The sequence below is a fragment of the Setaria viridis genome, chromosome 1 (assembly GCF_005286985.2).
Source record: "Setaria viridis chromosome 1, Setaria_viridis_v4.0, whole genome shotgun sequence".
Classification (NCBI taxonomy): Eukaryota; Viridiplantae; Streptophyta; class Magnoliopsida; order Poales; family Poaceae; genus Setaria; species Setaria viridis.
Genome location: NC_048263.2, coordinates 37,619,853 through 37,731,513, shown reverse-complemented (window position 1 = coordinate 37,731,513; position 111,661 = coordinate 37,619,853). Strand labels below are relative to the sequence as shown.

At 48.3% G+C, this 111,661-nt stretch overlaps 14 protein-coding genes across 15 annotated transcripts; 3 read left to right on the top strand and 11 right to left on the bottom strand.

Moving 5' to 3' along the window:
* Positions 1 to 2,364: 2,364 nt before the first annotated feature.
* Positions 2,365 to 3,484, bottom strand: LOC117864569 (PLAT domain-containing protein 3). Its single transcript, XM_034748729.2, has 2 exons — positions 3,305 to 3,484; positions 2,365 to 3,199 (listed from the first exon to the last, which is right to left on the bottom strand). The coding sequence occupies exons 1-2, from the start codon at positions 3,392 to 3,394 to the stop codon at positions 2,720 to 2,722; spliced, it is 570 nt and encodes a 189-aa protein (XP_034604620.1). The 5' UTR covers positions 3,395 to 3,484; the 3' UTR covers positions 2,365 to 2,719.
* Positions 3,485 to 4,977: 1,493 nt separating this feature from the next.
* Positions 4,978 to 7,420, bottom strand: LOC117853248 (uncharacterized). The gene is made up of 3 exons (XM_034735670.2): positions 7,007 to 7,420; positions 5,546 to 5,705; positions 4,978 to 5,391 (listed from the first exon to the last, which is right to left on the bottom strand). The coding sequence occupies exons 1-3, from the start codon at positions 7,368 to 7,370 to the stop codon at positions 5,175 to 5,177; spliced, it is 741 nt and encodes a 246-aa protein (XP_034591561.1). The 5' UTR covers positions 7,371 to 7,420; the 3' UTR covers positions 4,978 to 5,174.
* Positions 7,421 to 14,295: 6,875 nt separating this feature from the next.
* On the bottom strand, positions 14,296 to 17,363 carry LOC117837855 (probable trehalose-phosphate phosphatase 4). Its single transcript, XM_034717681.2, has 10 exons — positions 16,917 to 17,363; positions 16,660 to 16,800; positions 16,478 to 16,549; positions 16,306 to 16,383; positions 16,136 to 16,189; positions 15,927 to 16,028; positions 15,711 to 15,788; positions 15,505 to 15,574; positions 15,246 to 15,316; positions 14,296 to 15,159 (listed from the first exon to the last, which is right to left on the bottom strand). The coding sequence occupies exons 1-10, from the start codon at positions 17,157 to 17,159 to the stop codon at positions 14,980 to 14,982; spliced, it is 1,089 nt and encodes a 362-aa protein (XP_034573572.1). The 5' UTR covers positions 17,160 to 17,363; the 3' UTR covers positions 14,296 to 14,979.
* An 11,433-nt stretch (positions 17,364 to 28,796) lies between these two features.
* On the bottom strand, positions 28,797 to 30,660 carry LOC117838467 (ethylene-responsive transcription factor ERF060). The gene has a single exon (XM_034718513.2). The coding sequence runs from the start codon at positions 30,098 to 30,100 to the stop codon at positions 29,108 to 29,110; it is 993 nt and encodes a 330-aa protein (XP_034574404.1). The 5' UTR covers positions 30,101 to 30,660; the 3' UTR covers positions 28,797 to 29,107.
* A 7,143-nt stretch (positions 30,661 to 37,803) lies between these two features.
* On the bottom strand, positions 37,804 to 39,926 carry LOC117858879 (uncharacterized). Its single transcript, XM_034742061.2, has 5 exons — positions 39,454 to 39,926; positions 39,152 to 39,276; positions 38,734 to 39,048; positions 38,446 to 38,615; positions 37,804 to 38,323 (listed from the first exon to the last, which is right to left on the bottom strand). Exons 1-5 carry the CDS (start codon positions 39,811 to 39,813, stop codon positions 37,971 to 37,973), a joined length of 1,323 nt encoding a protein of 440 aa, XP_034597952.1. The 5' UTR covers positions 39,814 to 39,926; the 3' UTR covers positions 37,804 to 37,970.
* Positions 39,927 to 43,054: 3,128 nt separating this feature from the next.
* On the top strand, positions 43,055 to 47,104 carry LOC117852991 (uncharacterized). Its single transcript, XM_034735364.2, has 5 exons — positions 43,055 to 43,280; positions 43,947 to 44,662; positions 44,759 to 44,812; positions 44,927 to 45,114; positions 46,682 to 47,104. The coding sequence occupies exons 2-5, from the start codon at positions 44,011 to 44,013 to the stop codon at positions 46,766 to 46,768; spliced, it is 981 nt and encodes a 326-aa protein (XP_034591255.1). The 5' UTR covers positions 43,055 to 43,280; positions 43,947 to 44,010; the 3' UTR covers positions 46,769 to 47,104.
* Positions 47,105 to 54,243: 7,139 nt separating this feature from the next.
* LOC117838449 (probable beta-D-xylosidase 7) lies at positions 54,244 to 58,409 on the top strand. The gene is made up of 5 exons (XM_034718490.2): positions 54,244 to 54,716; positions 55,533 to 55,832; positions 55,929 to 56,098; positions 56,289 to 56,386; positions 56,911 to 58,409. Exons 1-5 carry the CDS (start codon positions 54,288 to 54,290, stop codon positions 58,278 to 58,280), a joined length of 2,367 nt encoding a protein of 788 aa, XP_034574381.1. The 5' UTR covers positions 54,244 to 54,287; the 3' UTR covers positions 58,281 to 58,409.
* Positions 58,410 to 60,395: 1,986 nt separating this feature from the next.
* Positions 60,396 to 64,229, top strand: LOC117838441 (uncharacterized). Its single transcript, XM_034718477.2, has 6 exons — positions 60,396 to 60,555; positions 61,912 to 62,002; positions 62,191 to 62,367; positions 62,713 to 62,811; positions 62,922 to 63,164; positions 63,477 to 64,229. The coding sequence occupies exons 2-6, from the start codon at positions 61,931 to 61,933 to the stop codon at positions 63,939 to 63,941; spliced, it is 1,056 nt and encodes a 351-aa protein (XP_034574368.1). The 5' UTR covers positions 60,396 to 60,555; positions 61,912 to 61,930; the 3' UTR covers positions 63,942 to 64,229.
* On the bottom strand, positions 63,826 to 67,995 carry LOC117838423 (type I inositol polyphosphate 5-phosphatase 5). The gene is made up of 10 exons (XM_034718454.2): positions 67,193 to 67,995; positions 67,003 to 67,087; positions 66,833 to 66,907; positions 66,654 to 66,741; positions 66,402 to 66,506; positions 65,640 to 66,255; positions 65,375 to 65,568; positions 65,154 to 65,262; positions 64,896 to 65,044; positions 63,826 to 64,791 (listed from the first exon to the last, which is right to left on the bottom strand). The coding sequence occupies exons 1-10, from the start codon at positions 67,274 to 67,276 to the stop codon at positions 64,569 to 64,571; spliced, it is 1,728 nt and encodes a 575-aa protein (XP_034574345.1). The 5' UTR covers positions 67,277 to 67,995; the 3' UTR covers positions 63,826 to 64,568.
* Positions 67,996 to 68,141: 146 nt separating this feature from the next.
* On the bottom strand, positions 68,142 to 71,164 carry LOC117838431 (2,3-bisphosphoglycerate-dependent phosphoglycerate mutase 1). The gene is made up of 9 exons (XM_034718465.2): positions 70,908 to 71,164; positions 70,333 to 70,561; positions 70,003 to 70,226; positions 69,775 to 69,893; positions 69,529 to 69,685; positions 69,161 to 69,262; positions 68,952 to 69,071; positions 68,551 to 68,605; positions 68,142 to 68,470 (listed from the first exon to the last, which is right to left on the bottom strand). The coding sequence occupies exons 2-8, from the start codon at positions 70,559 to 70,561 to the stop codon at positions 68,561 to 68,563; spliced, it is 996 nt and encodes a 331-aa protein (XP_034574356.1). The 5' UTR covers positions 70,908 to 71,164; the 3' UTR covers positions 68,142 to 68,470; positions 68,551 to 68,560.
* Positions 71,165 to 75,986: 4,822 nt separating this feature from the next.
* Positions 75,987 to 77,929, bottom strand: LOC117849018 (photosynthetic NDH subunit of lumenal location 4, chloroplastic). Its single transcript, XM_034730653.2, has 6 exons — positions 77,462 to 77,929; positions 77,109 to 77,201; positions 76,951 to 77,011; positions 76,788 to 76,856; positions 76,487 to 76,605; positions 75,987 to 76,368 (listed from the first exon to the last, which is right to left on the bottom strand). The coding sequence occupies exons 1-5, from the start codon at positions 77,861 to 77,863 to the stop codon at positions 76,538 to 76,540; spliced, it is 693 nt and encodes a 230-aa protein (XP_034586544.1). The 5' UTR covers positions 77,864 to 77,929; the 3' UTR covers positions 75,987 to 76,368; positions 76,487 to 76,537.
* A 4,972-nt stretch (positions 77,930 to 82,901) lies between these two features.
* Positions 82,902 to 84,676, bottom strand: LOC117841950 (uncharacterized). Its single transcript, XM_034722278.2, has 2 exons — positions 84,232 to 84,676; positions 82,902 to 83,389 (listed from the first exon to the last, which is right to left on the bottom strand). The coding sequence occupies exons 1-2, from the start codon at positions 84,549 to 84,551 to the stop codon at positions 83,221 to 83,223; spliced, it is 489 nt and encodes a 162-aa protein (XP_034578169.1). The 5' UTR covers positions 84,552 to 84,676; the 3' UTR covers positions 82,902 to 83,220.
* Positions 84,677 to 89,641: 4,965 nt separating this feature from the next.
* LOC117838401 (heavy metal-associated isoprenylated plant protein 20) lies at positions 89,642 to 91,944 on the bottom strand. The gene is made up of 2 exons (XM_034718419.2): positions 91,075 to 91,944; positions 89,642 to 90,331 (listed from the first exon to the last, which is right to left on the bottom strand). The coding sequence occupies exons 1-2, from the start codon at positions 91,250 to 91,252 to the stop codon at positions 89,976 to 89,978; spliced, it is 534 nt and encodes a 177-aa protein (XP_034574310.1). The 5' UTR covers positions 91,253 to 91,944; the 3' UTR covers positions 89,642 to 89,975.
* Positions 91,945 to 92,094: 150 nt separating this feature from the next.
* On the bottom strand, positions 92,095 to 96,802 carry LOC117838389 (aspartic proteinase-like protein 1). 2 transcript variants are annotated; one of them, XM_034718398.2, is made up of 10 exons: positions 96,294 to 96,802; positions 95,825 to 95,960; positions 94,736 to 94,968; positions 94,075 to 94,302; positions 93,828 to 93,966; positions 93,684 to 93,754; positions 93,490 to 93,589; positions 92,644 to 92,707; positions 92,493 to 92,564; positions 92,095 to 92,394 (listed from the first exon to the last, which is right to left on the bottom strand). In XM_034718398.2, the coding sequence occupies exons 1-10, from the start codon at positions 96,584 to 96,586 to the stop codon at positions 92,171 to 92,173; spliced, it is 1,560 nt and encodes a 519-aa protein (XP_034574289.1). In that variant the 5' UTR covers positions 96,587 to 96,802; the 3' UTR covers positions 92,095 to 92,170. The 2 variants fall into 2 exon arrangements, with proteins under 2 accessions (XP_034574289.1, XP_034574297.1); XM_034718406.2 differs by having other exon boundaries at positions 94,736 to 95,002; positions 96,294 to 96,433.
* Between the last annotated feature and the right edge of the window lie 14,859 nt (positions 96,803 to 111,661).

Genomic DNA, 111,661 nt, shown 5'->3' with positions numbered 1-111,661 from the left:
GGAGGGGTGGTGGTGGTGGCCGGCGCGGCGCCAAACCACATAATGGCCATGCGGCGAGCCATTCCTTTTTCTTTCTTTCTTTTTTGTTCTTATTTTATTCATGATGAATTGAGAAACTATGCTTATGATTGCCGCATCTCGCGGGCACTTGCCCATGAAGCTTCAAAGCCAAACTAGCCGCAGCAAAGCAAAGATACGATGCACACACGTATCGGTCATACCCGTCCAAATCCAAGGCCACCACCCTGTTCTGAATTCTAATACTCGCCGCGTTTGTTAATCTCCCCCCATCAACCCCTCCTAATGATGGCCGCCAACCAAATCATCATCACGCTAATGGCGTCGTCGCTAGCTGCTCGTCGTGGTAGTAATTGTTTAGGGGCGTGCCAATGATAAGGGATGGGTTGGGTGTGTAGCCTGCTTGATTTGACGGGGGAGAGAGCGTGGCGACGTGTAAAGATTAAAGAGGGAGCCGTGCCTCATTTAAGAAGGAGGAGGGGAGGGGAGGGGGGGGCGCCATTATGAAAGGGGCGATGCACTTGAGAGAGCTCGGATGGGGCCCCTACCGTCCACTTACAAAGATTCCCCTAGCCATTTCTTTGCTTTGCTTTGCTGTTTGGGGGCCTCGAACGACGGCACAAATGTGAATTTCGTTTTTTAAAAGCAGAAAATGTGGATTTAGTAAGAATCCCGTGAAAACGGATGGGCTTTTGTAGAACTCTTCTTAAGCACAATTCTTGAGTACGATTGTTTGACGCATGGTCATCTCCAAACTACTTACTTCCCTTTGTGTTGTATCGCCATGCTCTGTCCATGCTTCTTTGTCTCTGATGAAGAGACGAGCGGAGGAGAACTAGCATTTGTCCTCACAGGCCATGGGTTGGGACATCTATTCCATGTGACAATCTAGGCAGGCAGTTGTTTAGGGTAAGCACGGTTATATCTGTTGGGAATGGATCAAAGGTTAAATTTTGGCAAAGCAGCCGGCTAGCAGGAAAGGCTCCTGTGGACTTTGCTCCCAACCTCTACAAGCTAGCTTGGAGAAAACAAAGAATAGTTCAAGAACTAACTAATCATAACTGGACTAGAGGGCTATAGCGTATGACCACTCTTCAAGAGATGTCTGAATTTATTATCTTATGGGATTTGGTGCAAAATATCTAGCTTACTGATCAAGATGATGCAATTTCGTGGAGATGGATAACAGATGGTCAGTACACTGCAAAATCAGCTTATCTAGCTCAACTGCAGGGAACTGTCTCAGTCTCAGTGGTGCAGGGAGATAATATTTGGCGAGCTTATGCTGAAGGGAAGTTGAAATTCTTTGCTTGGCTTCTGCTTCAATCGAAACTTCTGACAGCTGATAATCTCCTAGCTAGAAGTTGGACTTGTTCTGAAACGTGTGTGCTCTGTGACCAGGAGCCTGAAAATGCAACTCATATATGCTTACGATGCTCTTATGCCAAGCAAGTTTGGTTTCTGATGTCCAATTGGATGGGTTACTTCATTTCAGCACACAAGGGGGGCATTCAGGAGTGGTGGGAATCGATTTTGAAGCCCCTAAAAGGAAAACATCATCGATCGGTGGTAGCAGTAATCATGTACACTACTTGGAACATATGGAAAGAAAGGAATCGGCGAATCTTCGACAGTAAATCTCTGACGGCTGTTCAGCTTGTTCATCTCATTCGAAATGACATCCTACTCAGAAGAATGGCCTGTGGCACACCGTTTATCCGAGAAGATCCTATTGTTTCGTAATGTTTTCAGTAGGTTTTCGTTTATTGTTGAGAACGAGAGTTTCTAGTTTTATGTAATAGTCATGTAATGCTAAACTTTAAACTTCTATTCCTCTTAAATCAATAGGCAGCTATTCCTCTTAAATCAATAGGCAGCGCTCCTGCCAGTGTTTCAAAAAAAAAACTGGCATTTGGGCTGGGCCACCTCGGATTCTGGGCCTATGTTTGGATTTCGTTACGTGATCATGGGCTGGACCTCCTCTTCCGCCGCCGGCGGGTCATCTGCATAGGCGGCCCGTGTCCCTCTCTAAAAATCGAATCTAATAAATGGGCTCGTTTTATTACTGAGACCGTGGGTCTTGTATTTTGATGTACGGAATGAAGCCTTTCTCCTTCTGATGAGTTTCGCCCATCAATGTTCGCTTACTAGGAAATAATCGGCTGATGGAAAATTGAAAAGCACTCGATTGTCGTAGAGTCACTCCCAAAACAAAAAATCCCCTATTCCAACGATGTCATTGTGCCCATCTAATAAACCTGCCGGAAGGCATGATGACCTAGCAAAGGTGAATTCCGTTTACTAGGCCCAACTTATTGCGTAAGCCTCGAATTTTCCCCATCGATATAGCATAAGATATGCTTATAACACTTCAATTAGAATGACAATCAAGGATGGTGCTGTCCATGATGCTCGGTTGTGCTGGCTTCAGCTACAGAAGCCGGCAAAGCCTTGCTACAGTACCCGAGCAGACTGGATATAGACGCTATCTGAAGCGCCGGCAAGCTAGAAGAAACACTCATGATAACGCAGATCACCATTTCTCAAAAGATCAAAACACAGATCAAGATCCAACACAGGGCATCTACAAAACCACCAAACCTACTCACTACGCATGCATCATCCCACGCGACAAAGGCTCTCGATTATTCGACTCGCTGCACGAACTGCAGCAGCTCCGACTCGTCACCCCCAGGCCACGTCACGCGGCGGCGGCGCCAGCGCCGGCGCGGGCGCAATGGTCGACGACGGCCTCGAGCTTGTACGGTGGCGCGTCGGTGGCTAGCCACTGCTCGACGGTGAAGAGCTCCTGCGCGCACCCCTTGTGCGGGCCCGTGACGGTGACCTCGACGTAGTTGCAGTACCACCCGTGGTGGGGCCCCGTGCCGTCGGAGGCCACCCGCATCCAGCACGGCGGCCTCGCCATGCAGGGCCCGCGGCCGCTGAAGATGTCCAGGTTGCCGCGCTCGAAGTAGGAGTGGCCCTGCCCCATCAGCCCGCCCCAGGACGGCAGGTCCGTGATCCCCACGCCGTTGCCGTCCGCCGCCGCCAGCTCCAGCGTGATGTTCGAGTCCGTGCCGGCCTTCCAGATCGACCCCGTCCGGATGAACACCGTGTACACGCACTCCATGCTGTCGCCGGACACGCCTCCGCCGGCGGCGGCGACCGCGCCTCTCACCAGCTGCGATGATGAGATGGGTTGGGAACAATCACAGATCCGCTACGCGGACTCACTGATGATTGATGCGTGCGAAGAAACCGTGGGAAAAAGCGGGTGCGTGGTTACCTTGATTTGAGTCGGGAGCTCGCGGCCGTGCGCCAGCACGGTGGCGGAGGCCGCCACGGCGAGGAGGAGGAGGACGGCGAACTTGGCCATGGATGCGAATCCGATCAGGTTTTGGAGCGACTGGGTGACTGAGCTGCGGGGAATGGGGGGAGTGGGTGCGGATCATATAGGACAGAAGCGTAGTTGATGGGTTTGTGGTTCCCACCTGTCACGGTGGCGCGCAGGTCTGATCTGATCGCTGATTTTGTCTGCCCATTTCCATTTGTCACGGATCCATCGAGCGATTTGTGGATTATTCAAAGTGGAAATTCATGGCGGATAGGGCCATTTCACCTGCTGTACATGCTAGCCTTACATGTGGCTTCAACTGCGTTTTCAGTTTTCACACCTTTCGAAATAAAGAAACGAAATAGACCATAGTGGCAACACTATCCCGTAAGTTTTTTTTTAAATAAACTGTCCCGTACGATTTACAGTGGTGAAATACCTGCATTTAGAGCATGCGACAAACAGTTGTCGAGCGATGATCCGATCGACGCGAAAAGGGTACACGAACGGTACAGGAACAAGCACCTCCTCACGTTGTGTTTGTCTCCTCTGGCTGCTTTTTCCGGTGGGCATGCATTACCATTACCAACTTGTTTGTCCTTAACCTCGCGGCATGCATTGTGAGCCATCTCAAACTTGTCTTTTTCATAAACTAATACTCCCTCCGTTCCAAATTATAGGTCGTTTTGACTTTTCTAGATACATAGATATTATTATGTATCTAGACATAGGGTATATCTAAGTGCATAACAAAGTCTATGAATCTAATAAAGTCAAAACGACCTATAATTTGGAACGGAGGGAGTATATACTAAGCTCCGGGCTTCAGAGCTCTTGTGAATTGTGACCTACTGGTCATGTGAGACCCACGCACTATTTAGATGGGCTCAACGTGGGATCCCCACATTATTCGGGTGAGATTCACGTGGGACCCACATACTATTCGGGTGGGACCCGCACACATTGGTGGAACCCACGATTCCATTGAGTGGTTTCCATGATAAAAAAATAAATATGTTCCCATTCAGCAAGTAAGGAAGGTCTCAAATTACTGTAACGCAAAGAATGATAGGCGGGTCTCGTATCGTAACGACACCTACGTTCATCCCTATGTTGTGTTCCCCATGATTCTATTGAGTCCCATAAATAAAAAATTATGTTTTTCCCGTTCGTCGAGCGGAAAAGATCTCAGATTACTATAACGAGTTTAATAGAGATGTTATATAGAGATGTTATGTCCTATCATACTGCCCTTATCATGCTGCCCTCACCACGTAGACAGAAGCTAACACCGTTTCAACTGATTTTTTTTTCACGACAATAATTCGGAACGGGCGCGCAAGGCGCGCCGATCCGCCTAGTATAAAATGATTGCCAATGGACTTCGTACAAATGATTACCTTGCTGCTCTAACAAGTAACAAGCAGAGTGGCACGCCAGACGAGCTCAGCCCGAACCCAACCAGTGACCGCGAAACGCATTGCACAACCTGCACTGCGCGCGCTCCGCAAACCTCAGAGAGCAGCGAGCACCAACGTGTCGTTCCTCTCAGCCAGGATAAGTTCGTGATCATCGATCACCGTATCAGTTGCGTCTCGGCGCCTCGTGCTCCAGGTGCTAACTACTGAGATTCAATTTTGACAGCTTAGTAAACAAAACTGTTCCTGGCAGAAAAAAAATGCTGCTGATACAACAAGCAAAACAATGGCTCTGGCGATCTGGAACCCAGGGTAAGGCACTCGGGGACAGTATACGGTACACTACACAGGCGACAAAGGTTTCCCCAGAATTCCATCTAGACATTGACCATGCTAACTATCTATCAGTCGAACTGTTGTCGAAGAGCCATCTCTGTCTCGCTCTTCCACGAAGCGTGCGACGATTGCCCCTTCATCCTCTTGATCTTCTCCTTGTCCTTGACAGTGGAACCCTTCTTCTTTTCGGGCTCTTTCGGCTGGGCTGGTCTATCACCGCAGAGAGGGCAAACCATTCCCTTAGCATGTGAATAAGTCTTTGGCACACCACATTGGAGACACATCCTAAACATTGGAGCAGAGTTGCAGTTAATACTTAGGAGCACTGGATTATCAAAAGGGATTCTGGTAGATAATATTAAACTACAGGTAAAAGATATACATAATCTGCATAGGTTCTTGTTTCAGTGTGATACGGATAAAAATGACCAACAATTACCTCAGAAGATCAGCTGCATCTTCTGGACCAGGATTTGCAGCGCCTATAACTCTTTTTCCATCAACAGAACCAGACGTCACTGACCCAGGAGGGTTGGAACTAGTTGTGGTAACTCGCTCACGAATAGCAACTAACTGCGGTTGCGCCACCACAACGGCACCTGAAGATTATTTTCCAGTTAGACAATGCTCAGAACATATATCCTAAATTGCATAAATGGCATGCGAACACTTCAGATCATCATCATATGCAAGCAATCATGCTCAGACCTGCTTTACTTCTCATAAACAAGCTCAGGAATATTGAGATTGTCAAATCCATGACAAAACACTTGACAGGCAAAGTGATGACGGATGTATGGTCTGGCACATAACATTTTGTGAATACCAGCCTTTACAGTTATTCCCCATCACCAAGTTTCAAAGAGAACGTATTTTAGATGCCAAATGTAGCATCCTCTTTATGTAGCTTAGTAAAGTGAATTAAGTATTTTCTATACTATTTGCAGTATAAAAACCATCTCTATATCAATATTGCCTCATCCCGTGATGTTTTGACAGGTTGCTGCTAAATGATATAATACTAGGCCCATTAGTTACAGCAGACAGATAAGTACAACTTTAACAATAGCCTAAGAGCTATCATCCAAGACTAGCACGCCCAGCCAGTAGGAGATATTCAACTGCATGCTGCCTTCTAATTTTCTTAGCAATCATCTTTACTTGGCCAAACAATAGTTATGAATAAATAAAACAATCACAAGGACGGTAAAACAGAGAAACAGAACAGATATCTTCAAACCACATTGAGCTTCACGAATACCCCAACACAAGTATTAGAGAACAGATAAAGCGTTTACGTTTCAAACTAAAACCAAACAAGCATGATATAAGTTACTCTATAATTGAACAAACCAACTCTAGAAGCTTACCACCTGATCATACAAAAGATTTATGACATGCAATTGACAACAAATGAACACAAAACTGATGCTATAGCAATACAACTCTATGATCAAATATCACCAATACTGGAGCTTCATGATGGCTGAAATGGGTCATTGCCTATCCTTCCAACTTGAAATCCGATGTTGCAGCGATATTTCAGCTCATAGATATTTAATAGCTAAAAGAGTAGCTCTATGTGCGAAGGACTAATACACAATACATAGAATTGGTCTCTCACTAATTTTTGTCCAAGTCCACTGTCAGACTGAAACAGAATCCAGAGTCTGCATAATGAAACCTAACACACTACAGTTACTGCTGCAAAATAACTACATTCGGTTCTCGAACAATGCAAGATCTGCAACTAAATTGGTAATTAATCTCTACCTTTACCAACAGAAATCAGGGAAGTACCAAGCAATCAAGTCGACGTCAGTCTCATAAACACACCGTTACTAACTCGACTAACTAAGAACCTAAGCATCCACCTCAATGAGCCGATAAATCTGCTTACCTGGAGGCGGGTGCTTGCTCCCCTCCTTCCCGCGGCGATCGAGTACGCCAAGTGCCTCCGTCCCTTCCTCGGGCTCGGCAACCCTGTGCCTCAGAAACTCCGGGGGACCGGAGACGTCAGCGAAGGCCTCAAGCGCGGACGGCAGCGAGGAGTCCCCTTCGCCGCCGCCGGCATCTCCCCCCTTAGGGTTTGGGCGGCGGCGGGGCCTGGAGGCCGGCTTCGGAGGAGCGGACGCCTCGTCTCCGTCCGATCCGGCCTCCTCGGCGGAGGATTCACCGGACTCGCTCAGCTCGGCGCCGGCGCCGGCGGCGTGGTCGTCGTCCTCCTCGGCGGAGGAGTAGCCTTGCAGGAGCGCTAAGCTCATCGCCGTGCCTGGGTATTTCCTGGTCGTTTTGCGTCGTGTCAGCTGGCTGCAAGTCTTAGCAACTTCATGCCGTATCACGGTATCAGTCACCGTAGATGAGAAATTAACGCTCCGGATCGGATGCCGTACAGGTGATGGGCGTGACTTGAACTTTGATGTGTCGTATTTGGGCTCAGTTTCATACCGATAGGCCTCTTTCACGGCGCTCTGTAGTGCTGCTGTGCGTGTAGGCCGTGGGCTTGTTTTGTCAATCCAAAAGCAGTCTATATGGGCTTACGATTGTTTCAGAAGTTCATTAAAGGAAGAAAAAGTAAAAGTATGGGCTTATACTGTATTGCAATCAAAAGTCTCAAAGATTTCTTTGGGCCAAGACCAGTTGAATCAAACGACTTCAGACTTCACCAACAACTACCCTAAAAGATCATCCCAAAAAACTATCAAACTTAAAGATAGAAAATCCCTCAAGATGCTTCAGTGTCCAACTAAAAGCAAAAACAAATGCATTACCAAGTGACCGAGACCGACCATGTTCTTAGGTTTGGTGGTAACATACACGTGCATCATTTTCCGCATGTGCTTGATCTTCTATGCCAACCTGACACTTCGTATGAACAATCATGATTGCTTAGCAGAATCGATCCAGTAACAAATTCCTCACATTTTCCATACCGTTCCCAACCAGAGGACTCCAACGACCACTGGTCACCCATGATAGGGTATTTTTGTAGATATTTCCCAGGCGGCGCCAGGTCGGACGACGGTTGACCCCCCGCCGGCGCGAGTGCGCGGCGCCGATGAGAAGGACAAGGGTCGACGCCGAGCACAGTCAGCACCGCGATGCTCCGGCGATCTTATTGCTCGCCGCGATCTCATTCTTTATCGGCGTCGTTGTCACACGCGCCTGTCTTTACGTCCCAAGTGTTTGCCATTTCCTCATCAGTCCACGAGCTGCTGAATGCATGTGTAGTGTACAAGTAGTGCGGTACCTTCTGCTACGTGTTTTTCTCTCTCTCTCTCTCTCTCATGTCCTGTCACTTTCTTGGATGCTAACAAAGACCTCCAGAAATGGACTTGGAATATGAACTGGGGAAGGAGGCAAGGCAACAACCGTCACTCTGAAAGTGCGACGGCGACCGTGATGGTTTAACCACCCTGAAACTGAAAGAGACCGCATGGATCGATCGATGGATGGATCGTTCAGAGATGGTTTTAGTTGGGGCGAGCAATCAGCAGCAGGTCGCGAGTGCCAATCGGATCTTAACTAGTCTCTTAAAAACAAGTCATAGGATTCGAACAGTTGACCTGGCTAGTCATCTCGCTGCTGTCGTCGTCGTGGCCGATTTATTAGTACGTCCGCGTATGTAGCGTAATCCTGCTTGCAGCAGCTACTTTGATTGGACATTTTTTTTTGTCTGTTCTGTTTGTTGCAATGGCGTTTGAGAGCAGGTCCCTGTGCTGTTCTAATTGCATTGTCTGTCTGGCTGTCGTCGCGTAGATGGCCACGGTTTCTGAGTGCTACCATGTTGAGGGAGAGAAACTATACACAAATTACATTAGCAGAATGAGACAATGGCAGTACCCCCTCCAGTTTCCAGCTAATTAACTGATGCGTGCATTTTTTTTTTCTCCAAAAAGATCTGGAACACTTTTAGTGTCTAGCATGAACTAGTATGAAAAAGAAGAAATTTGATACATATTATAAGAGAAACCGGACCGAAAACTGTCTACCGGATGCGCGGAGCTCGTAAGCAACGAGTCAAATCTTGCTGGTAATAACAACCGGAAGGTAAGATTTGACGCGGAGGAGTTTTTCTTTATTATGAAAAAAAATAAAGAACGAAGTAACGCGACAAACATGCTCCCAGGTGCGGCATGACACTTGAACTGTTTGAGCACTAACATTGTACGCTGATGATAAGAACAAATTAAATCGAAGCTGAAGTTTGCAACGGAATTAAATAGGTCATGTACAGGTTGCATGATCTGTCGACTAATGTACGCATGATAAACAGGAGTCGCTATTGTTTTTTGGCGTGTTACGAATTACGAGTCGGAATCATCAAGTACGGCTTCGGTTGGCTGGTTAGGTGGATAAACCTACTGGAAGCACATGCCCCATGGTTGGGACGAGCTCAGAGACCCTATAGAAAACCAACACGTCCGCCGCGTCGATCCGCGCAAACCCCGCTAAACTTATCCGTGCACGGAGCGCGCGCATAAACAAATTACCGGCCGAATCTGCACGCACGGGCGCACGATCCGCCCTGGACGCAGGCTAGGAGACCGACGATCATGCATGCGCTCGGCCCGTGTTACCGACTCGGGTGCCTCCCGTCTCGAGGAGGAAGAAGAGCTGCAACTTGCAACCTGCAAGCGCCCCGCAGGCGGCCGGGCCATCCCTGGCGCAGCCGGGCGCGCGAGGGGTCGTCACGTGTCCACCTGCCGCCGCGACGGCGGAGCCGACACGTCGAAGCGCACGGACACGGGTGGGCGGCCCCGGCACGGGCGCGACGGAGGCGCAGCCCGCCGGGGCGTAATACGTGCCACAGACAGACGCTGGCGCCGGTCGAGCTACAGCTAGCTGCCCCCCGCTAGGCTTTTGGTTGCAATCCGGACACCGGCCGCACCGCGCGCCGGGGCGTGGCGGGGGCACGGGGCCTGACCGCGGCCTGACCCACCCTGACTGACTTGAACCTAACCGATGACGGATCCGCGTCTTGTCGCTGCGCTGCCGGGCTCCTAGCTAGCGGCTAGCGCCCCCGGCGGACGAGCCGAGCGCGCGACACATCCGACGCCGCACGGCCGCGGCCCCCCTCCCCTCCCCGGCCGGCCTTTGGGCTCGCTCGATCGCGCGCAAAAGCTGCGTCCGCGAGCGCGCAGGACGGCACGCCGATCCAACGGTTCCCAGCCCGTCACCTCACCAACCTATATCTAGTGCTTTCTAGTTTCTACTCGTCGTCCTCGTCCCAACAGTTTGATGCTTGCAAGCAACGAGAAGTTCTGTACTTTGCCCACTTGTTTTGCCGACGGCCGTATCCTGCGTTGTCTAAGCTTTGTTTACGAAAGATTTGAGCTAGGAAAACATGCTGCATTGATGCAGTACCGTGCCTACGGGCCAGGCGGTAGGAATATAAAAGATGGGTGGATTTGTGCGATCAATAAGGCTATGCGCCTCGTTCTCCTGGTCTCGGGCGACTCATCGGCCAATGCTTTTTGGAGCAGATTAGTAGGGGCACTGGTGGTAGCACCAGCACAACACACAGGGAAGAAGGCGGCGTGCACGCATGGGACGGGACGGGCTAGCGGCTAGCCGATAAAGATCTGGGCATCTGGCATCGGCAACTTGACATGACCAGCGGTTAAGCTATTCCTCGCCTCACACCTGGCTTCTAGTTCTAGCTAATCAAGCTAGATTAGGCCCATGATTGGCACGCATTAGATTCGATCCCGGCAGCCATGCCGCTGCGTGCCGGTTGGCTGGCTGCACTTGCACGCGTGGTGTTCCCGATCGATCGATCCCTCCCTCCAGGTAGAGGGCCTGATCGAGGCTGGTTCGCTTGCATTGGCTCTCAGATTCAGACGAGAGCCGAGGCAAGCAGCATCATCGACCGTCAGATTCGGGCATGACCGGCTGGAGCCAAAGCCAACCACCAGGCACCAATGATGAGGGGCCATCTAGGGCACGGTTAGTTACAAGTATTTTATCCCCCGGGGGAGCTGAGCTTAGCTTAGGCGCCAATCATGGGCTCAGACACAGTGGACTCCCCTGCTTTCCACATAGGAAAGGCGATGGGTGCTGGCGAATTCAGTGTGCTTGTCAAATGTCAAACCCTTTTCTCGGGACACTTACCGCTGTTCCAGAGCAACGCCCCTCCCTCCCTGCCTCCTCTACCTCGCCAAAGCCACGCCAGGGCCGCCCGCCGGGTGATCCATCGACAATGGAGGTGGTGGTGCCGTGCTGCTGCGCCTGCACGAACGGAAAAAGCGCCCCGGCTTTAGTGGATTCCAACTCCCTCCTCAACCATCAGATTCCTTTACACATAATTCCTGCCTCGGCGGCCAGTCATCAGGCCATGCCTTTTTTCCGTCGCCGGTCACCCATCGGCCATCGATCGATACCTAAAAGCTAGCACACATGTGGCTGACTACACATTAGTAGCAGCACGCTCATCAGCCTGACAGTCTCTTGTGCTGTCTCTCTGAATCTCCGGTAGATGCTCCTTTGACCTTTTACCTCTGATCCTTGCCGCCATGAAGCTGTTGCTATTCAGTCAGTACTCACACTGACGCACAGCAAATATATGAAAGAAACCGTACCTCTGGAGATGTGAACAACTCTGGCCGGATTAACAAACTCTCAACTGGTGCAGGTTAGAGGGCGTACCACATTGAGGCGTGTAATTTAGTTTAGTTATGCTCGAGACGAGTACGTTCCATTAGCTAGCTAGATTGTTTAGGGTGAATAATGGATAGCGGATAGATCTCTCCACCTGGGAGCCATGTGGTGGGGGGTCGTCTCGTCTCGTCTGGCTCCGCCCGCCTCGCCGGTGTCCCTTGATTCAAGGGCAGGCAGCTTTCTCTCTCTCGCCCATCTCCAATGCCTTTGGCTCACTTCACTGCCAGATAAAATATGCAAAGCTAGCAGCAGCAGCATCAGCCTGGATCTGTATAAACTAGCAATTCCTCCCTGCACCCTATAATGGTTGCACCGGCTATTCTATTGCGTCGATCCTCTCTTTAACCCCCTTGTTTAATCGCCGGTTGAGTTGGGGGATCTCAATGCCAGATTAAAGGGCAATGCCTAGCTGACTAGCTGAGTGTGTGTGCTCAAGGTGCGCGCATGCTCTTGAATAATGCCTTGTTGCATGCTTGGGTTGGCGTGTGGGAACATAGGAAACATACAATGCGCCAGTTAGCTGCTACTGCCTACTTCTCGATAACTTCATTACTTCAGTGATAAAAAAAAATTGTTTAGCATATACATGTTTTGTTAAGACTGCTTCTAAAAGATGTACTACTGCCTGAAGATACTGTACTAATTCAGCTATATGCAAATAAAAGCTTGCAGCTAGCCGGGACATGAGATGGTGACACGGACAGTACTGCAGCACAACAGCTCGATCGTCTCGTTGTCGTTGCTGCAGGGACGAGGCATTTTATCGGCTCCTGATTGGATTGCAGCAAATAACACTTGAATCGCGCCAAAGAAGCGGGTTGGTTTGGTTGCTGGTGGCCTCCCCCAATTAAAGGCAAAAAAAAGACGGCACCTAAAGTACGAGCGATGATGAGGCCAGTCCGATTCGTCCCTAACCATCGATCGATCGCATGCCATCACCTTTCCTGGGATCGACCCATGGGTCCAAACGCAAACCCTACCCGGGCGGGCCCCAACGCGTAGCCATCAGCAGACGCAGCGAGGGGATGATGGATTACATTGCCGGGGCAGGATGTGTGCTTCTGCTTCCGGCCGGTTTGGTTGGAGTGAATAATGCACTGCACTGAAGGCTCTCGGCGGCGATCGATGATAAGGTTATATTCAATTTGAAGTTGCTCCGGTTGGTGGATCGATGTAGTATCAGATGGATCGGAGAAGCACAAATCATTTACATACCAGCTTCATCATGTAATGTGACTGCTACTAGCCTGCTGCAGATTCCAGCAGTGCGCTGTGTGCACAGTGCACAGTTGTTCTACACACATATGCATGCAGGACAAACGGCGGCCACTAGCATCAGTCCAAGGGAAGAAGAAGGAAGTGCATTATTGTGTGTGATTGGCAATGCTTCCATTCGCAGCAGCAGTTACCCCAGTTACTCCTTTCATGTCATCATGGCTAGGAAACCTTTCTTTGATTGGGGCTGATAAAAAACCATGCATACGAGTGATAATTGGTGGTCCCGAGCAGTCAACTCTTGGGCATGCATGCAGCAAGCATATGGTCTCTGATAAAGGTCGATCAGCATTTTAAGCACTACTTACTGACTTTTTCAGCACTGGAACACGAGCTAGTGCTCTAGAACTGTACTGTACACCACCATGCAATCACATGATCGAGAATATGCATCGAATCTCATTGGGAGGAATCATCATATATATCTGGACAGGGTGCGTGAGAGAGCGCACAAGAGAAGGCTTGTGTCACTTGCTCACTGCTTAATCTATGCGTCTACCGGTGATTAATAATGGTTGGCCGCCTAATGACTCATCTTGAGAGGAGGTTTGGCATGATCAAGGCCACGAACTCCAGAGATTGTTAATTGCTAGGTCGATTGATTGTGCCATATTCCAATCACTTTCTTTAGATGCCAGCAAATCTGATCATATCCCGGAGAATTTACTCGGGTACTCACTTCAGAGATGCACCATAAAATACTTGCACATCCACATTCATCAGCACGGACCACGGCATAGTTGGAGGAGCCTAGCCTATTGTATGTCGTCTGGATGAACCATGGGATCCAGAGCATGGGTAGTGATGAGTTATTAGTATAGAGGCGCATGTAGATCTCTGCTACTACGCTCATCGATCGCCGCCCCAATGAGCTGTTCCCATCGTACAATACACTCCCAAAAGGAATCCAGGGGCTCGCCGTATAAAATCACGCGATCGTACCCCAGTAATCGCGACCGCTTGACACGAATCAGCTGTCTCAGAGCTCACACATGATTGCATCCGGGTATTATTCGCTTTGGAGATAGCTTGTCATGGTAAGAACTGGCAGGCGAGCCTGCAGGGAGATCACGCAGCAAGCTGCTCACATGCCGCCCTGCGAGGGGTTGTACGGCGGGCGTTCCGATCCCCCAGCAGCTCCTTTTTCGCGTTCACGCTTGCATCAGTGCGTATAGTTTTATCGTCATGCGATCATCAAAAGAACAAACAAGTCGCACGGCAGCATGCATCTTCTTGCATTGGATCGATGCATCATGAAATAATTGCAAAATAATCCCATTACTTGGATCTTACTTTCACTACATTTTACACAGATGGTACAAAGAACAACAGTGCCTAGGTAGAAGAATAATATATATATAAAGCTACTAGTTACATGGGGTGAAGGGAACCTTCTCTTTCTTGCAAAGGTTCTTCTCTTCTAGGACGGCAGGTAGCTTCGCAGATGCCTTCCAAACCCATGGGGAGGCGACGGGAGACAAAAATAACACGGGGAGGGGGTACTACTAGTGGTACATTGCCGGGGAATCGGAGTAGACACGGTTACTGTATTAGACAGTGGCACCACCACAACATGCTCCGGCATTTTCCAGTGACGGGAGCATGCACAGGCGGCGGAGGGAGTTTGTGTTGTTGTGTGTGTGGCCTCTTTTTCCTCGGTGGCGCGGCCGCAGCACGGGGGCCCCCGGCCAGGGAATCGAAGAACATAACATGCGTGTAATGCAGCAACCACCACGAGTCCGTTTCGGAGGCCACAACAAGGGCTAAGAATCGTTAGAGAGAGGAGGGGGGGGGGGGGGGGGGGGGGGGGGGGGGGGGGGGGGGGGGGAGCGGAATTTGGTGGTGGTGGGGTATGTTCGCATGATTGGACACCGATTCGATCGGTCCATCGATTGACTAGTCGACCCGCCGCCGACCGACCGGCTGCTGCTGAGATAGCTACACCCGCGGCCGGATCATTATCGGCGGCGGCGGCGGCGATGACTTGCGCTTCCACTCCACCAGCCGGAGCAGGAAGTCCATGACCTCGCCCGGGTCCTGCAGGGAGTAGGAGGCGTTCGTCTCCTTGGGACACTTGGAGACGAGGATGCCGAGGCCTTGACCCCTCTTCCTCAGCACCTGTCATGGTTAATTACAACACGCGAAAATTTAGTATAACAAAAATAACTAGAGAAGTTGAAATCGCAGAGAGGGCGGCGGCGCACCTTGAAAGCGTCCTCGTCGGTGCGGTCGTCACCGATGTACACCGGGAGGACGTCGCTGCAGTTGGCGAATCCTGGAGAGAGGGGATAGCAAGATAAGCGGTGTGTCATCAGCTGATTTGTTTAGGACAGGGGTGTGATACGCAAGTGCTGAATAAAAACTGGAGTGAAAACGATTGTGATGACACGGGCATGGATACAGGATCGGGTCTCGTCAAGAAAACAATACGGAGAGGAGTTTTGTTTGTCGTAATGCACGTACCGAGCGATTCGAGCAGAAACTCCAAGGCCTTGCCCTTGTCCCACATGATGCTCGGACGGATCTCCAGAACCTGGTTGCGTCAAAGTTCCACCAGTCTTATGATCAGTTTCTTCACTACTACTCACTAGCTGGTACTACTACTGTTATTTGGCAAGAACAATTAATCAGCTGTTCCAGTCAAGTTCATGATCAGAAGATGAAATTACCTTCCTCCCTTGAGTGAGCTTCAGCTTGGGGTAGTCCTTGATCACGGCCTTGACTTGCTCGGCCAAAGCATTCCATCTCTGCAGGAAGATCATCAGGGAGGTTGGTTAAGATCGATGGGCGCGCGTGATGCAGCTGCTGTGACACAGTATTATAAACACCGGTAGTTCTTGCGTTGAAGTGGCTGGCATCCTGAGATGGAGTAAGGCGTTGCCTACCTTTTCATCTACACATCTGAAGTGCACGGACAGGCAGAACTTGTTGTTCTCCACCTTGGCTCCAGGTGTGGACTTCGTCTTTTCCACCAGCAACTTGTACACCTGACAAAAATGGGATTCACCGCACGCATGCGCCATTGTTAATCTCCAACTGGACATCACGAGATATGCACACAAGTGGACAAGTGTTCTTCTTCTATCGGTTTTACCTCGTCGATCACGGGGAGGAACTCGCTTGCAGGTTGGCACAGAACCGACTCGGGCTGCAGATTCGAATCAGAAAGTGAAGATTGATCAGCCAGAGTGATGGAGAGGGTTGAGAATGACTGGTAGTGGTCGGGTGAACTCAAGGAGATGGCGGTGAGGAGAGCGAGCGTACATTGGAGCTTGGTCCCTTGATGTCCATGCCATGGCTGCCGGCGTAGTAGAGCTCCGAGAGGCCGACGAAATTCCGCACCTGCACCGCGCAAGAACGAGGAAGAAATCCAAATCAGCATATGCGAGCGTGTCCAGTGCTTGCGGCGTCGAGACAAGTGGCGCAGGCAATGTACCTTGTCGCGGCAGCGCCCGCTGACGATCGCCGTCGGGAAGTACTTGGCGACGTCGCGCACCGCAGACCTCATCTGCGCACCCAGTACACCCGCAAGGGGGAGAAGCGTCAGTCAAGAGAGAACTTTTGGGCGGCCGCCATGGATTGGAATGGAAGGGTAGAGCAAGCAGCTCGAGGCCTCACCGCGTCGCTCATGTAGGCGGCGTCGGGGTCGGCGACGATGGGGGAGAGCGTGCCGTCGTAGTCCAGGAACATGACGATCTTCTTCCCCTTGGATGAGCTGGCAATCTGCTCGAACTTGCCGAGCGCCGACGGGTGCTTCCTCTGCGAGAGACCAGACAACGGTTAGCACCTGAGGGCAACAAGCCATTGCATGCACCCGCGTGCAAGCTCCCGACGCGTGTCAAGAACACGAGCGCGCGCGGCAAAGGAAGGCTCACCATCCAGGCGGTGAACTCGTCGACATCGGCGGCGGCGCGGGAGCGGGTCGGGGACGAGGCGCGCATGGCGTCGGCCCAGGTGCAGCTTGCCGAGCGCGCGGCGGCCGCGGCCAGGTCGAGGTACCGGTGGGACATGGCACCGGCGGCCGCACCCCGGCAGGCCAGGAGCGCCGGCCTCGGGCCCGGCAGCGCCGCCCCGGCCGCAATGCCCATCTCCGACACGACCACGTCCTGGTTCGTCATGCGCCTCGCTTCACCAGCGGCCAAGGCGGCGGCAGACTCGTGCGACGCGAAGCCGGCGAGACCTCCTCGACCGTCTCGTCCCAACGCCAAGCACTGGGACGGGACGAACACACAGACACCTAGCTAGCCTCGCCTGCCTGAGGACTTGGGGAGTGTGCGGGCTTTGCTTGTGAGAGCTTGAGAGATGGGTGGATGCGAAGTGGGGAGGAGTGCGGGTACTTATAGCTCGGAGGGGTGGGCCCGGAGGGGTCTGCCACGTGGGATCCAAAGTGGAGCCGACGTGCGGGCCAGGGTGGTCGCCGGGCTGCTTAGCTGGTAGGCCGCCGCCCGCAGCGGCTTTGGCTCATGCTGGCTGGCTCCTGCTCCCCCTGCCGTATTGTTTTGTTTTGTAGCATGCAAGGGCAAGGGGGAAAGCAGCTCCACATGTGCATAGGCACAAGACTGCATGCACTTTTTTGCCCATCCTTGCTATTTTAGGGTTTCTGTTATGGCTAAGGTAAATGTTCTACAAATCTACCTTTTGACTCTATTAGCGCGCATCTCAAAGCTCCTTAAGATGCATGGTCTACCGAACCCACGAGGGAGGACTCAAAGCCTGTTTGTTTGAGATCATGTGTACTATGGTAAAAAAATATTTTAATACCGTTTTGGGACTAGTCAATGATCTATGATCCCAAGGTGGTCCTAGAATGTTCTTTTACTCCCTCGCAAAAAAAATATTCTTTTACCCCACTATCATTATATCATAATACAGCTCATAAAAATATTCTTTTACCCCACTATCATTATATCATAATACAGCTCATATAATCATGAGGGAAACAAACAAAGTCTCACTCAATGTTAGGAGCAAATCTAGCTAGCCTTTGCTCGGGGGTAAATTTGGTAATCCATCGGGTTATATTCCCTTCATGTGAAGTCCCTCTCCATGCCACCTTGCAATTATCAATCCACTGCAGTGGCGATAGCAACTTAGATTGATATTACACAGCCATGTAACTTCAACGTCCATGGCCCGAGCTAGGTAAGATAGGGAAGTACTTTGGCTGCCTTTTGTGATAGCTTCCCATGTTTACATGGCAGACTTGTCATATCACTTTTTTTTCCCTCCAGAGCTACATGCACTAACCAAAATCAAACAAATTGTTGCACAGCACTGATATGGTATTACATGGGTAGAGACATTTAGTATGATGCTTTCTCTCACACTATGACCACAATCTGCCGTTAAATAACTCCGTAGTTCTACAATATCCTAGTGGTGTGAGGCTCACATTAAGTGATATAGTGAGGACTCCAGAGTTATCCAATGGCAAATTATATACTTCGGATATATAAATACATGTGATATGTAGTCCAATTTGATACTCCATTTAATCGAAAAATAAATGCCTGACTTTACCTATACAAACGGCATTTCATGTTATATTGACATTCCGTCAGGCATGTTCGAAATGGTCAGAGCATTGAGCCATTGACCGATTACAATGATAAAACCGAGTTCAGCACTGCTACCATTATTTTTATCAGTTTGATAAGCATAGAGTTTGTGGTCCGTCATGTAGAAACCGAAGCAGGAGAGAGAGCAGTGCTTCACTGCTTTGTGCTTGTACTGTGACCAGGTGGACTAAGTTCATCGAACCTAGACACCTGTCCAATAAGAAGGGAAGAGGCGTGTGTTGTGTATACTACGCACAATTTGGCAGTACTTAATTGTGTTCAAGTTCAATTTCCCAATTTGGCAATAATTAATTTTGGAAGCTTCTTTCACCGTTCCACCTACTGGACAAAACAGAGCCTTCTCCAGCTAATACAGAACATTGTTCTCAAGTTCTTTAAATTAGAGAAAACAGGACTGATGACTTGTCTTTTCCTTGGTTCAATGTCAACATGTAGACGAGTTAAGCTGATATAGTTTTGAGTAGGAATTACTTATCTTCCTCTATTTTTATTTTTCCTAGCAATGGAATTGGTTATCAATTATTTTTCCCCTGGCTAAACAAAGATGATACAAACATACACGATACGCTTGACAGTTCAATCATATTCTACTCTGCTCTCCTGCTACTCCACATGTTAGGAACCGCCCATTTTTCAAAGAAGATTAGAAGAAGAGAATTGATTCCTCCTAAATCCCTTGCTGCTACATGTCTGCATATATACGTAGCCGGATTTCGCGCTTCTAATGGTCTCTTTATTTTGTCTGGAAATGATATTGATTGCAACTGAAACACTGAAGATACATAATGTATATGCTTAAGCCGTACAATTATTTGCTAAGCACCCTGCTACTACTTCACATGTTAGGAACCGCCTATTCTGATTCTTCTTGCTGTCAAGTGCTGTGTAACGGTACTGACCTATAAAAGACAAACACCTTAACAAAAGAAGAAGAGTCAACTAACTTATAATTCTCTGAAACCTAAGTTGGGCACTCAGCAGCTTTCATTGGGCAATATCTTCTCTAGCTTTTACGCTGTTAATTTGTCTGATACTCTTTGATCACTAAAAGGATGCAGATAAAAAAGCGCCCCCACATTGTTAGTGGTGGCAACAACCAGGAACAACAAACTAATTTAAACAACTACTACCACACTATACTACTGCTATACCAATGCGATCTCCCTTTATCCTCCGTGTCTGTGTGCGTACTTGCAGGCAACATAGCATGCGGAATTGATAATCGTGTTCATGGGTCGGAAAGATGGGGATAGGTAGGTCAATCTCGTCGAGAAATGGTTAGAGATATCATTGTTAACTGATGATCGCTTGCAATCAAGTCCCAAAGGACCCAAACATTGTTGCGTGCCATGCGTATTTGAGATGGAAAGATGGAAACAAATTTTATCTGAACATGCACTCGGCACCGGAAAACTGAGATTTTCGGGCCGGTCGCTGTCGGATCGAGCTTGCTAGTGCGCAGGAAATGTGAAAAAGGAGAAAAGCTAGGAGATGGCAAAAAAAATCGCCGTGTAAATTGAAAGAACGCGACCGCTTTCCGCGTCCCACCACCCAAGTACCCATCATTTTCTGCTTCATCCTGCTCTTCCCTGCTTTTTTGCCTTCTTTTCCTTCTTTATTTTGCACCAACAAATTAAAAGTGCCTTTTGCACACACATAAAAAAAATGGGCCCCATGAACTTGCTTGCTACCATTTCCTTAACAGCCAGGACAAGTGCATTTTATATTTCAAGATCTAGTGAGTAGGATACTTAGTCGGGGTGCTAGTTACCAAACTGAAATCGTTTTCTTGTGCTCTAGGCAGCTAGCTGCAAGTCACTACTTGCGACGTCAGTCGAAATGGAAAACCCTTTTGTACCTAGCTATATTTGATTATTTTCAATTGAACGATCGTGCCAGCACAGACCGCCCGAGTGTCATTTCGACGGGAAAAATGTGAAAAAAAATTGTTCGTCAATTAAGAGAAACCAAGATCACACACCTCTTTCGCAACACTGGTCACTGTCATGTAGGGCTCCTCTTTTTATAGCCATCTTCAATATCAACCCATGTAGGCCGCGCACCTGCGCCAGTGGCTTTGAAGCTAGGAAAAATGTGAAATCTATTTACAATTTTACATGGTTTGGTTTCTAAAACATCGGATTTCACGACATTGCCTAGTGGACACTACTGAAAATAGTAAGTGATTTTAGGCGTTAGAGACAAAATCAAAAAAAAATTCTAAATTTTGTATGAAGGTCACCAACTTACAACGCAGTGACCTGCAGGCAAAGTCGCATATTTGCATTGTCACCCGGCAAACTCGAATACTGTCCTAGGGGCCAAATCAATTGTTTTAGTTTTTCTGCAAACAAATTGCCAAGCAAAGCCAGGTTGCACTGACAACGATGGTAACTTGAAGGCAGCCGGTTTTACTTTACATCGAGTATTCTTAACGAGGATAGAGTTGGAGGACAATGCAGTCATAAAATGAGATTGGTAAACGACTCGTTGAGGAGGCATGCAAACAGGGTTCGATTCATAACATCGACGAAGTTCAGGTACTCGTGTAAGATCACGCATGAGTGCATGCAAGGTTCATGATCTCCTCCTCTTTGTCACTACTATTTTGTCCCGTCGACTTCTATGCTTACACGTGTGCCGCGTATGACCTGAAAAACAGAGACCACCGGTACTGTGCACGGATATTCTGCATCCAGCTAGCCGATCATCGTAGTATGCACGCGTTCGGCCTCGCGTTGACGGAAACACGTGGCTCCTTTTCCTTCTGTAGACTGACGAAACACCAGGAGAAGGAAAAATGTGGCGCATATACCGACCAAAGGCACGCGCGTCTCGTGATCCCAACAAGCTGCGATGCGAGCTCGATCCAGTTCGTGCAGTGACAGACGGCACGCGCTGCGGTGCCCGTCGCAGCTTCCCTCCACGGTACAGGGCGATCGAGCGTGACCAGCCCGGCCGCGGGTACGTCGACTCGTCGACAAAAGACGAGCCAGTAAGACGACAGGAGATCCGAACAGTTGGTGCCTGCCGTCCAAAGCGTGTCAGGTGTCACGCCTGCAACGCGCCACCGCCCTCGCACAGTCACGCACGGCCCGGCATCCGCTGGCCCTGGGTTCCCTCCCCGGCCGGCCCCGGCCCCCACGGCTTCAGCTGCACGGTGCTGTGGGCCTGCAGCTCCTCCGGTCGAGTCAGCCGCGCACCTTTCCATCTCGCCACTGCCCGTCTGCCCCCGCCGGGGGGCCGGGTCGCGCGTATCGCTCCGGTGGCCTGCGCGCTTTTGTTTCTGGCGGCCGGCCGCCGGCCGGCGCCGGCCTTGCGTGGAGGCAGCCGCGTAGCAATGTACTAGCATGTGTTTGCGCGGACGCACGCACCACGCCGTCGTTTCGCGTCAATTCTGCGACTCGTGACTCGTGAGGGATCGATCGCTCGGAGGCGGACGGGACGGGACCGGATGGATCGACGCGACGAGACCAACTCGTACGCGCTCGTACGCCAAGCCAATCAGCGCAACCCTCTCGGGCGCTCGCCGTGTCAGTGTCACGGTCGAGCGAACGGCCTGGGACTGGGACTGGTGAGACACGGTGAGGCTAGTGCGTGGCGGCAGGGCGCGCCTCTGGCGGCGTGCGCGGCCGGCCGGGTTTCGGGCTGCATGCGGGGGCTCCCACATCGGTTGGCGCGCGCGGCCAGCCAATCCCCACGGCCGCAAGTACGCGGCCTGCCTGCGACTGCGAGAGCACAGCGCTCGCCTCGTCGGGACATGGCCGGGGCCTGCGCTACCTTGCACGCGAGCCCCAAGTAGAAATGGCCAAGCTTCCCGGCCCGTGCACGCAGCCATGAGCCTTGCACAGCTGCATGCATGATGCATCGATCCAACGGGCTACCTGTTTGTATGCTGTCGTGTCGGCTTGCGTGTAGCTATAGGTGATCAGATGCATGTGCAGTTGTGCACTTGTGCACAGTGCCGATGCATGGGAGATCACACAACAGTCACACCCTCAGAGGACGGTTAATTTGGATTTTACTGAGCTGATGTACGCTTGCGTTCTTTGGTGCCCCTGGGCCGTGCCATTTTCGACCTGTCAGTCGTGTCTACGCAAACTGGTGTTCCCTACACATACGGTGCACAGTTTCGATCGAGACAAAATGCAGTACAGTATAGGACTAGTACAGAGCAGGGAGATTCAGATCCTTTTCCTAATATCGCCGTCAACCGTTGAATCTTTGACTACTAAACGAGAGCCTTCCGCACACTTTGATGCCGGACTATGCTAGTACGTGCTACTAAGATGCGCATGCATGCACACTTTGCTTGGTTGTAGGGCTCTAGTTGAGAGATCACTCGACACCACGCTGCACACAGGAGCAATAAACAATTGTGAGCCGACTAGTGACGTATATAATTGTCTACTTGCAAGTTGCACCCTACATATAATGTCCTAGCAGCTAACCTGGGCTTGTAGATCATGCTAGAAAAGAAAAGATCGGTAGATCAGAGGAGGTGCGGCACAGGGAAAGCGCTAGCCAAACGAGCAGGACAGCAGGCATCGCATCGACACGCCACCGTGATGGACAGCGCCTTTCGATTTTCACGTGGCCCAAAAGGTTCCCATCTTTTCCTCGAGTCATTTTATACAAAAGACGGGCTCGCCATTGGCCGCACCCGTCTCCCACCAATAATCTTTTCCTCGGTTTTGAACGCTCTAACGGCAGGCCTTTGCTTGCTTGCTTGCTTGCGTGGTCAAGCGGCGGCAGCGCACACGGGTATCTAGACTTTGACCTAGATTCTGGAATCTGGAAACAGCACGCGAGATTCCATCGGCATATGTTACAGACTCCACTGCTCTACTACCCGGGGGCACCGGGCAAGCAAGCCATCCAGCCACGCAGCCAAAGCCTCTAGCCCCGTGTCGCCACGCCAGTCGTGCCGTGCCAGCCGGTCACATGCAAAGCAAGCGCCGAGCAGAACAGAGCAGAACAGGGCTGGGATGGCTGGTTACCAGTGGCTCGAACTTGTCATGTCGCTTCTCGGAAGCCTGACCCTCCTCGCCGGGGCCAAGCCTGCCTGGTCTAGTTGCTGGCCTAGTGGCCTCTGGCTGCTGCTGCCGCGCTGCGAGAGTGTACAGTACTGGTACTCTGCACGTGTTGTGTTGGTGCCGGCCCGTGTGCCTGCGGGCTTGGCTAGTTCCAAATGTAGGTACGCGGCGTATGATATTATTGGTATTTAGACATGTTTTCCAGGAGCCACCCCGTCACCAGTGGAAGAGACCTTCGAACGGCCACCACTCACAACCACTTACGGCAGGAATTTTAGTTCCGGTCTAGGATTAAAGAGATCCTTTAATCCTAGTTGTAACACCTAGTGAAACAAGGGAATCTGGTAAGACGTTTAGTCTCCGGTTAAAAACACCAACCGAAACTAAAACCCCAAGTTCCGATTGTAATTACCAACCCAGACTAAATCTTTAGTCCCGGTTGGTAATTCCAACCGGGACTACAAGGGCCTTTAGTTCCGGTTGGTGTTTTCAACCGGGACTAAACGTCTCAACCGGAGCCTTCAATTTAATCCCCCCTCTCTCTCCACCTTATCTTCTCTCCTTCTCTTCCCTCCCTTATCTCGTGCAGGCAGCCTGTCTCTTCTTCCGTATCTTCCCCCCTCCTCCTCTCCCTTCCTTATAGGCGGAGGGCACGAGCGGCGTGGGCCAACCTTCTACGGGCTCCCGGCGGCACGGGCGGGCAGGCGGCTGGCGCAGGCGCGCGGGCAACCGGGCGGCGCTGGCGGGCAGCTTTTATTTTAAAAAATCTTTTTAGTTCCGGGACTAAAGAGGGAACTTTTAATCTCGACAGATTAGTGCCGGTTGGATTTTCGAGACATATGCGTCTCTCGAATCAGAATTAATGCTCGTTTTTCTATGGTGCGTGTGAGTCATCATGAAATGCAACGTTTTGTCTTTTTTTTTAAAAAAAATTAGCCGCTAGAGAAATTTCGTGCTAATAATAAAGCATACAGTTTGAGCATTGAGCCTGTAGAGTAGAGTTGGAAGACATTATACCGCGACGGTGTGTCACAGGCGGGTAAGACAGCACTGAGCCACTGGCCCGTTTTTTGTGCTTAGCTAAATCAGCAACAACAATAGACTCCCTACCCGAAAAGAAAAAGGAACAATAAATTCCCTCGCAAAACAGAGAGAGAGAGAGAGAGAGAGAGAGAGAGAGAGAGTAAACTCAGGATAAGAATAGGCCGACGAATTCGAAGGGCGGTGGCCTGTGAAAGGCCGTATGGTTGAGCCCACAGCGACGAGCCAGGACACCGCACGTGGGGGCCCGCCAGCATTCATTCCGCCTTTCAGTCAGTCCGCATGCCTGTCGGCCCATGAATAACATGGCATCAGATATTTTGTTGGGCCGTGATGAATAAACTCAGGATAAGAAAATGCCGAGGAACTAAAAGTGCGGTGGCCTTCGGTGGCCTGTGAAATCTAGCTGGTCCGTATGGTTGGGCCCACGGTGACAAGCTAGCACCACCGCACCTGTGGGCCCGCCAGTATTCCTATTGGCCCAATCACATGACATCGGATAAACGGATGTCTTGTTGGGCCGAGATGGATACTGAGCCGGGTTCACTCGGCGGACAACTGAACGAACCACGGAAAAAATACTTTTGTTGCTAATCTGTCGCCATATTTTGAGTTTCATCCCTCACGTGCAAAACTAGGTACGGACCATCCTTAACTTTAAAATCTGTTTATTTTTTATTCATCAGCTATTTTAGAAGTCGTTTCACATTACGTGGTGCTAGATACCACATATCTAGCGACCACATCATCTCCTCAAGTACAAAAACGGATGTTTAACCCCCTCACTTTGCAAAACTATTTAAATGAACCCCTAGGGTGGTTTTCCAGTGTGGTTTTGCCTAACTAGAGTGCTGGGATGGATTGTGTTGCTGACATGGACCGCTTACGTATGGAGGTCGTATGTCAGTCTCTCATCTTCATCTTCTTCCTCTGCTATCTTTGTCACTGCCTGCCATCTACTCCTCCTTCACCCAAGCTAGCACATGTGGTCTGCCCCCGCCCCGGCCTGCGCTGACGCCCACCATCCTCCTCCTCCCTCACTCGGCCGTCGCTCGTGGTGGCATCGGCGGGCTTGGCACAAGGTGAATCGGCGCGGCCATGGCGGTGGCTCCTTCGACTCCGGTGGCGGCAGCGATGGCTTCAATCGAGCGAGCGACACTCTGGCAACGAGGAGGTGTCGAGGACCGGCAACGGAGCTGTGACTGGTCGTCGCGGAGCTCCAGGCAGAGTTGGTCGGCAGCACTCTGCTCGGCCCCGCTGCTTCCGGCGGGCTGGCAGGCCGATGCGAGCGGCCATGGGGAGGGAAAACAAACTACCTGTCCACTTAAAAGTGGAGCCCACATGTCCATGTCAGCGTCTCGGTCCACTCATCATGCCAACTAAGCAAAACCACCCAGGAAAACCACCTTAGGGGGTCATTTAAATGATTTTGTCAAGGTGAGGGGTTATCCGATTTTGTATTTGAGGGACGATGTGTCGACCCTTAATACGTTGGGGGATATGTAGATTTTTTCCTCGCGATAAGAGAGGGCCGCTTATTACCTAAACTTCGCGTGCTTTGCAAGCGGAGCTGCCCAGGCAAAATGCACGACACGACCACCTCACGCGCTCGCTTTTTCAGCAAGGAAAACGATGGCAGATGTGAGCAGAAGCCTCCATTGTCCGAGCGTGGCGCCACATCGGGACAGGACAGGACAGGCACAAGGCGCCGGAGAAGAACTACTACCATGCCGTGGGTGCCTGCGTGGCTCGGCAGTTAAACCTAACCAAGACTTTTAGTAGTGGTTAAAATTCCAACGCGGATGGCTCCAATTGCCTGCCTCCTGCCAATCAACAGAGACAGCAGCACGGATCATCTCTCACAGCTCCGCTGAGTGCTCACCTCACCTTTCAACGCATGCCCTGTAGGTTAGCTAATTCATCCATCGTCATGGTTACCCGTTACCTCACATCTATAAACATTTACTCAAAGATACTACTAACCGCAGTTACTGGAGTCTAAGAGTAACAGCAAGCCCATCATATCCAAGCGACGTGAAATCAATTGCGCTTCTAGAACTTGTTTGACTCCAGCCAAGCAAAAGAGACGGACGGGACGAGCGCTCTGCTCTGATCGCTCCGATATCCTATCATTCGAATGCCCATTCGGACGCTGCAGTTGGCGGATTCCACCGCTGGACAAATCCGGAGGCCGGGGAGCGAGCCAAATAAGGCCCTATTTATTTTCGCTTACAAAAGATTTATTAGTGGAAATAAACGAGAATATTACCAAACATTTTGTTTATTTTTACCAATATTACCAAATATTTTGTTTATTTTTACCGATTCTTGCTCATATAGTAAGCTGTTTCAAATTGAACTATAAGAAGTGAAAAGCGAGAAGCAAGAAAAACTTCATTTAGATTATAATTCAAATTGAGAAGCGTATCCACAGTACGGGCAGCCAGCCGCAACCGCACGCCGGAGGCCGCCGCGACATGATTGACCGGCCCACCTCGCCGGCGCTTTCCGCGACTTTCACGACCCGACCCTCTCTACGAGCTACGGCAGATTCGGGCGATGTGAAAGCATCATATGCCCTCCGGACTTTGCAGCCTTTTTTTTTTGTTTTTTCCCCTCTCATCAAATCCGCCCATATCTCCGATTACTTCCGCACCATCTCATCGTGTTTCGTTTCATGCTCGTCCAACACCAAATGCCGTTGTTTATTGTGATGAAAGAGAGAATTCTTTGTGCGTGTTATCTTCTCTTCTGTTCTTGGCGTTTCAGGTAAGAATAAAGGAGCAGTGCAACAGCCTAACAGGTGCGCGTGCTTGGTTGCTAAGCATGGAGATGTATATCTTGGCTGCTGCAACTATGTGTGGCCGCGGAGGTTGCACCCAGACGAAGGCAAGGTTGCCAATACTTTCGATGGGAGGGAGTGCCATGGAATACTGAAACCTTTTTAGCTCTGCGTGTGTGAACAAAGCTGTCAAGAGTTGTACCTGCCATTTAGACAAGTTTTGCAAAAGGAATTTGGTATACAATCAACTATTCTTGGTTCTCTTGCACAGCAATTGCTGGAGGGGGAATGAGAACAAAGGGACAGAGGTGGATAGGCGCCCCCCTCGTAGAGACTAGAGAGGCCGTTGGTTGGGGATGCCTCATTATCTGTGGCCTCTCTTTATGCTCGTCTTTCACCGGCGACTTGGATGGGCGGATTATTAAAGAAAATGCAGCTAGTGGCAGTGGAAGGTAAAGGCCGTCGGATGCGGAGGCGATGAGGATTGGGCATTGGCTGGTCCGCCGCGGCCATCAGGTCGTTTTCGCGGGGATAAGCTTGAGAAATGCTGCTGATGGCCTCGGCCGGCAGTTTCCGGATGCTTCTGCAGCGAATTGCATCGCCACCTTGGAATAAACAAATGGACGGACCCGGCTTGTGTTGTGATGGGGGGCGTCCTCGCGGTTAGTGCTCGCGTGTGCATCCTAACCGAACCACGATCGTCAGGGTACTGGCTGGTAGTGGTAGATGGCTGAATGCTTTAACTGATGACTAGTTACTCCTAGGTCGTCGGCAAATGATAGGAGTTACAGCTAACTCACTGCATGCGTGGAATACTGAAGACTTGGAAACTCTGACAGATCAACCTAACGCACTAATCGGATGCGTTTCCCTGGTTTTGTTTCTTTGAAGATCATGACTGGTCACTAGCTCAAAGTGTTTCAGTGGTCAGTAGCTTGGAGCTCTGTGGTCCCGTGCTTCATGTTGTGCTCAAAGATCGTACGCGCTCTTCTCTCTACCATACTTCACGTTCATCAGCACCTGGCAATTTACACTTCACACGATGAAGTCCCGTGAGAGCATAATCACAAGCTTTCCGTGTTGAGTTGCAGTGCAGATAATTTCAAGCAAACATAAGAATCTTAAGCTCTCCCTTGTTTCCAAGAGGTTGTAGCCAGCACACATCTCTGCTTTGCAACTACACTAGTATCAAACAAGCGCACGAGCCACAAGGCTTAACTCGACAAACTGCTTAGATCGGACAAGAGCAAGAACGATGCACAGCATCACAACATTGATCAGACAAGCAACACAAAAGCATAGACAGACATGGTTACGTACACATAAGCTAGATGGATTAAGCTGCAACAGATGGTAATAACAAGGGATTACACTTGACCTTCTCGACTGGCCGTGCCGTGAGAAAAAACAACCGGCAGCTCAACCAGGAGATTAACACGGACTGCTACTATCATCACAACACTGGACGATTTACTAGCTATAGTTACTCTCGCAGCCGCCATGGCCGATGTCTAAAATGCCATCGATCCACCGCAGCTGCAAAAACCCAATGAAAATTACACAGAGCTGTCATTGAGCTGACTGACTGAATCTTTGCTGCTACTACTACAGTAGTTGCAGTTGATTGCTCATGAGAGGATGGAGTCCCAGTCGATCTCCCAGGACGGGTACTTGCGCAGGTGGAAGGCCTCCGTCTCGTCCCACGGCGCCTCCGTGAAGTCCAGCTTCGCCATCTCCGGGACGGGCGGCGCCAGCGGCGGTGAAGGCGGGGAGCCGGCGGAGACCGACTCCTCCTCCCCCTCCGTCGACGCCGAGCACTTGGGCGAGTCCGGCGGGGACGCGGCCGAGGACTCGGCGTCAGGGGAGCCGCTCTTGGACCCGGCGAGGGACTGGCAGATGGCGGTGAGCTTGGCGTCCACGGAGGCGTGGAGCGGGCCGGCCAGGTGCGCGCCGCCGCGGCGGAGGGCGGGGAAGTTGAGGCGCGCCATGTCGCCGCGGAGGCGGAACGCCGCCTTGTCGTAGGCGAGCGCCGCGTCCTCGGCGGTGTCGAAGGTGCCCAGCCACAGCCGCGTGCGGTTCTTGGGGAGGCGGATCTCCGCCACCCACTTGCCCCAGTGGCGCTGGCGTACGCCGCGGTACAGCTTCGACTGCGCCGGCGCCAACGGCGGCGACCCGGACTGCTTCATCGGCTGCGCCCGCGGGCCCAGGAATGCCGCGTGCAGGCCCCTCTGCTGCTGCTGCATCATGAACTGGGCCTGGATCTGCTGGATCTGGGCCGGGCCGAGCTGGTTCAGGCCCATCGGTCCAGTCACGCCCGACGCCGCAGAAGCAGCGTAAGGCGACGAGTAGAGTGGCGGAAGCTGCGAGAAAGACGACGAGGAGGTGGCGGCGGCGGTGGGAAGAGGCGAGGTGGCGAAGGTGGCGTAGGAGGGTGTAGGCATGTAAGAATCTTGGGTCATGGAAGAAGAAGAGTAGTAGTGGTAGGGGGAGGAAGACGAAGAGGAAGCACTCGTTATAAAAGGTTCGAGTGCTTTCGCGAGCTCCTGATCCGAAGAAGAGGAGGCGGCGATCTGGTGTGCACTAGTGTTGTAGTACTTGTACATATCTATGGCTGCGGCCATTATGACTAGTTGGATGGAGCTAGAAGAAGAGGCTGGGGCAACTAAAAACGGTGAGAAATAAAAGGAGCTTTTTATGCAAATTAAAGTAGAAAAAAAGTTTGGAAATCAGCCCTGTTCCTCAATAAAAGTAGAGAAACAGCGGGTTTTGTGCAAAGAAAAAGAAAAAGGGGTGATGAACAAGAAGGGTATTGCAAAAGAACCCTTTCGAAAGGCCAAAAGGCGGCAAGAATCCAGAAGAGAAAAAAGGTTCTCTGGATCTCTGTTCCTCCTAGGAGAGGTGTGATGAGGTTGAGAAAAAATCCAAACCCAAGAACAAACTCCCTTTGAGGAGTCTAATAAACTCAAAGGAAGAGCCTTCTTGAACCGGACCTTTCTTGTGCGGTGCAAACTTTCCCTGCTGCTAAAAAGAATCAGAGAGTTCAGAGAACAAACCTGTCACCGATGATCTGCTTGCTCGGATCGCTCAACCTCACCGTGGAGTGGAGGGGATGTGGCTTGTGGCTTCGTGTTCTTGTGGGGGTGGGGTGGGTTGAGGCGTCTCTCTGGGGAAGAAAGGCTCCGGCGGCCAGGGCTTTATATAGTGCCAGGCTTGAGGCCGTGCACGCGAAGCCAAGCGAGCATCTCTTCCTCGCTGTTCATTGCGATTTCTTCTCCGTGGTGGATTAGCACAAAATGATAGATTAATCAGCTAAACAACGCCCCCTGAAAATTATTAAAAATGCAATTTGGAAGCAGGGCTGTTGCTCTCGTCCACTGCGTCATCCCACGCCAGGTAGCACGCGCGAATGCCAAGTCGCAGCCAGTTGTGATCTGCCACGTGTGCCCCGTGTAGGTGGTCTCGTGTGATTGCGGTTTGGGGATGGTGGGCTGGATTGACTTGCCAATGGTGGCGCCCCTTTGTTCTTTGGAATTTGGCTTTTCGCTTGCACCAAGAGCTAAAAGCCTTATATAATTTTTAAATTCAGGGATTTTGTGCTGATTAACTTCACGCCTTTGATAGGGTTAAAATAAGAAATTTGTTTTACATGAAGGTTGTTTCCTCGATATTTTCTTTTACTACTATTGTTATGCATGGGAGTATTTTCTTCTTATTACAAAGATACACGTGTTCTCGAAAACAATGCATGGGAGTGTGACTTAAAAGGGCGGTAAGATATCCATTTTGCAATTTTAAAGCTTCGTGAATTAGAGATTGCGTTTTGTATTCCTGTTTGCATTTAGGATGATAAATAAAAGAGAACAATATATGTACTTATTTGATAGCTGTAGTTTGATTGCAGACTAGTAGTACATAAACAATTTTTCTCCTATTTATCTTGGGGGTACCCGCGTGATAATGTTCATGTTGCTTTCAAACGGAAATAATTGGTGTAGTATAAACAAATTTGGGTTTAGAACGTTCTTGATCCAAGGGCTGACGAGCTTGTGGGCGCCATTGATTTGGACCTCAAAAAGGACAAGTTTGAATGGTACTACTCAATTATATCACCAATTGGCAATTGCAGGTCCAGCTACGTGCAACTGTACAACTGATGGGTTTCTTATTGGCTAATCATGGCTCCAAAGTCTCCAGAGCCACGTTATGTTGTAGTAGAGAGTCCCTCTCATAACGCTACTCCGTCAAAAATATTTGTGTGAAAAACATGAGGAACAGAAACCCCAATCAATTCGCGGAGAGCAACGGGGGAAGAAAATCAGGCGAGGCGAAGAAATTTTCAAACTTTTCTGGCTCCAATCGGTTTCGAGCTTCCAAGTGGACTGAGGAGGCGAGGACCGGGTCATCACTGTTGTGTGGTTTTGGAGGTGCCACCGTTAGTCCGAGGCAATAGTACAGGTGTGCTGATGGTAATGTTTGGAGCCGTTTCATGGTGGATCGGATGCTGCACCTACTGCAAGTGGTAGATGCAGGCGCATCAAGGGTAAAGAAGAAAGGGAATAGGAAGCATGTTTGGTTAAACCGGTCAAACAGGTCATCAAGGATGCAAATGCGTGTTGGGCACATTAATGCGCTACTAGAGAGCCGATCGCAACACGCTGCCGGACCGGACAAGCCATTGCATCGCTCACCGGAGGCATCTGCAAGTTGATTTTTGACAGGGAAACTGCTCCTGCCCGATGGAAGCTGCCGAAGAGGAACTCAGGAGCAAAAACGATCATAAATCCTGCCGCAGGTGGTAGGGCAGAGACGAGCACACGACTTCACGAATCGATTGCTGCTATTCAAGGCCGCCAGGGAAAGGAAGGAAATATCTGAGGCGCGTGAGCGGGGGACGACGACCACCACAGCGTGGGCACGGCAGCGCGACGTCGGCACCGCTCGCCGCTCGCCGGGGATGAGATGAGAACGAGATACGGGTGCCGGGTGCGCCCCTAGGTTGGTGGCCGGCGACCCCCGCGAGGCCGCGACACCGAGACGAAGCGGATCCGTGTGGGCTCCGGCGTCCCGCGAGACGCGGCGCGCCCCTTCTGGTTTCGGGTGGTGGCCAGTGGACGCGAGCCGAAAGGGAACGCCCGAATCGCCCGCGCGCGCACCCCGTGCGCGAGGGGAGCGCGCGCCGTGGGCGGGCACGTCGTGTGCCCAGGCGCGTGCGTGCGCCGACGGGGAGGGCGATCGATCGCTGCGTTTCGGGCAAGCGAACCGAAAGCGTATCGCGCGCCGTTGGCGTGCCCGGCTCGTGTCGCACGGGTCGGTCGCGTGGTCGCTTGCCTGCCCAAAACAGTAGCCTAGTACCAATCGTCTGTTTTCAAATTTTTTTCCCTTCTGATGAATTCTGAACTGTCGAAATACGACCGGTTCTTTATGTAAAGGTCGGGTGAATTTTGTGGCCACAGTTACGCGAGCGACCGGGGTGATGACTGATTTTCTTGAAACGATTTTTTTTTAAAACGAAAGGGGTGATGACTCATGAGATAACAAAAGTGTGGTGACGTGCGACATGGATTAGCGACCACTGGTTTCGAATTCGAAGCTAGTATACCATGCAACCTTACATCATACGCACGTCGTGCCTGCAGCTAGAATCCAGGTTTGCCCAAGAACCTGGACGTGACGTGTTTGTATGTTGCGGCCGTGCGAGTTCAAGATGAGGATCATGAGCCGGGCGGAAGCATCTCGATCCCGGGATTCACAGATCGAGACGACGCCACTGACATCACAGGCATCGGGAGGCTAGCGTTTCTACGCTACCAAAATCATTAATCAAAGATATCGCTTGAATTAATCTAGGAGCGACGCTAATCAAGAGAGGGTGGATGTGGATGGATACCTTGCACTAGAAAAAACTGCGTCATCTCGTTCTGCGACGCCAGGTTAATTAAGTTAACCTCCATCAGACACCCCTGTTAGATATGCTTGTTAATTCCTGGATGAGCTAATCGAGCTTGCTGCAGTTTAGAAATTCGTGGACGCCAGAGCTCCCAAGCTGGCATTTATTCTACTGGTTGGGCATTCGGGTAATTTGGGAAGTTTGGGTCGGATAATTCGTGTATTTATAAATTCAGGTTTTCAAAATGGCTCCCTGAACTTCACCCAAAAAGTAGAATACCCAAAATTTTTTACCAAAAAATCGGGTTTGGGTTCAGGTTTTCCCGAATTACCTAATAAATTGCATATGTTTGTTCCCCAACTATCACCGTACCATGACCATAACTTTGATAGTGCATGGGTTGAAACAAAAATGCATTTTAATATATCACATACCAATTACATATCAAACAACAAGCAAATTGATGGATCAAACTAATAAATTTCACTACATTTACAATCTACTAGTGCATAAGCCAATATCCGGGTAAATTAGGAATTCAAGTACCGGAGTTGAATACCCGAACTTCCTGAATTAAATTCGGGTTTCTCAACTTCGTACCCGAAATAGTTTTCGGGATATTTAGGAAATTCTGCTCACCCCTACGATGCCAATCAACTGCTCGCCGAGGCCATTAGAACACGAGCGGCCTGCAAGACCATCAAATGAAAACAGTTGGGTGTCGCATCAGCGATCAGGGCGGATCGGAGGAGAATGATTTGGGCGGAGGTGGTGGGTGGCCGGCGAGAGCCCGGCGGGGGCGCGGAGGGAGGGAGGAGTGGACGATAGGTGAGGTGATACGAGCGCCTTGCTTGGTTGGTGTGAATTGTGAAATCCTCGAATCCAAATCCACCCAGCTCCGCGTGCTGTCTCGCCCAATCATTCGGTTCGCATCGCGTTTCCATGGTGATTTTTCACCTTTTTCCTCGTCTCCTTTTTCATCCACGCGCACGCGCCGCAGCGCCCTGACCTCTTGTCTGCACGTTTCGGCGGCCAGTGAGAGGTGTATCGGCTTTACACGCGCACAATCTCTGTCGGCTACCGTTCCGCTTGGCTCCACATCTTTGGTCTTTGACCGGGACTGATGCAGAGGAGGAGCGTCCTTGTGAGAAGAGGAGAGGATGAAGAAGAAACGTCGGAGCGTGTTCGTGCTACCCGTGTCATGAAGTTCAGAGAGCTTGGAGAGTTTTTTACAAGTTGCCGATGCTTTGCACGTGTGAAACTGCAAGATAGTAGTTCAGTAAGCCTAGAGCGTGGGTTTACAGAGAAACAACGATGGATGCCACTAGAGATTACCAAGCAATGATACTCACGAAAGCATCGGTAGCCAGTAGGGATTGTGGAACAATGCGATCCGAACATATGCTCAGAACTCCCTTCTGCTCCGTAGGGTTAAAAACCTTTGCAAGTCAAAAAGGCGTGGGTCCTGGCCAAGAGCTCTCTTGTACTCCAAGCGATCCGCACTTCCCAGTGCCCAGCCCAGTCACGCACCCCCGATACGGATGATGTGGACGCTACTGGCCGTGATTGCCGACACAATCAATAAAGCAGCTCCTCAGTCTGTTCAACCAAAAATGACATTCCCACTGTTCCATTTGCTGACAGATCACCTTAAAATCATAAAATGAATGAAGGAGCGAAAGTTCATGCTCCCACCTCCCAGTCGTTCGAATGGCTCCGCTGATCCGAGCAACAAAAACCACCGTCACCTGGACGGCTGGAACCCGTCCCCCGAGCTGATCTCTGAATTTCTCCCATTAGACCAATCGGATCGCTGCTGATGCCGTCGTCTCTGAAATGGCGTGGTTTCGTCGCGGTTTCAGCAGCATAGTTCCCGTGAAGTGAAACTACGATCAGGCATCTTTGCCTGACACATCTGCCAGATGGCTGCCATTCGAGCGCACCTATCTTTGACCGCGTGCCTCCCATGACCGGCAGCAAGTCCTGGAACGCGGCTTCTGCTGCCGCACCAACCCCATAGCGTCTTGCATCGGCGTGCATTGCATAAAGAGAACGCCACTACGGCCACCAACCTCATCCCAGAACACAAGAACCAGTTCGTGTGGCGGTGGCGGTGGCGGTGGCGGTGGTGCCCATGAACTCCTGTCTGCCTCTCGTTAGCTTCGTTCCAGTGGGGACAGTAAGCTAGTGGCAAGGAGAGCGCGCGCAGTTGAATGTCTGGATTCGAATTCCTCTCCGTGGAACCGCTCTTTTCTCTTCCACATTTATACGAGAATGGTGGCGAGTAGCCGAGTACCATTATTCGGATCCTGAAGATATCGCGCGGCGTGCGGACATGTGCGCCTGCTCGCTGCCGCGTCCTGCAATCTTCAGAAAACCATTGAAAATCCGAGTTCGTGCCCCTTGCAGCGGGCTTCAGAAAACCATTGAAATAAAACAGCAGGTCGTGAACCCTTCACCTTCAGTCCTTCATAAGGAGTAAGATCAGAAGAATGCGTGCACTTCTGAAGATCATATTGTTTACTCCAGGTCCAAAGAACCGCAGCTAGCAGCTGCTCGCCATTGGGATGATCAGAGCTCGCTTGACTTCGCAGTGTGCTACTATTATTGAAGCTGCAGTCAGCGGGGCAGTTGGCTGCATGACGAAGCTTAGATCAATCATTCATGGGATTCCTCCAATTGGGCTCCAGGTTGCAGCTCGCATCAAGGTTGCATCGGAGACACGTCAGACTGGCGTTAGATTAGTGACAATAATGCAAACCCCTTGGTGAATGGGAAGCTTATTTTTCTTCTTTGCAGCTGGAAACCACCTAGGGCGCACGCGGTTTCTGTCGATTTGCAGCAGTAACTGTACATTCACGTCCACCCAGAGATTTGAACTGCCATGTCTCCAGTTGAGTCTCTTACTAACCAGTGATTCTCCAATTAAGAATCTCAAAAGTACATCTTTTCTGGAGAAATTGCCAAATTGGCCTAGTACAACAAACCTGTCAAGATCACATGCTACATTTGAATGTGGCAATCAAAATGGAGAGCATTATTGCGTCTAGGAGCAAGTCGGTAGCCAATGGTGTTCCTTTAGATCGGCTAGTTAATCACAATGAGTTGTCATTTTAGTTTATTTCTCTCATAAATTAGTTACGTGGCATGCCCTTGTCGTTCATTTTATCAAATTTGGGGTCAAGATAATGACCAAAAGAGATGGAAATGCACCCTAATGTCTTCCAACAAAAAGGGAGAGCATTGTACTTTAGAAGTTCTGGAGTCAGGAACTTCATCCAGACGTGTCCACGATACTTGCAATGATCATCACGCCAAAGCGTCTGAAAAATGGCTGATTACGCCAAGGGGAAGAATGATGCTACGTTCCCAAGAAGTCAACTTCCTTGCTTGCAAGAATCCTTCTGCCCCATAAGAAGGAATAATTGCCGATTTTGCCTTTCCTGGTTTGTCACAGTCGGAAACTATTCTGATACTTGAAGTCAAGACCGAAACGTCTGAATTCTGAACCCTTGTTGCTTTACACCTTCAACTCCAGAGCTCAGTTCTAAATTCAGAAAATAATCTACCTCCGTCTCCACTTTCCAGCAATTATGCTCTGATATTAGCAAGTACTTGTCTATCCATGAAAGGTAGCAGCCGCAGCTTGACAGACCATCATTACGTGATGATGCCTGACGTGCCATCTTCCAGTTTCGAAATCAGCTCCCCACCAGCCGGATGGAAATGATAGACCTTTAGGTTTTGGTGCATCTGTCAGGCCCATCATGCAACCTGCTATCCTTCTTCATATTTTTGTTAGTAATTCTTTGTTGAGATGGAAACTGAATGCTTGATGCTTGCATTAGAGCAGCTTTTCCAGCAAACAAACAGCGTACATTAGCTTTCTGAAAGTTTTTTGAAAGACTGCTTTCTGAAATTTAGCAAGTCATAAGTTCGTAGGAAAAAGCCCATGTGCTACAAACTGATGCATAGAAAGCCCGCGGAACCACTCCTAGACACGGCCTGCTAGATGCGCAACACAAGGCCCACTACGCAGAATCCTTTTCTTCCCCCTCCTTCCCATTCATCTCTCCCTGAAACCACTCAAATTCTCCAAGGCTCCCCAGCAGGCTATTCCTTCCTCTGAAGACTTGAACCTCCAGAATCTTTCTCATAATAGGATTTAATTTCAACAAATATAGTGCAGTGCAGCAAACCACTATCCACTACTCCTACCTCTTTCCAGATGAAATTTCTCCAAAAACAAGTTAACACAGAATTATCACTGGTCCTAACAACAATCTCCTGGTTCTTTATAAGCTATGACGTCTCTCAGTTTTCAGTTTTGCATGTTATCACGGTCTGAATCGATTGTGGTTATGCTCCTTTTCTAGTATCAGCTCCACTGGCAAGCACAATGAAAAAAATTTGCATGCTACAAAAAGTAGAAAGAGATTTGACATGAAAATTCTCATGATTACAAATGATAAAATCATAAGTCATAGGGACACTACAATTTTCTTTCTTTTTAGATAAGGTACAAAATGGACTGGTGATCTTAAGCTAGTACATTTACCATGTCACTTCTGCCTCATGGTCAATTGCTGGCTTCCGGTTCTGTGTTACTGAGGAGTGAGGCCAATGTCTGCAAGTTCTGCTCGGAGGACCTCAACCTCGGAAGCATCTGTCAGCTCTGAGTCTTTAGAAGAAAGGCGCAAAATGCAGAAATCTCCAGCAGAACTTATCCGTCGAAATCCGTTGGATCCATTCAAGTCAGTAGTCCTTTCAGAGATACTTGCAAATATTTCCTTGATTGCATTATGCCAGATTGGCTTTGCTATCTCAAGAAATTTAAAAACAGCCAAGACCGGAAGATCAACACTTCCAACATCAGGTTCCTCCTTGTCATCCCGTCCATGGAAATCTGATCCACCAAGCTTCAGAAGCTCATACGTATCGGCTAGATCACTCAATCCTGTTGAAAAACAGTCCATTGTTAGTAAGAAGTTTCAGATATATCCAACAGACATAAAGGGCGCAACAAATAATTATGGTCATGAAGTGCTGTAACACGAAAAATGGCCATCTTGTTCATACCAGATACTTTCCCATCGCTTCGATAGACCTCAATACCATGCAAACCAGCAGCTTTCAAATTCTTTATCACAGCAGCAGGATTTTTCAGTGCCCACGGATGAGCTAAAACTGCTACACCCCCGGTTTGACAAACTAGCTGCACCACGGATTCGCCGGTCGGTTCTCTACCTCTACAAATGGACAAAACGAAATACACACGGTTAATGTAGCTCTACACCTGATATGGAATGAACTGGAAATATACCATCACACATGACCTAGAGAGGGGAAACAATTGATACTACTTACGTGGCATAAGCAGGTCCTCCATCGTACAAGTACCTGCTAAAAGCCTGCCTGAGATTCTCCACATATCCAGCATCAACCATGGCACGGGCCACATGCAATCTGCCGGGAGCCACTCCATTCCCAGCTATCTTACACACATCTTCCAGCTTCATTGGCATGTTAAGGCTCCTAAGCTTCAGTAGCATCTCGTTTGCGCGTGCATATCGGCCCTCCCTGATACCCGCTAGAAACCTCTCTAATTCTTGAGGTCTAGCAGGACCCCAGGTACCATAGTATGCAAGAATGTGCACAGGATCCTCAGACCCAGATTCGTCACTACCAATCAAGAACGCTAATGATTAAGCACATTTTGCAGTGCATGACAATAGCATGGCCCAAATATTCCGTTTACTACCGTGAGAAGACAGAAGAGGGTCACCTAGGCGAATGCACGGCGCTGATCTCGACGCCAGGGATGATCCTGATTGGATCCCGTTTTGCCGCTTCCATGGCCTCCGGGACGCCGGCCATGGTGTCATGATCAGTCAGCGCGAATACTTTCACCTGTGCTGATCACAAGGCAGTTCGCTAGTATCAGCATGTGAACTCTGCAACGGCAGATATGATCAGTGAACTACGATATCAGCCGTGACTCAAGGATTGATCACAGTGCAGAATGCAAGTCTGCAATCGATCTGCAGACGAACAATGGCTAGCAGCGAAACTGCGAGAGCAGCTTACCCCGTTGCGGTGCGCGCGCTCGACGAGCTCGGCGGGCGAGAGCGAGCCGTCGCTGCGCGCCGAGTGCGCGTGCAGCTCCACCGCAACGCGCGGCCGCCGCACCCGCGCCCTCCCGGCCTGCGCAGCCTGCTCGTCGTCGCTCGCCGCCTCGCGGCCAGGGCAGGCCCAGCGGAGCACGAACCTCCGCGCGGCCACCTCCTCCTCCGTCGGCGCCCTCGGCCGCCTCTTCTTCCTCCTCCTCCTATCCTTCCTCCCCTGTGAGTCCGGATCTCCCGCGTCCGGCGCCGACGTGGCGATGGCATCGGCCGCCACGACCACGACCGCGTCCTCCTCGGTGGAAGCGCCCATGGGAGGAGGCATCTGCCCCGTCCAACAAGTTCCAAACCCCAAGCCAATAGCAGCCGATCTCCTCCCCACTGCAGCTGCGCCGCTGCGGGCGTGCGCGGCGTAATAATGAAGCGAGGTCGTGGGGGCGGTGGGTGAGGGTGGCGTCGGGGCTTTTAAGACGTGCGGTCGCCATCAGCGACAGAGGGAGGAGGGGGGCCGCAGCCTCACCGGGGGAGGGGCCGCGCCGCGCTCGTGTCGTGTGCCGGCCGTCTACGGCTTGACAGACAGCTATGAATGTGGCGGCCATGCGCATGCGCGCGTGGGCCTCGTAATGCTTGCCCGTTCGGCGGGCCGAGCCGGGGCGGAAGTCAGACGTGGACTATGCCGATTGCGCGATTAGAATGGGCCAGTTGCCTGCCTACAAAGTATTCCAATTGGGAAGTCTAGGCCCGTTATCCGCTTTCTCATATGAATAGCCCATCAAGGACACAACCAAGGAGGGGGATAAAAAAAACCGTGCATGGCAAAACATGAACAGCATTGTGTCGGGTTAGCCCGGAACGAAAATATACGTAGCGCACACTAATCATATTCATTATTACTGGATGCTTTACCATTAACGAGCACTTCTTGGAAAAAATAGCGCAGGTTGCATCTTAAAATAATAGAAAAAATAGCGCAGGTTGCATCTTAAAATAAATCTAAAAAAACGTGAGCACATGTATTGAGTCGATAACTCAAACGTAAGTTCTACCATAAAAAAATCTTATTTATGTTAAGATTGTGGTGTGCCTAAAATATTGGCGTTCAAAAAAACTTGGCACGATCACTAGGATAATAAAATAAATTTTACGCAAAAGGACATACAAGAGCAATACGGGAAAACTTAAAACAAACTGACATAAATAGATGAAATATGTGTGAAAAAAGATTAAGAAGCCATGTAGGAAAATGTATGTAAGCTGTGTCTAGAACGGGAATGACCGCTCCTCTTGCCGATAATAGTTAGGGTTCTAAATTTTGAACATTTAACTTGTTGAGGTTCTTATGATATATTTCCTACATACTTGGCAATAACTATTTAATAAATAGAACAACATTTTATCCCACCAGAACAAAATTCTATACTGGAGAAACTTTTGTGACGCGAACAAATAATTAAAACTAGCTAAAAATTCCTTAACAAAATTATTCAGGTAAACAGAAAAAGTTTGTTTAAGCGGAACAAGGCTGCATGAGAAACAAAAGTATTTACAGTTTGGGGTAAATTGTGCAAACTTACGAGAACAGATTGCAAACCCATCTTGATTGACAATAACTATTTAACTAACATTATACACTTACAAAACAAAAAAGTTTGCACAGATGAAACATAAATTTGTATGGCTAGAATAATTATATGACTCGCAGAACAAAATGTTGTACACATGGAGATGAAAAGGAGAGGGGGTAGGCGACAACAGCATGATACCAATTAGTTGGACGAGATTCCAATCTAGAAGCACCACTAGCTCACCTAGGAGGATGTGGTGTGATAAAAGTTACAAACTGAATAGGTACGTCAAAACGCGTGGGGCAAAGACCTCTCAATGTACATGCTTTTTCAAGGATGACCTAGGATTGTCATGGCATATGAAACCTATCAAAATTTGGCTTGATAATGTCGCAATGGTCGTGGCTAATAAGCTTAAGCAATTGGTGAGGCTAATGCAGCTTCGTGACCGAGACAATACATAGACATTGTATGGTAGGTAGGTGCAATTGCAAGTAAGTTTCGCAATGAATTTGTCTATTTACATGTGTTGGCGCTAGAAATCGGTCAACCGAATCCCAGCGACCGACACACGACCCGGGAGAATCTGCTTAACTCCTGTTCGGGTGAATGCCCTGGTGCGGTTCGCGCGGCGTGCCAGCCAATATGACCTGTTGATTGGCAAGGAAGAACACGTGTCAGGTTCAGAAACTGCGATCGGCTAAGTTTCCGATCGAGAGAGATTATCGGCGAATCGGCCGATTCACTGTGATAATGAAATCGGCTATAAGACAGCACGATCCCTGTAGCCTTGTAGACAGAAAAATACTAAAGCAATCGGTACAAAGCTTGTGATAACAGCACTAGGAGAAGATCTAATCGGCAATGAATGGATCTAACGACAGAAAATAATGAAAGCCGATACTACCGATTCCTAGCGGGATAATTGGTGATAAAAACTAGGAAAACAGGTAAAAACCTATGAATCTAGTTGATATCGATAACTGATGAATAAATCTAAACGAAACGACAGCGATGCGCCGGAAGTTAAAGCTTAGATATTACTCGATAAACGGAACTTACAGAATCGGCCGGAGATTAAGATGATGCAGCCCTGCCAACCCGCACGAACTCGTGAAAAGAAACAGTAACGGCGAAGTCGCCTGCTCGAAAGTAAGTACGAAGAAGAAAGTAACTTGTTGTATTGATTGATCGTTGTGTTTACAGATTTACAAAGGTAGCTATTTATAGCCCCGTACAGATAACTTCTTAACCGACTAGAATTCTATCTCTAATTCAAACAGAAAACAAATATCTACAAGCACAATTCGTACTAGGTTAACTACCCCACGCTTCGTGAGCTGACCTCCACCTTATCCTTCCATCCCTTTTCAAGCCCATACAGGCCCAATTAATCCATCCTCCTGATCGGCCGATTTCTCATCGGCAAAGGATTGCCGATTGGGAGTCTGGCGCATTCTCCCTGAAGCGAAGCAAAAGCTGCCAGCCGATTCCTCATTATAGCACCATTTGACCGATTCCCAACTGTACTTCTCCGATTTCTTTTCTTCTTGACGCCGATTCTACTGGTGACGAAATCCGACGTCAACAACATAAAAATATCAATGCAACATGGTAAATAAGTCCGATGCAACCATTTCAACAAAAAATTTAACTCAGCTAGTTCGTCCGGTGGTGACTCTTCATGGGTGAAAATGGATTGATTCACTTAAACTTGTTCGTACCGTGGTGGTGTTTCAACAAAACTTAGGAAGAAATGGCATTTGCAACACAACAATCTCAAGGATACTAATTTTTACAAGTTTCTTGGAATTTTATAGCCTATATCCAAACGCAGCCCGTTCCTTCCAGAACGGAACGGAAATTGCGAAGCGAACGGTGCCCGCGCCTGTGCGCCACGCGTCGCCTGGGCAGGGCCGACGCGCCCAATCTACGCGCGCGGCGCCTCCCGCCCCGGGCGCACGCAACCGCCCTGAATTCCGAACGCGAGCGCGCGCTAGGGGTCCCTCGGTTTCGGCTCGCTCACGCCGCCCGCTCCAGTTTCCGCCTCCATTTTCGCACGCTCACGCCGCCCGCTCCAGTTTCCGCCTCCATTTTCGCAGGCTCCTCCGCCCACAAAACCCAACGCTCCCCCATCCCATTCCCTCCCAAGACCCTCCCTGGCTCCATCTTGCGCGCGGTCCCTCAGCGGCGAACTGGGAAAGGCGGGCGGGCGTCTCGCGGCGAGGTTCGCTCCAAACCCTACTCCCCCTCTCCCGTCCGCCCCCCTCGCCGCCTCACCTGCACATTCCCTTCCGGTCGGCGAGTCCACCCGCGCGCGCGGTGGGAGGATCCCGCTGGATTTCCTATGTCTCGATGCCCTTGCACCTGGAACGCTTGATTCGTACTCCGGTAGCCGCCGTGAGTCGGGGTTTGCAGCTGAACCCCCTGGGTAGATCCTGGTTGCGGTTTGTTTCCGTTTTGGCTTTGAGTTGGGGATCCAATGCTTCTTTTCGCTCTAATTTTGAGCCTTTATAAGGGTATTCCTTTTTTTGTATGAGCACTGTGACGTTGATGTAACAAAATCAGTTGCGCATTTTGACCTTTGATTGTTCTTGGGCGAAAAATTGGGAGAATCGTGTATTAGATAACCTTCAATTTCTTGTGTGTTCGTATGTGGCGTGCATTATCTGCTGCAAGGGCACTTGAGTTTGCTCAAAATGTCCAATTAGCACCCCGTGCATGCACTTGATGATTTGCCTCCTGCGTAGGCCAGATCCAATTGTTTTCACAATCAGCGACACCTAGCTCTTTGTTTGAGTCGATGTCATGCTACTGGAATTATAGTTCTACCGTTCCTCGACACAATGTGGACGTGCTTCTTAATATGATGTTTTCCTTTTGGATTGACCAGGACATTGGGTTTGGGGTTTGTGCTGCTGTTAATATAGCTAAGTGGTCAGGATCTGGACCTAATAATGGTGGAAAACACTCATGGTAGTGGACGCCGTGCGTTCGGGGACTTGACAAATATCCTTTGCAAGCGACCAGCCCTATCAGATCCAGAGAACAGTACAGGTGGGATAAAGATTAGACGGATCGAAAAGGACACTATGACTAAGAAAGAGTTTGATGAAAATGCAATGAATAGCAGTAGAGGGAAAGGGATTGTATTTGGGCACTTGTTTGATGGTGTTGCCAAGGGGAATTTCGAAAGGCCTTCTATTTTTCGGCACACCAAGGTCCAGCACATGGCTGCCAAGGCAGCTGGGCTTCTATCCAAGGAGGTCAGTGACTTGAGGGACCGTTGCCCATCAGTAGATTCATTTGATTTCAGTGATAAGGAGCAGGATTCTTCGCTGGATTCTGAAGGTGAGTATGATGAAGATGATGAGACAGGTGGTGAATTGCCGGGTCATTTTAGCAACTCAGAGGTAGCTAATGATGGTGAGTGCTTGACTCAAGAGGAGATAGTTGGATCATCAGGAAATCAGAAGCCTCTGTCTGCATTGGACTTTACGACAGGTGGTGACTTGCTGAGTTCTAGTGTTCAGCATGCTTCAATGAGAACTGGTGGCTTGGAAGAAGCTGTTTCTACAAAATCTTGTGCTTGTTCTTTCTGTCTTAAGGGTATGCTTACATGCATTTCTTCCTTTCAGATGTACTTGTTTATGCCAGCATGATGTCATGTAAACTTATACCTTACTTCTGTTTCCTTGCGAATAGCTGCTTTTATGTTGGCGGATCTCCTTTATCAGGATGCAAGAAGCCGGCTTTCTGGTAGGATAGCAAATTTAACTACTTTTATCTTTTCCATAAGATCAAGTATAAGTATGTGCTGATTTCATTTGTGTGATACTGATCATTTAAAATCCATCTTTGCTGATTCCTTAGTATCGAAGAAAAGCATAAAGTTTGCTAGGTCTTTGGAGGCAAAGAAAAGCAAAGGAAACGAATATGCTGCCAATGTAGCCGGATATGACCCAAAACAAGCTGTGGGGTTGGAGTTCGAACTATCTCAACAACAGAGATCACTCTTTCTTTATACAGAGAATGCCCTTGTTCGCGAGTCAACACAGCTTGTAAGTTGTTCTATCTGTCCTTCACCCACCTTGCTTAGTAAATTATTGTGTGGCTTGTGTATCTGTATTTTGCCAGTTGCCATCAATTTGCGCCTGTGTTTATATGTGAAAAAATGTGTGGAACTGTTTGTTCAACATAGATGTGTCTGCTTGCACATGTTGATACAGTTGGATTGCTGGAAGGATCATTGCTTTTAATGAACGATTTGCAATAATTTAAACTCATGTGTTTTCCATTTTGGGTCTTATGATCTTATCAAATTATTTGGGACTAAGACAATATGATTTAAGTTCCTCCACACAAACTTATTTTGTAATAAGATAGAAAAACATAACTATCCTATAAGTTTTTTTAGGGGGGAGGGGTACTATCTCAATACTTGAAGTTTTAATGCCTATGTTGGTGGAATCTTTACTGGTACCTAAAGAATTATTACTTTTGGTAATCTTGTGTTATTTACTTCGTGTTTCTGTTGCCATTTATCTCAACTCCTGTACTTGTGAAATCATATTTGTTGTCATTGTTCAAAGTTGGCAAAGTAGTACTAGTACGGTATTCTACGTTGTGAGCTTTTTATCTGCTATCTTTGTTTTTCCGAACTATGGCATTTTGTAGTAAATTGACAATTATGGTGTCTTTCAACAATGTGAGAACCTGACCATAGCCTTTGGAATGGAGTTGTGCAAAATGAAAACTGTTTGCATGAATAGTTAATAGCCATCTTTTGTTCTTGGGTGTATGAATAGAGTGTTTGTTTCGTCCTATTAGTTGCGCTATGCAAAAATCTATTGAGGCATTCTATTCTGTGGTATACTGCTGTAGTTTCTGATGGTGGCTGATGTAATTGCATGCAAAACAACTGTTTACATGAATAGTTAACAGCCATTTTTGTTCTTGGGTGTATGAATGGAGTGTTTCCTTTTATCCTATGAGTTGCTCTATGCACAGATCTATAAAGAGGCATCTATTCTGTGGCATACTGCTGGAGTTTGTGATGGTGGCTGATGTAATTGCATGTTTAGTACTAGTAATGGGATTTCCCCCATTTCTTTTCTGTAAGTCTAGGTTTAAAACTTTTCATTGATCCAAACTGGATGTCGGTTGAGGTGTTCATTCTGCTTCTGCCTTGTTTTGGGTGACATCTGGATTTGAAAAAGAAATTGAGCCTCTGACATGGCTGTTTTGGCCAGATTGTCAATCCTAGTCGTTTTCCCATCCACTGAAGAGTTCCTGACACTTTTTGTTGCATTAGTGTCCTGAGTCTTCAATTACTACTAGGCATTGCAACCTTACTTCCAAGTTCTTCAATGTTTTGAAAATCCAGTTTTAATTCTTTTTTATTGAAATCAGTGCAACCTGAACATTTGAATTTGTGCGAACTAGATTTTGTTGCATTCAGTACGTTGCCTGTGGCATGCTTGCATGAGTGTTTCCTGTACTCTTTTGATATAAGCTCAGCTTATTAGTTAATATCTACTGCATTCCGTAATGCATGTATGTTACGCCAATAACTTGCATTTCCAATATGTGATTATGTCCTAATAGTAAAACATTTATTTTATTCAGCATTCATCATTTGTGAAGTTAAAAGAATTGAGAGAGAACTACAAGACAGATCTTGGGACGATCAGCAATTCTTCATTGGGAAAATGAGCACTGCATGGTTGCGCTGCTGAAAACTGTTCATTTCCCCGAGACTTGGATCATCAGGCTCGGTTTTGGTCAAGATGCGCATTGAGATAGGCTGTTAACTTAGGGATTCTGGTGGTTACCATCAATTTGGGACTTTTGGCTTTAGCAATTACTCCTATCGTAGAGCATTGGTCCAGCATGTTTGTAGCTGATGTAAAAATCTCCACGGTCAGTTAGGAACTGTATGGTTTGTCTCGTTGAGACATTGGCTTCACTTGTTCTTTGTAGTGAGCTTGCTTTGTATGATAATTGCTTCACGATCTGAAAACAAGAGGGAAAATAATGTCATTTCGAGCTTGCTTGTGAGTTTTCGTGGGAATTGTATCTTCTGAGAGAGGTTATTGTTCGTCGTTTTGGGTTCCAAAGCTGGTCTACTTGATTCTGAGAGTTCGGTGACGGTTTATATGTTTTACAGTTTGTGCACTGGTTGTGAAGTTAAACATGATGTAATACTTGCTACTTGCACGTGTTGGACGAATCTGTCTACATCATGTTTAACTTTTTGGTGCTGGGGAAAAAAATCACAAGACTAAAGACTGTCGTCGGTGCCTTGCTGCTGTCATATCCCTGCAAATGATGCCAATCATGGGAAATATCAAGTGTGATGGTCTTGCTGGACATTGATGGCGGCCACATCGTGCTGTCGTTCATCTGGGCCATGTCGGTGAACACAGAGCATAGCACAGCGCAAGCTAAGCAACCATTTTCTCGGGGATGATTTTGCAATTGATATTCTCCTAAGATATCATTTGCGAGGACCATAGTGGTTAAAGCAGAGCACTGAGCTACCTATATGGTACACTAAATATTCATTAAAACTAGTTCACCAACCCGTGCTCCCGCACAGGCTAATCTTTTTGGAAGCTATTGTATTTGAAAATTATTTAGAAATTAAACTCCTAACTAATAATCAAAATTATTTACCTACTGCGCTCTTATTTTTTCAATACTTCAACATAATACTTATATAGATATGTACCTAGATATGTACCCATCTTTATCTAGTTGTGATTGTTTTTAATTAATAATTACTCTATGCACTTTTTTATCCATATTCATACTTTTTCCATTTTGTATCGCACCTCCAATCCTCCATACATTATGTTTAGCATACAAATCAATATTTTTCATCGATTCCTCACATACATGTATAAATGGTCTAAACGGTGGGATTCATCATGTGTATTTACTTTAACTTAGTATTTTTATATTAACAATGACATAAATAGGTCATTTAGAATCATATATTAATTTACTTTTGGACGTATGATGCACATGTTTACTTTATTAGGTTATTTTTAATAACGATGTACGATGGGTAACATAGATAAAATTTTAGAATGACATTTTAAGTTATGCTTTATAATGATTTATAATGATAAGTATTAGTAAATTGGATGAAAATTATGGGGTTACTTTAGATTATTTTTTATAATAGCTGAGCTCGGTAATTTAGATATAGGTTTAGAGCTTATTTTTTAATATTTTCACAATGATAGTGGTGGGTAATTTTTTAGAAAATATAATAGATCAATGGCTATGATTATTAGAGTTTACAAGATTGGTGTTTGATATTTTTAATTTTTATGAGAATTTATCTCTTTTTTCTAGCTTGTCTCGTGGGAACTAATGGGGAGCCTCCAATGGAAAAAATGAGACTACATTGCTAGAAAACTATTACCATAAACTACCTCTCGTTTGTTAAATATTCGAATATAATACTTATATAGATGTTGTTGGCGCTAGAAATCGGCCGATGGAATCTTCAGCGTCGGACACACGACCCGGGAGAATCTGCTTAACTCCTGTTCGGGTGATCGCCCTGGTGCGGTTCGCGAGGCGTGCCAGCCAATCTGACCTGTTGATTGGCAAGGAAAGAAACGTGTCAGATCCCAGAGGTTGCGATCGGCTAAGGTTCCGATCTTGAGAAAGCTTATCAGCGAATCGGCCGATTCGCTGTAATAAAGAAATCGACTATAATGTAGCCGATTGCTGAGCAGCGTTAGTAAAGAAAACTGCTAGAATAATCTAAACAACGCTACAGTAACAATACTAGGAATAGATCTGAATCGGCTATGCAGAAAGCAATAGATTAAGTAATAAAGTATGAGAAAGCCGAAAGTTCCAATTCCTAGCTGGATAACTGGTGATAAACTAGAACAACAGGCAAAACCTAGAATTCTAGTAAATATCGATAACTAGTGAACAAATCTAAATGAAACGACAAGCGATGCGCCCGAAGTTAAAGCTCAGATATTATTCGATAGACGGAACTTACAGGATCGACTGGAGGTCAAGCTGATGCAGCCCCGCCAACCCGTACGAACTCGTGAAAAGAAGAAAAGTATTGGCGAAGTCGCCTGCTCGAAAGTAAGTACGAGAAAAATAGTAATTTGTTGTATTGATTTGGTGATGATTACAGATCTACGAAGGTGGCTATTTATAGCATGTTACAAACGATTTCTTAACCAACTAAAACTCTATTTCTAATTTTAAACGAAAACGAATATTTACAAGTATGATTCGTACTGGAGTCGATCATCATGCTCTCATGGGCTGACTCCCTCTTTATCTTCATAGTTCACTTTAAGCCCGTACCGGCCCAATTGCTCCAGCCTCCCAATCGGCCGATTTCTACCAACTCCATTCGTGGAAACACTGCAGCACCAATCGGTCGATCCTCAACTGTAGCACCAATCGGCCGATTTCCAATCGTGACCTCTGTGTCTTGCCGCATCTCCTGATTTCTTTCTTTCTTGACGCCAATTCCACACGTGTCAAAATCTGGCGTCAACAGATGTATACTTAATATCTTCATCCAATTGTGATAGATTTTAGTTAGTAATTACTCTATAATATTTTCATCCACATTTATAATTTTTAACTTTTCACTTTACATCGCAGGTATGCATTTGAATTTGTTTAATGAATCCTAAGTTTGAGATACAATTTTAACATAGAAATCTATATTCACATCACTTTAGATCTTTATAAATGGTGACACACATCATACGTATAGACCTTAATTATTATATCGTATACCAATAGTGCAAAATATAGATGCTTTAGAATCATATATTGATGTATATTTTTAATTAAGGTTATTTGATTCAAACATAGGATTACCTTATGTTATTTTTAATAATAGCATGCGTGGGTAATATAGATGCAAATTTAAGGGATTATTTTAAAAAGTTTTTTAAGTAATAGTGGTGGACAATTCAGTTGCAAATTAGGGGATTATTTTAAATATCGTTTATAATGGCAGAAGTGGGTAATTTTGATGAAGATTAGGGGTTGCTTTAGTTTATTTTATATAATGGCATAGGTGGATAATTTATATATAGATTTGGGGGGTTACTTTAGGCTTTTTTCATAATAGTATAGGTGGGTAATTTTTAGAGAACATAATTGATCCAATGGCTATGATAATTTGAATCTATCGATTGATGGTCGGATGTTTTGTTTTTTTATAAGAATTTCTAGAATTTCTCTCTTTTTCCAAAGTGTCCATCTAGGAATCCTAGATGGCTTCACCTAGAGGCTTCAAAAGAGCCTCCAGAAGTACCGACACGCATAACAATCTCTCATTTTGAAACTCATCTGCATCAAAGCAAAACACGGAAAAGTCTTCCGAACCCAGCATAAGTAGTACCTTACGCGTGAAGCCTAAGCAACTCACCCCACATCATGTCTCACATTGAATGAGCAGATTAGTGATCAAAACGGCCCAACATACACTGGGGCAATGGAACATATCCCTCTGCCCTTTTGCGATGTGGCGCATTGACATCTCGCAACGAACTAGGCCATGCCAAGCCTACACGCTAGACGCTAGTACACGACGTTCGTCAGGACGTCAGCTAGCCAGTGGTGCGCTGTGGCGTCCGTGCCAAGTTATCCGTGCCACTGCAGCAAGAGATGGCCCAGCAACCGAATTGGCAAACAATCCTCTCGCCCAACACGCCGACTGGCCACTAAGCTCACACACTTCGCAGCATGTCGGAGCTGAACGCTACGACTACGAGTGTCATTGCGATCTTTGCAGTGTGCACTAGCTATATCACTAGCTCTCAAGTCCCAATCATGATCCTGCCATGATGCACGTCCACAAGCCAAGCAAGAGTGTTGTTTGCCAGGTCAACAACATTTTTTAGGGGAGATAGCCGGATAGTCGGTAGTAAAAGGAGGGAGAGATCTGCCTTTTTCCCGCGAGCATCGTGTTGGGAGGAGCATCACAGAATGGCAGAAAAACTAGTTTAAGCAACCCCGGCCTGCATCATGTTTTCATGTGTGCTTTTCTGTGGAATTTGGTTGGGGACACTGTCCCCAACATCCTCACCAAACCTTTTGACCCCAGGCCACATCCATATCCACATAATCTATTGCCAACTCACACCTGAATTCAAGGTGCTACCTTTTAGTAATTCATTTTCACGTAATCGTTATATTCTCTTGCTCAAATTTCAAGAATTTTCTTTAGCGGAACGCTCAATTTCAGTTACCTGCCAAACTAGTACACGAACACTGCAAAGCAGACAAAACTAAGAAGCCTCTTCGTCCATACAGATCTCACTTGATTTTGTGATCAGCTCCTACGAAACCGGGAGAGAGAGCTCGACACTCCTCCAAAAAAGCGGCAAAAACTTAATAATTCCCCCTTTGCGCTCTAAAGATCAGAATACCCCGAAAACGATATGCGCGACGACGACAGCAGCAGAGGCAATCCTGGACGGACGGACGGATCGGCCGGCGCCGAGTGCGCGTGCGTGCATGGCGATCGGCGATCGGCCTCTGCTAGCTGGAGGACCCGGTGTTTTCTCGGCGTCGTATGCGATCGATTAGCATGACGCATGCGGTAACATAAGGGCAGCCGCATGTGCCGCTGCTAGCTAGTTGGGGCTGGAGCTTGTCCTCATTTTTGGAGGACGTTGTGGATGCACAGTTTCTAGATCCACGAATAACCGGGCGTCTGGCAGTCTGGCACTAGTAGACGATGGACCAGACAAATGTAGAGTTCCCCCTTTACCTGTCAGCTCACCAGCAAAGTGTTTTGTAGGTATCCATGTACAGTGCAAAAATGTTGAGCGTGTTCCATAGCAAATTACAAAGAACTTCATAAAGTTTGCTGAGAATTCACCATTCAGATCAAGGTCGTACCGAACTTGGGACGAAAGTGTTTAGTACACAGTCAACGGTAAATTCTGGCGACAATAGTGGAAGAGCGAAACCCTTGCCGTACCTAGGAGCTACGAATTGAAGGCCTTTGTGGTTTTGCCTCCAAATTGACAGTCTTCAGCCGGGACCTAATCTCCACCCAACTCGATCATTTGGCCTGCCGCGCCGCTCGTTGATTACTCTATTCATCGGCAGACAGACGAGTGATGGCAAGGAAAGTTCTGCGCCCACCTTAGCTTGTAGCCTATTTTTGTCCCCTCGCCGACACTGAAACTGGCAGCACTGAACTCTGATATGGGATCAGAACTGCCTAAGCTACCGTATCGTTTTCTATTAAGAAAAGAATGTGCAGAGCGAAAGAGAACTGCTCCCTGAACATCTGCAGCAAAACCAGCGGCATAGTGCAGACATCAGAGACTCGTATTTGTCTGCGTCACTTTGTTTTACTAGTCCACTTGTTACACATTTTCTAAGCTCACACCCACCGATCGCCGTCAATTTCTGGGTTCCGTGTTGTTGCGGAAGTTGTCGCTCATCTCGACCGCTCTCCGGAAACAGGACTTGCTTTGAACGTTGAAGCTCTGAACTCTGAACGCACAACGCCAACCTGCCCGTTTCGCCAGGCCTGGGAACCATTGCTATCGTTTACCAAGTTCCACCAGTCCGCCTGCGCTCTGATAGTCTGATGGTCCTCGCCGTCAGTTTGAACAAGCATGGCAGCCTGATCTTGCAGCGGCTTCCTGTTTGCCGGTGCCATCTCGAGCCACATCTTTCGTGTTGACCTGTGCGGCACTGGTGATCGAAGCGGAGATGACTCCGTGATCTGAGCAAGTGCATGAACCGCTGCAGCGAGCTCTCACAGACCGATCACAGATCGCGTCGCGTCAAAGTACTGTGTCGCCATCTGACATTTGTTGCCATGGATCGACTGGACTCATCAGTCATCACTCATGTGGCCGTGGATAAGCAATGGGACACCGATCGCGACAGTACAGATCTCTCGTCTCTATTACAGGATACAGGGGTGGCGAACTGGCGATGTGAGCACGAGTTTTCGTGCACACGTCAGATACAGTGCTTTTTTCTGCGACTGAATTTGGGCGCCATGTGCAGATGAATCATCAAACATTGGATCAATCCGACCGTACTGGCCTGTCTTGTGCAGCCTGCCTTTGACCGGCCAAGCATCAGCACAGTACTACAGCAGCATCTCTTCGCCCAAGTCCTCGCGACGGCGACGCCACCGGTGAAATTCTGCCGCAGAGGAAACGCCATACGTGTGAAACCCATCGCCGCGTAGATGCGCTGCAATTGAGGCTGCTGGAGTGCTGGTCCGATCTGTTGCGTTACGCTCGGTGCAGAGTCCGGGCCTCCGGGGGTCCAAGCACTCGGAAACCGAACATGGCGGGAGCCGCACGGCCGCCGCCCCCGGCGCCACCGGCATCACGGCGCGGAGCACGCGTCGCCGCGGGGTCTCCCCACTCCCAGGCATAGCTTGTCACGGGCGCTAGCCCGGCCAAACGAGACCCGGGCCGCCGGAAGACAGCCAGGCACGCATACGGCGAACTGTACCCTCTGTTGATGGTGGGTGAAATTACGCCGTTGCCCCATGAGTGGTGGCGACCACGAGTCCACGACGCGGCGCGCGTGGAGGAACAAAGCTTTTTCGCAGATCTGAATCGCGCAACTCTCCGTGGGGAGTGGATCGATGGTGCTCTTGTTTCTCCAGTTCGGCAACTTGCTTCGCTTTCGGAAATGGCTTGGGTTTTTAGCTGCTTGTCGTGTAAGGAAAGGGTGATTCCAATTCCATCGATGCATGGACTAGTATACGATGAACTGCTATTCCCGCTGATGGATGATTACCCATGCGATCCTTTGAAGATGTCGTGACTCGTGACAGAGCAGTGAAGAATGAAATCTGCCTGGTCACATGGAGATACCAAATCTCCCTCCACGGTAAGTTTGGAACTCTAGCATATCTGCATTCGCTTCATTGCACTAACTAAAGACATCAACATTGATCTTTCAGATAATTACAGAATAAAAATCCGATCAGCCACAGATTTTCAAGCACGGCTGCATGCCAATGATATCTCAGTTGCATTGATGGCAGAGAAATGGGCAAAATCGTCAACACACATGGACAGTGACCTGCACTCTCAGTACACATCGCAGTAGGCAGTAGCAGCCCACAGTCCGTCAGTCCCCGTGCACCGCGTCGCGCCCTCCGCTGGCCTGGAGCTTCATATATACCCCTGCCAAGGCTAGCTCACTTGGCGCCGTGACACACGCACACGCAGCCATGGGAAGCCGCGCGCGCTCCTCCCTCCACGTCGCCGCGCTGGCGGTGCTCCTCCTGCAGCTGCTGGCGCTGGCGCCGCCGCCGCACGCCGCCGTCGCCGCGGCGTCGGAGCCGCCCTACACCTGCGGCGCCGGTGCGCCGCCCAACATCCCGTTCTGCGACAGGTCGCTGCCGATCGAGCGGCGCGTGGCCGACCTCGTGGCGCGGATGACGGTGGAGGAGAAGATCTCGCAGCTCGGGGACGAGTCCCCGGCCGTCCCCAGGCTCGGCGTGCCGGCGTACAAGTGGTGGTCGGAGGCGCTGCACGGCGTGTCCGACCACGGCCGCGGCGTCCATCTCAGCGGCCCGCTCCGCGCCGCCACCAGCTTCCCGCAGGTCATCCTCACCGCCGCGAGCTTCAACCCGCACCTCTGGTACCGCATCGGCCAGGTAACCATTCCTCTGCTCCCGCTCCGTTCGATCGTAAACGCGCAGGGCATGCGCGACCTGCCGTCGTTTTCTCGTGTGCTCTGTGTTGGTGTTCGACGGACAAGCGAACGTGTCTGTTTCCCGACGAAGTTTAATGATCAGTTCAGTGGCTAATGATCACGCACCCAGAGGGGTCATACTATAAATTTCTTATAATACTAAAATGTAAGGTGCTCTAGCGTGTAGAGCATGAGAAATGATGGTGGCAAGGTCACTAGAGCAGGGCGCTTTCTGTTTGTAACAAACTGTAAAGAAACGCCGCGTGTTCTTCCACCTAATTTCACCAACCGGTGTGTATCATCAACTTTGGAAATTGGAACGCATACACGTACGAACGCGTTAGGTGCATGCAGCTTTACAGCTCCTCTGTTTTGGTCAAAAGTGCTGAAGGCGATTCAAACTCGTCCAAGGAATTCACAACGAACGTAGGGCTGCTACTGCTAGTCGTTTCTGAATTCATCTTCTTTTACACGTTGAAAGAAATGTACTGCTTACTCCGTATCAAAATACTATTCGTTTTGATTTTTCTAAAAAAACTAAATAATATATCTAGGTGCATGTTAAAAACTATGAAAAACTAAAATTTGGGACGGAGGGAGCAGTAGTCATTGAACTTCAAGCAACAGACAACCAAAGAACAAGCTGAATTTTTTGCTTTTCCTTGAGAGACATTCGAGCGTTAGAATTGGCCCCTGCTAAATGTGCAAAATTCCAGAGCAGAGCAGAGACTGATGCTGTTGTTCACGCGGCGGCGGCGGCGCCCGGCGTGCATTGCAGGTGATCGGCGTGGAGGCGAGGGCGGTGTACAACAACGGTCAGGCGGAGGGTCTCACCTTCTGGGCGCCCAACATCAACGTGTTCCGGGACCCGCGGTGGGGCCGGGGCCAGGAGACCCCCGGCGAGGACCCGACGATGACCGGCAAGTACGCCGCCGTCTTCGTCCGCGGCGTGCAGGGCTACGCCATCGCCGGCCCCGTCAACTCCACCGACCTCGAGGCCTCCGCCTGCTGCAAGCACTTCACCGCCTACGACCTCGAGAACTGGAAGGGCGTCACCCGATACGTCTTCGACGCCCAGGTGGGCGCCGCCGATGATCCGAACGGTTCAGCAGGTCTCTTTGGCCAGGCGGTCTGAGACACTGAAACAAAATGCAAAACCTTTCTCTCTTTTCAGGTGACGGTGCAGGATCTTGAGGACACGTACAACCCCCCGTTCAAGAGCTGCGTCGAAGACGGCCATGCCAGCGGCATCATGTGCTCCTACAACCGCGTCAATGGCGTGCCGACGTGCGCCGATTACAACCTCCTCTCCAAGACCGCCAGGCAGAACTGGGGATTTTACGGGTGAGCATTGGTCTGCTGCGAGATTTGTCGGAAAGGGACCATGAGGGTGACAGATTATCCTCTTCCGGCAATCTTCAGAGCTTATCATGGAGATCCTGAAATGTTTTGCTCAAGTTTCCATTTCCCTTGGCATAGATGGCTGGATGGGAAGGTTTGCTGATGCTTGCACGTTTTTACGTGTCTTGATCAGGTACATCACTTCGGACTGCGACGCTGTGTCGATCATCCATGACGCGCAAGGGTATGCCAAGACGGCAGAAGATGCAGTTGCAGATGTCCTCAAGGCTGGTATGAGTTCACTACAAATCACAATGCACGAGTACACTACATTAAGATGGATTAGTCCACAATATAACACATCTCACATGGAACTCTTGGGCAATTTTGGACATGGCAACAGAAACAGAAAAGGCACAATTTTAGGACAGTGAAACGAGAGATAGGTTACGTTAGGTCGCTGAACTAAAGCTGATTTGGCTCCACCACCTGCTATCACACCTTTCTGTTTTGCTGATCTGAGAAACCCAATCCGCTAGAAATAATTGATATCATGACGAATATCGTGATGTCATAAGATTCCAGGTGTCACCAAAAGAGACCACATCAGCATGTAAGTAATCCTGCTAGCTAGTCTTAGACGACTGAAATCAACAGTGACTCTGAAAATGAGGTCCAAATCAACACAAACCAATAATGCTGTTGGCCTGTAGTCCGAATTGCTTCCAACGAAATTCCATAAATGCCATGCACAGAAATATTCAGAAACGTGTTTCTGACCTTTTTCGCAATAACCCGATCGTGAAAACTTTCAGGGATGGACGTGAACTGTGGCAGCTACGTGCAGCAGCACGGCGCCTCTGCACTCCAGCAGGGGAAGATCACCGAGCAGGACATCGACCGAGCCCTGCACAACCTGTTCGCCGTCAGGATGCGTCTGGGGCTCTTCAACGGCGACCCCAGGCGCAACCGGTACGGCGACATCGGGCCGGACCAGGTCTGCACGCAGGAGCACCAGAACCTGGCCCTGGAGGCGGCGCAGGACGGCATCGTCCTCCTCAAGAACGACGCCGGCGCGCTCCCGCTGTCCAAGTCCAAGGTCACCTCGCTCGGCGTCATCGGGTTCAATGCCAACAACGCCGAGAGGCTGCTCGGCAACTACTTCGGCCCGCCCTGCGTCACGGTGACGCCGCTCCAGGTGCTGCAGGGGTACGTGAAGGACACGAGGTTCGCCGCCGGCTGCAACGCCGCCGCCTGCAACGTGACGGCGATCCCCGAGGCCGTCCAGGTGGCGAGCTCGGTGGACTCCGTCGTCCTGTTCATGGGTCTCGACCAGGACCAGGAGAGGGAGGAGATCGACCGGCTGGACCTGACGCTACCCGGACAGCAGCAGAGCCTCATCGAGAGCGTCGCGAACGCGGCCAATAAGCCGGTGATCTTGGTGCTGCTGTGCGGTGGCCCGGTGGACGTGAGCTTCGCCAAGACCAACCCCAAGATCGGCGCCATCCTTTGGGCTGGCTACCCCGGCGAGGCCGGCGGCATGGCCATTGCCCAAGTCCTCTTCGGAGAGCACAACCCAGGTGGAAGGCTACCGGTGACGTGGTACCCACAGGATTTCACGAAGGTTCCCATGACGGACATGCGGATGCGCGCCGACCCGGCGACGGGGTACCCCGGCCGGACGTACCGGTTCTACCGCGGCCCGACCGTGTTCGACTTTGGCTACGGCCTGAGCTACTCCAAGTACTCCCACCGCTTCGTCGCCAGCGGCACGAAGCCTCCTTCCATGAGCGACATCGCCGGCCTGAAGGCGCTGGAGACGACGAGCGCGGCCGGCGCGGCGATGTACGACGTGGAGGCGATGGGGTCGGAGGCGTGCGAGCGGCTCAAGTTCCCGGCGGTGGTGCGGGTGCAGAACCACGGGCCCATGGACGGGAAGCACCCGGTACTGGTGTTCCTGCGGTGGCCCAACGCGACGGACGACGGCAGCGGCAGGCCGGCCCGGCAGCTGATCGGGTTCCGGACCCTGCACCTGAGGGCGATGCAGACGGCCCACGTGGAGTTCGAGGTGAGCCCCTGCAAGCACTTCAGCAGGGCGAGCGAGGACGGCAGGAAGGTGATCGACCAGGGGTCCCACATCGTCATGGTCGGCGAGGATGAGTTCGAGATGAGCTTCATGGCGTGATCGAATTAGTACATTCCGATGAGTGTCAAAAAAAAAATTGTATTCCGATGCTCTCTAACTTATTCCAAGCAGAGAAGGGTAATTTAGCAAGATTACGGCATTGCTAGTGCCAGATTGTTCATCGACAAATCAGTCTGCCACGTACCTCACACCTAGGAGTTGTTCTTGTCCCATGTCCCATCTGATTGAACTACGGATAGTAACACAACGCATAAATCAAAAGGCTACTGCCGTGAACTGCCCATCATGCTTCGAGTTCTCGACTCGGTACTCGACTCGGTACTGGTGCTCGTATTTTTCTAAATTTATTTCAAGATTTAACTCCGCGCTATTCTTTCAGTGGTAGGTAACGTGCCCGCCTGTGGTGACTTTATCAATCTTGAGAATTGCCGGCTCATAAGGGTAGGGCTGCGTGTGTGTTTGTAAGGGTGAGTGTGCATACGTGTTTGTGAGCCTATGCAGTACTTTGTGATTCGGAAAAAAAAGTTGCTGCCAAGAGATGCAGACGTCCACCGCATTTTCTTTCCTTTTTTGATATAAAGATCCACCACGTGTGTTGACAGCGGCCTATAAACAGTAGGGTACGGGCCGGGGCATATCCTTCACCAGATTCGGCTGCTGCAAAGTTGCGCCAAACAATTTGTCACCGGACGTCCGGACCGATTGATTTTTGTTCCGCGGAACGCATCGCTACCGCAACAACCGCACAAGTGCGCGCAGCGGCACGTAGAAATCTCGCTCGGCGCGCGGTGGGCAGCCGACTCGGCCGGCCGGTGGGCGGGCGCGGCGCGCGGGGGCGGCCGAATCGGCGTAGGAGAGAGAGAGACGCTGATCGCTGTTGGTTGGCGAGGACGGGCGGCGGCGAGTGCTCGCGGTTTACTACTAGTGAAAAAACGGGGTCGTCTTGGCCTCTTGGGGCCTGGGGGCCTTGGACTCTAGTACTCGGGACGACCAAGGAGAGAGGAGGCCGTTCTCCACTTTTCAGGCGTGGGCTGCGGGTCCGCGCCATACCCGCCATACTCATACGGGGGAGTCCATGCGTGCCGACCGTGTCGTGGCGGACATGCCGGCGCAGCAGAGTCAGAGGGGACTCGCGCGACGAGCTCTACCATTGCCAACGCTAGTGGGAAGTGTGTGTGTGGCAGTGGCACTTCAAGCAGCGCCTGCCTTCTAGAAACATCAGGCCCTGTCTGTTGACAAGGGTGTGTGTGTGTGCTGTCAAAGGGATTCAGGCCACCCGGAACAATCAACAAAGCAAGTCCGTTGACTAGCCAATCCAGGGAACAAAAACCTCAACGCAAAAGGCAAATGTCTCTACCACTCTCATCATCATCATCATCACTACCAGTACCGGATCGATCGAGAGCGAAAGCATCACATAATCCACACCAACAGTTAGGTCGCAGGACAAGATTCTTCCACGAAAAGGACCCAGCAAGCATGGACATCTCCTCCACAATAGCAACAATGAAAATACCAATCCTCATTTATTAGCTCACACCATGCCTAACCAAGAAGACTAAGCTCTTGTTCAGTTCACCTCCAACTCCCAACTTTATCACTATGAAAAAAGAAGATTTCCCATCACATTAAACTTGCGGTACATGCATGGAGTACTAAATGTAGACGAAATTAAAAACTAATTGTACAATTTTGTTGTACTTTGCGAGACGAATTTTTGAACCTAATTAGTCAATGTTTGGACAATAATTCACAAATACAAACGAAACGCTACAGTGTGCTACAGTGCTGGTACATTAATTTTGACACTTCAAATTTTAGCAACTAAACAAGGCCCTAATAAATCAGCACAGGATCACAGCATCATCCGCAACCCGATCTGATCCAGGAAAGGGAAAAACAAAAACTATTCCACGCCGGGCACATGTCCTGATCACAGATCACAGCAACACCAACGAACCCACCAGCAGAGCACAGCTCAGCAGCCGCCCGGCGAGTCGCGACGATCCATCCCAATAAATTTTCCATTTCCCACCCCACGTCCGTCGTGGGCCCGCCACGGCCGTCCAAATACTCCACGTGAGGGGCCTCCAACCGACAGGTGCCGTCCGATGCGATCGACCCTCTCTTGATCTCTTCCTCCTCCTCGCATATATTTTTCCCCCACCCGTCATCGCTTCTTCCCAAGCAAGGAGGAGCCGAGGAAGAGGAGGAGGAGGAGGGGGACGGGCGGCTCCTACCCGCCTCGCGTGCTCCGCGGCCCGCGCATCCTGCCTCGCCGCCTTCCTCGCCCCCGGAGCCGCGGCTCGCCGAGGTGAGCGCCGAGAGCTCGCCCTCTACCCGCTGCTCTTCTGCTGCTTCAGCTCTGCGAGGGCGATTTTGCCTCGTTGCGAGCGTGCTTCCTTGAGACGGCGTACGATTGCTTGTCCTTTATTCGGGCGTACTGCATTTGTTTGGTGACTGCGCGAGGAAGGGAGGGCTCGGGTTCGTGTGATGTGTGAGGAGGCTTTGGGTGGTTTGGTGCGTTTGGCTGTTGGCTTCGAGGCAATCGGGGGTTGGGTCTCGCTCTCGCCTGCGGTCGTGCTGCGTCGGTTTGGGGTTTGCGGGAGGATCTCTGCGCCATTTGGTGGAGTTGCAGGATTCCTTGCTTCTCGCAGCGGGGCTCTCCGTTGCGCGTAGTGGCGGGGCTGAGGAGCGCCGAGCGCCGAGTGGGTTTTGCTGCTCTGGGCTCTGTTCGTTTGCTGCGAATGGGAAGTAGTAGATTGCATGTTTCTCGGGGGAATTTGGGTGATTCCTGATGATAGGGTTGTGGACTTGTGGTTAGGATTTGAGAATGTGTGTTCACTTGGTGTTCTGAAGTTTTGCTTACCGGTCTTTGGCTGCCCGTTTCCTTAACGGGCGATGGAAAGTTGGGATTCCTTTTTGGGTCCTGCCATTTCTCGTGCTTGAACCTGGTCGGGGGAACTGGATGGCATTGATATCGTAGATTGGAACTTTGGAAGGCACCATCTCGTGTTGGTTCATGCTATCAATGTTGCATCATGATGTCTATTCAGATTGCTGTATTTTTTCTTGTGACTTCGTTGGCAGTAGTGTTTTATTGTACTACTACAGTATCACTAGGACCATTAGCATACATGTATAAGACAGAAATGTACTCTCTGTTGCTGTTGGTCTATTAATACAAAGAATGTGGTTAAACGTATACGGGAGTAGGTATTTATGCACACAACTGTGGTAATGCTCCATAATCCATATAGATTTATGCGTAGACACATTTTAACATATCAACTGCTAGTTTCTCATTGTCTGTGCAAGGCAAAAACCAGTACCTGTTACTGTGTGGCCTCAGTGAAGTTTTCTAGTTTACCTCTAAATATGTTCTGCTACAGCATGGGCCCTGTGAAGTTTTTTAGTTTGCTTCTGTAAATATGATATGATATCTTTATCGGCAAATACAAACTGTTTGTGCTTTTGTTTTTGAGCTGTCCTTGATTCCATGAGTTTGGTGTGGTGTTGAAATGCCAGCATAACCACGAAACTGTAAACTGCTAATGGTGTCAACTTTCGCACTTGTGTTTCTGCTTCCTCACATGATCAGATATAGTTATTCTTCTTTATGTCACTTATGTTGAAGTTCTTACAAGACCTTTTGATTCAATTTTTGTAGGGAATAGCGAAAAGGCGCTATGAGTTCAGCGAGTGGTGTGACCAATGGTCATGGGAAAGAAGCAGCATTATATGAGGAGCAGAAGTCCAAGGTAATTCCATGATGGGTGGACAGTCTATTTTTCTTGTTTGGTTCTAAATGGAAGAGCTCCGGATATAATGAAGTCAAACTTTTTTCCCTTTTCCTGTTAGGCACTCAAATAGCACATTGTTCCCATTACCTTTATATTGAACTTATAAAATGTGTATTCTTTCTCATTTTTGTGTTCTTGCATGTCAGATCGGTAAAGTTAAAACTGAACTAGGACAGCTATCTGGAAAATCAGCTCTATATTGCTCAGACGCTTCAATTGCAAGGTACCTGATAGCAAGGAACTGGGACGTGAGGAAGGCCACAAAAATGCTGAAGAAAACCTTGAAATGGCGTTTAGAGTATAAGCCAGATGAGATCCGCTGGGTGAGCTTTTTCTCATTTAAATTGCTTTAAAGGGAAGTTATAATTCATGAATCCACATGGTACAAGTGATTATGCTTACTACACCATGGAGCTTCTAGCATGCTTTGTGAAACTTTTGATGCATTATGACATCTGGTTTGCTGGATTATCATCTGATAGAAAAGCTTTTTCTCATTTAAATTGCTTCAAAGGAAAGTTATAATTCATGAATCCACATGGTACAAGTGATTATGCTTATGCCACCGTGGAGCTTCTAGCATGCTTTGTGAAACTTTTGATGCATTATGACATCTGGTTTGCTGGATTATCATCTATAGAAAGTCTTATTTGAATTTTATTATGTAGGATGATATATCTGATGAAGCTGTGACTGGAAAAATTTACCGAGCTGATTACTTTGACAAGAGTGGGCGGAGTATCCTTGTCATGAGACCTGGATGCCAGGTTTGATAATGCTCCTCTCCCTGTTTTCCACTTATCGAATCCGTACCTGTAGTTTATATCATATTATGCTGTCTAACTCAGTCATTCTGAATTGTAATTTTGTTTTTCAGAATACCAAGGATGCCAAAGGGCAAGTCAAGTACTTGGTGTACTGTATGGAGAATGCAATTCTAAATCTGCCACATGGTCAGGATCAGATGGTTTGGCTCATTGATTTTGCTGGCTTCAACTTAGGTAACCTGTCAATTAATGTGACAAAGTTGACGGCAGATGTCCTTCAAGGTCATTATCCTGAAAGATTGGGTGTGGCAATTCTTTACAATGCCCCAAAGTTTTTTGAGCCTTTCTGGAAGGTATGTCTCTACAAGCTTTGAGCTTATTATTTCATCAGAAACATTGGATGACATGCCCAAATATATCATGTCCTGACCAATTGCATGCACCTCTCTGCATAGACTCCAGTAAAAGATTGCTGTCACGTGTTTGAATTTTCTTCTTGATATTGAAGCAAGGATTATTCGTTTACTTAATTATTATGTTGTCTTTATATTGTTGCTGTACATAAGTATCAGTTTCATAAAAATGTAAAAAGGAAGTTAGATACCTGATGTTACTTACAGTTGTCATGATATATTTCAAGAACTAAAGTCTAGATCTGAATGTAGATGGCAAGCCCCATTCTTGAGAGGAAGACCAGAAACAAGGTCAAATTTGTATACTCAGATAGGCCTGACACCATGAAGATCATTGAAGATCTTTTCAACATGGATGAGTTAGAATGTGCTTTTGGTGGCAAGAATCCAGCTACTTTCAATATAAATGATTATGCCGTGAGGATGAGAGAAGATGACAAGAAGATGCCATCATTCTGGAGTCCTGAGAATTCAGCTCTTGCTTCCGAGCCATATCTGATGAGCAACCAAAAGCCCCAAGAAAGCAGCTCCTCGGGTGTGAAGGCTGAAGAGACTGAACCTGAAAAGAGGGAAGAAACAGATACTGCACCTGAAAAGAGGGCAGAATCGGATACCGAATCTGAAAAGGAGGAAGAAACACAGACTGAATCAAGCACAGTTGAGCAGAAAAGCTTGCCGGGAGAAGATACTGCTCCAGCAGATAAAAGTGGCCTTTAATCTGATCTGTGAGTATCACCATGAAACGTAAATGGTAAATGTTGATAGGAGCTCTACAACAGTGTGTTCTCATTAATAGATGAACATCAAAGGCGATGAGAAACTCTTTTAACACATGGCAGGATCGTTATGCCTGACTTGTTTTGTAGTCAGCGTCACTCTGTTTCTTTCATCCCTCACTATCCCACTCCATTTTTCTGCCCTCGTGATTTTATTTGAAGAACCCTGTTGTGGCAGAATGAGATCCAACAGACGGTAAAGAACTAATACAATATTTTGTTACCCTCAGTTTCATCGTAAGATTGCTGTTTCAGTTTATTCATTTTCCCCACTTGCGTTGAGTTTATGCTATGCCAGCGTGTTTTCTGAATCTTAAGTACTGGCTGGCTGGCATCTTCTGCACCTGATAGCAAGACCGCAAGCACTTTCCACTGGCAGCTGTGGGGTGAAAAACCATCGTTCATTTGTATTTCTGGTCAGTAACCACCATTTGCTTTCAGTTAGTATGCCACTTGGTACAACCGTACAAGGCAAGTGCCAGGCTTGAAAAAATTCAGCCTTTTCAATACAAACATTTCTGACCTTTGTAAGCTATTATAGACAACACTACCGTCACAAGCCAAAATTTCAAAAGTCATCATAGAAGCTGTGTCTCTTGGGTATCGCGGGGGACTCGCAATGGATCCTGGCGTCCAGAGTTGAGTAACCCTTTCTGATCTTGCTCCCACTATCTACATCGGCTTCGATCACAAACACGCTGCAGACGGGCCTGTGATCAGAGAGCCTGAACTCGCCTCTGATGTACTGCAGCTGCTCGATCCCCTGGCCGTGCCACAGTATCCGGTCGCACCTGCATCAACATGGAACATTCAGAAATCCCAGCGTTCTTCTCATGAAGCGTCAGGACTTTGGCATGCCTGAATCTTCAGACAAAATGCTGTACTTGTTCTGTACCATGCCGGCGTTCGTCGTTTCTTCTTCGATTTCGCGGTTTCCCACACGTATGAATCTGAGTTCTGCCTGTACTTGTATGTCGGCGCGAAGTAGATCTTGCCCTCCTTCCACCCCTTGAACACTCTCCCCGCTTGTCTCTCGAGCGCGAGCTGTTCAGGAACACATTGTCAGCAGGTTTTCTGAAACCATGCGGTTTTACTGCGTTCCTTCCTACTGTTGCATATCAGAAATTTTGGTTGGTCGTACTCCAGTTCATACCTGGTCTTTCTCCAGTAAAGTGTTCCAGTCATTGTCCTCTAGCAGCATCTTCGTCTCCTCGTAGCTCATCGAGACCCGGTAATTCAGATCGCCAAGCCATATGATCCGGCTGCATCGCATGAACATCAGCTCACCATTGTTATAAGCTCCAGCCGTGTAGACTACTGCTGCAATGTTCATCATCAGTGAGATAGTGAGTGATTAGTGGGTGCTTGGCTTACTCGTGGTCGATGATCCTCTCAGGGATCCGCTGGCCCGGCACCTTGCAGATGCGCGGGAACTGCGCGCTCTTGAGGATCTCGGCGACGTCGGAGTTCCTCCTCACCTCGTCCCCCTCCTTCTCGCCGGACGCCAGGTGGCAGCACACGAAGCAGATGCTCGTGTGGTGCAGCGTCATGCTCATCGCGATGCATCCCTGAAACCGCCATGACTTCAGCATCATCAGGCTAGAAAAGCTTTGGGCGTGCACACGAGAAAGACGCCGACCTTGTTCCCGAGGCGGCCCATGATTCCCCGGCCGACGCAGTCCACCCGGAGGTGGCCGACGTACTGCACGAGCTCCCGCCGGACCCACACCGACAGGAAGATGCCGACCATCTGCTTCCTCGCGACGAGGCAGTAATTCATCGCGCCGCCGCCGCCATGCCTCTGGTCGCCGCCCTCGCCGTCGTCGTCGCCGGCGGCGGCGCGGCCCGGCGATGCGGCGGCGGCCTCGACGCGGTAGAGGAACTCGCGCATCTCCCGCGCCCGGCGCTGCATGGTGGACGGGTCGGACATGCAGGTGCACGTCTTCACCAGCGCGTTGTCGACGCGGTAGCTCTTGTTGAACGCCTTGAAGGACGGCTTCGGGGGGAAGAGCAGGCCGCCGCTGGAGGACTTGGGGATGGCGTTGGCCGGGTCGCGGGCGCTCGGCCGGGTGCTCTGGGTCTGGGAGGAGGAGGAGGTAGACGCCGGCGGCGAGAGCTCGTCGCCGGAGGACTGGCCTTCCTGGGCCGGCGGCCTGTTGAGGGCCTGGTAGATGAGGCCCAGCCACTTGGCCGCCGGCTCGTTGTCCTCCGCGACCAGCACGTTGCCCGCGTTCAGAGGGACGATCTCCTGAAACCTTTGCGAAAATCCGAAGATTTAATTCAACTATTCAAGGATATATGCTGATCATATTTTCTGAATAGCAACACAACGCGAAGAACTGAGAGAGGGAGAACGATGCAGGTTGCGTAAAGATGGGAACGAAATGGGAAAAATCTGTACCCCAAGACGTATATGTCAGGCAATCCTTCAATCTGCAGGAATTCTTCGAGGTTAACGCTGCTGTCAGGAGGCTTCCCTCCCACATTCCATGTGCCTACAAACACCCTGCAAGATCGTCAAATACGGCCCAATTTCATCGCTAGATAAAAGCAATGCTCAGAAACGATCAGCACGATCCGCCAGCATCAAGTTTCAGCTCTTCAGAATCAGCGGAATTAGCATCAAGCTTGCAATGACAAAAGTTGTTGTTACCGGTATTCCCGGGTGTCGACATTGGGTCCCCTGGGGGAACTCAGGCAGCTCAGGCTCAGGTTCTCGATCCGCGTCGTGCAATGCCGATCTGAAAGCAAAGAGCAGCTCAGCGAGTCTGATTGCAGCTTCAGCATCGTCACCTCGTATGAATATGATCATCTGGGTTTGGATTGCCATACCTGAGAAGCTCTTGCGGACAGCAGCAGGCGACGCCTCCAGGAGCTCCATCGAGTCGCCGCTTCTCCCCTCGAAATCTGCAGAGACACAACGCAAGACCATGGATCATCAATCCACCGCCATACGCCGACCGGGCGGGATCGGCGGCGAGAATCCGCCGGCACGCACTCACCGAAGACAATGTCCCGCTCCCGCCGCGAGAACAGCCTCTTCTCCACGCTCCTCCCTTTCTTGCGGAAGAGGCCCGACATGAAGGACTGGGCAAAGCGAAACCAAGCCACATTGTTAGCAAAGACGACGCTCGGAATGAAACCTCACCGGCCGCGCGGCGGCGCAGGGGAATGGAAATCGGCGCGGCTCACCTTCTTCTTCTTGCCATTCTTGACGAGGAACTCGTCGACGGAGGCCGGCTTGGGGATGTCGCGGGGCGCGTTGTGATTTGACATGCAGCTGGCGGTGAAAGGCGCGGCACGGCAGGACCCTCATCCGGGAGGCGGTTGTTTCCTCTGGCTTTCTTCTTTTCCCCGGCAAAGGCAGAGGGAAACGAGGAGTGGTGGGGGGTGGTAAATGCGGGGGGGTCAAAACGGGTGGCGGCGAGGGAATTGTGTTGTGGTGCCTTCAAATGGAAATGGCAAAGGATGCCAAGGATCTAGGGGGCCTTGCTGGTTGCTGCTGCAGCAGCTTCCCCCTTGATGCTACCTAGCATCACAAGAAAACTTGTTACTGTTGCTTGGATTTAGCAAACTGGGAGTCTCTCTCCATTCTCTGCCACACCACCTAGGATGCTCCCTCTCGCCGTGCCTGTGTATTGCTGGGTTCAATGATGGTAATGTCTAGAGTGTGATACTATGATGGGTGTTAGCTACGTATAGTAAGCATTATTGGAGTGATGGACTGCAAGATGCGTGCTGGAGGTTAGCAGTGAATAATTAAAAAAAATGTACTTAACAGAAGGACAATTTCCAGGATTAAAAGAAGCCAAACCAACGGCTCAGAAATAAGCAGTAACCACGATGGTTTGACTCTCGACCACAAATTTTATATCACCGACTTTTGCCGAGCTAGATGCCATCTGCGCGTTACTTTATGCGCCTCTGGATTTGTGCGAGGCTGAATCTGGAATTCTGGATCTTTCATGCCTTGTCAGCGGGTTCTTGTCCGCATACAAGGATAAACGATGTCACAGAGGCGCAGAGCAGAGCCTCAACAATGTTGCCGCCGTCGAAAAGGATCAGAATCGAATGTCTGGCAGGCCAAAACAATCAGATCACCCGCTGGGCAAGCCAAACCAAATTGATGAAATGAGGAACAGATATTTAACCACACCATTTCATTGCATAGTCCAATAGAAATTTTCACTGCAGCACCCACCGTTACAAATATTTCGATCCAATTATCGGGGAACACGAAAAGATAATACAATGGTCATCGAAATTTATCCCCATTTGTATCTCTAGCTCACTAACTAAATTATCCCCAAATTCTGCAAGGATTTGCAAGGAACAAACGGGGCACTACAACTTCAGCTACTTGTAGAGATCTCAACGATTCCATATGCTGAACAGTATGAACTTATCTTCTTTAGGGATCAAAAGCATGTTCGACGGATGAGTGTCTTAGCGACTAGTAGAGAATGAAGCCTGCATGGATATAAAGAGTAAATGATTAGTTTTAACCACGTATCTCTTTGGATCTATACCAGAAAAGAACAAATAATTACCTGCAGATGGTTACTGAATCATGCCGTCAAGCTTCTGTCTGTACTGAGCCAAATTCTGCACCCAAAAATTTGAAGTTGAGATATAAATTAGAAGGCATTAAAAACCGGCACTATGAACCATTCATCCTAATCAAATACATATACTGGCAAATCTTAACAAACCAAGCAGTTTGAGCCGACTAGAGCCATTCACAATAAACAACAGAAATCAACGGAAATAATACCACTGGTTGTAAACAATCAAAATCATATGCAGATGGAGTTATCTGAACATGAAGTATTAAGACCTCAACTTTTGACAACTTATGCTCCTAAATATGCCAGTTTGTTTAGGAAAATGAGCCGATTGAATTAGAATGTTGTTGCGTCCAACAATTTCCAACTGGGAAACACATTCTTACCTTGGTATAAGCATAGACACCTGCTTCAGCAGGTCCTGCGGGACTTCCTCGCCTGATGAATTTTCCTTCCTTAAATATATACAGCATAGGAATGCCAGTAGACAGCTCAAGGCTAATAACCTGAGAAAAGAAGTGCCTTGTCAACAATCTCATCACAAGAACATCAATTGGTAAACAGTTTACAAAACAAATACTCTATATACAAATACCTCTTGAGAAGTCAATTTGTCCAAATGCATTATAATCGAACGAAGCGAATTTCCATGGGCAGCGATCATCACATGCTTTCCAGACACAAGTTGAGGTATAATCTACAGACAACAAACATACCTAGGTTACAGTGGAAAAAATAAATTGCAAACTGCAAATACAGCTGAATGCAGGCTTGTGTGTTTCATACTTTCATATTGTATTAGGCGATAGTGACAGAAACATATTAAGGATACATTGGTGGATACAGTTGCTGCCTAATCATAGTTTGGAAACCAAAGAAAGTAAAAGCAGACTTTGTATGCATACAAGCAGCATGTTGACACAGAAAGTTCCAGCTGAATCAAGTGTTTAATAATATACTTACTTGATCTTTGAAATAAGCAACAGCTCTCTCCGCACACATCTCAAGGCTCTCGCCATTTGGGGGAGGAATATCATAACTGCGACGCCATTCATGAACTTGTTCTTTGCCAAACCGGTCAGCAGTTTCTTGCTTGTTAAGACCTTGCAGTTCACCATACCTTAAATGACAAGGGAAAGTTCCATGTGATGATCAAAGCAAAAGGTACACCATATCGAATAATCATCATAGAGCAAAGTGAACCCTTACATTCGCTCATTTAACTGCCAGGCTGTTATGACTGGAATGGACTGCTTCTTTGTCTCTTCACTGTATATCTGACTCCACCTGTGAGCTTGTTCACTCTCATTGTGGACAATGATTGGAACCTAAATGGTGAGTGCTATATGTCATAACCCCTTAAGTTGATTAACTGCAAATGTGAACATACTTAACATGGAGACAGTACTGGAAATCTGAATAGGGAATGTATAGAACCTTCTTACGGCGGTGCTGCATCATGGCAAGCATAGCAGTCATCTGAGCACGAATTAGTGACGAAGTGTATATTACATCAACTGGGATATTGCATATCCTTTTACCCGCCTCAATTGCCTCCTCCACACCCTTAGGGGTCAGCGGAACATCGACACATCCAGTAAACAGGTTCTTCTCATTCCACAACGATTCGCCATGCCGAATCAGTATGAGTGCACTTTCACCTACAAACGCGTGAACAGAAATCTTATAGCATCAGCGAAACAGTGATTGGTAGAACAATTTCGCCACCACTACATTCTTAAATACCAGTGAACTCAATAAACTTACTTGACTTTTTTGGTGTTATGCCGCTTTTAGGGCTCCCTGGCAGCTGAACTGGCTCGACCACTGAAGATTGGGTGTTTGAAGCACAAACTAAACCCAAATTACGGGCATTGGGACAGCGGCACCCTACTGAAACAGAATGCACATGACAAGTTCTCTTCTCAAGACCGAAGCTGCTGTTCGACCACCATTTGATGGATGAAAGCGCGTGCTGAGATGTGGAAGCAGCCATCTGTCCCCAATACACACTAGAGTTAGCTGATTTCTTACATAGCCAGTTAATGCCCCATTTGAATGCAGGAATTTTGGAAGGAGCAGTGTAATTACTAAAACTTGATTATCCTAAGATTGATAAGTATTGAGATAGTCCCAGCATCCCACAGATCAAATGAAATATATATACATACAAAAGAAAGGGCCATATGAATGACCCACTGAAACAGCTGCAGCCTGCAGCAGGAGAAAAATAACGGCAACCGAATCCGGACTACCAAGAATACCAATTAGCATTACCCATTACGTCTACAGGACCTAACAAAGCAACGCGCTGAATAGGGGGAATCGCGAGGATCACATACATGGGGAACCAAGGATGCTGAACCCTCGGAGCGGGAACTCGACCGGGAACCTCGCCTTATAGGTCCAGCTGGCCGGCCACCAGGAAGTCGGCGGAAGCGATCCCCGCCTCCTCGGCGAGATCTGCAGCGGCGGCGCCGGCGGCGGGTCGCGGAGATCGGCGGGGAGCGGCGGCGGCGAAACCGAGGGGACAAGGGGGCGAAAACGATCTCGTTGTCTGCTGGCTCTCGTGTGGGTCGTGCTCCCGAGTTCTGGTGCGGCGCGGCCCGGCCGGTTTTATAAAAAAAGGCGGCCGCGGACGCGGGAGCGACCGGAGTTGGTCTGGTCCAGCCAGGGCCCATGGGATGGTTGGTGCCGTGGGAACAAAGAGGGTGGCTTGCCGTCGTTTCATGAAACCGGGCTCTGAATTTTTCAGGGAAAATTTACAGGAGAAAGTCAAATTTGTGTAGTGTTTAGCGAGTACAAAAATATGTAGATTGCTGAGAATACGCACTGCTGCACCTGCTTGCAGTTACCCTCTGTTTTTGTTCGAAATACCTCTGTCCTTCCGGTGTCTGGAGAAAGCGTTTCTTAGCTGGATCAAACAGCTCTTGGCGCTTCCAAGAACCACCGCCTCATCCTGACCATAACACACAAGAGGCCAGGTCAAATCACCCTGAACTTTGGTTAACGCAAGCCCCGGCTTTTTCCCCTGAACAGATGTGATGCGATGCGCGCCGTGAGATATACTGGCTCATGCAGCTCGGTCCTGTTCTACGCTTTCCCTTTTTCGAATTTACGTCTTCGCCTCACAGAGTTCGTCGCCGACGCCAACCACCGTGAAGAATTCCATGCCTGAAGCCTTCGGTGTACACAAACCCTGGCTACTGTTGAGACAATGAGACCTTGACGAAAGAGTGGTCGTTTTAAACTGACAAGATTGCTTCTGGAATTCTGAACCATCTTGTCGCTGGGCACTGGCCATGGAAATGGTGCCAGTGGTTAGCGCTGCCTTGCTTGCTTCACCTACCTCCCCAATTCAGGAAAGGTGAGCACCATCTGAACCAGCCGTGCTCATGCATTGTCATCCCAACTCTGGTTGGGTGGTTCGTTCATAGGATATTCGTTCGATGGCGCATATTCCATCTTCAGATGGATTGACAGTTTCGATGATGATTTGCTACAAACTTGGACGCGTTGCTTCGTGGTTGAGTGTTGAAGAATTTCTAGTCCAGGGTCAAAGCTACTGCACTCTGCGCATGCGGTTGATAGGGGCGCGTGATCCTTGCCTGTTCTAATCGTGAGAAATTTTACCAACCATGACAAATCATACATGTGAGTTTGTGATTTAGGTGGCTTGAGAGCTGAAGGGTTCGCGCAAATTTAGTCGCGTCGACTGGCGCAAAGTTCACAATTGCAATCATGGATTAGAGCTCCAGCAAAGTAACTGTAGCACTTGACTCACTCATACCCTAATCGGAAATCTTGTTTTCTAGCCCAACGATTAGGATAGCTTGGAATTTTCACTTCTTAACTGCCCCCGTAGGTCGTTTTGAGTTTCTAGATGCACTAAATATAGAATTATGTCTAGATATATAACAAAATCTATGTAAAAAAATAAAATGGTCTATATTTTGAAATGGAGGGAGTATTAGTTATGTGCCCTCAATTGGAGACTATGCATTTAATTCTCACCAGACGCGCTAGGGAAAAATAAATCCTAGGAATTTTTAGAAAACTAAAATATCTATGCATCAATGTTGTAGAATCTAATAACCATAGCCATTGGTCTATTATACTTTAAAAAAATTACACACCACTATCAATTACGAATATATTCTAAAATAAACCCCTAAACTTATATCTAAATTATGCACCTCTGCCATTATATAATATAATCTTAGTAACTCCATAATCTCCGTCTAAATTACCTATACATGTCATTATAAAAAGTAACTTAAAAAACCCTTCTAAATTTGTATTTCAATTACCCACGTATATCGTTGTTAAAAATAATTTGAAGTAAACATCTAAATTTTAATTTAATTATCTTATATAGAAACGTCCAAAAATAAACCGATATAATTCTAAATTACCTATTCATATCATTGTTAGTACAACAATATTAAGTTAAGGTATATATGTATGATAGGTGTCACCATGTACATCATTTATACATGTACAGGAGAAATTAATGAAAAATAATGATTTTCATGTTAAACACGGTATATGGAGGTGCAATGCAGTGTGAGAAAGATATGAATGTGGATGAAAATTTTTATAGAGTAGTTATTAATTAATAGTCAATCACAACTAAATAAATGTTACATATCTATATATGTGTATTCTGTTAGAATATTAAATAAATGAGAGAGTCACATGTAAACAAGTGAGGATCTAATTTTTAAATAATTTTCTAGTGCAATTGCTCTTTCAAGAGCTCATGTTGATGGACTAGCGCTCCACTTTAATGCAATGCCTCCCTCGAAATAAAAACATACAAAATTATAAAGTCCGCTTATATAAAATCAGAGCCCGCAACTTATATAATCTTACGAGCTGTCCTAGACCGGCTTATTATAATTTCACTCCAGCTCTGCTTCGGTAGCTAGAAATAATTTCGCTCCTCCCTTTTGATTATTGCTGTGTTAGATGAGGGTTGTTGTTTACTGCCAGCTTATATTATATTAATAAACCATACATAAGTTTTATTTTGAAGTCATGGGGAGCGATACGCTAGTTACCGCGCAGGAGCATAAATAGAAATTCGTTTTTTTTCCCTAGTTATAAGGGGTCAGCGCTAATAGATTTTTTCAAAGTTTCCTTAAATTTTAAAGGTTGTTGTGCAAATTCCACTATCGGGCATGGCCCCTTGGCTCTGAATCAAGCTCCTCATCAGCAAAGTGGGTCGATTTTCGATTTACTGTTGGGAGCCTAGATTAGACCTTAGGTTCTTTGATATTATTTTTCCGGATCACCAGTGCTCTGCAAGATTGTAGTTCATGTGGTGACTGCATGGCATTACCACGCTATTAAGATCATCCAAAAGTGAAGAAAACTGTTGAGCGGCCACGGTCGTAACAAAGGGATAGGGAGAGGATCGTAAGTCGTAGTAGTAGCAAACTAAGCTCATGGCATCGCTAGAGGTGGGTACATGGAAAAGGCCCTCAAGGCATTTAAAGGGGTGGTCGTCATCGTTGCACACTCGTTGGATGCACTCAAGGGCTAATTACGGAGCTATGAATTGAATTTACTCGGATTTGAATTATTCCGTGGAAATTGAATTTCCTGGTTAGCCCTTGTTTGCCCTACGTCTGGCTACAACGCCTAGTTGTGTGGCTTTGGCCGCAGGCAGCACCTTTGGACATCGTCATCTTGATGATGACCTTAAAAGGGCAATATACTGGCTCCGGTCGCCTCTAGCAACTTGGGGAAGATCATCGCTATCGACGTCAGCATTAACCACTCTAGTGTGATCATTGCCAACACCGTCAATATTGCTACACGCTACTAGGGTGACATTGTCATCTATAGCATCCCAGTTTTTAGCTATATTTTAAACTCACTAAAAAAGCCTTCTAAATACTTTTTTAACCAAACTGGATTTATTTTCCTTATTTGCTGCTAAAATATTTTTAAATTATTTACTTAAAAAAGGTGCCAACGGGGACCACTATTGAGAGCTTGACGAAAGAGTGGTCGTTTTATACTGACTAGTGGCTTTCTGGAATTCTGAGCCATCTGGTCGCCAGCCATAGCCATGGAAATGGCGCCAATGGTTAGCTCTGCTTTTCTTACTTCATCTACCTACACAATTCAGGCAGGTGTGCGCCATCTGAAACAGCCGTGCTCATGCATTGCTGTCCCAACTATTTACAATGCCTGGTTGTGTAGCTCCTCCAAAGTAACTGTAGCGCTTGACACACACCTTTAGACTCTCGGAGAACTTGGTAGCTTTGGCTGTACAAAACTGCTATAACAACAGTATGATTGTTTGGTCTTTACAAAGCTCCATGATGATATTCTGTTACAAGGCCGGGTTTGTTCTTATTTTAGTCTCTGCAAGTTTTTTTTTTAAATTGCGGACCTGGTAGAGATTGTCAGGCTTGTATTAATTAATAGAGAAGAGAGTTCCAATGACCTAAGCCAAAAGAAATGAAGAAAAAAATATATACAAAATTTACAAGAGGTGCTCAATCGTCAACTTGGCAGATGGAGCCTAAATGTTTGGCTCCCGCTAGGATCCAACATCGCGCCTCCTCCTTGATTTTGGCAAGCAGCTGATTGATGCTTTTGAATTGGCGTTGGAAAACTCTAGCATTACGTTCCTTCCAGATTTCCCAGGAGGAAGGATTTCCCAGGACACGAGAATGACGATCAATCTGAAACCCTTTAGCGCGGCGCCGCTCATTGAGCCTATCTCTGCCCACCATTGGCTCACAGATGAAAAGTTAGTCCAATCTCCTCTTGGCGGGACATGTGCAGCCATCCACTCGAAGATTCTATCCCAGGCTCGTATAGTGTAACGGTATTGTGTTAGCAAGTGCAGAAGTGTTTCGTCATGCAAGTGGCAAAGCATACATACTTTTTGGTTAGGCCATCCTCTCGTGATTAGGCAGTCCACCGTCTACAGTCTGTTTTGATAGGCAAGCTATGAGAAAAATTTGCACTTGAGGGGTGTCCAAGTCCTCCATTTAATGCGCTTCATGTCGGAGGATGTTGAAGATTGGAACTATACCAGGTATGCCGAGGCTGTCGTGTACTCGCCATGCCTGGTCAAGTTCTAGGTGATGGAGTCTGGTGTTTCCTGGATTGAGATGTACCAATCTTGTTCTAGCCCAAAGGAGAGTGAACTTTGAGAGATGTGCTGTTGATGATACGAGGGCCACGTTGATGTACGAAATCCACCGTTCGTTTGTTATTGCAGTCGCTGCAAGTTGTCGTGTACCAAGTTGATGCAATCCAGGGGGGATTTTACTTTTTTGGAAATAGGTCAGGAACACTGCCGATCGGCTAGATAGGAGTGTTTTAGTCCATCTGAGTGACATTAAATTTTAGTCCATGGGACTGGATGGTAAGGCCGTATATGACACTCCGATAAATGCCATGTGAAAAGGCCGTATGATTGGTCTTTAAATGCCCTGTGAACCATAGTATGATTGGTCTTTACAAAGTTCTATGATAATATTCTGTTACAACTTACAAGGCTGGGTTTATTCGTATCTCACTCCCTGCAAGTTGCCCCGTATCATTTTGCTGCAATCCAAGGGGCTTATTTTCTTTGAAAATATAGGTCAAGAACACTGCCAAAGTGCCAATAGACTACGAAAAGATAAAGAAATGCTATGCACAAACTTCTGCAAGGGGCTCTGGTGGTGATCCGATGGACTTCTCCCTGAAAGGCTGAAACTCACCCCGTGTTCCATGAAATTGCCAAGGTAGAATTTCCGACAATCCTGGGATTGGAAACGGTCCATTCTTGCTCTGAAAAGAAGAGTGTTAAGTTAGTTTGCCTTCACAGAGAATTCAGGCCAAGTTTTTCTAATAAGGAAATTCAGGCAAGTTGAGGATGCTGCACTCCTATGAAAGATATCGGACGGACCTTTATTTGTAACTCTGTTCTATTTCCCGAATGTTCCTTGTCATCGGATGCTCACTTGTAAATTCCGACGAGGAAAAGGTCATATAGAATTGTGGAGTTTCCAGGAATGTTACAATCTCCTGTTAAAATAAGCAGATGGTCTGAAGTTACATGTGCAATTTGCTGACAATGCTAAAGTTAGAGCAATTAATTCTGAACGTTCTTCAAGGCTCAAAAAAAATTCTGAACGTTCTTGTTTATAGTTCAGTCAAATGCCATTGAAACCTTTTGTTTACTTTTCAGGGTAGGATGAGAAATTGACCTGAGAAGCAGCCTGCTGGTTCAGGCCCGTACGCCAGAGTTGCAGGTATCATAAGCTTGCGCTTCCCACCTGAAGCAAGATTGCAGCGCAGTTAGGACTTAGGATACAGGCACAGCATGCCAATGCCTCTAATGTACAACCAATTGCTGAACCTTAACCATACCAACAAGCATGGGCGGCACACCACCACCTCCACTGATTCCCTGCTCAAGCCCACGGAGGATCTGCAGATGGGAAGAGTGAAACAGGGGTGTCATCGCGTGATGGTAAGGAAGGTGCAGGCTGCAATTCACATCTTCTGAATGGGCAAATGCTGCACACCTTGCCTGCGCCGATGCGCATTGTCAGTGGCCTGCCGCGCTTGTAGGTGCTGTCGAACACCGTACCATCGGGAAATCTTGCAGTGTAGTGCACCTGACCATCATCAGTAGTAAACAAATTATTACATCTGAATTTGCGATATGTTTTAATATTTAGGTAAAAGTTTGCAGTGTCGCTCAGCAAGATTAAACAGCAACAAAGTGCAGGACGGATAGAAATACGATCCAACTAAGAGGGACGGCAGATAAAACCTCGTATATTCATTCATAGAAGTGAAGTGTTTCTACTACAGAAATGAAGTTTAGTCAAAGGAAGTCGCAGGGCATGCAAGAAACCGGTTTGTGGGCACTGACGTTGATGAGCTCGCCGCGCGGTGGCTGGGCGCCGGTGCCGACCTCGACGTCGCAGTAGGCGAGCCCCGACTTGACGAGGTTGAGGTCGCAGAGCTTGTCCCCGACCGTCGCGTAGTACTCGATGCGCGTGGCCCCGGCGTCCCCGGCGGGGCACAGCAGCGCGGCCGAGGCCAGGAACCCCGCGCCCAGCGCCAGCATCCCCCTCCTTCCCGCCGACGCCACCTGAGGCGCCGCGGCGTGGCACGGGGGAGATGAGGAGGTGGACGGTGAGGAGGAGGAGGCGGCGGAGTTGCAGGGCGCGACGGAGAGCGCCCTGACGGTGCTGGGCTTGGGGAGCTGCGGCGACGGGATTGTGCTGGACGCCATGGGGGACAGGGAGAGGGAGGAGACGGGAGGCGCCATGGCTGCTGCTGCGCGTGCTGGCTGGCTGCTTGGGTTTATCCTCAAACTGTGGCTGCAAGTGCTAGGCGCGCAGGGTGGTCGATCGTTATAAGGCCTTCCACAGCGTGGAAGTGAAGCTTAAAACATGGCGGACCCCGCTGCGGAAAACAGGCACAACTCTTCATAAGCTGCAACGTTAAGGCGTCATTGTGAAGTTTGGAGGGCCAACGTCTGGATCTCACGCCATCAAATTGGGTGAGCAGTTTGCAAAGCGGAAAGAAATTTTTATTTAGTTGGCACCGGCGCCTGTACATTCATATCTCAAAAATTACCCAGCAGTGACTTCACTAGCTACAGTGTGTGCACCGGTGCCCAAATCTTGGCTTTCCATTCGTGGCGCAGACAACCCGTACAATATGTTATCTTATAAGTTATCTGGTAAAGCTATATAATTTTTTAAATTGTGCATATGACAAAAATAAATATTATAAGTCGTATGATACTCCTTACTCTCTCTACTTCGCACCATAAAAACATCTTACGTCACGTTACATAAGACGACATGTAGCAGTACTCGTGCGTTAGGTCACCACTGTGGAAGGTCTAACGACGCCGAATTCGTCGCGCGCGTGGAGGTCTCTGGATGTTTAACCAGGCCGAGGGCCCAGAAAATCTATACGTGGGCCGCGAGTTTCGAGGAAAACAGCATCAGCCAGGCCCATCCGAGCAAGTCGGTGCGCGCGCACCGGCCTTGGGCTTCTTTGCCGTCGCCGGCCGCGGATGTGGTGGATGAGGATGCATCCAAGAGCGGACGTGGCAGCGCGCCAAGTGGGGGACGCCACATGTTTCCGCCCATGCCGCCGCTCGGCGCGGTCTCGCCAACGTGGCGCGCCGGCGTCCGGCGTCTCGGGCCTCTCGGCACGCGTCCAGGCCAGTGAGGCGGCAGGCGCGACGCCTGGCAGGGAGGAGGCAAGCAGGAGATAGCTGCGGGACGGCTCGTGCGGCGTAGCAGGTGGTGATCGAAAACGCTCGGGGTTGGCGACCTGGCTTCGCATGCGCATCGAGGCGTCCTGCGACTGGCGCTAGGATTCGGACAACAACACACATGCGCACTAGCGTGACACCTTTGCGTCTACGTGCGTTGCATCTGGGGTAGATCGTCTTGTCTGAGGCCAAGGCTGAAAACGCCTTAGCAACCAGTACTTAAAAATTCGATACTAGTGACCTTTTAATATCAGTCGAGATAACTAATACTAAAAAGATAATACTAAAAAGATATTAGAAAACTAAAAAAGAAAAATCGCGTCCCGCCCCACCCCGCCCTGCCGCCGCCCTTTCCGCTGCTCCTCCACCGCCTGTCGCCCCTCCGCCTCCGCCGCCACCTCCGCCTCCACCTGGCCCCACCGCCCCCTCCATTGACTCCCGCTCGCCCACCTGCCACCCCTGCTGCCCGCCATCGCTGTCGCCAGTGTGAGAGGAGGAATCTGTGAGAGAAAGAGAGGAGAAAGAGACAGAGGAGGAGAGGAAGCGCTATGTGAGAGAGAGGGGATAAAGAGATAGAGTACGGGATGATAAGAAACAGAGGAGGGAGCGGCTGGTGCGGGATAAGGTACGGTCGGAGGCTTTAGTACCGGGTGAAGCTCCCACCCCGTGCTAAAAGGCCTCCAGAGGATCTTAAATTTAGGTCCGGTACTAATGCTAATATTAGTACTCGGGGGTCAAAATTTGACCGGGACTGAACGAAAGGTCACAGTACTTTATCCTGCTTCCCCTCGCGGACAAAAAGCAAAGACTTGTAGGTCGCAAGGTAGCTTTTTCACCGGACTGAAATGCTTACAGAAGTAGGCGTGTCATTCTTGTGCTTTATTTGGTTCCAAAGGAAGGGCACACAGTCCAAATAATGCAGACCCAAGCTGCATTTGGCTAGTATAACATCGCGTGTGTTGTCGATCAGTCATCAAATGAACCAAGCGAGCACAGATGCTACCGCGTCACCGACCGATGCGCGCCAGAGGGGGGGGGGACGATTTGCGGTTACTCAAAGCTTTCGTGTCCTGGCCGGCGCTCGTCTTCCTCTTCCCCGGCGAGGGGGCGGCCGACGAGCGGACTAGGAGCAATGCCGCTGGCCCGAAGGAGCATGTAAGTGATTTCTTTGTTTCTTAAGGTCTTATTTGCAAAGTTCACAACTAGAAAAGGTAGATCTTGACCTTGTTGTAATTTTATCTTTTCTCCAGGGTGTGTTCTGTAAAATTGGGGGCCTGTACTGTGCTTCATCTTAATCCATTGGGCTTCTTGCTCCTTTCGGAAAAAAAAATTGCTACCGCGTGATTTCCATGTAAGGTACCCTCCTCGCTTTTAGGTCGTTTTAGATTTTTAGGTGTATAGATATTATTATACATCTAGACATAGTGTATATCTAAGTGCATAATAAAGTTTATGAATCTGAAAAAAGTAAAACGACATATAATTTGGAATGGAGCTCTAGCTATGTGTGCGCATTGAGACCGACTTCAGCTTCAAGGGCGGCAGAGAGTAGCAAATGACAAGGCCTGATGATGCCTCCTGAGCTAGAAGAAAGGGCAACAGAGCAGAGACGGATTTAGATGGCCGTCCAAAACACGGCAGGCGCCAGGCGCCACTTTGGGAATCTGCTGTTGTTGCTCAGCGAAACTAACCGAGCTGCGTGAAAAATAGTCGTCAATGGTGTCCTCTCGGAGAATTAAAAAAAAAAATCCACAAGACCACAAGAATGGACGCTCGTCCCAACCCCTGAAGTGGCTCCCATAATTTGTGTGTCGTCAGCGGTGGCCACCGGGAGTCCAGAACCCTCTCCTTTTCCCCACTTTTTGGTGGTATAACGACACCACGCAATACAAAAAAGCGAACCACTTGCCCAACAAAAGTGCAGGCATGGGGCCTCTGGTTAACACAAAATCTAATGGGGAATCTACGCACAGTTTCTTTAAACTGCTTGTCTGTGTTGGCAAAACAAATGATGAAGACTCTCTCGGCTGTCCCAGGTGCAATGATCGTTTACTGGAAGCCTATAGTACAGGTGAAGATTTCAGAGTAACTTCGCAAAACAAAATTTCCGCGTGTTCTTTATTTGACGGGACGAATCGAAGCATGCATGTGAGTTCATGTGATGGCAACAAGCCATGATGCAGAAAGCATTGCAGCTAGGTGGCGGTTTGCTTAACGCAATATGGATGTCGTATTACTGCCGCGACAGGCGCATGTTCATGGCATTTCTATAATGTCCTGTTGCGTAGCCAGGGGCGGCCCTGCCTCTGATGAGAAGGAAAGGATCTAGAAGAGAGGATTAAAGAATGGGACGGTTTCCCCATCCACGGCAGGATCGGAAGGCCGGCGGTGAAGTACGCGCTGTACGCAGCTGGACTCTTTGACTTCGGGAGACCGACGCCTATGGCTCGGGACAGCAGGACAGGCAGCCATGAAAGCCATGGAACACCAAACATTACCTTGCTTTTTTTTTCTTTGATAGAGTAATCAACGTTACAGTACCTTGCTTGATGGCCACTTGGCCATAAAAGGCAAGGTGACGCAAGCTATCGCACCGATAAGGCAAATAACTCGGAATTGTTGCGGCACTAGTAGCAGCAAAAATTGAGAAGAAGAAACCTGCAGAAGTTGTGGATGTTGCTACTACAAGAGGCCGAGCAGACTACGGCGGAGGAGAAAGCTCAGCATCTGCTACCAACAGACGATCATTCGTGTGTTTCCCGAGGCATGGCCGTACTGCCGCGCGGTGGTCAGTGGTCGCTCATGTGCCCATCTCGCCTCGGTCTGTCTCGGCCCTCGGGCTCGATCGGGTGGTTGACATGCTCTCTGGCGGATGCCATACTGCCATGTGAGTTGCGAGCGTAGGCGGCTGCGGCTCGCGCGACGTGGCCGCCGGAACGCGCCAGGAAACGGGGCGCTCGTTCCGCTGCTGCCGGCATGCCGACGCTTCGGGGGTCAAGGCAGGCAGCCGTGAACCCGTGACGCGACGCATGCCGTCCGTCCTCCGCTCTTGCTCCGCCGCGCCCGCGCGGCAGGCGTCAGGACGGCCCGTCCCGTCCCGGCGATCTGCTGCTCCTCGGCGCCCGTCGGCCTCGGCCTCACGAGCGCGAATCGCCGTACCCGACCGGCAGAATCCGTGCTGCTAGCGGCTGGCGCATTATGCCCCATGGCGCGTAACAAGACGCAACGGCCGGCTCCCAACAAACCCCACAACCTGCGCTATCATGTCAAGATGCCGTGGAGTTCGTTGCATCTGCTAGGCAGCAACGTTCCGTCTCCCAGATCGCGTTTCCCATGTGTCGAATTCTCTCGGTTCAGAACGACAAAGATGCTGCGGACTTGATACGTCAAGCTACCTTTTGCGCCGACCTAGAACTAATAAAGCATAAAAGTATTGCGCCTGCCAAGAACAGTGCCGTGCTTCGTTCCAGAACAGTAAAAGTAAAGCCAGCATACGGTGGACGCACATGTGTCGACTGGTGAGCACAGACAATGAGATGAGGCGGTGAGTGAGGCCCTCCGCCCTCGTTCGTCGTCGTCGGCCATGGCAGGTCAAAAACTCGTGTGAGCCGGCCGCACCGCGTGTGCAAACGGCCGGCCGTGCGGCGGTGGTTGTCCTGCAGGTAGGGGCGACGACGGATTGATTGCATCGAGACCGATCAGGGTCACGGGCGCCTCACCTGGTTCTAGACCGTGCAGGACCACCACCGTCTAGAATGTGCAGTGCGGATAACAGCGATACAGCATGCACTTGTCTTGTTGTTACGTTCGCGCCCACTGCCAGTCCAGACCGCTTTTCTGTCCTCTACGCTACCTGATGACTGATGAGCGGTTTGCACTTTTGCTCACTTCACCTGGGGAGCAGATGGTCAAAATTTGCCAGACAATGTTTCGAAAAAAAAAATTTGCCAGACAGGTTTTGGCTAGTACATCACTCATGAGTTACTGCAGGCTGTCCATCAACTCAACAACATTCAAGGAGATCAAACAACCAGATGCAATCAATCATAAGGAAGCAGGCGAGAGAAGAGCAATCTGTTGTCGCAACCAAAGTTTTTTTTTTCCTTCTTCCTTCCGACAGTCAAGGAAACCAAGATTCCAGAGATACACGCGTCAGGGACAGCAAAATTAAATCACTGACGCATTCCTCTCCTGAAGATCCATCTCCCGCTGCCGCTACGGTTCATGAGCGACGACGACGACTTCTAGAGCTAAAAGCTGGATACACAGACGCTAGAGCACTTGCCCGGGAAAACTAACAAGGGACAGGCTGATCTCGATCTGGTGCCGCTGCTCCAGGGTGCCAAGCGGGCAACATGCGCCGCTTGCACCACCACGGCCGCCGTTGCGCCGGGCTAGGCGGCGGCGACGGTCTCCCCGCCGCTGCCGGACTGGTCAGAGCCGCTGGCGCCGGAGACGGACGGGGCCTCCTTGATGGAGGTTAGGGAGCACGTCTGCTCCATGCGCTCGTCGTACTCGATCTGCTGCTCCCGGCACTCCTGGCTGCAGAATGCCACCTCGCCCCTGCACGCCGCACACAACAGAATCCAACCAATCATGTCACGGCCATGTTTCTTTGCAAAGAATTAAAACACTAATCTTTTTTTTACTCCAGTGAAGAAAAAAATATTTAACCTGCGGTAGATGAGGGATTGCGACAAGTAAAGAATTGCGAGTTATTAGATGGTTCCAAGTAGCCGGGCTTGTATCATAATCAACGAACAGCTCATATGATTGGTCACCTATGTTTATTAATGCTTTCCTTTGGGGAACAGTGTGTAGGCTTGACTCATCATAATGTTAAATATGCACACACCTACATGATGCGTCAGATGCATCAGCTAATAGTAAACCTAAGCAGTGGAATTGGGAATAAACAACATGCCGAAAGGAAGATTCGCATCAAATATTCCTTCCTATAAAAAACAGGAGGGAATTAGATTCATATACTCCCGAGTATTATGAACTAGAACGTGTCGGATCCTGCTGGAATTCGCAAAATCAACGGGGAACACGGAATACTTCTGTCCATCGATACATGGAGACAGATCAAATTACTTACTTCCCTAATTCAATATACATGGGGAACAAGAACAACCACGAGAACATTACGCAATTATGAATCTGATGAAGGAAACAGGACAGAATCCTAAGCAAGGCGACGCGACGCGTCGCGACGCGATAGAAAAGAGATTCGATCCGAGTGAAATCTTGACGTGGAAAGAACTGATAAGGGGCAGGGCCACTCATAGTGCATCGCTTGTAAAGCAACGTGAAGGGATCGATCGGAGTAGAGAATTTCGACAGGCATTCGAACGACAATTCCGGTGGAAGGTAAAAGGTAGCTGTGGTGTCGATCTACGAACCTGTAGATGAAGGTGTCGTGGCCGGGTCCGAGGCGGCGGTTGCAGAGGCCGCACGCCTTCAAGAACGCCGCCGTCGTCTCCGCGCCGGCGAGGTAGCCGCCGGAGTAGAACGCCCTCGTCGCGGCGCCGGATCCTCCGTCTCCCATCCCCGCGCCACCAGCTGGCAGGGACGTGGACGACGTCACGCCGGCGCGCCGCTCCTGGCGGCCCTGCTTAGCCGCCGACGGCACCGTCACCATGCTGGCCGTCCGGGGCAGCACCCTGCTCCTCGGGCGCTTCCCCAGCGCCTTCCCCGACTCGATTCGCTCTGCCGGCTCCATTCCTCTCCCACCCTCCCGCGCTCCGGCTCCTGGCGCCCCCTGTGATTTGATGGCCTCCTCTCCCGTCGCGAGATTTGGAGAGGTGTGGGGAGAGGGAGACTGGTGGGTGGGGATGGTAGAGGGGTTTTGCGGGGGAGCGGGGCATAAAAAGAGGCGGGGGGGAGCGACGCGTGGGATCCGGGCCGTCCGGCCTCCCCGCAGAATCTCTTCGATGGTTCCGATCTGATGCGGACTGGGCCGTCGTTTGTGGCTTCTAACCCGCGGTTTAGGGGAAAGGTTCACCCCCTTGCGCCGCCCGCATGCAATTGCGGCCACATACCTTAACAGATACTGTATCCGGAGGCTATTTTGTGCACTATTAAACAATACCATATATTAGTGCTGTTTATTAGGGATGTTTGTTGCGTTTAAATTAGGTAATGTAAGGTATGCTGCTCGAAGTTTTTGCATCACGTGACTATTAGTCGGTGCAAAATGTGTATAAATTGTCGTTACATATGATCTGTAAGAACGCCACCGCACTAGAGTTTGTCTTGCGTGTTGACCACCGAATGGGACGTGATATTGCGTTTGCATACACTACTGATTTGTTTTTTATACATTTTACAAAAAAGAAATCGTGATGCAATCGATGTACCATGTCGTAGATCCGTCTACGTACATAGTTTCTCATCTACTTATCTAACCATGTCATATGGTAAAGTGCTTTCTTTTCTTTTGGTTTTCTCGCATCATGCTAGATGTCATAGCCGTCGAAAATTGTTATGTATTTGTGAGTGTTTGATTGATTTACATCTAATCAGTGTAACCTATGAATCATGGGATCATTAGGTCATGTTATAAGTCGGCATAGTGTTTGTATGGTATAAGTTGTCTTGATATGCAATGACTATGACGTGACCACATGGAAGCTTCGTGTTTGCATGTTGATGTATAGCTACATGCTATTTACACTTACATCATATTTGTTTTGTTCTCTCATATTCCATCACGGTTATTATATGGTATGCATGTAGTGCAGTAGATTGAATTTTTTACACATCTTGTTTTCCGCTTGATTTGTCAAAGTATATCATATATTTGACTGTGAGCATGATTTCTATTTTTTTCTATTCTTTTATTTGTGTTATTTCAGATTTATGTGGCCAATTGATGCTATCTTTGTGGTCACTCAACATCCATTAGAATTTCTATTTGTTTATCTCTAACTAGAGCTGGTGAGCTGTAAGTATGAATTATCATTGTCTACATGACTACATACGATCCTTCACTACCACACCAGAATTTGTTTTGCATGTTGACATCTCAATCAGACGTAACATTATGTTTGATGTGATACATCGGTGTCAATATGTACATAGCTTTGGCTCATCAATTTATCTAACCCTATCATACGATGGAGCATAAGCAGACTATCTTCTTTCCCTTTTGTTTTTCCTTGCATCACGCTAGATGCCATGGCGGCAAAATTTGGCATATAGGAGTTTTATTTATTTGAATATGTTTTATGAATTATGTACATAGTTTTATTTGTTTGATCCATCAAACTGTGCTATATGTTTGAATTGGAGCATAGATTTTTATATGTATAAATTATCATTATATACGATCATTTGGAACATCACCACATCATACCTTGTCTTGTATGTTAGATACATGAGTGGGACACAATACTGATGTTTGCTTCAAAAATCTATTTGTTTCTTGTGCTCTTTACATAAAGCCACAATGCACAATGTCTGCAGTGAGAAGGATCGATGTCTATATACACAATACTTTGCCTCATCAACATATCTAACAATATCATGTAATGGACTATAAGACTATCTCCTTTCCTTTTTTTTTTTCTTGCATCAAGCTAGAAGTCACGGCAACAAAAAAAATTGTCATGTGCTGTTGTTAATTTCTAGAGGGGTGTTTCGCTGATTTACATCTTATTAATGTAATCCATGTGGTATATGGTTTATGAATCTTTTAATTATCAGATCATGCCATAATTCGACGATGTATATGTCCATATCCTAGAACGTGACTACATGGGAGATTGTTGCGTTTGTGTATGTTGATCTATACCATGCATTATATTTACATTTACTTCATACTTAGCTGTGCTCTAAGAACAGTCAAAACCATGCATAGCAAGAGCTTGTATGTTGGAGTAGGCAACAGACAATTCACGGGTGCTGATCCTTTGAAATTCAGTTTTCAGCTCGTGGAAACAAAAGAAACACATTGTTTGAAACAATTTAATAGAGAGAAATAAATAGTGATATTTAGTTGTGTATATTAATGCCTTAATGGTTTATGGCTGATATTTTCTTGGACCCCTTATATTTGAATCCTGCTCCGCCCCTGCTTGTATACCACGAGTACGCAGCAAAGCGAGCAAACTTTGTCGAGAGTTAAATGATTTGTTCCTGCTGTCATAGAGATTCTTCTCTAGATTTGTTCATTTTATTTCAGCATTCTTGTGACTGCATCGTACTTCATTTAGTCCCTTTTGGTTGGGCTTCCAAACCTGTTTTTGCTTTTGCAAAGCAAAAGTCAAAAGCTAACCAAAGAGGTAAAAAGCTATATGTGTTTTTTCTCAAAAGCAGCTTTCGCTCTAGTACAAATCCAAAATCAGGTGCCCCCAGCTTTCACCTGCTTTTGGATAAAGAAATTACCCACCTTCCATTGGTTATGGAGGATACCGATTCGTTTTCCCCTTCTATTCCCGTCACCCGCACCCACCCGTCCCCGCACCAGTTGCCCTCCACCCGACCGCCACCCGGCGCACCCCGCCGTCCCAGTAGGCTGCTGTTGTAGCCGCCGAATGCCCCGCCGGTGTACTACCGCTGCCTGCGGAGCCGCTGGTCCTGGAGCGGCGCCGTTGGGGGAGGAGCAACGTGGCTCTGGTTGAGGTTCTGGTGGTGGTGGTGGTCGAAGGACATGACGTCAGAGGATGGCGGGAAGCCGTAGTTGCCGGCAAAGTTGATGGCGGTGTGCCGGTGGGGAACGCCGGGATGCCCTGCACCATGGCGTGGAAGTTGGCCATGTCCGTGTAAATGATGAAAGACTTAGAAAATTTTCCAAAAGTCATAGTTGTTCTAACCAAACGGCCTTCTGCTTTTCCTACAGCTGCTTTCTCACAGCTGCTTTTCTATAGCAGTTTACAGCAGTTTTTAAAAAACCACATACTAAGATTGCAACGACACTGAGACTGGAGTTCAATTGGACCCTTTTTTTTCCGGCCGAAGCCCGCGCGCGCTGCAGTCGTCTGCACTCTGCAGGATGCAGATCACGAGAAACCCGCGCGCCCGCGCGTGGTAGGAAACCTCAAGGCGTCACGCGAAGACGCAGGGCCGCACCCCGCAGGCCGCTACCGCGCCCGAGAGGATTGGAGCCGAGCCGAGGTCGGTATCCGCGCGGCCGAGGTGGCCGGCAGCGGCAGCAGACACGCCAAACCCGTCGCCCTCGCGGGTTTGCGATGGCTCCTCCAACCTGCGGGGGACTCCTGGCCCCGCCCCCACCCGTCCCGTGGCGGCCGCACGGAAAAAGGCTGGTACGGCGGCCACCTTGGCTTGGCCACCCGAGCCAGCCAAGGCGGGCGGGTCGGGCGCTGCTCCATCTCCCCGCGGGTCGGTCGTTTTCGCGGTTGGGCTGGGGCGTCGCGCCGTGGCGTGAGGAGGGAGGGGACCCTCGCGCCACCGCGCGCTGCCACGCCCACCCCGCTCGTTTCGTAGTCGTGAATCGCGCGCCTCCAGCCCCGGGGTGCGTAGCTCCCGACGGCTCGGTCGCGTGTTGGCTTGGATCCACGCGCTGCGCTGGGCTGAGGCAACGACGACAAAAAAATCTGCCGAGATGCTTCCTCGACTCCTCGTCCAGCGCCCTCACGAGATCGATCGATCGCCCAAAAAAATATCGTCGGACTCGCAAAACCTATGCGTTCAGCAGCACACCGAAAAAAGCTCAACCTGTTGACGACGAAAACTAATGCCAGATGATCCCGATCGATCAACGGAAATTTTATACGCTAGCGTCCGCGTGTACTCCCTCCGTCCCACGAAGAGTGCGCCCAAACAAACAAAACCTGCAGTGATGCCGCGTGTGACGAAAGCGAAGGTGCGTGCGCGGTGGCTTAATTCCCACTATCAACAACAACAGCACATGCATCCCGTTTTAAAAATCCTCGGAGAGAAAGAAATAAAACAGGGCGTGATGGGATGCAATCACCAGCGGCAGATTTCTCCGTATCGGATCGACAAGCTCGCGATCTCAAGTTTTATTCCGTGACTGACGGCCTGTGTTGGTGTGGAGGCCAGAAACAGTATCAGCGCATATATTGCGAGGCATAAACTTATTGGATACGGAGTACTGCAAATGCCAAATGTGCAGATATTAGATAGCATCATCAGACCACTTCAAACCATTCAGTCAGTCAGTCAGAGTAGGGAAGAATTGTGGCGCTGGGGATTTTTTGGACCAAACAATGACGGTTGACGGCAAGTGCTAATATACCTGGGACCAGTTTGGCGCCACATCTTTGTTCCACTAAAAGTGATCAGGTGACTCACCGCAGCAAGTTCGTGAGCCCGGATTCGAGAACGCGTTGGCGCAGTGTCAAGTTTTACGACCAAACCACACGAATTGCCGAACAGTAGTGGGCGAGCATACAACTTTTGCCAACCCATTTGAACTTTCAAGGACCCTTGCCAACCCACCCGGCACAGAACCGTGTTGCCTGGCTACCACAAAGATGCACCAAGAAGAAAATTGCAATCTTTTACTTCAAAAAAACAAAAAAAGAATGGCGATCTGGAAGCACAGGGATGCGTGAGAGCTCGAAAGGAGGCTTTGCACTGGCAGAAAAGCCGGTTTTACCTCATCATGCACCCCTTGGATTTGCCATGGGTCTGAAGTCTGAACCTGATGGTGTCATCCTGCACTGAGCTCCACTGCTCTCGGACCGCTTTTAACTTAAGCGCGTGAGATCATAGCGCGGCAGAGCCTAGAGGGAAAGCTGCGTGACGCATAAAGTTTTCAGATATCTTACGCCCTGCTTTCCGGCAACGTTTCAAGCGAGAGACGGAGAGGTGCTGGCGTGCCTGTGAGAGGGACAGCGATATTGACCCTCGGAGCTGATGATCTCATGTTCCACTGCCTGAATCCCAACATAAAGAACGGCTAGGGATCTAAGCGCATAGATTACAACTAGATGGAATCTATCAACGCCAAGTTTGCTTCCTGCTCTGCGTGCCATCGACCTAAAACCTCTGCTACATTCTTGATTCCTCCCTGACTTTAACCACGCCACATAGAAAGAAACCTCGCAAGATTTACAGTGACGATGCAGTGGCACCAATCGCTAAGGCCTACAGCTACTCCTGCCGCTAAGTACTAAACCACAAGCCTGACTGAGCCACTGTGTCGACCACGTAGGCGTCACATGAGGGAGCAGGCGTTGGGGTTGTCGTCGCTGAACAGGTTGGTGATCTGGTCGGCGCCGATGATGGCCGCCGCCTCCACGCTCCTCGCCGGCGGGTGGTGGTAGTAGCCAGCCGGGTTGGCCCACCTACCTCCATCGTGGGCCTGGAGCTGGGCCGCCCCGATGCCGTAGAGGGCCACGGCCGCCGGGGCGTAGCAGTAGCCGCCGCCGCCAGCAGCAGCAGCGTTCTGGTGGGGCCACGGCTCCGCCTTCTTCCCCGTGGACTGGGCCAGCCGCAGCACCGCTAGCGGGTCCACCTCGCCAGTGACCGTCACCTTCTGCTGCAGCCTGTTCACCTCCACATGCTGCACTCCTGCAAGCAGCAGCTTCAGAGTCATTAACCGCCTCTAAAAATTAACTGGGGGTGTTTGGTTCCTTGCTTATTTTTAGCACGTGTTATATCGAATGTTTAGATACTAATTAGGAGTATTAAATGTAGACTATTTACAAAATCCGTTACATAAGTATTAAACGTGGAGGCTTAACGGCGAGATGAATCTATTAAGCCTAACTAATTCATCATTAGCAAATGTTTACTGTAGCAACACATTGTCAAATCATGGACTAATTAGCTTAATAGATTCGTCTCGCCGTTTAGCCTCCACTCATGTAATACCTCCACTTATGTAACAGGTTTTGTAAATAGTCTACATTTAATACTCCTCATTAGTATCTAAATATTCGATGTGACGGGTGCTAAAAATAAGTCATAGGAACCAAACACCCCTGAATCTCTCTCCAAAACACACTTCGGTTCGAAGGAGATTTCCCCTGCCTAGTGTAGCTCAATGCTAGGTGCACGAATATGCTGCTGCATTATTGCAAAAGAAAAAAAAGTATGCTGGGAAAAGCTTAGGCTGAAATGACATGATGGTCATTACTGACTCGGTGAGTGCAGAGTGCAGAGTGCTCATCATCAGGGCACAGAAGGGAAGTCATGGGCGCAATGCTACCGAGCAACGAAAGATTTTCTTTTTTTTGAAAGATTAGCAACGAAAGACTAGCGCAAATGCGTAGGGCCGGCCGGCCAGGGGACCAGAGTGACGGATGACCAACCTCTCATGCCGGAGAGTGCTTTCTTGACCTCGCGCTCGCACCGCTCGCAGTCCATCCTGACCCTGAGCTCCACCGCCTGCACCGGGCGCCGCGGCACCACCATCTTCTTCTTCCTCTCCCTGGGGCGGCCATTGATCGCTCCCAGCAAGCCGAGCAGCTGCCTCATGGCGCCTCCCATGGGGAATGCAGCAAGGTCCTGAAGAGGTAGCAAGCTGCTTGGTGGGTGAACACTCCCAACCTCTTGTGACTGTTGTGAAATGGTGAAACGGGTGAAGGAGCCTAGCTAGGCAAGTCTAGAGGGGCCCTGTCTGGCTCTGTACGAGGCCGGCAGGGACTGTTCGGAGGCCTTTTGAGATTGGCAATGGCGAGACGCGGTGTGACTGAGTGAGGGGACGGGAGAGTGGAGAAGGGGTGCGTGCGGTGGTGTGTTTGGGGGCTGACAAGAGAGCACGACGAGGGTGGAAAGCAAGCGAGGGGGAGGGAGGAGAGGAGGAGCCGTGGTGGTGTGGTGCGAGGTCTCGTCTCATGTGACGGTTGTGCAGTGCAGAGGAATGGTGCTGGTGGTGAGGTTGTGTGTTGCAGTAAGCCAAGCAGACGAGCAGAGCACGCAGAGGCGTTTCAGGACGAGCCTGTGTGATGAGGGTGCAAGATATCGCCTGCAAGGCTGCAGCTTTGGAAAGTGGATGTGGCCATGCCCATGCTTGCTGAAGATGATGTACAAGACTTCGAGGAGGACAGTGCAAGCTCGTCGTTTCCACACCATGACACCAGTTCTGATGAGCCTTCCATGGCTGCACGTCTGCATCTCATGTTGGAGTTACTAGGCGGTGACTGGTGAGCTGAGGAAGTTCAGAACAGACGCAAGCCAACAGAAAAGGATGCCTAATCCATTCAGAGGGCCTATGCTCGAAATGGTTCAGACTCTAACCGAAGCATAAGGTCATATGGAGCTTTGGCGATTCCAACCACAGGGTATCCAACGGGACAATGGGGGCAAAATACAGCTGATCTACTCATCTCTAGGGCAACAAAAAAGCACCATATATAAAGCACATACAATATACAGGGCTATCGATTAGTATATTCTATCAGTTGTTCATGAGATGAAGAACACAGTGGACACTGTCAGTAACAGCAACGGGTAAGAGCTAGCGAGGAGCTTCTGTAGGTTCGTCGTTGCGCTGGAGGGCGGAGCCGTGCCTGCGACCGCAGGCGTCACTGCCGGCGAAGTCTGCTGCTCGTTCGACGGCAACGGGTCCTCTGGGCTGTTGTGCTGCGATGGGCCCAGAGGCACAGTCGTGCTGTTGTCAACGTCACGGCCTGCGTTCACAGGAAAACGGGCGTTACCATATTTAATAAGTACCTGGGTGAATAGTAAATTTGGTATTCACTGGTAGGTGGGTATTCTTCTGGCTTACATTCAGAGCGGTACCAGCCCAGCTTCATGTTTTCTCGGTCGAAGACTACATGGTATCCAACAAGGAAATTCTCTGCATTTCACAATTATGTTGGATGTATGGACACGAAATACCAAGAGAACACATGGATTAGATTCATTTGAGCACTTACGGGCGATAATTCCAATAGGTTCTGGTGATGGCAGCACCGCTAAGCAAAACCCGGCGAGCGCTCCCTGTAAATCAGCACACTGGATGATCAGCTGCAGCTCTAAACTACTCTGAAAGGTACTTGCAGTTGAGTTCTGAAACTAGAAATCAGCATGTCATTGACTTTGCTTTCTCTTGTGGGAAGGTATTAACAGCTGCTAAAAAAATTCCGTGTCAAGGGGTACATTGCAACTCCATAAGGCAATGTTCAGAAAAGAATCGGTCACTAATCCCAAGGATTTGTATCCAAACCCCTCTCCAAACAGGCCCTTTTAAAACAAAATTTTCATATTGTAGTGGTTTATGTACTGACCAGACATGCACACTGAACAAAACGTTTATCATGCAGTATTTTAAATCAAACAAATGCGGCAATATAAAAACCTACACATTTACTCAACTGACATTATTTTTTTATATGAACTCAGTTGCCATTCATGCAGGCTTTAGATATACTGACTCAGATCATGCTATATACTCTGTTCCAAATTGTAGGTCGTTCTAGCATTTTCAGGTTCATAGATATTATTACGTATCTAGATATAGTGTATGTCTAGGTGCATAATAATATCTATGAACCTAGAAAAGTCAAAACGACCTACAATTTGGAACGTAGGGAGTATGTCAGTATTTTATGGAAGTGAGCTCAAATGAGCAGCAGTTCATTCAGGAGCACGGAACTTCAAATGTACTGATTGAGAGCAAAAGGACGCATGTAAGATTCACTAAACACGATTCCTATCTAAAGCCTGAATGAGAGATACTGATTTGAGGCCTTTTTTTCTCTGACCCAACAAAGATGGCGTACCTGTTTGTCATTAAATGGAAGGATAGGACTAACAGCCTGGAAGCTCTTGTTCGCAGCAAAAGTCAGTGTTATAGTTGGCACATCAGGCATCTCAAGAGGACTGTATGTAATGACATATCAGTGGATTTATTCAACAGAATCACAGAAACCAAACAGGTACTGGATGACCTTAAATGAAACCACAAGTTACTCACCTAGCACTATAGCAATACTTCCAAGTACTGTCTTCAAAAGGCACTCTTGAAGCATTCATTTGTTTGTCAAACTGAAAATTTAATATCAAATTAGTACTGAAAATTATACATCAAAATACCAGCTGCAAATGCATGCGTATTCACCTCCACTGTGACAGCCTTATAAACGTCGGGAGGAAGAGAAGTAAATGATGTTCCGCTATCAACTAAAGCCTCGAAGCCAGTATCCTCAAGACATTTATGTCCAATACAAGATTTATCAACGTTAACAGCATAAGTTTGACTGGAAAATTAAGAAAGAAAGATGTAAGTGGACTGTAAAGAATTCATGAACCATTGCACAAACCGATGGCATTATTAGTTGATAAGATAATCACTTTGAGCTACTCACAGTTTGCCATACAGAGGAACAAATGGTGTAGACTGTTGAGTGGACACTCCTTGATCTCCAAAGAAAATTCTCCCAGAATTATCTTCCTTAAAGCACATCGAGAAGGAATTACGAACTAGTCCAGCTCTTGCAAGGAAACTAGGAACTGATATATCTGCCATTCCAAGGCCAAGGAGTCCATCCGGCGCAATACCATCCAAAATATCACCACTTTGCTTTCTACCACAACTATACCACAAGGATACACGATCTTAGTAAACTGAAATGACAGAATGTCAGCTAATCATGACACTTGACTACTCGAGTGGCTCAGTACTAGAGCAACATCTCTAACACCAGTTATTTTGTTCATACATTGCATTGAAGCATCTAACAAGGCAAGATGAAATGAAAAAAAAAACACAGAATGGCTATGGCTTAGCTTAACATACTAATGTCTTATGCAAATGCACAGATAAGATACCTAGAAAGTGTTCAGAGTATTTATGAGTACTTCAAGGGCAAACATCCAGCAAAGGACATGCTGTTCACTAACAACAATCCAAGTGAGGATAATGTGGTTTGTCAAGTAATGTTACTCCTTTAAGTCAACGAAACAGTATTGTTTATGAAACCAAAGTACAAAAGTCATGTTGAGGGAGAAAGTGACAGAAAAGCTTACCCTATAATAACTGAAGCGTTCACTGGTACATGACCCTGCCTGGAGGCCAAGTGCAGTGTATCCTCAATCAGCAAACCAGAGCTGGTAGTATTTTCAGAAAAGTACTCAATATTGTATGGGCAAGGCTGCTTTGGGTTTGTACAGCCTGAACCCAGTAGGCATAGCTCATGGCTGCAAGGAAGATGCCGACTTGTTGTTGATTCAGCAGGCTTGTATATTCCAAGATCTCTATCCTGCATAATAGATGCTCCATTTATGACGGAGCACCTGCGAAATCAATCACTGGAAATAAGCACTAAAATGCTTCAAATTGTAGTAGTCTCCTTTTGTTTGTACATTTGTTACAAAGAATTGTATAAGCAACATAAAATTTAAAAAATGAGAATCAAAATTCACACATGATGCCACAATTTGTACATGCCCCTTGGGTTCCAAACTAAAAAAACAAATTAGCCAGTGCCAAATTTGCAAGTCATGCCTAATTGGCAGTGAAATGTAGGTATGCAACTGATGCAGATTATTACATGAAATTTATACCATGACCCCCATGTGCCATTTTGTTGGTAGTGCAAGTCTTTTTAAATGAAGTGCTAAATTGCAATTGAAAGGTGAAGTAAAATCACTTTCCATCAAAATGGACATGGACTTCCATGTGGTAATTTAGGATCACATGATGGTTCGCGCAAACTTCGCAACTCTACTTGCATGTTGCAACAACAGTAATCATAGTGAAATTTAAAGTGAAAATGACCTTAGAAAGTTTACAGAATAGTCAAACTAGTTTGACGTTTGGAACATCTGTCTTTTTTTCCCCTATGAATTCCAATATATAGTCAATGGAATCAAAGCGAACTACAAGGAATGTATTAGATTCTTCGACCATGGTTGGCGCATTATTACTTGTCAAGAATTGTTAAGACTAGACGTCATAATATGCACCAGCATTTTTATATTAACATACTCAAATGTCTTTTTATAAAAGATAAAAAAACAGGTCCTTATATGTCTCTACTCAAGCTGACACAACCATTTCACAATACAACAGCTAAAGACATTAACATCACCCTACTGATCGAAAGAGATGGATACCAGATTTCCACGGTAGCCAGACAGAGGAGCACACTGGATACAGTCACAGGGTACCCAAAACAGATCACTCCCAGTATCCAATGCAACCAGAAATGAGGTGTTTGGCGTCCCAACATCCACCCAAGTGTAATATAACCTACATACCAAAAGTTAGACGAAATAACATTAGCTTACAAGTATTCCAACAAGGCACCTAGCTCTCTGACTGAAAAATAGGAAAACACAGAGTACTACATCGCAGTGACGGTAAAAACAGTAAAAACAGAGTCTATTTTTGAACTAAAAAAACAGAGTCTACCAATACCAACAGTGCATCCTTTTATTTTTTGCTACAATAGCGCCGCATTCTTTTTAACTATCTCGTAGTTCTACAATTTTAAGTAGTAACACTATCATTCACAGTGGTGTAGGTAAAACTGTAAAAAGTTCAGGGGAGGAAGATCCAACAGGGGCAGGGAATGCGGCGCACCAGCCTAAGCCATTGCCGGGGGAGAAGATGCTGCCGCCTTTGGAGAGCGAGAGGAGCTGGTACTTGCCGCCGAGCCGCTGCTTCTGCCGCTGGAGATCGCTCCTCACCAGCGCGCGGTAGTACTCTCCGCTCCCGCGCCGGGGCCACCACTCCCCCCGCGGGCCCGCCTCCAGCCGCGCCTCGTCGGACAGCCGGTGCACCATTCTCGACGAGAGCGTCGTCGCGGCCTCAGCCGTGAAAGCTGCCGCCGCCACGGCGAGCAGCAGGAGGGGGAATAGGACCGGGAGGCGCATGGGTGGATCTGAAATGAGCTCGCAGAGGCGGATCTGAGGGTAATGCGGCGCGGTGGTGGGGAGGAGGGGATCTGAGGCTAGGGTTTAGCGAGCGGGAGGCGAGGCTGAGGAGCAGGGAGGCGGTGGTGGGTGGGGCGGGAGAGCGTGGAGAACTGGAGGAGAGGGAGGAGCTGCGGCGGTGGTGTGGAGGTGATGATGGTGGTCTGGAAGTTAGCGCAAAACGGAGGAAGGCGGAGACGGTTTTGGTCATTTTCTTGACAGACCCTGTAGGAGTTTGAAATTTGGTTCACAAGAATTTCAGTGTCGAATCATGGTAGCAAACTGCAAAATAGCGACTTTTGAAATAAAAAAATAAAAAATGTTTTACAGACAGTAACGAGAAAATGTTATGTTATACAGTACTCCTTCTGTAAAAAAAAATGCAATTCTCATTTCTCGAAGAGTCAAACAGATTTAATTTGACCAAATTTATAAAAAACATTACTAACATTCACGTCTCCAAATTAATTTAGTATGAAAATATATTACATGAATAATCTATTGATATTTATTTTGTAGCATAAATGTTAGTACTATTTTGTATAAATTTGATCAAATTTAAAATTGGTTAAATTTAAAATTAGTTGACTTCTCGAGAAGCGAGAGTTGCACTATTTTGGGGACGGAGGGAATACTTGGTTACTGATGCAAAATTTCTTTCTTGAAACTTCGCAATTTAGTAAAATTGTGTCTAAAGCCTAATTTTTTTCTTTTAACCAATAATATTAGGTACTGTATTGAGCTATGAGAATGCTATAAACCAAGTCTCCAACCTTTGGTTTTGTTTTAATTTTAAGAGTGATAGGGTCTCATATGGTCGATTTTAAGTTCTATTCCAAAGTAACATATATTTAGGGGTTCACAAGACTAATTTCCTTCTTTTGTGCATATAATTCAAAGTAGAAGTGCTTACTCTCTTTATTATTTTCTTGACTATTCGTACTGCTTTTGGCATATAATTGTTGTTAATAATCTTCTAGTACCCATGGGAGTATGGGACTATGGTCAACTTTTGGTGCATTTATTATGAGGATATAAATTTTAGCACATTTAAATAACTCTTTTTTATGTATTGTTGTGTCTATTACTATTTTAATCACGTGACCATAATCACATGTCAAACATAAATGAATCCTCAAGCTGATGGATCACCCCTACGCCCCACTATAGACTTGCTAAAGCCTTAAAATTTGTACTGAATTGCCTTTGAGAATACGGAAGAAACGGAGGGCTTAGCAGCTTATTTGCGTAAGTTTGTTTAATGGGAGTTTTTAACAGCAGAGGTCCATCCGCTCAAATGACCAGAGTCCCCACACAGCCACCTCGAGGCACCGCGCGTGGTGGTCCCCACGTGGTAGTGGTGCGCTGCGTATCATCCGTTGGTCGCTTTGCTTCCGCGTGGGCCCCGCCGAGACCACGGATGGACGGCGCAGGCGCTGATGAAAGCGTGCCGAGCGGCCGCCCCGCCTGTCAGAGATAAAAATCCCCGTGCCGCCGTCCAGCTGGCGGTGTGCGGTCCCGCCTACGTGTATGATTCCTGAACTCGATTAAAGTTTTTTTTTGAAACTACCAGCTCGATTAAAGTAGAAAAATGGCATCCGATCATATCCAAATGCACATGTTCATAAGTTGCTAGGACTTTCTTTCAGGAAAAAAGTCCTGCTTTGTTACTTGTTTTTAAATATCGAATTCTTTTTTAAAAACTTGAGCGGCAATGTTGGCACATGTTTTATTTTGTGATGATGTGATAATGTCACGTTGACTGTTCCCGAGACACTCTCAATCATCATGCGGCGAAAAAGAGCTTTAACAACGTGACAAATGGCAAATGCCGTTCTTCTTTTGGTACCCGTCAACGCCCTCCGTGATACTGCTCCCGTCCCGTTCCCCTGAAGAAAGGCACTTTGCCAATGATTTTCCCTTCCGTCCGTCCCGTCCCGTCGATACCAGATTTTAGGCCTTCTTTGGCAGTACTTCGGAAGGTACTTCTCCACCAGCTTCACCCGAAGTGGAAGGTAGGAAAGCAAACGGCTTCAACGACGAAGCTCCTCAAAACCCGCTGAGATGAGCCATTCCACGGAACAGGAGCCAAACAATGTGACTCCCGCGACTCCTCCCTATTTTTGCCATCCCTGTTCCTCGGGAGGGTCCGTAGAAGGAGCGAGGACGGTGCCACATAGCTAGCAGTGGGAGGTGGGGATAGCGCGAAGCAACCGGCAGCGAGGGCGAGGAAGGACGGTGGCGAGAGTGCGGTGAAGATGCAGCACGGCGGGGAACAACAGGGCGGCGGCAAATCCGATCCCTGCGCGGGAGCTAACCTGGAGTAGCGATGACGCCCGCAATGGGCATGTGGTCTGCCGGCCCCGGTGCTGGCACGTGGCATGCAATCCACCTCAAACGCTGGCGTAGCAGAAGCAAGTTGCAGCACAACAGCAGAGACGGTGGAGGCTTGGGCAGCAGCGGGTGGCAGGTAGAAAAGACAGGAAGGGAGGGATGTGGCGGAACCGTCCAACTTAACTGGTTTAAATGCGCCTAATTGCTGCCGACGCAGCAATTATCCGAAACGCACTTAAAACAGTATAAATCCGGTCGTCCGTCGAGTGTCCCTAGGACTCCTCGAAAAATCCACGTTGTATTTCATAGCCATACATCAGGATAATATCCGCGATGGGATAACATCAACAAACATTACATTTTTACATACATATAAAAGGTAAGAGTTATTACAACACATAGATTGAAACAAACTTAACAGTGCAGTGTTAGACAGAGTTCTAAGATTTTAAAACATAACAGTTCAGGAGGAGATAAGCATTTAAAAACTTCTTCTTAAGGGTATTGTGAGACTCATAACAATACCCTAGGGCTTCGGGGCTTCCTCCTCTGTAGACTCCTGCGGAGCTTCTGAAAGATAGCCACAAGGGATAACCCTGAGTACGGGGTACTCAGCAAGTCTAACCCGACTAACCAATATAATAGCTTTCTTGGGAAGTGTATGCTAGCTTTTTGGTGTACTTGGCTGATGCAACTTTTGCCGAAAAGCTTATTACGAGTGATGCCTTAGTTTTATCTTTTATTTGGGTTAAGTTATTACCTAACCATTCTAAATGATGAGAAGAAAGTAAAAGCAACCATAGATATTAAGTCATACACCAAACATTATCGGAAAGATATATTATTCATGAATTTATACTACGATGCTCAACAGTGATCAAGTGCATTCATAACCGAGAATTGCGGCGATCCGGATCAATTTACATCCTGCAGGAGAGTACCCTGATCACCAGCTTTATACGACTGTCCAGGTCGTACATAACAACCTTTTGATTAGCAAAATCAATGGTTGGGTATACGACTACCCGGACCCAGGGACGCACCCCCACATGGGACCCCACGTCTGGCCCGATCACCATGTGAGTTTTCAGGCTACGCCCCTGCCAATCTCCAGCACGTCAAGCGCGGGTACGAAGTATTCCCGACCATAGAGTTTACTAACCTACTGGGCTTTACTGGTCCCATACCCAGTAAGTGATCAGATGCTTATCACTTGATCAAAGGTTAAGACAACGAATCGGGCCTTAACCAAAGTAATCTAGCAGACAGAACTACATCTCTAGCTTCTGTCCGCTTTCAAATTTCCAAGTTATCTTTCCATAAGCAACATGTATGACTCAAAAGTTTTCCTCAAGGTTGGTAAACCAAGTATGTAAGCAACTAAGCAATTCTAGACTTGGGTATCTTCTAAGGTTTGAACAAGTGGCAAAGATGTCCTTAAAACAAGGCATGATTATACCCAAGAATAGGTTTCAAGCAACTCCTAGACTTAGTGCATACATATAGCAAATAACCGATAATTGGGTACATGAAATAATAACTTCAAAGTAGATAGGTATAAATGCACCGGGGCTTGCCTTGTTCGCTTAAAAAGTTAGTATTCTCTGACGGGTTGGCTTCACAGGGGACTAATTCAAAGACTTCTTCGAACTCCGAAGATCCTTCTGAAAATTCCAAATAATCTCCTTCTGGTGCTTCACGATCTATAGCACAATACATGCAGGGGTTAGGAATGCAAAATTTTGAATAAAAGACTATACAACTTTCCTTCATGATAAAGTTGCAAGCCAACAAGGACTATACAATTTATCATGATAAAGTTGCAAGTCAACACACAAAAACCTAAAAAGATTAGCCCTCAATTTTATTTTCTTACTTGACCCTACTTAAGGCTTTTTCTTTTATTTTTAGAAAAAGTTATAATTAATTTCTAACTTGAAACCTAATTTCCTATGAGTTAAGAATAATTTGTGATTAAGAAAATGTTATTCCATATTTTATACATTTTATAAATATTAAGTATTTATTTAATTACCTTAAAAGGAAAGGCATTAAATAAATACCCAAATTTTTATTATTTTTCTAGGGTGTAAAAATTTTAATGCATAAAGGAAAATAAAACAAACCTAACAAAATTGGTTTCACTAATTTTGGACATTCCTAGAAATTTCTGTGATTTGAATGGTGAAAAACGGATTTAAACTAATTATTCTATAAAGGAAATCTAATTTTCCCGAAAAACACCCGGAAAAACTTTTCTTACGCGGCTCCAACCTACCCTCTCTCACGCGCGCTGGGCCCCACGGCGCGGACCCACTCTTCCCTGTTCCACGTACCCGCCGGCCTCTTTCTCCTCCTAACGGGCCCTTTGGGCCGCTTTCTTTTTCATTTCCCTTTCTCCGGTCCGACACCGGCCCACGGCCCTCTTTTCTTTTTCTCTTTTCTTTCGCGAGCGCGGCCTACTCCCCACTGGGCCTCCGGCCCTTTTCCTTTCTTCGGTTAACCGCGCGCGCGTTCCTGGGCTTCAAGGCCGCGGCCCACTGGCCTCCGCGCCCCGCCGACCGACCCCTTTCTCCCTCTCTTCCTCACTGACGCGCGGGCCCAAGGCTCCAGCCCCTTCTTCTTCCTCCCGCCAAAACGCGCGCGCGACAGGGGGCGGCGCGACTCGCCGGCCGGTGCCCTACCGGCGGCGGGATTAGGCCAAGACACCACCCCTACGCCTTCACGCACCCGTGCGCGGCAAGAGCTCCTCGGGAGATGGCTGGAGCCATTCCCTCCACGGCGGCGGGCGGCGACACCTTCGGCCGGTCGCGACTACTCACGACGACGGCACAAACTACTCTTACACCATCCTAGTATCCTAAGGACTTGCCTACGACTACTTAAGAAAGAAGAGAACCGGCGCAAGGTGGTGCTCACCGTGAGCGGGAGGCGCGGCGACGGCGGACAGAAGCGGCAGCGGTTCAAAGCGTGCTGGCGAAGAAGCTAGGCAACAAGCTGCTAGGGTTGCTGGTGGGGTGTGGGCGGAGGTGTGGACGGAGGGAATCGACGGGAGGTGCGGTGTGGCGGTGGAATTTTACTCGGCGGCGGTGTTTGACAGAGAAGGCGGCGGCGGTAAGAAAAAGACGGCGGTGAAACGGTGGCGCGGGAGCGGTAAATATACAAACGACTTACCGCGCGCATGGGCGACACCGTGGCCTACTCGTAGGCTTGCGTGGTGAGGAGGTGGCCTAGCCGTCGCGCTGGCGAGCGACCGAGAGCGGCGGCGGCGACACGTCGAGTTCGCTCTGTCACAGCTCCCCTTTCTTCTCTCTGACGCCCGTGACTTCAGATCCAAATTGCGGTTGATTTTCAATCCAACGGTCCCCAAGTGTTTTAACCGAAGTTGGAGATAAACTTGAACCTTTCACTTTTTATTTTGGCTCTGACCCGAGATAAGCATCAAACATAGCTGAATTTTGAATTGTTTCTCGTGTTTGTCTGAATTTACTGAATCCGATATTCAGTTCGTCAGTTAACTGACAGTGACATCGATCTCACTTGGTGAATCAATTTAGTGATCCAATTCCTTTTCTTCCAGTCCAACTTCTCTCCATTTGTGTTCTACAACATCCCAAGTTTCCATTTTGCTCAAGAACGACTACTCCTTTGGATCTACATTGCTCTGAAATCAACTCCAAAGTCGACTAGATGCTGCTGTTTTCAGACTTAGCCATTTTCAGTGTGACAGTCACCTGTGACAATGTGCTGACTTTGAGCTCAATTTCGAAATTGTTCCCTTCCATGTTCCTGGCCAACAACACCCAATTCTAGGAGTCCAAAGTCCATACTTTGATATGGTGTAGTTGTTCTGATTCACTTATTTGAAAAATTCATCAGAAATCAATTTTGAAAACAGTCTCTGCTGCTGTTTTTCTGAACTTCTATTTTCGGACGGTGAACAGTAAGTGCAGTTTTCATTTTCTTTCTTCAATTCCTTTGAGATATTTTGGACCAGTTCTGCTCCAATTTCTTGATCCTTAAGTTCTAGTCACTCTTACACTTGTATTCCATATTTTTGCCGAATTTTTCTGAATTTCAAATTCAAAATTCAAATTTCGGCCAAATTTGACCCGAATTTGATTTTCGGCCAATTCCTTTTTCTTTTCTTCTCGAATTGCTTCCAATTTATCAAAGTCACTTTAATAACTTAAAATGGCAGGTGTTACAAGGGAACGGCCAAACGGATAAGGTCCAAGAAGAACGAATGACCGGTGATATAAAAGAGAGAAAAAATAAAAAAGTAGTAGGTAGATAATAAGTGAAGGGGTAAGAATTCATTAATATTTCTATCACGTACAAAACTCAAATTATAAACAAGAGAGAAATCAAGGCTATTTTGGATATTTGACATCTTTCATCCATTCATAAAAAACAGAAGAAGCCGTTTTGCCAAACATTTTCCAAAACGGCTTCAGCTCCATCAGAGAAGCTGCTCCACCAAAGAAACCACAGCCGAAGCCGTTTTAACCACACCCACAACCTTACCAAACAAGCAAAAGCACAGAATTATACAGAAACACGAGTAGCTCTGTATATGTAAAGAAAAAAATGACTGAGCCAACTATTAGGGCAACTTTACCGTAAAAAAAAATTGGCTGAGCCAGCTATTAGGGCAACTTTAGCATATAAAACTAGGGAAATTTGTCTCCTCGACACCGTGAAAATTGGGTTTTGCGTAGAAAACATCGTTAAGAATTGAATTTGTCTACACCACACTATAAAAACGTGATTTAGTCTATAACACACCGTATCACTGTATCAAATAAAGTAATCATTTCTAAGAGGACAGGTAAAAAAATTATTGTACATGTCATATTCTTACTCCCCACCTCTCTTCATCCCTTATCCTCTGTCGACCTCTCTTTTTCCCGTGGCAATCCTCGTGTGCATGTGCGCTCCTTCACGCGGCCGTAGCGCTCAGGCTCCCCCTGCCACCGCCGGCCGCGCCGTACGAGCTCCCTGTTAGCAAATAAACTTGTGCCTGTTTAGTTTGTTTGTCACGTTTCTTGTTTTGTTTAGAGGTGTGCACGAGCTTTCAGAAAATAGTCCAGAAAACGCTGCAGCTTTCAGCACAAACCATCGTGTTCAACCACATTCGCATGAGCTGTCTTCGTGTTCTTGGCTCTTGCTGGTACGGTGCTCGTCGCCGGGAGACTCCTGGCACTCCCCGTCGCCGGCTGCCGTGAGCCACGCCGCCCGAGCTCCCCGTCGCCGACCGGCGCGAGCTGCGCACCTTGAGCTCCCCGACGCCGCTGCCCACATGCCCGGCCGCGAGCCGCGCCGACGCTGCCCGCACGAGTCGTACCGTCGCTGCCACGGGAGATCCACCGCCGTCGGTCGGGCCAGCTCGCCACCGCCGCCCAGGCGCACTTCCTGCCTCCGTCCGCGTGCGGGCGAGCACTCCGCGCCGCCCATGCGATCGAGTTGCCTGCTGCTGCGTGCCGAGCTCCCCCAGTACGAGCTCGCGCAGGACACGGGAGGGGAGGCACAGTATAGAGAGAGAGAGGACGTCGGAGGGGAATAGGGGAGGAAGAGAGAAGATGACAGGTGGGCTCGAGGGTAAAATGGTCTTTTTACATGTTCTTTCAGCCAAAAAAGACTGGTTTGTTCGATGTGGTGTGGCTGAGACTAAATTGCAATTTGGTGACGTGCTGGAGACAAAATCAGCTTGATGATGTGTGTCACACAAAACCGGACACGTACAAATTTCCCATAAAACGAGTCCTGCCTGTATCGCAGCTGTCCCTGGCCCCTACGGCCTCCGGCACTTGCATTGAGGCAGCCGAGGCGAGACAAAGGAAAACAAAACAACGAGGCGGTGACAGTGAGTCGCTGTTGGTCCAGTTTGCGAGTTCCATTTGTCCGTGTTACTTACTAACAAAATAATGCTCCTCATTAGGAGTATTTCGCACCCAAATAAAAGCATGCCTGCCGACTGCGAGTGATCGTGATCCTATACCTGCGTCACCAACCGACCGTCCTTTTTTTTAATCGTGCAAGGGCAGCTCCAACGTTTGAGCTAGAGATGAGAGAGAGAAAGATTTCTTGGTACTATATGTTGGACCACAGGTGCTAGCAAAGCTAGCACGAGAAGCAAAATTAGGGTGTTTGATTCCTTTGCTTATTTTTAGCACATGTCACATCAAATATTTAGATCCTAATTAGGAGTATCAAACGTAGACTATTTCCAAAATACATAAGTGGAAGCTAAACGGCGAGACGAATCTATTAAGCCTAATTAATCCATCATTAGCAAATGTTTACTGTAGCAACACATTGTCAAATCATGGACTAATTAGGCTTAATAGATTCGTCTCACCATTTAGCCTCCACTTATGTAATTAGTTTTGTAAATAGTCTACGTTTAATACTCCTAATTAGTATCTAAACATTCGATGTGACGGGTACTAAAAATAAGCAAGAGTAACCAAACCAGGTCCAGGTCCAAGTGGAAAGAGATACCTAAAAGATGAATTGTTTATTGGAAGCGGGACGGTGGTAGAAGTTTTACGCGTTGGAGCAAAAAAAAATTTGCTAGCACTACTGTTCTGACATGGCATTGTCCTAGCACCTCTCTTAGCCCCCGTTTGGATACTCCTACTAAAAGTTTAGCACCGGTCAGATTGGATATTTGGACGCTAATTAGAAGTATTAAATATAGGCTAATTACAAAACGAACTGCACACATGGAGTCTAATTCGCGAGAAAAATCTATTAAGTCTAATTAGTCCATGATTTGACAATGTGATGCTACAGTAACTATTTGCTAATGATGGATTAATTAGGCTTAATAGATTCATCTTGCAAATTAGCACAGGGTTCTGCATTTAGTTTTATAATTAGCTCATATTTAATCCTCATAATTAGCATCCGAACATCTGATATGACACTGCTAAAGTTTAGCACCTAATATCCAAACACACCCTCAGGAGTAGGCGACCGCGACGTCAGGGGTTGGGAAGCGGAAAGCGCACCACCGCCACCTGCTCGGGCGTCGCTGCTTTCCGAGGACACATGTTGCCTCGTCATGCACGCAGGGAGATGCCGAGTTGGGCTAATGAGTGGGCTGTTCTTTCCTCTCCTGAAAGCCCAATATGATTTTTCTTTGTGCCGGCCCAAAATGGTGATTTTTTCTCTCTAGCTCCTCCTTCCACTTCTAAAATCGTGTTTGGATCCCGCAACCACCTCCCATTTAGGGGAAACCTGATTTTCACAAAACCCCAAAAACGCATATTAACAAAAATGGGTCCTCATCATTTTTAGTGGAACTGGTTTTCCATAACCACGATTTCGGCGCCAACATAATACATCATTTTCCTACTGCAGCGCGCGAAACTTTCTCTCGCAGTCGTGCTTTCGCGCCTAATGTTGCCACCGAAGCAAGATATAAGCATCCCCAACTAGGTTAGCGTCTAATTAATCAATCGACATTAGAGAAGGTTGGCCGTTGCCGCTGGACTGCTGGTGAGTCGCCATCCCTTCCGTGACCTCCTTCAAGCACTCGAGTCCAATTCAACGGTCAGTAGCTGCATTGATCTCAGGTAATATCTTCTTCTTATGCATAAATTCAATGCAAAATAATGGGTCATCGTTGAATAGTAACACATCTAGCTTGTTGCCAGCATAGAGTTGAAACACACAGTTAGTTGTTAGAACATGCAAGTGTAAACGCCAAATCTCGCACTTGTGATTCCTAGATTTGAATTCTCTTCTTATTCATGGTAGTGTGTATGTTTAATAAGATCTGTATAAGTAATCACCATGCTATATGGGTTCCTTTTAGAAAAATATGCAGGACCATGTGGACAAAAAGATTAAGAAGGAAAATACAGATAAAATTTGCATAAATAGGCACACATGGAAACCTAGCGAGGACAAATCCCTCCTCAACATCCTAAAGGATCAAACTTTGAATGGTGGAAAACAGGGGACCACCTACACAAAGATAGCATGGCATGAGATCTTAGCTTCCTTCAATGTCTGTTTGGTACAGTTCCATCTGATTCTGATTCTCTATGGGAACTGATTCTCTGATAGAAGTGATTCTGTACCTGAACATGATTATATTTGATTCTCCAGCATAACCTCTTAAAATTAGGATGGAGAATCACTTCACAGAATCAGTAGAAGCTACTTTTTTCCAGCTCCTAGCCTCCTAGTCCATTTCAGAGAATTACTTCATAGAATCAGCAGAGAATCACTTTTCTCTGAAAAACTGTTTGGCAGAGCTCCTGGTGGATTCAACACAGAATCAGCTTTGGGAGTTCTACCAAATGCACCCTTGAACTGCAACAATTGAAGAATCGACACGTGTACTTCAGGACATGTTATACTACAATGAATAAGCTTCTTCAGTACACTGCATTTGGTTGGGACGACGACGTCAAAATGATAAAAGCTTCCAAGGAAAAATGGGAGGAGCTTATTGAGGTATGTTATAATATAGATATTTTTTTATTCTGTAATTTAAATGGATTCCCAAGTTCGGTGCCTAATTTAACCAAAATATGAACACATTGTAGAAAGACGTTGTTGTTCAAGAATATCATGATAAAGTGTGGTTGTTGGCGTCAAGAAAATGGGATCCCCCGTGTAGACGATTCATGGAGGCGCTCGACCGCCATGGCTTTCGGAGGGGTGGGCCCCGGTATGGGCCCACCTAACTCCCGAGTCGTAGTGTTGGTGTTTTATACCCGGCAACATACCGAGAGGTATCCCGAAGTAGTAGATTGGTTGGTGGGGGATCACCGAACCTGGAACTTGATGGTAAAAGTGAGGACACAAGACACATATTTATACAGGTTCCAAAGTAGCGTAACACCCTACATCATGTTTGGGGTGTTGTATATTACATCCTGCGCTTCAGTGTTGTTTGGTGTTGAGGATTTGGTCCTCTATTGTGGTTCTATGAGGTCTTTGCCTACCGATCTAGAGACCCCTGCCCTCCTTTATATACTCTAAGGGGTGGGATTACTAGTCAGTTATAAGGAGTAGTCCTAGTAGGACTACAAGGTATGAGTCCTAGTAGAAATATAGATAAAACTTAGTAGGAGTCCATCTTCTTCCTTCCTTGTGGGTACCGAGGATCTATCCGCGACACGCGGGAGCTTGGAGACCCGAGGGATGTCGCTACGGAGGACCTCGGGGGAGGGATTGGGCTGCCTTTACTGCGAAGAAAGAGCATGGTGGTGGCATTAAATGGCCTGACACCCTAATGGTGTGAAAGGACTGATATATGGGTGCACACGCTCCAAGACGAAGACCACCAGTAACCAATGTTGAAGAAGTAAGCCTACAACAGCACCTCTACGGGATCCAAGACTCCACATGCATGGAATGGTAGCATGCACACACCAAAACAAGACAAGACAAGATCAAAAACAACAGCTCCATGTTAATACATGCATGAAACCCCAAGGTGTGGTCCCAATGTATCATGAGAGGATGGCAGCCATGTGCTCTCCCTCTCTCTTTCTCTTTCTCTCTCGCTCTCTCCATCCACTTACTCTTTTCACCTAGCGTGAGTTCATTCAGTGCTCACCACCCCATGTTGTTCTGGGAGTTCAACGTGTTCAGCCCCCGGCCGAATCTCAAAAGGAGTCTCCTCGGACCCCCGCTTGGGCGTTCGCACGCCGTCAGTGGCCTAGTTGGACAGATCTTGAAGAGATATGTGCAACTTCAATTGCATAAGGATTTTGTGTTATATCAAGGTAAATGTGCAAATTTGTTAAGCAAGTAATTTATCGGAATCAGGATGGTGAAGTACAGGAAAATGAATTCACTGAGAAACATGTTAGTCAAGTGGTTACTCCAAGCAATTCTACTCAAAATCTAAAGATGACAGAAAAAGATTAAGGCATCTAATGCTACTGGAAGTAAACCCCAAGATAATCCTAGAGGACAAAAGCGCACGGTTGATGAGGTCGTAAATGCAATAGATAGCCTTGCTGATGCAACTCCCAAAATGGTAGAATTGAAGAAAAAAGGCAGCCCTGTAGGAGGAAGCATGTTCAGTGGAAAGCGTGCATGGAAATACTGGAGAGTATGAGTGGTGTTGACCCAAGTAAGAAAGTAAAGGCCGCATCAACATTTACAAATGTTGAACAAGGGGAGTCTTTGTTGAGATGGATGAGGAGATGAGGACTCTATGGATACATGGACTTTAGATTTAGAATTAGAAACTCAGTTTATGATCTTTATATTACATTTGGTTTCTTGATGCAGACTATATGCATTTTATTTTCAGGTTGTGATGGAACAGTCTCTATTATTTATTTGTTTCTGAGTGATTTGTTTGTGTTTCATAATCATGTTTGCTATGTTCATGAGAAATTATTTTTGTATGTACTAAGAATTGGTACCATGATGATTTTTCTAACTCAGAGGAGATGGTTATCAATAATATCGCTGTTGGGTCATTATTTCGTGATGTTGACGGCGTGCGAACACTGGAGCGGGGGTCCGAGGAGACCCCCTTTTGAGATTCGGCCGGGGGCTGAACACGTTGAATTCCCAAAACAGCACGGCTAGTGAGCACAACCGGAGGATAATACCCCTACGTCCTACTTGTGTGTATATTTTTGCTGTAGAGTGTGAACCCAAGAATACATGGTGAAAGCTTGTCCTTGAGCTCTGCAATCTCAGGGAGGAAGAAGCCCCCGGGCCCCCACCCCGGGTCTCCTCTTTTATACTCCAAGAGGGATCCCACACCGGGCAGCATAGAAGGAAATAAAGAAGCCTGACCCCCATAGTTGACGGGACGCTGCATGGGTGCCGACATGTCGCCGCCCGCCGGAGTATGCTGGCCACCTCTTTGTTTATTGAATACAAGCATACATGCATCCTCTTGTCTTGGGATCTTCGCTGTGGACCACATGCTCTCACACTGGGTGAACAGAGTAAGTGGGTGGAGAGAGAGGGAGGGAGAGCACATGGCTGCCACTCTCTCGTGATACATCTTGTCATTGGGGCCACACCTTGGGGTTTCATGCCTGTATTATCGTGGAGGAGTTGTTTTTGGTCTTGTCTTGTTTTGGTGTGTGCATGCTGCCATTCCATGCATGCGGAGTCTTGGCCCCTGTAGAGGTGCTGACGTAGGCTTGCTTCTTCAACATTGGTTACTGATGGTCTTCGTCTTGGAGCGTGTGCACCCATATGTCAGGATAGGGTAGATATGCGAGACTTACTTATCCTTTCACACCGTCAGTGTGTCAGGCCATTTAATGCCACCATCAGGTTCTTCATTCGCATCGAAGGCAGCCCAGTCCCTCCCCTAGAGTCCTCCGTAGCGATGTCCCCCGGGGTCTCCAAACTCCCGCGACCCGAGAGTTAGGTGGGCCCATACCACAGCCCACCCCTCCGAAAGGCATGGCGGTCAAGCGCCTCCATGAATCGTCTGCGCGGGGGACCCCATTTCATTGACGCCGACGGTAGCCCCGACCCTATGCGTAGCCGAGGACCCGCAGATTAGGTACGAGGCCACTCTTCAGTGGATGGCGCTTCGAATGCCACCCTACGCCCACCAAGACAAAGTTTTTTTTTGAGCCTACCATGATAGACTTCCGAGCTCATGGCCCGCGAACTCCCGAGCCAACCGCACCCAGCCACCTAATGTAGCATTCGTTCACTTTAATGGTCGTAGCAAGAAACAGTAGCATGTGCGCGTGCGTGTTTGATTGCGTTAAGCGGGCATCAGCATGCGTTCTTTCATGCATGCGTGTAGCAGTGCTACACCCGGTAGCTTAGACACATATAACGTCTCATCCCATTAGCCGAGCAGCACGAGTGCACATGCCTAATTTTATACGCACTTGGTCAGCTGTTGTATGCCGTGAGCCGCGCGGTCGCGTGGAAGAGCATCCGGGCAGACCTCGAGCTACGCGCAGCGAGCGGCATGCAGTAGTGTCGGAGCCACAACGCCCTTTCTGCAAGCTAGTGGTGAATGCGACGTGGAGGAGTGCTCAGGCAGCCCCTGAACTGCGTGAAGGGGGTTCTGAGTGTGCCACGAGCTTATATTGGTCAAGCCTCTAAGGGACCGTTTGGTGGGGCTTCGGGAGCGGCTTCTCCCGAAGCCCTGCCAAAGGGCGTGCTCCGGGCGAAACGGGTCTGGCTCCGGTGGCGGAGTCTGCCGCCGCGAATCCCACTGAGAGGAGCCCTTTCGGGGAGGCGGAGCCAAAAAAAATGGCTCCTGTGGCTCCTCCTCGGTCGTTTCCCACCGTGCCCTCGGGGGAGGGCTCACAGGCGGTGGAGCCGGCAGCAAGCAGGCACGGCGACGGGGAGCGGGGCGGCGGGGTGAGGCGGCGACGGGTAGCTGGGCGGCGGGGCGAGGCAGCACGGCGACGGGCGGCGATGGGGAGCGAGGTGGCAGGGTGAGGCGACACGGCGACGGGCGGCGCGCGCGGTAGGCTGGCGACGGAAGCCCAGAGGAGCGAGAGCAAAATGATAAGGCAGATGGAGAACGTGGAGGAAAAAGAAAAGGAGAAGGAAAAAAAAGAAAAAAGAAAAGGTGAAGGAAAAAAAAGGAAATGAAAGGGTATTATGGGTATTTCATCTTATCTAACTATTTTAAACTACACGAAAGAACCGTTTTGCCAAATGGTTTTTCAAAAAGAGGAGCTAGAACTGGAGAAGTCACCCTACCAGAGGAGTCAGAGCCAGAGC

Excerpts from the sequence above, each read along its gene's own strand:
- LOC117864569 (XM_034748729.2), bottom strand. The coding sequence starts at position 3,394 with ATGGCCAAGTTCGCCGTCCTCCTCCTCCTCGCCGTGGCGGCCTCCGCC. Across the intron at positions 3,200-3,304 it reads AGCTCCCGACTCAAATCAAG|CTGGTGAGAGGCGCGGTCGC; the intron begins GTAACCACGCAC and ends TCATCATCGCAG.
- LOC117853248 (XM_034735670.2), bottom strand. The coding sequence starts at position 7,370 with ATGAGCTTAGCGCTCCTGCAAGGCTACTCCTCCGCCGAGGAGGACGAC. Across the intron at positions 5,706-7,006 it reads GAGCAAGCACCCGCCTCCAG|GTGCCGTTGTGGTGGCGCAA; the intron begins GTAAGCAGATTT and ends AATAATCTTCAG. Across the intron at positions 5,392-5,545 it reads GATGCAGCTGATCTTCTGAG|GATGTGTCTCCAATGTGGTG; the intron begins GTAATTGTTGGT and ends TCCAATGTTTAG.
- LOC117837855 (XM_034717681.2), bottom strand. The coding sequence starts at position 17,159 with ATGACGAACCAGGACGTGGTCGTGTCGGAGATGGGCATTGCGGCCGGG. Across the intron at positions 16,384-16,477 it reads GCGGGCGCTGCCGCGACAAG|GTGCGGAATTTCGTCGGCCT; the intron begins GTACATTGCCTG and ends TGCGCGGTGCAG. Across the intron at positions 15,160-15,245 it reads CCGACGAGGACGCTTTCAAG|GTGCTGAGGAAGAGGGGTCA; the intron begins GTGCGCCGCCGC and ends TAACCATGACAG.
- LOC117838467 (XM_034718513.2), bottom strand. The coding sequence starts at position 30,100 with ATGGCCGCAGCCATAGATATGTACAAGTACTACAACACTAGTGCACAC.
- LOC117858879 (XM_034742061.2), bottom strand. The coding sequence starts at position 39,813 with ATGCCTCCTCCCATGGGCGCTTCCACCGAGGAGGACGCGGTCGTGGTC. Across the intron at positions 39,277-39,453 it reads AGCGCGCGCACCGCAACGGG|GTGAAAGTATTCGCGCTGAC; the intron begins GTAAGCTGCTCT and ends TGATCAGCACAG. Across the intron at positions 38,616-38,733 it reads GGAGGACCTGCTTATGCCAC|AGGTAGAGAACCGACCGGCG; the intron begins GTAAGTAGTATC and ends GTCCATTTGTAG.
- LOC117852991 (XM_034735364.2), top strand. The coding sequence starts at position 44,011 with ATGGTGGAAAACACTCATGGTAGTGGACGCCGTGCGTTCGGGGACTTG. Across the intron at positions 44,663-44,758 it reads TTGTTCTTTCTGTCTTAAGG|CTGCTTTTATGTTGGCGGAT; the intron begins GTATGCTTACAT and ends CCTTGCGAATAG. Across the intron at positions 44,813-44,926 it reads TGCAAGAAGCCGGCTTTCTG|TATCGAAGAAAAGCATAAAG; the intron begins GTAGGATAGCAA and ends CTGATTCCTTAG.
- LOC117838449 (XM_034718490.2), top strand. The coding sequence starts at position 54,288 with ATGGGAAGCCGCGCGCGCTCCTCCCTCCACGTCGCCGCGCTGGCGGTG. Across the intron at positions 56,099-56,288 it reads CAGAACTGGGGATTTTACGG|GTACATCACTTCGGACTGCG; the intron begins GTGAGCATTGGT and ends TGTCTTGATCAG. Across the intron at positions 56,387-56,910 it reads TGCAGATGTCCTCAAGGCTG|GGATGGACGTGAACTGTGGC; the intron begins GTATGAGTTCAC and ends GAAAACTTTCAG.
- LOC117838441 (XM_034718477.2), top strand. The coding sequence starts at position 61,931 with ATGAGTTCAGCGAGTGGTGTGACCAATGGTCATGGGAAAGAAGCAGCA. Across the intron at positions 62,003-62,190 it reads ATGAGGAGCAGAAGTCCAAG|ATCGGTAAAGTTAAAACTGA; the intron begins GTAATTCCATGA and ends CTTGCATGTCAG. Across the intron at positions 63,165-63,476 it reads TTTTTGAGCCTTTCTGGAAG|ATGGCAAGCCCCATTCTTGA; the intron begins GTATGTCTCTAC and ends ATCTGAATGTAG.
- LOC117838423 (XM_034718454.2), bottom strand. The coding sequence starts at position 67,276 with ATGTCAAATCACAACGCGCCCCGCGACATCCCCAAGCCGGCCTCCGTC. Across the intron at positions 66,742-66,832 it reads TGTCCGCAAGAGCTTCTCAG|ATCGGCATTGCACGACGCGG; the intron begins GTATGGCAATCC and ends CTTTGCTTTCAG. Across the intron at positions 66,507-66,653 it reads GTCGACACCCGGGAATACCG|GGTGTTTGTAGGCACATGGA; the intron begins GTAACAACAACT and ends ACGATCTTGCAG.
- LOC117838431 (XM_034718465.2), bottom strand. The coding sequence starts at position 70,561 with ATGGCTGCTTCCACATCTCAGCACGCGCTTTCATCCATCAAATGGTGG. Across the intron at positions 70,227-70,332 it reads CATAACACCAAAAAAGTCAA|GTGAAAGTGCACTCATACTG; the intron begins GTAAGTTTATTG and ends ACGCGTTTGTAG. Across the intron at positions 69,894-70,002 it reads TGCAGCACCGCCGTAAGAAG|GTTCCAATCATTGTCCACAA; the intron begins GTTCTATACATT and ends CTCACCATTTAG.
- LOC117849018 (XM_034730653.2), bottom strand. The coding sequence starts at position 77,863 with ATGGCGCCTCCCGTCTCCTCCCTCTCCCTGTCCCCCATGGCGTCCAGC. Across the intron at positions 77,012-77,108 it reads TGCGCATCGGCGCAGGCAAG|ATCCTCCGTGGGCTTGAGCA; the intron begins GTGTGCAGCATT and ends TCCCATCTGCAG. Across the intron at positions 76,606-76,787 it reads ACCAGCAGGCTGCTTCTCAG|GAGATTGTAACATTCCTGGA; the intron begins GTCAATTTCTCA and ends TTATTTTAACAG.
- LOC117841950 (XM_034722278.2), bottom strand. The coding sequence starts at position 84,551 with ATGGAGCCGGCAGAGCGAATCGAGTCGGGGAAGGCGCTGGGGAAGCGC. Across the intron at positions 83,390-84,231 it reads CACGACACCTTCATCTACAG|GGGCGAGGTGGCATTCTGCA; the intron begins GTTCGTAGATCG and ends TGCGGCGTGCAG.
- LOC117838401 (XM_034718419.2), bottom strand. The coding sequence starts at position 91,252 with ATGGGAGGCGCCATGAGGCAGCTGCTCGGCTTGCTGGGAGCGATCAAT. Across the intron at positions 90,332-91,074 it reads AGCACTCTCCGGCATGAGAG|GAGTGCAGCATGTGGAGGTG; the intron begins GTTGGTCATCCG and ends TGCTGCTTGCAG.
- LOC117838389 (XM_034718398.2), bottom strand. The coding sequence starts at position 96,586 with ATGCGCCTCCCGGTCCTATTCCCCCTCCTGCTGCTCGCCGTGGCGGCG. Across the intron at positions 94,303-94,735 it reads AACGCTTCAGTTATTATAGG|TTGTGGTAGAAAGCAAAGTG; the intron begins GTAAGCTTTTCT and ends CTTGTGGTATAG. Across the intron at positions 93,590-93,683 it reads AAGTATTGCTATAGTGCTAG|TCCTCTTGAGATGCCTGATG; the intron begins GTGAGTAACTTG and ends CATTACATACAG.